Genomic DNA, 138,539 nt, shown 5'->3' with positions numbered 1-138,539 from the left:
AGAAAAACTGATCCTGTGATTGTAAAGTGACCTTGAGAGTTTTGAAAGGCGCTTAGTAATGAAATGGATGACTATTATTATTATTATTATTCTTGAAATATTCCACTTGTAAGTCTCACGACACAAAATGGTTTTCATTTGTTCAACTGATTTGATGGTTGGTGGCTATTATATTATTTGCACCGAGAAATCACTTGATACGATGATAATGGCAGCGCTTTGCTTACTTTGTCATAAATCCCCGCCTGACTTTGCCCGACGGATCGTCCGTCTTGGGCCAAGATGGCCACTCGGCTGCTCAGTGAGCGCGGCAGAAAAGACTCCAAGGTTTTGGTCAGCCGCTCGCGTCTCTGAGGATCGGGTTCGTTACAGCAAAGGAAGCCTTGGGAGGAATTAGAGAGAGAGAGAGAGAAAATGGAAAGGAGGTAGGAATTCAAATGCTTTTTTTGTTCTCACTTTTGGAATGAAGCTAATACTTGTGTCAACCTGTTAGACACTGCGGCCTTACTAACGGCTCCATTTTTCCTTACTGACTATCTGACGAGCTAGCTAGCTAGCTGGCTAACTAGCTATCTGATCATAATACATGTCATTTCTAAGCGTCAACCTGGAATAACTCGGATAGAAAGTTAGCTAGCTAGCTAATAGATGACTAATAGCTACCTAGCTAGTTCGATAGCAAATTGCTAGCTAGCTAGGGAGCCAGCTAGCTAGTTAGATAGCGAGTAGATTGCAAATAAATAGCAAATAGATAGCTAGCTAGATAGCAAATGGATAGCAAATAGCTAGCTAGCTAGCCTTACAAAACTCTCAAGGTCACTTGACAGTCAGCTTTTCTGCGGGTGAGCAGCTGCAGCCACATACGCCAGCGTTGACTCAACCCGGAATAACTCAAATAGATAGAAAGCTGGCCAGCTAACAGATAACTAATAGATAGCTAGCTGGCTATTTATCTAGCTAGCTAGCTATCTGAGGGGGGTGGAGTTTGTGTGTCATTTAGCCTCTGAGTCTCTCTTCAACCTTTTGAATGGATTTCAACTTACGACCGTTTCGACTTACGACCATTTGGCCGGAAGGGAACTCGGTCGTAAGTGGGATGTTACCTGTATATTTCCGGAATGTCGTTCAAAATGGAACTCCCACATTTCTGATGTTTTTGTTTTCTGAGCTAGTGATTATTTAAAGCGTACAAAGTCGCGCCGCTCCGTTTGACGATTAATTGTTTAAAGGGCCGCTTCAGTAAAAGCAGAGTCACCCGGAGTGGCGCACTGCATCATAGCAAAAGCTTTGCCCCCGGGAGCAGCGCAAAGATCCAAAACTTTCTCTCCATCTCCGAGCCGCAGAGCGAGCACCGGCAGCAAGGAAGCGGCGTTGAGGAGGTAGTACTGCTTCAGCTGACCGGGCCTGTGCGCCTGCGACGGAAAACGCAGCGGAAAGGGGTGGACGTAACACTGAAGACCCCAGCCACTTTCCCATTGAGTCTGTTGAGCGCTCGGACACTCGGGGGAAAACCCCACGGGTGGTTGACGGACGGCGCGCAAAGCGCCGGGCGACGTCAAGGCTTCTTTTTGAGGCAGTAGGCTGGAAAAGCCTTTTGACAAGAGGACACGCTTGACGTCTGTCACCGCGCTAAAGCGATTGAGCAAGACGCCGTACTGCCAAGAGGGAGGGTCGAGCAGCACCGATCTGTCAAACAGAAAATGGATAGCAGGCATGAAACATGGGAAGGCAATTAAAAAATTAAAAAAAAAAAACAGCGTGGTAATATCGGCGATAATACCAACCTCACAGATGTCCACAAGTCCCCGAGCTCTTCACCGTACTGATGGTCAAAATGTTCTAAAATGAGCTGGCATGAGGGTCGTTCTTTTTTACGTGTCCTGATTACCTGTGACAAAGAGAATACCAAGTGCTTTTTATTTTGAATCATTGCCATATAGCAGGGGTGGGAAAACTTTTTGGCTAGCGGGCCACAATGGGTTCTAAATAAATAAATAAACGAATAAATGAATAATTAAAGAAGTAATGAATGAATAAATAAATACATAATTAAAAAACACGTGTGACGTGTCTTACGTGATAACAAAATGTACCCAGTAGGCTGGCAAATTTTCGTAAATGTCCCAATACGAAGCAATATTTTTTCTGTCTTGTTATTTATCAATGTATTTGTTTTTTGTGTTTTTTTTTTTACTCCACTTGTAACACATCTGAATTTTTAACCAAAGTATTGATTACGTCCGTTGATTTTACGTCTGCTGTTGTCAAGGTGTAACGCAGTGGCAACATCTGCTGGACACGGTTTGAAACGCAGGCTGCATAAACTGCACGTGTTAAAAAAAAATTACGATCACCCTTCAACGCCTGAAATTAAGGAATGTGTTCGTCTCAGTTTTATATACTGCAAAAAAAAGCAGGAGCAAGTACCAACCGCCTGATCGACAAATCATAACCGAAACACGTGCAGAGAGACGAGAAGTATTTTAGGAAGAGACGAGAAGTCCCGGTGATTTGTTTACCTTGGGACTGGACGCTTGTTTTGTCTTCATGTGTTTTCGAACAACATCACGATGAGTTGACGAACACAGAAGCCTGAGCGTTAGAATCCCTCTTCCGTCATGTAATATTCTCCTTAGATACGCTGCAAACGGAAACATTTGCTATCCTTCATTCAGAAGTCAGAGACTCTCATTTGAACAAGACAGTCTTACAGGAGCACCGGAAATGTCACCGTTTCTTATTCTACGCCAAATTTGACTATCGGTGTTCCCTTATTACGGTTGACAGCGCCACTGGCGGACATGACAATAAAGCGTCGCAACTCATAGTGTGCACTAACACACGAAGAAAGTAGAAATAAGAAAAAATCTGTTCACACGACGCTCGTGAGGATAGCCAGTCAAGAAAATAGTAGGATGAAATTGTTTGACGAATGACAAGTATGCATGAATGCAATACAGTACTACGATTCAAAATGTGATTAATCCATACACTGTCAATATTCATGTTGATGTCTGTTTAATTAATTTGACCGTTTATCATATAATATTGTTCATATTCTACTGTTCATAGTCGAAAAAGATTTCACTGTTTTATGCTGATTTTACGACAACCGAAAACGATCGATTTCCCGGTTCAAGATGGTGGCAAAGTTGCATGCCCGCAACCTGCTTGTTGACGCGCATGCGCACACGCAGGGACACGCCAATATCTTCAAAATTAGCGAACAGACATTTCCTTTATCCTTATAATTGACTTTGTATATGTTCATAGTGTTGACAGATTATTAAATAAAAAAATATTAAACAAACACACCGACACTCACAAACCGGAAGTCGACCCTAAGGGGACATTGCGCATGCGCAGTCCTCTCGCGCTTTCGACCTCCACTCGTCGCTGGTAAGGGCTAATGTCTTCTGTCAAACCGCGTTTTAAATTGCTATTTAAAAAGTATCCGTCGCCTCTACGCTACGCGTTCATTTTAAACGAGCGATATTGTTCACTTGTGTTCCACGAGCTCGTCGTCGGCGACCACCTTTTCGATTGCACCCTACGCTGACCTTACTCGCGCGCGCGCGCGCGCCCGCCCGCTCTACACTTCGATTCATATCCCGCCGCGAGTTATCTCCGCTGGCTCGGGAAGGTGCACATTGACAAGTTTTCACTGGATTTCGCGTGTTTTTCCTCAGATCTTTATCCCCTCCAGCTCCGGCGCTTGACCCGACGAGGACGTCCTGTCGTCATGTACGCCTGCGCTAAGTTCGTCTCAACGCCCTCTCTGGTGAGGCTCGAAAAAAATGGAACGCGTCAAATTGTCGTTTTAGGAGCAAATCCATTCGTTTGATGTTGTGAGTATTTGCTCGAACAGCTTGCTATTATGTTGCTCTGTCAATGACCCTTTGCAAAAAAAAAAAAGAGGTTCACCTATGCGAACGAGGACGAGGAAAACTGACCGGTCGGCTATCAAAACAACAGATTTGGGGAAACCTTTTTTTTGCTCAAAGGTTTTCTTTTAATACCGGGACAGCCTTTAAGGCTGAATATAATAAAAGTGGACATCACATCAAGGCTTCTATGAGATGAATCCTGATGTTATTTTGCCACTGATTTCATCTCCCCCGGATGTAGGTCCGTGCGGGTTCTCAGGCTCTGTACAGGCCGCTCTCGGCAGCCGTGGTGTCAGATGCCAAGAGGTCAGAGGTAAGCAAAGCTTCAGCCAAGATGCAAAGTTTGTTGGGTTCATCTCATTTCTATCGGATGCAATTTCATTTGGCGTAGAACATTCGCCGTCACGGCATCGGTGAGAATGAGGCTAGTTTCATATCTTCCATTTGTGCGGCTAGAGCGCGGCACTCAACGCGGCCTCCCGGCGGCAGGTGGCACTGCGTGGATTTCAAACCGGCGCCGCGACTCGCGACATCGACACCGCCGCCAAGTTCATTGGAGCCGGAGCTGCCACCGTGGGAGTGGCTGGATCTGGAGCTGGCATTGGGACAGTGTTTGGAAGCCTCATCATCGGCTATGCCAGGTAAACAATCTTCATTTTTACCTTGCCATTTTCTTTCTTTATCATTCAGACACCAATGCCCTTGATGTTTTCTCTCCCCCCCCCCCCCACAGAAACCCTTCTCTGAAACAGCAGCTGTTCTCATACGCCATCTTGGGTTTTGCTCTTTCCGAAGCCATGGGTCTCTTCTGTCTGATGGTTGCGTTCCTCATTCTTTTTGCCATGTAACACATTACAACCAGCGCCGTGTCACAATGTTACCAAGAATGAGCAGTCTGAACACAATCGTGGCGCTTCGTCCTCATCTATTGGCAAATGAACCATTTGCTATCACGTTGTCTATTTAGTCGGTTTTGATGCAAGAAAACGTTGAATCTGAATTCTGTGTGGACATCTTCATGACGTCGTTGTGAGAAACAGAAGCCACGTGAGGTTAGTTAGTTGCAGACGTGTTTGATTATTGTCACTGAATTAAATGGTTTAAAAAATAACCGGCAGGGGGCGTCCTGCAGTTCCATCGTCTCGCCACAAGATGGAAGCAAAGGCTCACGCTGAATAGCGAGCCGTTCGCCGCTCGAGGGGTCAAATGGCGTTCGTTGACGAAAGCGACTCAGACGTTCAGGTGGGCCAGAGAGAGGTCTTCCCCCTCCCTCAAACGTTCTGTCCTCCATTTCACCGTTGTTATGGCATCGTCGGCAATTGCGATCATCTTACATTTCTAATGAACCGAGCGGATTCGGCTCCGTGTCAATCTAAACTCGTTTTGTAGTGTGTGTTTTCTCATTTCCGAATGATGTACGTTCCATCCATATTTCAATCGTCCTATATTACATTCTATTCTCCGATTGCTATTTTGGAAAGGGCACGCGCGGACGGACGATCGCGTTTTATGGCTTGCCGGCACATCTTTGGGCGCCAGGAGATCAATGAAATACATATCGATGTCCCGTTTGCTTTTAGTGGGCTTTCCCTTCACAAATCCCCTCGTAGGAGTCTGTTGCTGGATTTGGCTCGTCGGAAGGGAAATTCCTCCGCTCTTCCAGTCACCGCCTCCCCCCCCCCTCTCGGTGATGTTGCCATTACGCACCGAGAAGCAAGGACAGCGATTCCCTGTGACGTCACAGCCGCCTCTATAAAGATTTGATGGGCGGCCGCCGAGTTGAAGACGCGACGGCAGGATTACTCGACCAGACGCCGCCGCCGGATTGTTTTGAGAGCCAGCCTCGGAAGTGATTTGATTTGACGCGCTTTTGAGCGTAGCTTCTTCGATTCGAACGAGCTACGTTTTTAGCCGCTTGCGCCAAACACCGCCACCACTTTGCGCGTTTGTCTCGCTCGACGCAATGACTTTGAACAAGAGTGATAAATTGGACAAGAGGAGAGGCAGCACCCCCTTCCCCGCGAACATGAGCCACTTGCACCGGCGAAGCATGCCCGCGGACGACAGGGACCTTCGCGCCGCCGCCGCCGCCGACGGACAAAGCGACGAGGTGTCCAAAGTGCACCGGGGCAGCTGCGCCTCCGACTCGTCCGACTCGGTCATCTCCTCCGCCGGCAGCGAGGCTGACTCGCAGGCGCACAAGGTGGTTCTCCTCGGGGAGCGCGGCGTGGGCAAGTCCAGCCTGGCGCGCGTCTTTGGAGGAGTCGAGGACGCCGCCGCTCACGACGGCGACGAAGCGGGTAAAGGATGACTCATCGCGCATTCCGTACAGGTTGACATGGTGACCTTTGACCGCACCGCATTCATCAGACGGTACTGATCGATATCCGTTTCAAGGACAACCGACACCCTCCAGACAAGTTTTGTCAAATGACTTCTACCGAGCGCATTTGACAAAGATTCCGGCGCGTGTCGCTACATTTCACCTTCGAAGACTGGCGCTGAATATTCAGGAAGTCTTCTTTTCCAGTCCAGTTGATGACGTTGCCCTAAGTGACGTCACGGAGGGAACGCCCCTGACCGAGAAAGACACACACAATGCATTTTGGCTACTTTTTTTATCATCTGACAACACTGAAATTAGAAGGAAAACGAAGTAAATAACGCAATAGTGAATCGTTGTGTGCCACATTCAATTGCGGTAACGCGCATAAAGAAGGTGGAAGTTGACGCCAATTCCCAGCGGACAAATCAGCCCGTTTCTTTCTTTTTCTCATTTCCAATGGAGCTTTGGCGCCATCTTGTGCATTTTCTGGGCGCTACATTGGAGTCCAGACGGCTCCAATTGATACGGAAGAACTTCTTGAATCCATTGCAAACATTTATGCTTTCCTCATATTCAAAGTCAGCTTTATTGTCAAATATGCATATTCATAAGTGGATGAGTCACAAGAAAGCAGGCCAACCAGGCACCAGAGCTCCAATCAGATGTGACAAATAAATCACAGTCGTGTCGTGTACAATAAACACAGCAAGAAAAATGTGTTGTGCAAGGATAGCCCGCTCGTACCTCAATATAATAACAATAATATTACATTTCATTTCTAAGCACCTTTCAAAACCCTCAAGGTCACTTTACAGTCGCAGGATCCGTTTTTCTGTGGGTGAGCAGAGGCAGCCACACGCGCTCGCGTTCACTCAACCCGGAAGTAACTCAGATAGAAAGCTAGCTAGCTAATAGCTAGGCAATTGTAGCTCGGTCGATAGATACCTTGATTGATAGCTAAGAACCAGCTAGCTAGATCGCCAGCTAGTTAGTTAAATTGCTAATAGACAGCAAATAGCTAGCTTTCAAGTACATTTGAACGTACTTGACATGCCACAAAATAAATATAGCGCTTTAACAACAGTTGTTGTGAAAACACGGACAGCTGGCTAGCTATCTAATAGCTAGCTAGCTAGATAGATAATGTGTTTCAAATAGCTCGCTGGATAGCTAAAAGTAGATTTCTCCTCTTTTTCAGGAAATACTTATGACAGATGTATCGTGGTGGATGACGAAGAATCGGCTATTACGCTCTTTGACATCTGGGAACAGGTAAGCTTCACCCCCCAACACAAATTCATATCCGTCAGCAATGCGTAAATGTAAAACCCCCCCGATGTCTTCCATAATTCAGGACAACAGCCAGTGGCTAAAAGAGCAGTGCATGAGGACGGGCGACGCCTACATCATCGTGTACTCTGTGACGGACAAATCAAGTTTTGAGAAGGCGTCGGAGCTGCGGATTCAGTTGCGCAGGGCCAGGCAGTCTGAAGATATTCCCATCATACTGGTGGGCAATAAGAGTGACCTGGTGCGCTCCAGAGAAGTCTCGGTCGATGGTATGTCGCGATAAGATGAGGCCACTTTCTGTCTCGACGTTTTTGGGTGTGCTCGACTCTTTCCAATCTCTCTATCGCTCTCTTTCTCCCGGTGTGGAAACAACATTTTCGAGGTGTTAAACTGCAAATGTGCACATTTCCGCATTGTGGGACTATTGGAGGCTCTCGAAATCTGAACTCAAAGTCCGGGGGCCAGATCCCCCCCCCCCCCCCCATATCATTTTGTACGGCTGCAACGGCAAATTCTCTGTCTCTAACTCTCTGTTTCTGACTTTCTCTCTCTCTCACTGACTCTCTCTCTCTGACTCTGATTCTCTGATTCTCTGATGCACTGTTCTGCTCACTTGCTGTCTGACTGTCCGACTCACTCTCTATCTCACTCTGTCTGACTCTGTTCGGCGCTCTCTGTGTTTGACTCTCTCTCTCTGTCTGACTCTCTCTCTCTCTCTCTCTCTCTCTCTCTCTCTCTCTCTCTCTCTCTCTCTCTCTCTCTCTCTCTCTCTCTCTCTCTCTCTCTCTCTCTCTCTCTCTCTCTCTCTCTGTCCGACTCTACGACTCTCACCCTGACTCTCTGACTATGACTGAATAACTGACTCTGTCTGACTCTCTGTCGACTCTGTCCCTCTCTCTCTCTCTCTGTAATGAATGAACATATACATGTTTTTTTTTTTTTTAATGAATTGATTGAATTTCTTAACTCTCTTTGAATGACAATATGATCAAACTCACTGCACAATTGAGTCGTGAGGTTTTGACAAATGGCTCCATTTAAAGCCACGTTTACACTTAAGGGAAGAGTTACAAATCCACCATCGCAAAGAGAAAGGTGTCTCCTGTCTCCTTCTTGTCATGGGACTAAATGTTTATCTTTTCATTGATGTTCTTGTCTCCGCTGCGCTTTTCTTCCAGAGGGAAGCGCCTGCGCGGTGGTGTTTGACTGCAAGTTCATCGAGACGTCGGCCTCCCTCCACCACAACGTCCGGGACCTGTTTGAGGGCATCGTGCGGCAAATCCGCCTGAGAAAAGACAGCAAAGAGGAAAACGCTCGGCGAAAGGCCAACTGCAGGCGCCGGGAGAGCATCGGCAAGAAAGCCAAAAGATTTCTCGGCCGCATGGTCGCGCGCAAGAACAAGAAGATGGCTTTCAGGCAAAAGTCCAAATCCTGCCACGACCTCACCGTTCTCTGAGAAGCCAATTGGTGGACGCACGGACGCTTTGCTTTTGGCCTCTGAACACCCAACGCTGTGTGTTTTCACTCCAACACTATTTCAAACGCACTCATTCAGCTGGACAGAAATACATTTTGCATTTGTTTTTTATTTCCCGTATAATCCCAGCCTTGATGAATAGCAGACTTGTCAGATAATAATACATTTTATTTCTCAGCGCCTTTCAAAACTCTCAAGGTCACTTTACAGTCACAGGGTAAGTTTTTTTCTGCTCAACCCGCAAGTAACTCGGATAGAAAGCTAGCTACAAATTCACTCAACCCGGAAGTAACTCAGATAGAAAGTTAGGTAGCTAATAGATAGCTAATAGATAGCTAAGTAACTCGGATAAAAAGATAACTAGCCAATACAGGTTACGTTCCGACTTACGACCAGCTCGATTTACAACCACCCGTACTTATGACCATGACCTCCGGACCCTATTTTCAAAATTTTAATTCTATGCCTGGCACCGCTAGCAGGCCGCGTATGTAATTTTGGCCAGCCAGCCAGCATGTCACTCTCGCACAGCAATCGACTGTGTGATGGCACCAGAGGTGGGAGTTTTCCAGTCATTTAGCCTCCGAGTCTCTATTCAACATTTTGAATGGATTTTGACTTAGGACCGTTTGGTCGGAACGGAACTCGGTCGTAAGTCGGATGTTACCTGTAGATAGCTAACAGATAGCTAGCTAGGCCTTCACTCAACCCGAAAGTAACTCAGATAGAAAGCTAGCTAGCTAATAGACAGCTCACCTCACGTCAACGGTGTTCACGTGCATGAACCTTTTTTGTGTATCATTTCATTTGTTTCCCACATGAATTGTGAAGATTGGCCTTTTCTATAAGACGCGTGTAAAATTGTACGCTGACGAATGCGCAATCCAAACATGGCGACTTCTCATTCTAGCGAAAAGTACATTTTTGAACTTTGGTTAATCTGGAGCGTCATTGACTTGAAGGTTGCTACGCAGGTTCGTGCCTCGGACAAGTTCAACGGAAGGAAGCTACAGAAAAAAAAAACAACCGGCCAACTTCAACACAGAGTTCCGTTTGTGAAGCAATATGTTATTTGTCTTGTAGACATTCAGCTTTTCTTTTTTGGGAGATTAACGTCTGTTTTTCAATAAATTGAAAATGTCAAGATGAAATCTCTTTTTGTTTTGTTGTTTTTTTATTGCCCCCCGCCCCAGCGAGACAAGAAATGCTTTGGTTGAGTGAAACTGCAGTAGAAACATTTCCATCCTCTTGAATATTGATGCTCGGCTTGCGGCTTTGGTTTCCCAGAAAGGAAACATGCCAGTTAAGCACGCTTATTTCAAAGTGTTAACCATTAATCGCTGGAAGGAGCACGAAAACAAAAGGCAATTTAAACTCTGCTCACACCTCAGCCAGCGGGGACGCCGCACTCATTTCAACAAGGTACGAACCATTCTACAAAACTTGTCTTGCCCTTTCATACACATTTTACGATTCATTTCCTGTTTTTTTGATTGCTTTATTTTTTTGTTTGTTTCATCCATTTTTTGGGAGTCTGTTAGTTCCGTCCGCTTGGAACTTTTGTCGCAAGTCACGCTGGTCTAAATGATGGAACATTTTCAGGGAGTCATGGATGATCGCCAAAGGGGACGTCAACTCATCTTTGCAGTCACAGTAAGATGGCTACAGATACACACACGCAAAAAAAAAGAAGAATTCCGACATGGAATTGGAAAGGCTAATCCCCATGTTGTTGCTTCACAGGTGCTGCTAAAAATCTTTGGATCCTGCATGAGCGCAAATGTTAAAATCGGCGTGCCGGAGAACTACGATGGCATTTTCCCCTGGTATTTATCCAAGGTAGGAGAGTTTTTCCATCTTCTTCACAAGTTCTGAAAGAAAACCGTGACATTGCGCATGTGATGAAGAAAGACACGCAGTTATTTGCATTTTTTTTGTAAATGTCGGAGATGCGCGGTGTGTATGAAAAAAGAAAAAGCATGATCCAGTAAACATGAGTTCAATTTTATTGCATCAAATAAACGACTGTTAGAGTCACAAGGAACACATCAGCATCAATAATACTGATATACAGTAAAGTCTCATTATATCGATATTCTCGGGAGTCCCAAAAAATATCGATGTAACCGGGACTATCGATATATCCGACCCTGCGCGCATGTAATTTTCTCCTTGCATTCATAGAAATAGTATCGTAATAAGCGGTACTATCGATATAACCGATATCGATATAACCAGACTTTACTGTATTCCAAATGTTAATTTCGCATAGGAAACCATTAAAATGAGAATAATCCATTCCAAGGTCCCCATAAAACATAATCTTCTATGAAATAAGCCATAAAACTACACAAAATATACATTATTTTATAGATAATAAATGTGCTGTGGTATTATAATTAAAGAAATAAACTGTACTGTATAATCAAGTCGTTTAATTGACCTTTGTGGTGGTCATTGATGGATGGCTTGATGGAATGGAGTGGCCGCTTTCATCAGCATGAAACACTTGATGAGGAACGTAGCCTTCTTCTTCCACCATCTTGAGGAATAATTCCTTGTAAGCTTCGGCAGCTTTATCATTAGAACTCGCTACCTCACCATGACCAATGTCAGTATGACTCCCCTCGAACCATCCGTGGCTAACCTTGAAATCATCAATGGATGACGAACTTCCAGGTTGCCTTTCCTGATTCATGTGCAGCTCTGTGTTTCTCTAAATTCCCCCCCCCCCCCCCCCACTGCTGCGTGTGTCCCCTCCCACCTCTACCACGGATCTTGACCAATCACGTGCGGCTTTAACCGAAGACTGGGGCGGGGAATAGAGGACCAAAAAAAGGCGGCTGCCGTTTGCAACTCCTAGTTAGGAGCTCCAAGAAGCGGCTCGTTCGCGAACTACACATCACTCATTGTGGCGCTGCGTGTGTTTCCCGAAAAATAGTTTGCATGCCAAGATTATATTCTTGCAAATTTAACGTTCGTAAGGCGAAAAGTTGGTTAGCTTAAGCGTTCGTAAACAGAGGTATCACTATTGTATTGTATATATAATGAGTTTATTTGGCTAATGTGAGTTCTTCTCAGCTTCACAGCCTTCCTGGGAATTACAGTGACTTGTCGGTGTCAGGAGACGACGAAGGCATATTTGGAGTGGACTCTCAGTTTCTTTATGCTCTAAAACCGCTGGATCGAGAAAAGCAGCCGTCCTACTCGCTGCAGGTACTCCAACATGAAGAGGGATAGTGCAGCGCTTCCTCACATCGGATATTTTAATTTGCCTTCTTTGTTTTTATTTTTAATGGTCTTTTTTTGGTTCAAAGTGTCAATAAATAATTGAATGAATGTTTGGGGGAGAAAAAAAAATCACAATCACCAGAAAAAAATATTAACTAAAAGCCGAGTAACGCGATAAGTTGTCCATCGTGCGAATTAATAAAAATAGCCCTCAGTCTTGTCCGTTTTGAAGATGGCCGTGTATGAAAGTCATTTGTTGTCTTTGTGGCTCTTCCAAGGTGTCCTTCAGAATGTCAGGGCAGCGCCAAAGCTTGACGGTGGAAGTTTGCGTCATCGACAAGAACGACAACGTGCCGGCGTTTATTCAGGAGAGCATGCGGGGCAGCGTGCAACTGGGCCTTCTCAAAGGTAAAAAGTCAAAGTCAGCTTTATTGTCAAATATGCTAATATGCATGACATACCGCACAGATGAAAGCCAGCGCCCCTCCCGCCCCGCCCACATGACTCATCTCCAGCCTTTCAGTCATCAATGTTAATGCCTCTTGCGTCATGTCAGTCATTTTAATGAAATATATATCTGTTTTTCTACGCTTTGCTTACAAATGTCTTAAATTATTTTTTTTATTAAAGGACAACCGACCCCCGGACAAGTTGCGTCCATTATGACTTCAAATGACTTTTACTGAGCGCGTTTGACAAAGATTCCAGCGCATAGAGCTATATTTTACCTTTTAAGCTGAATATTCATGAAGTCTTGTTTTCAAGTTGATGGCGATGCCCTCCGTGACGTCACGGAGGGAACACCCCTGACCGACAAAGCGACACACCATGCATTTTGGGTACTTTGTTTAATCTAAAAACACCGTGTTGATTGAAAAATTAGAAGGAAAACAACATAAATAATGCCATGGTGAATCGTTGTGTGTCGCAGCCAATTGCGCTAACATGCATAAAGAAGGTGTAAGTTCACACAAATTCCCAGCGGACAAATCAGCCCATTTCCAATGGAGCGTGTGCGCCATCTTGTGCATTTTCTGGGCGCTACATTGGAGTCCAGATGGCTGGAATTGATACGGAAAGACTTCTTTCATCGATGGCAAACATGTATGCTTTCCTCTTCAGGAACAATTTGAATCATATTCATAACTGGATGAGAAACAAGAAAGCATCTTCTCCGAATCGGAAGCCATTGTTTTGATTCTGGAGCAAGGCAGTGTGTGACCAATAGTGATGTCATGAACAAGGGGGCGGGACTTTCTTAATCCCCCCACTTCCGAGCTCATTTTGTGGCAGTTTTGAAATCATTTTTATTGGTGTTTTGCATTTGACGAAAAATATCAGCCTGCGTGTTTTGGCTATTTTAGATGCTATCAAACGTTTTTCTGATGTCAGTTAGGAAACAACCCAAAAAATGGTGTCGGTTGTCCCGGAAGGCTTATTTCGTAGAAAATGATGTTTTATGGGGAACTGAAAACGGATTATTCTCATTTTTAATGGTTTCCTATGGGACATTAATGTTTGGAAGAGACACTTTTCGCCTTACACACACTTTCTGGGAATGACTTAAGTCCGTAAGCTGAGGTATGACTGTATTTTGAAGTATTTGAATGACATTGGCGCTATGCTAGGTAAATAAAGGTGCCTTTCCCTGTTTGTTGTTGACATTGTACCCGTCCGTCCATGACGTGTGCCTGCCTGTCAGGGATCCCCTTCATGCAAGTCGAGGCTCTGGATCGGGATGACCGCAACACCGCCCACGCCGAGCTGCGTTTCCGCCTGATGGAGCAGACGCCCAGAATCCCCTCGCCGCAAATGTTTTTCATTGACTCCATCAGCGGAGAGGTGTCCCTCACCGAGGACGGTCAGTCCTTCCAGGTCGCAGCTGACAAATCATCTGCGGACATAAATGAAAGTCATCGTCAATGGCACTTAGAACAAAACGGCCACGTATGTCATATTGTGATTGTCCATGAGGTCAAAACGCATCAAATGGTGTTGAATGAATTTAACTCATTCACTGCCAGACATGTGCAAAAACATGTCCACTCCAGTGGCAGGGTTTTGGTTATTCTCACTCAAATTCCAGGACTCACACAATATTGAGTTTTAGGACAACATAAACATCCAATGCAGCGTAAGAAACCTTAGACTCTCTCCTTTCATCAGGAAAAAAGAGTTAATTCCTAAACGATATAGGTCTGAGCTTGAAATGAGGGCAGATGTCCAAAATAGAACGCAATACATCCATATTGGTTTATATATACGTATAGCGCTTTAATAAAGGCTGAAGCTGGAACAAAGCGCTAACATGGAAAAAAGGGAAATGCTGCCCCCTTGGGGAAAAGAAAAAAAACCATGACCAGAGGCGCTTGATCGTCACCCAAGCATGAAAAAAAAGTAACCCCAAATAAATGAATCCCCAGGAGCTTCAACACTGGATCCCGAGATGTGCGGCAGATATAAACTATCGGCGATGGTGAAGGACATGGCTGGCAAATCCAACGCTTTCTTCACCACCGGCACGGTCACCGTGGAGGTGACGGGGAACACTTGGGCGTCACCGGATCCGGTCCGATTGCAGGAGAATCTCCCGGGACCATATCCTATCGCCATTTCACAGGTATGCCACCTCAGACCCTCATCAGAGTGGATTGTTTTGCAGAACCTCTGGCTGAATTTGACTTCACGCAAAGGCGCACATGCGTGGAAGGCGCAGGCTCATCTTTGGAAGAAAATGCAGGCTTTTAGATGCGCCTCATACAACGGGAAATATGCTAATTTAAAGTAGCGATGGCGGTGGGGGTTGCTGCAACAATGTAGCTCGCTACTCTGTCTATCAGCTATATAGCAAGCTATCTATTAGCTATCTATTCGTTAGGTATTAGCTATCTATTGGCTAGCTATTAGCTATCTATTTGCTAAATATTAGCAATCTATTCACTAGCTATTAGCTATCTATTTGCTAGCTAGCTAGCTTACTGTCTATTTGTCTTCTGGGTTGAGTGAAAGCTGGCACTGCTCACCCACGGAAAAACCGATCATGTGACTGTAAAGTGACCTTGAGAGTTTTGAAAGGCACTTAGAAATGAAATGTATTATTATTGTTATTATTATTATGATGATGATGATGATGATGTGTGCTTGTCTTAGCATGTCCATGACACACAACAAAAGGTAGGGGGACCACTGCCGAGTAAAAAGTGAAACACAGCGACATGCAAGCTATTTTTAGCTTCCTAATTTGATCCATCGACGCGACGCGACAGAGTCAAATTTGGTTGCATCTGTGGAATCGTACGGCCATGAAATCATCGATCGATAACTTGAACGCAGAAGCCTCGCATGGCGTTGCCCGTCGCTTCTTTTTTTAGAGCTTCTCGGGTCTTCCCGAATGCTGAATTATTGATGTTGTTTAAAGGCCATTGATTCCACATCCTGTCTGAGTCACTTGAACTCTGAAGAATCATCGGCAGCGCCCATCCGCCTCCTGCTTTTCTGTGTGGTCAACCCCCGCACTCGCCCTCCCGCCTCTCAACAGCCCACTCCACCCACCCACCATCACGAGTGGAGGCATGTTTCATTTTCGGCAGCACAAGTAATGTGGAGAGAGAATTAACGTAAAAATCTCAGATGACTGTATTTTCCGGTGTATAAGGTGCACCGCGAATGAATAGGGTATTTTCAAACTTTCCCATAATGGCGCACCAGAGAAATAGGCACACCTTTAACAAGCTTTGCAAATATAATACAGCGATACCTCAGCTCACCAACTTAATTGGTTCCCAGAGAGTGTGTGTAAGGTGAAAAGTTTGTCTGCCGAACATTGATTTCCCATAAGATCGCCAAAATAAGCACAAGAAAAACAACGTCGATGGTCAGTCGTTCGGATAAAAAATTTAAAAAAAGCTGTAGCAGAATGAAAAATAAAAATGATTAGACCACTTTTATATCCGTGGGAATCCCGTTTAACTCATTCAATGTCAGACGATGTGCAAAAATGTGTTGGCTCCAGTGCCAGGGTTTTTGTCATTTTCACTCAAATTCCACGACCCACAGAATATTGACTTTTAGGACTACATAAACATTCAATTCAGCGTTAGAAATCTTAGACTCTCTTCTTTCAGAAAAAAAAGAGTTAATTCCCAAGTTATATGGGTCTGGAGTTATCTGAGATTGAAATGGGGGCGGCTGTACAAAATACAATACAAATTGGTTTATACAGCGCTTTATTGGCTATCTGGCTGGCTATCTATTAGCTATCTGTCTATCTGGCTGGCTATCTAGCTAGCTTGCTATCTATTAGCTAGCTAGTTAGCTTTCTATCTATTTGAGTTGTTCCGGGTTGAGTGAACGCTGGCGTGTGTGGCTGCCGCTGCTCACCCGCAGAAAAACTGATCCTGTGACTGTAAAGTGACCTTGAGAGTTTTGAAAGCAAGAAAAAAAACTTAATTCCAAATAAATTTGGGAATCTCAGCGAACACAGAGGCGGGGAGGAAGAGGTTCTGAGGGAACGAGAGGGAATAGAAATTTGAAGAAGGTCAAATAGGTATGGGGGACAAGGTTATGGATGGATAGCGCAAAATGTAGAAAGAATAATTTTCAAGTTGATTCTAGATTTGAGCGGGAGCCAGTGCAGCTCTTGGAGGACGGACGGCTGTGATGTGGTGAAAGGATGAGGTTCTGCAGATGATCCGAGCTGAAGAAATTTGGACGAATTGAAGTTTGTGGAGAAGGACACCAAAGAGAAGTGAATTGCAATAGTCAATCCGGGAGGTGACGAGACTATGAACGAGGAGAGCAGTGGTGTGAGGAGTGAGAGACGGGCCAAGACCATTGATATTGCGGACGTGGAAGTACGCAGACCGGGTTAAGTTATTTATATGGGAGTGAGTGGAAAGATAGTGTGCTGTCAAGGATGACACCTAGGCTTTTCACCTGATGGGAGGGAGAAACGGTCCAGTTGTCAATCGTGAGAGAGAAACTGTTAACTTTGATAATGAGGAGAATTACCGTTTTTTCGCTGTTAAGTTTGAGGAAGTTCTGGGTAAACCAGGATTTAATTTCAGAGAGGCATAGTGAAAGGAAAGAAGGCGGAAGAGAGGCATTGGGTTCCCAGAAAGTGTGTGTAGGGAGAAAGGTTCGTCTCCCAAACATTTATATCCCATAAAAAGCCATTAAAAATGAGAATAATTGGTTCCCAGGTCCCTATAAAACATCATTTTCCTTCCTTTCCCAGAATCGAACGAAGAACGAGAGTCAGCCGGCTGGCTAACGTTTTGATGTGTATACAAAAGCCGAGCCTTTTGGGCCACTCGTTTCCAGAGTACACGCAGGACAGACAACACGCCGCCGCTCCTTGTTGGGTCCTGTTGGAACCCGTCCGAGGCTCTTTTAGCCGTCCGTCAAGGGCCGGACGGAAAAATGGAAAACCCCTCTTCAGTCTGCACCGTTAGTTTTGGCCACGCTCTCTGTTTCACATCACGCTCGGTGGATCGGAACGGCCTCAACGATCGTGTAAACAACATGTCGCTTGGGTTCACGTCGATGGCTCGGATTGACAATAAATGTCGCGATTCCCGTCGCGGCTTTGGTGTCACGTCGAGTGGCCGTGTGCATGTTTGTCAAGGTGAAATGGAGTGGAAGCCAAGCCGAGTACAGTCTGGAGGGGGAGTTTCCAGAAATGCTCTTCACCATCAGCCGAGAGGGAATCATTTATCTCAACGCACCCCTGGACAGAGAAACGCAAGACCAGGTCTGTAAACTTGCCAGCTAAACATCTCCCGCCGCAAACAACCAATGCGGTTATGTTTCAAAATAAGGAGACGCCCAAGCGTCCCCGCGAGGCTGTGTTTACGTGTAGTCGGAATATCGCGTCAAAGCAGAGCCAATGGAATCTGTGCAGTTCACCCTGCTGGCCAGACACCGGCACGTAAGGGCGGTCGGTGTCAATGTCCTGCGGGCAAAATGAGAGTAGGCGGCGACAGTTTTTGTCTTTCATTTTCACCGCGCTCGGGCAAAAGTCACAAGAAGGACTCATGCCATATCAGTGCACTAGGGATCAAAACGACCAAAACACAAAGCACTCTTTTTAAAATATGTTCACCAAGCTAACATTTGTTAGCAACATTGCGTGCAATCTCGTACAGTGAGTTAACTCATTGACTGCCAGGCGATGTGCAAAAGTGTGTCCACTCCAGTGCCAGGGTTTTGGTCATTGTCACTCCAATGAATTCCAGGACCCGCATAATGTTGAGTTTTAGGACGTCATAAACATTCAATACAGCGTATGAAACCGTCGACTCACTTCTTTCGTCAGAAAAAAGAGATAATTCCTAAATGACATGGGTCTGGAGTTCTATGAGCTGGAAACGGGGGCAGAGGTACAGAATACAATTCAATGCATACATATTTATTTATATGGCGCTTTAAAAACAGCTGAAACTGTCACAAAGGTCTAACAAGGACAAAATGCAAATGATGCCCCCTTGTGGAAGGGAAAAACATTGCCAGAGGTCTGACCAGCGCTTGATCGGCACCCCCGCAAGAAATTCAAATTGCAGGAACCAAAGAATATTGAGTTTTAGGAATACATAAACATTCAGTGTCGCATAATAAACCTCAGAAAAAAAAGAGTTAATTCCTAGGTTATGCGGGTCTGGAGTTATGTGAGCTTGAAATGGGGGCGAATGTACAAAATCCATTACATATTGATTTAAATAGCCCTTTAATAACACCTGAAGGTGTAACAAAGCGCTAACATGGACAAAACACAAATGGTGCCTCCTTGGGGAAGAGAAAAAAACATTGCCAGAGGTCTGGCCGGCGCTTGATTGGCAACCCAGCAAAAAAAAAACCAAAACCCAAACAAATTTGGGAATGGCGCTCCACGTCATGCTTTTCAATTCCCGGATAAATTCGGGAAATGGCAACGAATGAGTTAATATGGCTGATTTTGTTTTTTAACCTTTTCATAAATTCTGCCACTTGTATTGAAAATAGTGGCGCCATTTGATCAAATTACAACGAGCGTCAATGCGTTGGCTACGTTTTAAATTGAACGCACGTAACTTGAGCCCGCAAGCAAATTCAGTTGATTTCATGGGATGAGAAGCTGCTGGTTTCTCCATTGATCAATCAGTCTCAAGTATTAATTTGCTCATATCACCTTTACGAGTACGAACGTCCCAAATTATTCTTGAATAATTTTGATATTGAAAAGAAGCCTTTTGTGTGCTGCCGTCAGTTTGTCATTAGCATCGTGGTGGAGCGTCCGGATGGCCAAGAGATCGCCAAGCCGGTGGAGTTGCGGGTCATGGTGGGCGACGCCAACGACAACCGGCCCACCTTTCCACAGGCGCAGTACCACACCGTGGTCAAGGAACTGGCTGCCCGAGGTGGGTCAACAAATGGAACAAAAAGAAATACAGCCAAACTTACTTAAATACAGATAAACAAACTTAATCGGTTCCCAGAAAGTGTGTGTAAGGTGAAACGTTTTTTATTTCCCATAAGAAAGCATTAAAAGTGACAATCCGTTCCCAGGTACCCATAAAACATCATTTTCTACTAAATAAGCCTTAAAACCACACAGAATATACATTTTTTATGTATAATAAATGTGCTATTGTATTTTAAGTAAAGAACTAAACTGTACTGTACAATCAAGTCGTTTTAATGACCTTTGTGATGGTCGTTGATGTAGTTTCCTCTTGATGATATCCGAGTAAAGTTGCCGTGCTTTCTGGGCGATCATACCCTCACTCACACTGTTCCCTGCGCACTGCTTTTCGTTCATCCAAATCAACAGAAGTTTTTCAACCTCTTCTATTGCCTGAGACCGTTGCTTAGACAATACGGAAACATCCTTAGCCACACGTAGCAATGGTCGACTTAGCATACTGGTACTGGGACGCTAAGTCACACAAACGCACACCTCACTTGTGGGGTCTTTTTCGGTCCCATTATTATTATTATTGTTATTATTATTATCGCAAAAGTATTCCACTCGATAACAAACCACGTCTGCACTCAAAGAAAGGGGTGAAGAAAACTAGTCTGCCAACACCGTGGCGCTGTGTGGGTTGGTCCGTCCGCCAAAAACTAGTTTGTATGCCGAGATTATGTTCTGGCGAATGTCATGTTCGTAAGGCGACAAGTTCTTCAACTAAAGCGTTTGTAAGCCGAGGCATCACTGTATATGTATTGTTTTGTATTTTGTACAGCCGCCCCCATTTCAAACTCAGATAGCTCTTGACCCATATAATTTAGGAATTAACCCTTTGTTTCTAATAAAAGAAAATGTCAAATGTTTCTTACTCTGCATTGAAAGTCCGTGTCGTCCAAAAAGTCAATAATCTGCGGGGCCTGGAATTCAAGTGACAATGAACAAAACCCTGGCACTGGAGTCGACACATTTTTGCACGTGTCTGGCAGTGAATGAGTTAACGACTATTTGCATGCCATTGTAAACATTTCACCGTAAGGAATTAATATTTCAAAGACAGATCTGTGATAAAGTGGCATTGTTGATGATTGTACAATTTTGTAATTTAAGAAATGTCGATTTCATTGTGGGTGTATGAAAAGAAATGATATGATGACATTTGACCGGACTGCCGCCTTAAAAGTTTGGCAAAGAACAGAGAGGAAAACCTTTTTTCAAAAGGATAAAAAAAAAAAAAAAAACAGAGTAGAGCGTCACATCGTCCTTGGCATGTCCTCGTGAAACTGCCTCGTCATAAAAGAAGCGGTGCATTCAAGTGCGTCGTTATCGGAAAGTGTGTTTTATTTTGTAGCAATAGATGTCTAAATAGTTGTAAAAATGTCTGGCTGTAAATTACTAATTGCGGGATTGAGTAAACTTTTCATTTTTTTTGTTTATGAAGAGATTCCAAATATGTTACAAAAAAAGAGAAAGGTACAACGGGATGGAAAACACACACACACACACACACACACACACACACACACACACACACACACACACACACACACACACACACACACACACACACACACACACACCCGTTTCAATGCTTTTGTGAGGTCCGGATCACTCCAGATCAGGAGTGAGGACCGCCGTTGCTGATAAATTTCGTGAAGAACCAGTGTTCCATTTGAACACTAAATGTCAGGCCATTTCCCACTTGAACTTCTTTAAAAACAAATAAATAAAAAGTGGGCTGGGCTAGAAACTGAAATAACAGCAGGAGTGAGGATTCTGAATGGCTACATTCAAGGTCCTCACCCCTGTAGTGAATTTGGTTAAAATAAGGTTTTACTTTTTGCGGTATGAACTTTTTCCTCTCATACACACACACTCACACACACACACAGTGAGTAAAATGTTTGTGTATCCAAGTGAAATGAAATTACACACCAAAAAATCATTTGGGGTGTATTTGTGAGGACCTCTTTGAGACTTTGAACAGATGCATATATTGACCCTCTAGAAGCCTTTAGAATCATAAACTTGTGAGGACCGGCAAAAATGTCCTCACTACGTATGGTATAAAATGTTAGTGGTCCTCACAAGACTAGTCATACACACACACATACCCACAGGTTCACGTTTGTAACTAAATGTGAGGCCCTGCGATAAAAGCCTTTTTGGCACGTATTATTTCAAGGAAAAAGTCATCTTCTCAACCTGTTGCAAATACCACAAAGCCTCAAAACCAACCAATGCATATGTTCTTTTTCTCCCCAGGAACGGAGATCTTGACCGTTCAGGCCGCAGATAATGACGATCCCAAGACGGATAACGTGCGCATCTTCTACCGTTTGGCTGGCCAAATCCCAGAGAGTCCTCGTGCTCTGTTCAGAGTCGACCGGGACTCTGGTGTCATTTCGGTCCAAGCAGACAGCATGGAAGGAACCGCACCACAGTACACGCTCACCATCACAGCTGAAGATGCAAAAGGTGACCCTAATATCCATCGCGCATGTCAATAGATAATACAGCTAACATCCGAGTTACGACCGGCGCGATTTACGACCACCCGTACGTAGGACCACGACCGCCAGACCTTTTTTTCCCAAAAATTCTACGCCTGGCACCGCAACGCGTGAGCAGCCGGCAAGAATCTCACTCTCGCACAGCAATCTACTGCGTGACAACGCTCAGTACAGTAGTTATACAGGACAGATACCATCTCGGCAACATCTCCTGTGGTACTGTACACTGCTTTCTTCCTTCGGGTCCACCTGAGTCCGAGCGTATGTGTCGGGCGACCTCTTCTGGTGATTTTTCAACAGCGCACATGCGTGGGTAGCTGTGCGTATTTGGGTCAGTCGAACGTGTGTGCGCCAACACTAAAAGGTAAGTATAAAATGTATAAATAAACTGTACAGTAAACTGTTTGGTATACATTACAGGTAGAGGTATACAGTCCTAAAAATTGATAAGATGAAATATAAACTGATAAAAACGACACGAAAAGTACAATATAACATTTATAAATGAACTGTACAGTAAACAGTTTGGTATATATTACATAGTATAGATAGTACAGATATTATAGTTATATTATGTTAAAGTTGCCGTGCTTTCTCGGCGATCATACCCTCACTCACACTGTCCCCTGCTCACTGCTTTTCGTTCATCCAAATCAACAGAGGTTTTTCAACCTCGTCTATTGCCGTTGCTTAGACAACATGGAAACACCCTTAGCCACACGTAGCAATGGTCGACTTAGCATACTGGTACTGGGACTAGTATATAGTTATATTATGATATTACAGATAAAAATTGAGAATACGAAATATGAAATGATAAACATTACACTAAAAGTTCTAAGATGTATACATGAACTGTAAAGAGTTTGGTATATAATATTTTTCAATAGAAAACGTGGCTTAAAAACAACAGATTGACATTGTATCCTGTCCTGTCGTATAAACCTCACGTTGGCCATTTTGAATGGATTTCGACTTACGACCATTTGACATATGACCGTTTTGTCGGAACGGAAACCGGTCGTAACTCGGATGTTACGTGGATATCCATACTCACAGGCATCCATTGTTTATCTTCTCCTGATCCTTTGTTGTGACGTGCACATTTTTGTATTTGTTTTGGCTGCAGCTGTTTTGATGTCAGTGTGTCCTTTACATCCGTATTTCGCTGATTATCCTGCCCCAAAGTGTCCAAAGCGGACACACAAGAAGACGCGGCGCAGTATCATCTGTGGAATTCAATTGAATTGAGATCAAATTATGTTGAGTGCTCACGGAAGAAATTCAACTCTGCACAAAATCACAAAGCTAAGCTTTCCTTGGAGCATCGCCTTGTTCTGCCGCCTCGAATTCTCCCGAATAGAAACATCCATCAATTAATATCATCCTTGGTTGTAAAGATTCGATTAGATTGCGTTACTTTGGAAAATACAAATACAGTGATACGTCAGCCTAAGAACGCTTTTTTCGCCTTTTGAACGTTAAATTCGCAAGAATATAATCTTGGCATACAAACTATTTTTCGGGAAACACACAAAGCGCCACGATGAGTGATGTGTAGTTCGCAAACGAGACGGTTCTCCGAACAAGTAGTTGAAAATGGCAGCCGACTTTTTTTTGGTCCTTATTCCCCGCCCCCAGTCTTCGGTTAAAGCCGCACGTGATTGGTCAATATTCGTAGTAGAGGAGGGAGGGGACACGCGCAGCAGTGAGCGGGGGGAGGGGTCACAGAAACAGAAACACACACACACACACACACACACACACAAAAGGGAGAAGACACACCTTGAAACAAAAAACAAAATTGTAAAAAAGTGAAATAATGAGAACATTGATTGAAAACACAGTGAAAATTGGACTCGTTTCAACTTTATTGATAGTTCACAGGCAGAGTGTAGACTATAAGGTGAATCAAGCTCCACAAAAAAAAACCCGCACAAGCCATCTGTACAATTTGAAGAGAACATACAAGCAAGGGAACCAGCTATTAATGAAATTTCTAATGTGTCTGCCTGTATCTGTTGCTGCTGCAGTAGCACAACTTGTAAGATGTACAACCCAGAGCTCCTTCAGGCACTTTATGCGAAAAGCTATCCATTCCATCAAACCATCAACGACCATCACAAAGGTCAATAAAACGACTTTATTCTACAGTCCAGTTTATTTCTTTAATTACAATACCATAGCACATTTATTATACATAAAAAAGGTATATTCTGTGTAGTTTTAAGGCTTATTTAGTAGAAAATGGTGTTTTATGGGGACCTGTGAACGGATTGTTCTCATTGTAATGGTTTCCTATGCGAAATTAATGTTTGGAATACACACTTTGCGCCTTACACACACTTTCTGGGAACCAATTAAGTTAGTAATATCACTGTACATCGAATAGCAACTTCCATCGCTTTGCTTTATCACGACGCAAGGACGCTAACCTAGTTAACGCTGAAAGCAAGAAACAGGAAGTGGAAGCATCTGCCACATGGGTCACGAAATGGAGGCGAGCTGAGGTACGAGCTTTTCCTTCCTCATCTTTGATTGGTATTCTGCTCCTGACCTGGAGTGACCAATAAAAGGTGTCATCATGTGCCCGGCAGGTCTGAACAGTTCCTGTACGGTGGTGGTGAGCGTCCAAGATGAAAACAACAACGCGCCGCTCTTCTCCCAACATGAGGTAGGCGAAAACTCGCTGCTCATCTGTACTTTGGGCAATAAATCCCCCCTAACCCGCCCCCCTACTCGACCGCAGACCATGACTCTGCAGGTCACTGATCTAATTTTCCTGGCGGGGAACTAAATAAAGCACTGCCCCCTAATCCGAGGCTCAGTGAGATGGCAACGTGTTATCTGAGGTTTTATTCTCTTCTTTGTATTCGAAGTAGACGGTGCTCTTAACTCATTCAGTGCCAGCCGTGCAAAAATGTGTCCAATCCAGTGCCGGAGTTTTTGTCATTGTCACCCAAATTCCAAGACCCACAGAATCTTGAGTTTGAGGACGACATCAACATTCAATTCAGCATTAGAAACATTATACTCTCTCCTTTCGTCAGAAAAAAAGAGTTAATTCCTAAATGATATGGTGCTGGAGTTGACAGTTGAGCTTGAAATGAGGGCGGCTGTCCAAAATCCAATGCAATACATACATACGTATCGGTTGATATAGCGCTTTAACCACAGCTGAAGCTGGAACAACGCGCTAACTTGGAAAAACAAGGAAAATGCTGCCCGTCGTGGAAGGGAAAAAACATAGCCAGAGGTCTGACCAGCGCTTTATCAGCAGCCCCTTAAGAAAATCAAATTGCAGGAGCAACAGAATATTGAGTTTTAGGACTACATCAACATTCAATTCAGCGTAAGAAACCTTAGACTCTCTCCTTTCATCAGAAAAAAATGAGTTACTTCCTAAAAGATATAGGTCTGAAGTTATCTGAGCTTGAAATGCGGGGTGAGCGTCCAAAATGCAATGCAATACATACATATTGCTTTATGGTATATAGTGCCTGAGGCTGTAACAATCTTGTGCATTTTCTGGGCGCTACATTGGAGTCCAGACGGCTCGAAAATAATACGGAAGGACTTCTTGAATGGATTGCAAACATGTATGCTTTCCTCTTCACAACTATTTGAATCCTATTCATAACTGGATGAGGAACAAGAAAGCATCTTTTTTTCCGAATCTGAGCTCTTTGAAGCCATTGTTTTGATTCTGGAGCAAGGCAGTTTGTGAAGGAGTATCCTGGTGTGACGTAACGAACAAGGGGGCGGGACCTTCTGAATCTGCCCACTTCCGAGCTCATTTTGTGGCATGGCAGTTTTGGGACGCTTGAAGTCATTTTGATTGTTTTGCATTTGACTCAAAATATCAGCCTGCGTTTTTTGGCTATTTGAGATGCTATCAAACGTTTTTGTGATGTAAGTTAAGAAACCAAAAAATGCTGTCGGTTGTCCTTTCAGCTTCCTCTGGAAAGAAAGTTTCCACTGGTGTAATTTTAGAGCCCCCCCCCCCCCCCCCCCCCCCCCCCCCCCCCCCCCCCCCCCCCCCCCCCCCCCCCCCCGATCCCCGTTTCCCCTTCTTGCAGCCAATATAGGGTGAGAGGGTGAAAATGACATCAGACATGATTTGGTCATCCCCCACTGTCAATCAAAATTTCCAATCACCGCAACCCAAGGATTGCAATTGTTTGCACGGAGACCCAATGTTCTCGATGGCGAGTGTCCAATATATGGACTGACAGATCTGTATAAGGTGACCACCACCCCCTGGCCTCTCAGCAGAGACATACAGTAGATTCCCGTGACCCCGCGCAGTATAGATGACATTGGTGATGGACGCCCCCCATTCCGTCCCCTCCGAGGCCGTTGGACAGAGCCCACACACTCCCGCCCACGTGTGGCATATCATAGAAAATGAGAGGTTTGTGGGAGAGCGAGCAGCGTCGTGCCGTCTTAACTTTTTCTTTGTCCTCCCGTGGCGACTTTGACAGGCTGTACACGCATTAGGGATGATGAAAGAATGCGCTCCAAAGCTTTGAACAAATATATAGACAGTCATAACTCAGCTCACAAACGTCATTGGTTCCCAGGAAGTGTGTGTAAGGCCAAGTGTGTCTTCCAAACATTAATTTCCCATAGGAAACCATTAAAAATGAGAATCATCCGTTCCCAGGTCCCATAAAACATAATTTTCTACTGAATAAAACTAGACAAAATATACCTTATCTTATGTATAATAAAAGTGCTATTGTATTGTAATTAAAGAAATAAACTGTACTGTATAATAGTCGTTTTATTGACCTTTGTGATGGTCGTTGATGTCGTTGCCTCTTGAGGATATCCGAGTGAAGTTGCTGTGCTTTCTCGCCGATAATACCCTCACTCACACTCTGCCCTGCCAGCTGCTTTTCGTTCATCCAAATTAACAGAAGTTTTTCAACTTTATCTTTTGCCTGAGATCGATGCTTAGACAACACAGAAACACCGTTAGCCACACGTAGCAATGGTCGACTTAGCATACTGGTACTTGGACGCTCAGTCACACAAACGCACACTTGGTTGGTGTTTTTCAATGATCTCCTTCTTCTGCTCGACCGTAATTTTCTTTTGTGTACTCTTTGGCTTAACACTAGCCTGAGGTGGGGTCTTTTTCCGTCCCAAAAAATACTCCATAAGAAAGCACGTCTGCACTGAGTGCACTCAAAGAAAGTGGGTGTGGAAAAGTAATCCGGCAGCCACAGTGGCGCTGTTCAGCAGTGTGCTTTGGTGTTCTTCCACCGAAAACTAGTCCGCCAGCCATTGTGGCGCTCCGTGTGTTTCCCGAAAACTAGTCGCACGCCAAGCATATATTGTCTCAAATTTAATGTTCGTAAGACAAAAAGTTTGTTAGCTAAGGCATTCGTAAGCCGAGGTATCACTGTATATAGATATATTTTTGGTTTGAGCAGAAAGGAAAATTGGCACATTAGCCCAACAGCACATTCATTGTGAGTCGTGAACAAAACTCCCTCAGAGTTGCCCTTCGACTGAATTGGTGTTGGTCCGAATGAGCTGCTCCTCACTTGCAACCCTAATGAAGACGAAATGTTAGCATCACAATGTTTACCCATCAAATGTCGACCTTCCACTTCATACGTGCTCATGTGACCCCCCCCCCCCCCCCCGCCGCACATACCCCCGACACAAACAGCGAGGTGGAAAAATGCTCTTGAGCAGGTCACGCCTGAGCGGTCCAGCATTTTCCATCGCCTCGGCGAAGGCGACGGCAACGAGGCCCATGTGGGAGGTGAGTGGTGACAGGGTTGGGTTCAGCGACCCTGCAGCTGGGGCAGCCAGATCAGAGGCAAACTGCTTCACTAGAGGACATCAGTGAGTGGCAGATTACAAGACTGTTTCAACGGGCGTTAAGAAAGGCCAGCCGACACCCGGAGGGCAACGGGCCGCGATGCGAAGGTCTAGGCGCTAGACAAGTGCGGGGCGACGGGAGGCAGAAATGGTTCCTGCAAAGTAAAGAAGAAATCACAATTGATTTCAAATGAAAAGTAGTTGTGAAGGCAGACAGGAAAAGGAAGTCAGGATGGAAGGAAGGAAGGATCAGGAATGCCAGAGGTAGTAAAAAATCAGACTGAGGTGCAAGGACAGAAGGGACGAGGTAAGACCCATGAATAAACACTAGGTGCGATGGGAGGAAGCATGTCAGGAAGAAGCGAGGATGTCGGAATGTGCAGGTGAAAATTTGGTCTCGAGACGGGAAGTGAACAAAAGTGATCAGAAATGAACGAGGAAAGGGGTCTACCTAAGCAACTCTGAGCGTTCAATTGTCTTGTGTAAAATGCCAATCAATCTCGGCTTGGTGACTGTAACGCGCTTTACTTTGGAATAAGCCGATGATCCTCCGTGAACGGTCTCCAGCTGGTCCAGAATGCTGCTGCTCTCCTCTAAACTGATACACATACAGTAACTCCTCCTCTGGCTCCCGATACACTTTGGAGTTCTTTTCAAGATCTTACGATGACCCCTACGCACCTTCCCAGCGTTTCACGTCTGCTGACCAGACATTACTAGATGCGCCCAAAACTAAACGGAGGCTCAGAAGGTATTGAACCTGCTCTGTTTCTGGCGCCACTCTCTGGAATGACCTGCCACTGAACATTTGACAAGCCCCCTCGCTGCCCATTTGTAAAACCCGCCTCTTTAAAACTATCTGGTACTCTTTGGCTTTTGACTCTGCATGACTTGATCAGACTTAATCTTGGTTTTATTCCCTGGTGCTTTCTACTATCTTTGTCACTGCTTTATTTCCTGTATATGCTAGGTGTCCATGTTAAGCGCTTTGTTCAACTGTTATTAAAGCGCTATATGCATCAATATGTATTGTTTTGTATTATATTGTACATGCCTAAAAATATATTTTGGTGTCGTTTGTCCGTCCAGTATGGACCTTTCCACATCTCTGAGGACGCTCCAGTAGGCACTACGGTCACCGCTGTGCTGGCGAGCGACGCTGATGTTCGAGGAGGCGACAGCTGGCAAGTGAATTATCATTTGGAATCTGGAAACGAGGAAGAGGTCTTCTCGTTATTGATGGATCGGCAGACCAATGAGGTGTCACTGGTCCTTACCAAGGTAAACCGTTGCCGCTCCTACCCAAAAAAAATCATCTTTTTGAACTCTTGTTTCATTGAAATGCATTTATATTGAAAAATAGAATCCCTGGTTTAAAAATGAAGGAATGAAGTTCATTTATTTATTTATTTGTTTGTTTGTTTATCTGTGTATTCATTTACTTATGTATATTTATTTATTCATTCATTTATGTATTTATTTATTTTCTCATCTATTTATTTATTTGTTTATTTAGATTTTTATTATTTATATATGTATTTGTTTATTTATGTGTTTATTTATTTAGATTTTTTAAATGTGTTTATCTATTTAATTTTCTTGTCATTTACACTATATATGTATGTATGTATTTATTTAGATTGTTATTTATATTGGATTGGATTTACCTTTACTTGTCTCGCAGTGACGAAATTTACATTTCACAGCAGTGAAGTTATGAAAGGAAGATGAAAGGAAAGAAAGAATTATTTATTTATTTATTCATTTATTTATTCATGTGTTTATTTTTTATGTATTTATGCATGTGTGTATTTATGTATTAATTCATTGATTGATTTATATTTGTATTTATTTCATTGTTTGTTTCTTTCTTTCTTTTTGTATGTATTAATTTTACATCACTGTGAGGCCCTTGCCGGAAGGCAGACATGTTTCATTAGTCGAAACCGCACAGCCAGTGTTCACAACCAGAGAGAATAATTGGATTGCATGCACAGAGACCAGTGGCAGTTAAACAAATGCGCCCCTGACGAGAAAAGTCATCTCGTCAATCATTTTGTTGACGTGGAAATGTATAGAAGGCTTCCGATGACACGTCATCGTGACGTCTGGTTCATCATACGCTAGATGTCCTTTTGCGTATCGCTTGAAAGGCCTGACACTTTCACGCTTGTTTTCCATGCTTCGCACAGGACGACATGCCGTTTAATGACGATTCAGACCAAAAAAATGGCTCCATAAACTCTTTCATTTGTTTTGCGCTTGAGATCAGCAAGCACAGGAGTTGCCGGGACGATTGCTTGGACGAGATGGCGGCTGCACATGCTCTCATGTGCTGATGCACAATGAGTGTTTCGATGCGTCATTTCCAGTCAGCGGCGGTTAGCCATACGTCCCCCGCCAAAGCTCTGCGTTCCATCTCCCTTGGCAACAGAAACGCAGTGAGCGCCGGCAGACGGCAGTTGTTTGATAAGATCTTTTTTGCACGGCTCCTCCCGGCCGAGTGTTTGAGTTCAGGCTTGTGAGCGGGCCGGCTGTGTCTCGTCAACCCTTAACGAGAGTCGTCTCTTTCCCGGAGTTGCAGAATTAATGTGTTTTTTTTAGAATCCCGATGGTCACATTTGAGCCCGTGCATGTGACGTAATGTCAAGATCCGTGTTGGTCTCTAGGGCTCGTTAAATGGTCTTGTCTCGGAATCAAAGGGATTTTTACTTCATCTTAGCTCAATTTCGGACAGGGCGGTCTGCAACTTTTTGATCAAGACCATTGGAGAACGGGCTAGTACTACTGTGGTCAGTGAGAAAGGCAAAATTGCTTGCGTTGCCTCCCCGGTGTCGGCTGGAGTGTTTCGACGACCTCAAAGTCTTGAATCTGTCTCAGTCTTGAACTCCAAACGTCTTGGATCTTGTCACAGTCTGGAACTCCATACATCTTGCTCTTGTCTCAGTCTCAACCTCCACAAGCATTGATTTTTGTCTCCGTCTCGATCCACTCGAGCCTCATCAATGTCTTAGCTTCTAGCGCAATGTAACGTGAGATCCTTTGGAGTGTCCATGCAATCCATTTCACTGATCTCAACTTGTACTACGAAAGCTTTTGTGTTGACAAGTCTCAGAACGTAGCCCACTACATTTTCTGCTTTCCTTCTGTTCAAGCAGGTCATTGACTTTGAGCGTGAGAGCGAATACATTCTCGTTCTAAGTGCCCAAAACCCAATCGCTCTGGTCCGGGGCCGGTATGGTCCTTCATCGACGGCGACTGTATCGATCTATGTTGACGACGTCAATGAAGGTCCGGTTCTATCTCAAAGCCATTATGAGGTGACTGTCAGAGAGGGCGAAGAACCAGGACGGGTTATCGCCACAATACGAGGCTATGACCCTGATTCTCACCCAATCAGGTAAGTCTCCCCCGCGTACAAAATGATTGACCTTGACGTTCCGCGGAGACCTATGTGATTTTCTTTCCAGATATTCCCTCCAGGGGGACACCAAGAAGTACTTTTCAATTGGGAAATATTCAGGCGAGCTGAAGACGGTGCAAGCATTGGACAGAGAGGAGAACAGTACATACACGATGGAGGTCATTGCGGTGGATGGACGTAAGATGGATTTTATCATGAGTCTTTACTGCACCATAAAAAAAATCGTTTACCGTATGCTCCGCACTACGAGGGTCACCCAAAAAGGTTTCTGTCAGCAGCAAATTTTCCAGATGGAATAAGCGCATCCGATGTATTTTTTTTTACCCTATTTTCCTCCTATAAAGCTGACTGTGCACCTAATAATCTAATGCACTTTATTCAGTATATGGATCGGTATTATAACTCATTCACTGCCAGAAGATGGGTAAAAATGTGTCGGCTCCAGTGCCAAGGTTTTTGACATTTTCACTCAAATTGCAGGACCCACAGAATATTGAGTTTTAGGACAACATAAACATTCAATGCAGCGTAAGAAACCTTAGACTATCTTCTTACATCGAGAAAAAAAAAGTTAATTCCAAGTTATATGCGTCTGGAGTTATCTGAGCTTGAAATGGGGCAGATGTACAAAATACAACAGATGACGCGTATTGATTTATATCGCGCTTTAACAACAGCTGAAGCTGTAACAAAGCGCCAACACGGAACAAAGAGAAATGCTGCCCCCTCGTGAAAGGGATAAACATTGCCACAGGTCTGACCAGCGCTTTATCAGCACCAAATTCGGGAATGGCGCTCCACGTCACACATTTCAATTCCCGAATAAATTCAAGAATGGCACCGAATGAGTTAATTCCCTGGTCTTAATATTTGAAATCTTCTGTGAAGTGCCTTTGCTATTAGCCCATCGGTGGTGAGACCGAGACATTAAGAGCGCTGAATTGTATTGTATTCTCTTTTGCACACTGCCATTGAATGGATGCAGAATGTAACCACAGCCACGCTCGTGGCTTCCTTATATATGTGAACAGTTTTAAATAGGACATTCATTGAAGGTGCGCCTTATACTCCGAAGCGCCTCAATGGATGATGCGTAAAATACGGTAATCCAGTCATGACAACATGTGATTAATAATAAGAATACATTTTATTTCTAAGCGCTTTTCAAAACTCTCACATAAGACTTGATTTTAGTTTTACCGCCTGGTGCTTTCTACTATCCTTGTGACTGCTTTATTTCCGGTATATGAGAGATGTCCATGTTCAGCGCTTTGTTACAACTTCAGCTGTTATTAAAGCGCTATTTAAATCAATATATCTTGTATTCTATTGTGTACTAATCAACTAAGAACAAACAGCCCTCTCGTTCTTCATGAAAATCAGCCCTAATTGGTTAGATACCTCAGCTGACTTAAAACTTAATTGGTTCCCAGAAAGTGTGTGTAAGGCGAAAAGTTTGTCTGCCAAACATTTATTTCCCATAAGAAACCATTAAAAGTGAGAATAATCCATTCCCAGGTCCCCATAAAACATCATTTTCTACTAAATATGCCTTAAAACTACACAAAATAGACCTTATTTTATGTATAATAAATGTGCTATTGTATATTAAGTAAAGAAATCAACTTTATTGTATAATAAAGTTGTTTTATTTTCCTTTGTGATGCTTGTTGATGTAGTTGCCGCTTGATGATATCCGAGTGAAGTTGCCGTGCTTTCTCGGCGATAATACCTTCACTCACACTGCCCCCTGCTAGCTGCTTTTCGTTCATCCAAATCAACAGAGGTTTTTCAACCTCTTTCTACTGCCTGAGACCTTTGCTTAAACAACACAGAAACATCCTTAGCCACCCGTAGCAATGGTCACACAAATCTCCTACAGATCTCCTTCTTCACCCTCTTCAGTTTAACACTAGCCTGTGGTGGGATCTTTTTCGCTCCCATAATCGCAAAAGTATGCCACTCGATAACAAACCGCGTCTGCACTCAAATAAAGGGGTGAAGAAAACTAGTCTGCCAGCCACCGTGGTGCTGTGTGGTTTGGTTTGTATGCCAAGATTATATTCTCGCGAATTGAATGTTCGCACGCCGAAAAATTCGTTAGCTAAAGCATTTGTCAGCCGAGATATCACTGTATTCCCATTTTGATGTAAACATAGTGTCCAAAAATGTTGAAGTTGGTCATGATTTAAAAAAACATTGTTTTTTTTTTTCCTTTGATGAAGGTAACTCTTCGTTATCCGCCTCAACCTTGGTCACCGTGCAAATTCTGGATGTGAATGACAACAGTCCGGTCTTGGTTGGAGACTACTCGTGGAAGTACTTATGTACCCCCCGCTGGGAAGATCAAGCGCTGGTCCTGGCCTCGCGCGACAGCGACGGGCCGCAGCACGGAGGAAGGCTCAACTTCTCGCTAAGGAACGACGCGACGGTTCGACGTAACTGGAAGCTCACTCCCATCAATGGTGAGCGACATCACTTTTGATTATCTTGCTAGAGACGCACCATGAAATAACACAAGTTGCCTTTAGAAAAACAACACCCACTTTACCATCACAATCACAGAGTGTGTGCTATGATAATTAGCGAATGACAATGTTTTCTTTCGACCAAAACTCAAGTTAGAGTTTTTAATTTAGATCACATTGTATGACAGCGAGAATATCTCAACAGCCAACCAAAGACAGTGATACCTCAGTTTACAAACGCTTTAGCTTACAACTTTTTGCCTTACGAACATTAAATTCGCTAAAATATAATCTTTGCTTACGAACCAAACCACACACAGGTTTTCATAACCCTTTTCCTTGAGTGCATACGTGGTTTGTTATCAAGGATACTTTTGCTATTATGGGAGCGAAAAAGACCCCACCACAGGCTCGTGTTAGGCCGAAGAGGACACAAAAGAAAGTTACGGTCGAGCAGAAGAAGGAGATTCTCGAAAAACACCAACGAGGTGTGCGTTTGTGTGACTTCGCGTCCCAATACCAGTATGCTAAGTCGACCGTTGCTACGTGTGGCTAATGGTGTTTTTGTGTTATCTAAGCAACGGTGTAAGGCAATAGAAGAGGTTGAAACACTTCTGTTGTTTTGGATTCATGAAAAAAAAACAGCTAGCAGGGGACAGTGTGAGTGAGGGTATTATCACAGAGGAAGCACGGCAACTTCACTCGGACATCATCAAGAGGCAACTACATCAACGACCATCACACAGGTCAATAAAATGACTTTATTATATAGTACAGTTTATTTCTTTCATTACAATCCAATAGCATGTTTATTATACATAAAATAAGGTATATTTTGGGTAGTTTTAAGGCTTATTTAGTTTACAAGATATGTTTTCTGGGGACCTGGGAACGGATTATTCTCATTTTAATGGTTTCTTATGGGAAATAAATGTTTGGAAGATGAACCTTTGGCCTTCCACACACTTTCTCACTGTAGTTAGTCCTCTTTGTCATTTTAACGTCCAGCTACATTGAACAAGCCATGCTAAGCGTGCGGTCACCCTAAACCAAAACGTTTCAGTGCTAATGCTTTGAACTCATTCACTGCCATTCCCAAATGTATTGGGCAATTGAAAAATGAGTCGAGCGCCATTGCCGAATTTGTTCGGGTTTTGTTTTTTTATTCTTGGGTGCCGATAAAGCCCCGGCCGGCCATGGCCTCTGGCAATGTTTTTCCTTTTCTTTCCATGTTAGTGCTTTGTTGCAGCTTCAGCTGTTGTTAGTATAAAACCAGTACGTAGCGCGACTAGTCCAATTGTCTTCCCTGAAATGACGTATCTCTCATGACGATGACAGCAATGAAAAGGCAGCGATTGTTTTGCGAATAGCAACGAGGGAATGCTCCGACATCCGTCGTCAAGGAAACCGTCACCTGGCCTCGTTGCTCTGCCTGCGTCCGAGCGTGTTTGCGTCCGGCCCGAGAATGAACAGGATTCCTTTCGCAAATGATGTGACTTGAAAATGGAAGAACGCCGGTTCAATTCCCTTCACTGAATCCGTCGAGTCCGTCGAGCCACCGATCCACTGGACTGGATTTTATTTCGGAGCTACTGGGAGGAGAAAAGAGAAGAAAAAAAAAAACAAAGTTGACCTGACTGCAAATGTCCCCATTGTGCGATTTTTTTTTTTTATTTTTATTTTTTTCCTGAAATGGCTATATAACACTATATTCTTATTGTTACTGTTATAATTGTTATTGTTATTATTATGATGTTATTTTTATTTATTTGGGTGTGCCTAGTAGGCCGAGTCAAAAGGGCATGCATCGCAGCCATTGGCGGCTTCTAACTTGCAACTCAAGTGCGTGATTTCTTTGGCGTGGTCTTCCGCTAAAAGAGGAATGGCCCAAATCATCAGCGCGGTCGCCACGAAGGCCTGCCTGCCTGCCGGCCTGCCGGCCTGCCGTATTGGCGTCCATCAATGTAAAGGAGGCCCCACTTAGGTCTGATTTCCCCCTGGCCGTAAGTGCTGATGACTCATCGCGTCCGTCTCTGTTTCATGCGCTTCATGTCATCAGCAAAAAGCTAAAAAAGCAAAACAAACAAACGCGTCCAGCAGACGAGTATGAAAATAGAGCGCCGAGGAGAAAAACAAAAGAGGTCGCGCACCTCTTGTTGTTTTTGGCTGGCGCGCGCGTTCAACCAGAAGGCGGGGCTTGATGATGTGGGGCGGGGTCTAGGGTCGAGGGTCGAAGGTCGGTTATGGTGACGGTGGTAAGGTGCAAGTGTAAGCGGCTCCGATAAGGCTTCAAAGAACTTGATAAACGCTTCTGTTTGCAGCCACCGTCTCACGTCATACAACTTAGTCTGTCGTGTATTTTCAACTGATGCGGAGAGATAAGAGAAGAGATAAGAGTGCCACTCCGGCGCACTCCACAAAAGGCTGCGGGCGTGGATTTGCAAGGGGCTGTGCGTGGGTGCACCTAAAATCTCTTCTCCATTCATCCGCGCTGTAAAAAGCTGCTTACAAATGAAATGTGTTATTATTAGTATGGTCATTATTATTATTATAATTGTTCTCATTTGCTATCTATTAGCTCTGGCTGGCTATCTAACTATCTAGCTAGCTATCCATTCACTATCTGGCTTGCTGGCTATCAAGCTAGGTATCTGTTGGCTATCAATTAGCTAGCTCTATCGATTTAAGTTACTTCTGGGTTGAGTGAATGTCGGTGAGTTTGGGTGCCTCTGCTCACCCACAGAAAAACCTATCCTGTGACTGTAAAGTGACCTTGAGAGTTTAGAAAGGCGCTCAGAAATGAAATGGATGACTATTATTATTGGTAAAGCGAACAGTTTGTAAGCTAAAGCGTTTGTAAACCGAGGTATCACTCTATTAGTTATTTTGTTTTTCCCTCCTCAGATACTCACACGAACCTGTCGTTGAATACGCCATATCTGTCCCCCGAGGTGTATAGCGTAGCCTTCACCATTTCGGACAGCAGCTCTCCTCCCAGGAGCACCTTCATCGACTTACCGGGTAACCGCCGGACTCCTGCCGCGGACAACCTGACTTGACCGTGTTGCGACGGCGAACGGACGGACGGACGGACGGAGTCTCTCTGTCTCCTTCTTTTGCAGTGACGGTGTGTCCTTGCAACATCAGGGGGAGCTGCAAAATGGCCGCCAAACAGCTGCAGGGCATGCCAACCGTCCAATCTGCCGCGGGAACGCTGCTCGGCACATTTGCCGTCATCGGTTGGTAGCCCTTCGAGAAACTCGCATTTCCAGTCATCCCTTCGATGGGCGCTTGATGCTTGGCCCGTTTTTTTCCACAGCGAGCATCCTGGTTGCGGTGTTTGTGCGACTGTCATACCAGAACCCCAAACAGGAAGGCAACTCCAACCAGGAAAGAGTTCCCTTGAAAATGTCCGTCTGAACAGGTCCGATGTGTTGATGAAGTGCTCTGCTGCTGTTTAGAGCGTTTGCCGCGTCATAACGAGACAGTGACACCTCAGCTCACCAACTTCGTTGCTGACCAGAAAGTGTGCGTCAGGTCAAAAGTTCATCTTGCAAACATTTATTTCTCACAAGAAAGCATTGAAATGACAATCATCGGTTCCCAGGTTCCCGTAAAACATCATTTTCTACAAAATAAGCCTAAAACCTTAAAAGTACACAGAATATACCTTTTTTTATGTATAATAAATGTGCTAAATTATTGATAATAATAATACATTTCATTTATAAGCGCCTTTCAAAACTGTCAAGGTCACTTCACAGTCAGAGGATACGTTTTTCCTGTGGGAGAGCAGCGGCAGCCACGCGCGCCAGCGTTCACTCAACCTGGAATAACTCAAATAGATAGAAAGCTAGCTAGCCAGATAATAGCCAGTTAATAGATAGCTAGATAGGTAGCTAGCTAATAGATAGATAGCTTGCTTGATAGTCAGCTAGTTAGTTAAATAGCTAATAAACAGCAATTAGATAGCTAGCTAGATTTGTACAATTATGGTTTTTGATTTCCCTCCCTGGGTGGTATAGTAGATGAACTAGCTAGATACTACAAAGGTAACTAGATAGTTAGCCATCCAGACAGCCAAGTATTGTAATTGAAGAAATAAACTGTACTATATAATAAAGTCATTTTATTTACCTTTGTAATGGTAGTTGTCAATGGATGACAAACTTCCAGGTTGCCTCTTGATGATATCCGAGTGAAGTTGTCGGGCTTTCTCGGTGATAATACCCTCACTCACACTGTCCCCTGCTAGCTGCTTTTCGTTCATCCCAATCAACAGAAGTTTTTCAACCTCTTCTAATGCCTGAGACCGTTGCTTAGACAACACAGAAACACCCTTAGCCACACGTAGCAATGGCGACTTAGCGTACCAATACTGGGACGCTACGAACGCACGCCTCGTTTGTGTTTTTCGATGATATCCTTTTTCTGATCGACCGTTATTTTCTTTTGTGTCCTCTTGAGCTTAAAACCAGCCTGTGGTGGGGTCTTTTTCGGTCCCAAAAAAGCAAAAGTACTCCACTCGATAACAAACCACGTCTGCACTCAAAGAAAGGCAGTGCCGAAAACTAGTCCGCCAGCCACCGTGGCGCTGTTCGACCGTGTGGTTTGGTGTTCATTTGCCAAAAAAACTAGTCCGCCAGCCTCCGTAGCGCCGGGTGGTTTGGTTTGTTTGCCGAAAACTAGTTGGTATGCCAAGATTATATTCTCGCCAATTTAATGTTTGTGAGACGAAAGGTTTGTGAGCTAAAGCGTTGGTAAGATGAGGTATCACTGTATTTAGCTTTTAGCTTGAGCTGAGATGCATTTTTATTGTTGTTGTTGTATTTGGCCGTCATTTTAGGTGTCGTCGTTTCACAGTCCTATTTACAAATAATATTATCCTCGGACAAATCAATTGTAGCTGAAATTCATTTTTGTCCTGGGCTATATTTTATGACCAAAACATTAAAAAAAAAAATCCTAAATGTTTCTTCAATGATTGTTTGAGTTATTATAATGAGACTGCTTGATGACAAGAAAATACGCGGCTGGGAATTGAAGCGAATTGATGTGAGACAGTCTTTTCCTCAATGTATGCTACCGCTTCCTGCGCGCTTTCAACATTTAGCTCGTAGCGGACGTGAACATTTCACCATGACGTACCTGATCCATTGGTGAAAGGGACACTTTGATCCTTTCCTCTTTCGTCTAGAACGGCTTCAGACAACAAAGCGGGTGCAGAAAGCGCTTAAGATCGTGTCTTTGTGTTGTCACATTATTTGTTTGTTCTTTTGACTTCAAGATGGCGCCTTGAGAGTGGCTGCCTTTATAGCAGCTGCGGTATTTTGTTTTTCTACTTCTTCCTTTCCTTTCGTCTTTCATCCCTTTGCTCCTGTTGAAATGTCAATTTCTCCACCGCGAGACGAATAAAAGTTCATCCAATCCAAATGGCGGCAGTCTCACTCTTATTTATTACAAATGAGAATTTGAAATGCTGGTCTAATAATAATAATATAACACATTTCATTTCGAAGCGCCTTTCAAAACTCTCAAGGACACTTTACAGTCACAGGATAAGTTTTACTGTGGGTGAGCAGTGGCAACCACACGCATTTTAGTCAGCATCATGGAAGTTGACATTTTTGATTGACCTTGGCGGACCACATAAAATGATGTGGCGGGCACGATCGGGCCCTCGGGCCTCAGTTTTAACACCCGTGCTTGCAGGATTGGCTTCTTTGTTTAATTTCACTCGTTTGAAAACCAAAAATTCAAAATAGATCGGAGAACCTTGACAGAACGCCTGATCATAACCTCTGTCGATTTGCAAGGCCTCAAACAACTTGTGCATTTTCTGGCCACTACATTGGAGTCCAGACGGATGGAATTGAGACGGAAAGACTTCCTGAATCGATTGCAAACATTGATGCTTTCCTCTTCACAACTATTTGAATCCTATTCATAACTGGATGAGTAACAAGAAAGCATCTTTTTCCGAATCTGAACTCTCTGAAGTCATTGTTTTGATTGTGGAGTAAGGCAGTTTGTGAAGGAGTATCCTGGCGTGACGTCACGAACAAGGGGCGGGACCTTCTGAATCTGAAACTTTCTGAGCTCATTTTGAAGTAGTTTTTGGACACTTGAAGTCATTTTTATTGCTGTTTTGCATTTGACTAAAAATATCAGCCTGCGTCGTTTTTCTGCTGTCAGTTAGGAAACAAAAAAGTGACGTGGGTTGTCCTTTAAATAACACCACTGACAACCCCCCGCCATTCTGTCGGCGGCCTCGAGATGAGACAAGCGTCCTCCGGCATCAGTCATGAGCTCATCCTTGAGCGGGACAAGATGGGGTGTCCTCGACTTCGCAAAACGGCCGTGTAATAACCAAGGCCGGAGAAAGAAATGAGCTTGGGGGCGTCAAGTGCATTGTGCATTTTGACTCACACCCGCAAATACAAAGTTGCCATTGCATGACGGAGAAGGATGTTTAATACCAATTTTTTATTTTATTTATTTATTTTGCATTTTGGCTCAGTACCACAAATACAAAGTTGCCATAGCATCACAGAGAAGGATATATGATACCAATTATTTATTCAGGTGTGTATTTATTTATTTGTTTATGTGCTGCCGCGAATGGCTGCCGTTACTCACCCACATAAAAAAAAATCCCGTGACTGTGAAGTGTCCTTGAAAGTTGCTTAAAAATTAAATGATTTTTTATTTATGTATTCATTCATTCATTCGTTTGTTTGTTTATTTATTTATTCATTCATTCGTTTGTTTATGTGCATTTTGACTCAGCACCGCAATAACAAAGTTGCCACAGCATCACGGAAAAGATGTTTGATACCAATTTTTTATTTATTTCATTTATATTTTTGTTTGTGTTTATTTATCAGTTCATCTATTCACTTACGTATTTGTATTTATTTATTTTTGTGTTTGTTTTTCTATTTTTTACAAGCGCGGAACCGTTAGTCATCATAATCAATCAATCAATCAATCAATCAATCAATCAATCAATCAATCAATCATCGATTCATTGAACAAAGCGAACGCGGATCTGTCTGCATCAATCAACACTAATTGGATGGAAAGAATCTTTTTTTGTTGTTGTTGTTCAGCAGGCTATGAACTCGGCAGCTGTTATACCGTTTTCAATGTGATGCAAACTGACCCCAGAGCGACCCACCCACTGCACCCCCCCGATGACCGTTTTTGTTTTAGTGCTTTTGAACGCCAAGGATCGGTCGCACACGTGACCTTAACGAACGGTGACGGGAAAGCCTTGCAAGTGGCGCTGTCAACACCGGGACATAAATAAAGCTAAAGATAGGGCAACGCGGCCTTCTGGTCAGACTTTTTATAGAAAGACTGTGATTTATAAAAAGGCCAACGGGGGTCTATTTTTACCCGCTGGGCTTGTGTGGGCTGATGGCCGTCTTGGAAACTTGGGATGCGTTTGTCAGCGCGACTGACCTTTTTGACTCCGGCGTGTCGCTGCGGCGCGCTTGGAGATAGTGGACGAGCCACAACCTTGTGATGAGGTCCAAGAGAAGGATCACGTAGGGCTCACCTTCATCTTAATGTTGATTGGGGCGTGCGTCTGGGAGTGATTCAGTCACCAAGGCATCATTTTTTTTCATTTTATCAAGGTCATAAATACATCCTAATTTACCGGATATAATAATAAGACATTTCATTTCATACTCTCAAGGTCACTTTACAGTCGGCAGCCACACCCGCCAGCGTTCACTCAACCCCGAAGTAACTCAAATAGATAGAAAGCTAGCTGGCTAGCTAGCTAATAGATAACTAATAGCTAGTGCGATAGATAGCAAATAGATAGCTAGATAGCTAATAGATAGCAACATGAGCCAGCGCTCACTCATTAACTCAAATAGATCCAAAGTTAGCTAGCTAGGTAGCTAATAGATAGCAGATGTGAAGGAAAACAATCAGCGGAGGAAAACATTAACGGTGAATGAGTTGAGAAGCAAGTACGGTATGGCAGATTGTGACCTTGACCTTGACCACGATGAGACGACGGGCACGGTGAAACCTATCGATGCGATGTCTTTGATTGATTGTTTCCAATATGGAGCAGGCCAAGGCCCTTGGCTGTCCACTTAACGGCCTTTTCCGTTTAGACGCAAGTTAACGCGGCAAGTTGTTCTCGCTGTACCTGTAACTTGAGCCCCGACATGGCCCAGAACCAAAAGTCAGCCTCCGTAACGGAAGAGAGGTTGCAGGGAAACCAAAAACTTTGCTTTCCTCAACGGCGATCCAAACAAAACAGATCCTAAAGAAAGACATTGTAACGAAAACAGAAACACTTATCACCAGAAGGATTTTAATGGCTGGGATATTTTTAGGATTCCCTGACAAGGTGATGCAGACGGATCACGAGCTCAAAGACAAGTGAACGGGCCCCGGAGTTTGTGCTTTGCTGCTTTGCCGTTTTGTTGCTTTGTTGTTTGTGTCCACGGCAACTGCGACAGTGACTGCTTGGTTGCGCTGCCAGATCGAGTCGCTGTCCTTGCCAATTCTGAGAATCGAAGGCCATTCAAAAGAACGTCTCTGGAAATGCTTTTGATAAATAATCAATGAGACACTTGTGTTTACACACGTTGCCCTCACTTTTGCTATTTTAAACAATTGATAGATGTATTACTCCTGGAAAATACCTGTACAACGTTTCCACATGTATGAGCTTTTTGTTTTGCTAAACACAGCCAGTTACGTGTGTTCTTCATCGGAACTTTTCATCTTATTGAACTCAACATATGACGCGTGGTAGCCAATTTGTCGTAAATATTTGGCTAAATTATCTTTGTCATTCCAATTATCACATCAGTCTGACCTTAACTATGTGGTCAGAGGTTATAGATAGAAAAAGCTTGGCCGCAGAAGCACAAAAACTGCTAAATATACATGTGGCTAAAGCTATTTTTGAAGTCTGACCGTAACATATTGTAACCTAGTAGCACGTCGATTTGGCCGGCGATGACGAGCGTGGTCGGTTATTGTCATCAATGAAGCTTCCTGGTGCTCTTTCGGTCGGCTTATTTGAGAATGTGTGTTACTTCACACACGCCAGCTCTCGTTCTTTATTTATTAGCTTGCTAACAGATTTATTTTTATAGCCATCGGAATTAGGCGCTAAGGAAACCGATGTAAACAATGACGCTGATTTGTAGCTACGAGACGATAAAATGTCGTCTTATTTATGTATTTCTGTATTTATTTCTTGATTGAGTTAGTTATTGGGGAAGTTGGACACTAACTTCTGTCGATGTTGGAGGCGGTACAGGTGTTGCAGTTTGTCGGAAATAATCACTTTACAATTCCAAATAACCAAATCCATTTCTACACAAGTACGTGCTGCACTGTAAACTCGGTGCATTCTGATAAAGTGGACAATGTCGCCATCTACTGGATTATTTAAGACATTACATACCGTGTGACTGGATGGAAAAATAAACATAATAATAATAATAATAATAATAATAATAATAATAATAATAATAATAATAATAATAATAATAATAATAATAATAATGCATTTCATTTTTAAGCGTAGTCGATATTGCAGAAAAAAAACATAAATGAATGTTTTTAATAGCCGGTGGTTCCTTCGTTTTAAGTCTGAATCTGGTACTCGTCATTTTTTCAAACCAAAAGGCAAATTCCCAAATCCTGTTCGGATGTTCAACCGAACATTGCATGGGCAAGTCCTAAAAGTCACACAAGGTGCAAAATGAAAACAAAAATACAGAAAGTCATTTTAGACAAGTAAGGAAAGAAATCGATGAGAAGGTTTCTTCAGCCGTCATCTGTACAAAAGTGAAGGTTTCGGACGTTTCGCCGAAACGTCCGAAACCTTCACTTTTGTACAGATGACGGCTGAAGAAACCTTCTCATCGATGGACCACTCCTGTACGACTGAGAGCTTACACAGACGTAAGGAAAGAAATGAAAGAACGCACACATGAAACTATTGTTGATCCTGGTGAGCAGGAGTAGGCCCAGATATTAGACAGTCATAGCCAAACAGAGCATTCAAGATCAACAGCACGACTCCAGATCCATCTACACTTGGAATTGTTGTCATGGAAATGATCGATGACCAGATGGATTGGATATGCAACAGGAGCAGCGACACGCTGGATTAACAAATCATCATTTTTGACACCAGGAAGAGGCCACTTTCCTACCCGAGATGAACGGGGAGCTTTCTGGACTTCCATTTTGCTCGATAGTTGCTGCCTCCATGTGCTGTACTTAAAGGACAACCGACGCCTCCAGACAAGTTGTGTCCATGATTTGTAAAATCACTTCAAATGACTTCTACTGAGCGTATTTGACAAAGATTCCACCGCATATAGCTATATTTTACATTTTAAGACTCGCGCTGAATATTCAGGAAGTCTTGTTTTCGAGTTGGTGACAATTCCTGACGTGATGTCACGTCAGGAACGCCCCTGACCGAGAAAGCGACATATACAATGCATTTTGGGTACTTTGTTTGGTCTGAAAACCAAACCGTTGAAAACTGTGTTGATGGCGAAATTAGAAGGAAAACACATAACGCGATGGTGAATCGTTGTGTGTTGCACCAAGACTACTATTTGATACTAGTTGACACAAATTCCCAGCAGAAAAATCAGCCCGTTTCCAATGGAGCTTGGGCGCCATCTTGTGCATTTTCTGGGACGCTACATTGGAGTCCTGACAGCTCGAATTGATACGGGAGGACTTCTTTAATCGATTGCAAACATTTATGCTTTCCTCTTCAGAACTATGTGAATCATATTCATAACTGGATGAGTAAGAAGAAAGCATCTTCAACCAATCTGAACTCTCTGAAGCCATTGTTTTGATTCTAGAGCAAGGTAAGACGTCATTGCGTGACGTCACGAACAAGGGGGCCATTTTGAAGTATAGTTTTGGTACACTTTAACTTTAATTTTTATTTGTGTTTTGGATTTGACTAAAAATATCAGCGTGTTTTGGGTATTTTAGATGCTATAAAACGTTTTTTTTTCTGGTGCCAATTAGGAAACAAAAAGGGGTGTTGTCACGTACTGTACTTGACGTAATTCTGATGTGCAGTAAATCGCAAAAAAACACGACTATAATCGTTTCTTTTGGCATTAGTAACTTGTACATTTAGCAGGAAATGTGATAAATTCGTGAAGAATTTTTTTATTTATTTATTTTGAACAATATTTTCCCTCTTGGTCACGTGAGTCGAATTTTCCATTCAGAGAGTGATAGATTTCCATTCCCTTTCACACTCACACTCAAGCATGGGTGACGACTCGCTACAATTTTACATTCGATGCTATAATATAATAAGCGCAGTAATGCCATTACATTACCGTCTGTGTTTTAATCTAATTTATAAATTAAGTTAAATTGGAATGCGCTGAAAATGCAAATGCGATTCGCTTTTCGCGTCGCGTGTGTCGAATCGCACGTTGAGAAAGTAGTTTTGCTTTTACCTAGCAATTCTTATTTTTTTTAAGTGGTTCACGTTAAATTTGAATGTGCTGAAAATTCGAATGTGAATCGCATTCCGCGTCGCGTGTCGAATCAGACGTTGAGAAAGTATGTTTGAATTTAGCTAGCAATTCGATTTTTTTTCATCTGGTTAACGTTAAATTTGAATGGGATGAAAATGCGAGTGTTCCGCGCCGTGTGTCGAATGAGAAGTTGAGAAAATAGATTTGGATTTACCTAGCGGTGACAGATGCCATGGCAGCCACCAAAGCAGCCAAAGAACAGAAATACGACAGGCAACTGAGGTAATTCATCTTTGAATTGGGTCTGATATGTCCTAATATTATTCGGAAGGTATCTCAAAAAGCCCACAAAAAAGCAACTGTGAAAGAAGAAAGCAACGGGCGAAAGGAAGGAGCTAGCATAGGACGCTTTGCTACACGCAGCTTCGGCTAACAAAATATAGTCATCGATTTGTTTAGTTTGTTGTTTTGTGTTAGCCTGATATATTCATGTGTTTCGTGTATGTTTACTACAACTGTCCCATTTCTGCAACGAGCATAAATGTCGGATTTTGGGCCACTGCTGTACGTCAGTATCAGAATCATCTTTATTGGCCAAGTATGTTTCAATCTTAACTGTATTGCCGTTGCACGATTGCAATAACTGCAGTGCTCTATTACTAAAATAACGGAAGACGTCATGACGAATCGTATTTTTAAGATAATACAGTGTAAATAACACTGCGAAGTTGTCTTTTTCAAACGGGCAATGGCAAATTGTGACGGATGAATACTGTACGTGCTGTTTGCTGCCAGATTGTGGGGGGACCATGGCCAAGAAGCTCTTGAGAATGCCCACGTTTGCCTGATCAACGCTACAGCAACTGGAACTGAAATACTGAAAAACCTTGTGCTTCCCGGTAAAATGGATTTGGATGAAATATTCCGCTCGGGAGTAAGAGGAAATGTTCATGTTTTCAAATCAAAGAAGTGACCTGCATGTTTTTAATCAGGCATTGGAGCATTCACCATAGTTGATGGTCACACAGTTTCCGGAGAAGATGTAGGACACAAGTAAGATGCATTTTAGTTGTTGTAATTTGATATCCATGCGCAACTTTCTGTTGATCACTTTTATTTGGCTTTGCAGCTTTTTCCTGAGCCACAACAGCATTGGAAAGGTACACTTCTTGACTGGATGTCAAATAGCCCGCTTAAATTCCTCCACGTGGAATCATTTGATGGACACCCCTCTATCTTTTTCTTCCCCTTGTAATCTGTCAGTGGGTCTTGACTTGAGGGTTTGTGTTGCAGAACAGAGCACAAGCCGCCACGGAGCTTCTCCAAGAACTCAACGCTGATGTATCGGGCAACTTTGTTGAAGAGGTTGGAGTTCTATTTTTTTTTTTTTTTTTTTCGTTTATTTCGTGTGGGATTCATGTTGGCCAATATGAACATGAACACGGCATAAGACAAAACTGAAGATATATAAAAATATATATATTGAGTACTGTATTGTTGTCGCTTTCTGTTTTTTCCCTTCATTTTCAGAATCCTGATATGCTCCTGGACAACAATCCAGAGTTCTTCCATCGATTTACCATTGTTATTGGTGTGCAGTTGCCCGAAAGGTACTGAAAGCTATCTATTTGAGTTACTTCCGGGTTGAGTGAATGCTGGCGCGTGTGGCTGCCGCTGCTCACCCACAGAAAAACTGATCCTGTGACTGTAAAGTGACCCTGAGAGTTTTGAAAGGCGCCGATAAATGAAATGTATTCTTCTTATTCTTATTCTTATTTTGCTTATTTTTCCTTTCTTTTTCTTCTTTTTCTTCTTCTTCTTCTGCTTCTTCTTCTTCTTCTTCTGAGTAGTAGTAGTATTCGTATTATTTATGATGAAAATAGTAATAATTTCCCCATCACTGTTAACAATTGCTGCACATAAAGCTAATGCAACATTTTACAAGATCCCTAAGTGGAATTGGATAACCATTTGTTCTTATCCATTTAATGAATCCATGTTGGATTGTCCTCCCAAAAAAAATGTTCACTGTGGTTGATTTTTATTTATTTCTCACTGTGAAAGGAATGATGTCTTTTTTTTGACGAAATAAACATTTGTTTGCCTTTTTTCCCTTTCTTTAAAAACTGAATAGCACCAGTCTTCGGCTTGGCTCTGTTCTGTGGAGCGCCTCAGTCCCCTTCCTGCTTTGTAAGACGTACGGCCTCATTGGCTACATGAGGCTTGCTGTGCAAGAACACACAGGTTGGTCGCCGCGCAGATATTGCGCTTCAGCGATATGAATTGAATACATAATGACGTTCTTCGGAACAATAGCCTCGACTTTACATTTTGTCCTGTATTTATTTTGACACTGGGTTTCACCCCGCACAGTGATCGAAACACACCCCGACAATGCTTTGGAGGACCTGAGGATAGATCGGCCCTTTGCTGAATTCAAGAAGCACATTCAGTCATACGACCTTGAACGGATGGACAAAAAGGTGCGTATTTTGTAGGATGTTGCATTTTTTTTCCCCCCTGCTTTGCTCCGTTAAAAGTGTGCATTTGTTTCGTAGGATCACAGTCACACGCCTTGGGTTGTCATCATCGCTAAATGTCTTGAAAAATGGCTGCGTGAGGTACAGTCAAGGTTTTGAACACAGATATTAAATACAGTGATACCTCGGCTTACCAACGCTTTAGATTACAAACGTTTCGCTTTACGAATATTAAATTCGCGAGAATATAATCTTGGCATACAAACTAGTTTTCGGCGGACAAACCAAACCACGCAGCGCCACGGTGGCTAGCGGACTAGTTTTCGTCACCACCTTTCTTTGAGTGCAGACGTGGTTTGTTATTGAGTAGAGTACTTTTGCTATTATGGGACCAAAAAAGACCCCACCACAAGCTAGTGTTCACCCAAAGAGGACACAAAACCAAATTACGGTCGAGCAGCAGAAGAAGAAGATCATCAAAAAACACCAACAAAGTGTTCGTTTGTGTGACTTAGCGTCCCAGTACCAGTATGCTAAGTGGACCGTTGCTACATGTGGTTAAGGGTGTTTCTGTGTTGTCTTAGCGGTGGTCTCAGGCAATAGAAGAGGTTGAAAAACTTCTGTTGATTTGGATGAACGAAAAGCAGTGAGCAGGGGACAGTTTGTGTGAGGGTATGATCGCCGAGAAAGCACGGCAACTTTACTCGGATATCATCAAGAGGCAACGACATCAACGACCATCACAAAGGTCAATAAAATGACTTTTTTTATACCGATAATACAATGGCACCCTTATTATACATAAAATAAGGTATATTTCATGTAGTTTTAAGGCTTATTTAATTGAAAAATATGTTTTATGGGGACCTGGGAACGGATTTTTCTCCTTTTTAATGGTTTCTTATGGGAAAGAAATGTTTGCCAGACAAACCTTTCGCCTTACACACACTTTCTGGGAACCAAGTCAGTTCATAAGCCGAGGTATCACTGTATTTGTTCATGTGTTCAAAATGTTACCCCGTTGTGCTCTTTAGCAAGACTCCCAGCCACCCAGAAATTACAAGGAAAAAGAAGCCTTCCGACAGATAATTCGCCAAGGTATTTATGCCGAGTCATTCACTTGATTCAATCCCCGATTGTGCGTCGGTGAAAAAAAAAGGTGTTCATAAGGTTTTTTGTCATTCTGTGCTTTAATTCAGGGATCCTCAAGAATGAAAATGGCGTTCTCGAGGATGAAGAAAACTTTGAGGAAGCCATTAAAAATGTCAATACCGCTATAAACCCAACCAAGGTATCACATACTATCCTGTACACTAACTGTAAGATACAAAACTAAATAAGAGAAATACCGCTTGTTGTTGTTGTGTTTTTTTTTTTTTTCAGATCCCGAGTGTTATCAAAGACCTCTTCAATGACGACCAATGTAACAACATAACGTCACAGGTTTACTTTTACTTTTTTCCCCCCTCCTCTTGCTCTTCATTAAATCGTTCATGTATTTTTTTTACATGCAAACATTTCAGCTCGAATTCAATCTAGCATTATTTGTTGACAGACTCCGCCATTTTGGGTGATGCTACGAGGCGTGAAGGAGTTTGTCCACAACGAAGGCTGCGGAAACCTACCTCTGCGGGGGACCATCCCGGATATGATCGCCGACTCGCAGAAGTTTATCAGCCTTCAGAATGTGTAAGGAAATGCCAGGAAAAGAAAATGACAGACGTCGCCTTCACCCCCAAAAAAATATCAAAAAAATCATACTTTAGAAAAAGCACATTTTATTTTGCTCTCCGCAGTTGTGTGAATACAAAAAAATGGCTGCCTCATCCTGGCACTTTCGCTTTCTTTGGTGTATCGCAACATCTTAATGAGACTCTCAAGTGACATCCACAGTAGAGCTATTTAAAATCTTCTTTTCCTTTTGGCTTTTCCTATTTAAAATAAATAAATCGACAGATAAATAATTAAATAAATAAACACACAGATAAATAAATAATAATAATTAAAAAAAAATATATATATATATATATATATATACACTACATAAATAAATGCGCACACACACGTACACACATACACATATACATACATGCGTGCAATAAAAAAATACATACAAATAAAGTAATTAAATAAATAAACAATAAATGATGAATAATAACTAATAAAAATACATACAAATAATTAATAATGAATAATCATGAATAATTAATAATAATGAATCATTTCTAATTTGTAATGAATAATTAATCATTACTAACTGTTAAATAATAACTAGTACATAATAAATAATCAATAATAAAACAGAGGCAAATAAATAAGAAACACAGGAAAATAAATAATAAAATACATAACTAAATAATAAATAAAAAAAATACACAAATAAACAAAAGGAACTCTCAAGACCTTAAAATAGATCAGCATTATTTTTCATGAGAACAAAAAAATACGATGCAAAAGGAGAAAAATCCTACATATTACACCACCCCACCTTCACACCAACCACCCGGAATGGAATTAGGATCTTCAGGGAAAAAAGGGTGCAGCTAATTCTAAAATCGGCATTAATATTACTTATCTATTTATGCATCCATTTTTGTAATTAATTTATTGGATATGCGCTGGATTTCAAGTTGAATGTTTCCTCACAGGTACAGAGAAAAAGCTCTGCAGGATGCCGCGTCTGTCGGCAGATACGTTGAAAGTCTGCTGCAAGCCGTTGGAAAGGTAAAACGCCACCACACTTAACCAAAAAAGTCTCCTTATATCAATATCAGTTATATTGATAGTACTGCGTAGTACGATATTATTTTCATCTCCCACCAGCCATTTTGCTGAATCGATAATCACTGTTTTTCATCCAGTATGTACATGCTGGCGTTGGTGGTTTCTCTCGTGTGTCTAGAACAATGTCGAGGGCTACTCAGAGTCACGGTTGCAAGAGTGCGTTATGAAAATAATAAATGACGTTTTTATTTTATGCATCAGTTTATTTTTCACTTCACGACAGTACAAAAGCATGCTAGATACGCAATCCATGAACTCAAGGAGAATCAAAGATCCCCCGTTTATTGCCCCCTTTTAATGCAGGATGGGATATATCGATAGTCCGGTTATGTCGATATTTTTTCCGACTCCTGAGACTATCGATATAACGAGACTTTTCTGTATAATTGCGATTCTTGGTCGACTATAAAAACAGTAAAGCAAAACAGAATTCTGGGATTCCAGTCACTTTCTTCTCGGTTGTCACGTGACATGGAGGGTCAAATGCTGATAATACGTTTCATCCTAATGCCATGTTTTTGTTTTGTTTTGTTTGTTTGTTTTACTCCCCCAACAGGCACCGGAAAGCATCTCTGAAAAGGACATCCGACTCTTTTGTAAGGAGCACTCACATTTTTGGTTTTAGCATGTTATCAAAGCCTATTGACTAAATATTGTGTCTAAACGTCGCACAGTTGAGCGTTAAAGTCTGATTGAAATTCGAACATTTTTTTAAAACGGATTTTTTTTTTCAATCACTGACTTTTTTTGTGTTGTCTTCCAGGCAAGAACGCGTCCTTCTTACGAGTGGTGCGATGTCGATCTCTCGCAGCAGAATACAACGTGGATTCAGTCAACAGAGATGAAATCGGTAAATTGGCCACGTCCTTCGCGGCGATCACCAATCTCTTATTAAAGATCATCAAATCTCTATGGAAGCATTAAAGGACAACCGACACCAATTTTTTGTTTCCTAACTGACTTCAGAAAAACGTTTTATCGCATGTAAAATACCCAAAACACGCAGGCTGAACACCAATAAAAATGACTTAGTGTCCAAAATCTGCCAGAAATCAGCTCAAAACTGGTGATTTTCAGAAAGTCCCGCCCCCAGTTCGTGACGTCACACCAAGTCGTCTTGCCTTGCTCAAGAAACAAAACAATGGGTTCACAGAGTTGAAATTCGGAGAAGATGCTTTCTTGTTCCTCATCCAGTTATGAATATGATTCAAATAGTTCTGAAGAGGAAAGCATACATATTTGCAATCGATTAAAGAAGTCCGTCCATATCAATTCGAGCCCTCAATGACAGCATGTAGTGTCCCAGAAAATGCAAAAGATGGCGCCCGAGCTCTGTTAGAAGTGGGCCGATTTGTCTTCTGGGAATTTGTGTCCGCGAATATTAAATAGTAGTCTTGGTGCAACACACAACGATTTAACATCGCGTTATTTATGTGTTTGCCTTTTAATTTCGGCATCAACACGGATCCACACGAAGTTTTCAGACCAAACAAAGTACCCAAAATGCATCGTGTGTCGCTTTCTCTGTCAGTGACGATACCTACCGTGATGTCACGTCAGGAATCGTCACCAACTGGAAAACAATACTTCCGGAATATTCGGTGTGAGTCTTAAAAGGTCAAATGTAGCTTTAATATGCGGCGGAATCTTTGTCAAATACGCTCACTAGAAGTGATTTTACAAATTATGGACGCAACTTGTCCGGAGGTGTCGGTTGTCCTTGAAGACGGACAAAACAATTGAACGCTCCTCCACTAGAGGGCAAAAGATACAATGAACGTGTATGGAGATTGGTGTCAACAGGCCCAGATTTTTGAGTTGAGCCCATTTCTTGCTCTCTAGTCCTTGTTGTCATCTCTCATTTTCACTCCGCAGCTTCATGCATGGACAATCCCGATAGCGAAATGGTCTTCTACCTCATGCTTCGAGCCGTCGACCGCTTCTACCAGCAGCACTCGCGCTATCCCGGTACCGTGCTTAGGAAAATACATGCATAAATACAAAATCCCAATTGCAAGCGATTCCTCTTGGCGGCATGTTTTAAATGTCCTCTTTTTTTTAGGGGTGTATAACTATCAAGTGGAAGAAGACATCAGCAAGCTGAAGCTTTGTGTCACCGGCCTGCTGCAGGAGTACAACCTCAACGTCAACATCAAGGATGATTACGTGCACGAGTTGTAAGTCCTCGTTCCTCTTTCGTATCCAATATCTCGGGTGAGTAGTATTAACAAGATTTATTGATTTCTTTATTTATTCATTCATTCATTCATTGGTTTATTTATGTATGGATTTATTTATTCACTAATTTGTTTATTTGTGTATCTACTCCTTCATTCATGTATCATTTAATTTATTGATGCATTCATTTGTTTGTGTATTTATTTATTCTCAATTTATTTTTTAGGTATTATTTAGTTTATTTGTTCATTCATTTATTTGTGTATTTATTTACATGTATATATTATACATTATATTATATATTTACTCATTCATTCATGTTTTGATTTATTTATTAATTTGTGTGTTTATTTATTCAGAAATGTATTTATACATTTAGTTATTTCTTTGTTCACAAATGATTTTTTACTTTATTTGTTCGTTCATTTATTTGTCTATTTGCTCAATCATTCATGTATTAATTAATTTATTTGTTTGCGTATATATTTTTTATTCACTAATTTATGTATTAATTTATTTGATTATTTTTTTTTTCATTCATTCATTTGTATTTATTTTTTATTCACTCCTCTTTGTATTCATTCATTCATTTATTTATGTATTTTGATGTATTTATTGACTTGGTGAGCTTACTTCCTTCCTTCTTTATTGATGTTGTAGCTGTCGATACGGTGCAGCCGAGCCCCACACGGTTTGCGCATTCATGGGAGGTAATATCTCACTCAAGATGGCCATTAATCTCGCCGCATGGCGCCAGGATGTGTTTTTCCTGATCCTTGCGTGTGTTCAGGTTCAGCCGCTCAAGAAGCCATCAAGATCATCAGCCACCAGTTTGTACCATTCAACAACACCTTCATCTACAACGCAATGTCACAGACCTCGGCCACTTTACAACTGTGAGGCAGGTACTCATTCCCAACGCGTTTACCCACAACGGCGGACGTCCGCGCCTTTGGATATATATATATATATATATATATATATATATATATATATATATATATATATATATATATATATATATATATATATATATATATATATATTTTTTTTTTTTTTTTTCTTGTTCAACTATGTGCATTTGAACGTCAATTTGGCCCAACCGGTGTTTAAAGTGGTACTGGGGATGGATACCTGAGCAACCCACCTATCTACACTAGATGACATTTAAACCCTTCGATTGGACATTATACTGGCTGCTGATGCATGAGTATTTTTTTCCTAAAAATAATTCATAGTCGTTATTTGGGGACTTCAAAGTCTGCTGGCTGATAGTGCGTTACTGTACAATGAAAGCATCAAGAGTTGAGTGAAGCGTCGCATCGAAGCTTGTCAGATTCCATCCTGATTTTCAACACAAGGTGGCGCCTTTCCATTTTCCGGTTCAAAGTCAATGGCCACTTCATTAGGTACACTTACACGCCTGTCCGCCCTAGAAGGTGATGCGTTTTGCTTCTCTTTGATCAAGGTCACTGCGAGGTTGACCAAAATTGTCCTGCTACTCATTCTTTTAACGCTCCATCGAGTTCTTTAATGTCGGCGTTTGAACCATCACCAAACTCCACCAAAGTTTTCCAAATGGATACATAGTTGCTGTCATTTTTTACTTACTGTAAGATATCCGCGCTTGTTACGTACGAGCAAAATGGAAACAGTTATTTAGCATGTCCTTTAACAAAAAAAAAAACAATGTGTCAAGTGTCGTGAGCAAGCTGCAACAAAAAAATACCGGGCCAATATTGGCCGCTAATCAAAAATCAGAATCACACGTGTAGGATCACAATAAAACATTGACGTGTCACTCTATGGCCTGCGGATTGTAACGTTATTTTGACAAACATTAGTCTTCAAAGCAGGAAACTTTTGATGTTTTGGTCAAACTTCCTTTTTTTTTACTTGCTGTAGTTGTTCTGTTTCTAGTTCACACAGGACGCAAATAAAGGTGACCGTTTGTTGTGTCGAGCTGCTACATTTGGGCTTCGGATTCATTTATCTATCTATCTATCTATCTATCTATCTATCTATCTATCTATCTATCTATCTATCTATCTATCTATCTATCTATCTATCTATCTATCTATCTATCTATCTATCTATCTATCTATCTATCTATCCATTTATTTATTTATTTATTTGTTGAAATGCACACTTGGGTAACTTTATTGGCAATTTCCTCTGCCGGATTAACTGGAAGGAGGCGTGGGTCATCTTTCTGCAAATCATTTAGTAATCACTCGAGGCGTGTTCCACAGCAAATAATTAAAGGAATAAACAGAAAGATAAACAGATAAATACCGGGAAATAGCTAACTAAATAGATGACTATTTACTGATTTACATCAAATAAATAAATAAAGAAATAAATACATACACATTGATTTATACAAAATAAATACACAAATAAATAAATATGGATTTATGTAAAAAAATAAATACATGAATAAACAGGTAACTAAATAGAGAGATAAATAAATAAAAAATGAATAAATATTTATTTACATCAAATAAATAAATACACGTTAATTTATACAAAATAAATACACAAATAATGGAAATAAATGGATGAAAAAATGAATATTGATTTACCTGAACTAAATACACATTGATTTATACAAAATAAATAAATATCCATGTATTGAAATACATAAATAAGTACTATACACATTGATTTATATAAAATAAATAAATAAAACCCCGAACACGACAGAATGGAAGGGAGGCTGGGCAATGTTTAGGCTGCATCTGCTTGAAATGCTCTTAAAATACAGATCATACAATCAGCAAGAGTCCTGAATACTTCATCTACAAACAAGTTAGAGCTGGGTTGTCAAACTCGTTTTGATTCTGGGCCGCTTTGTAGTTATGCTGTTGAAATGAATCGTCATATTATTATGGGTTTAAAATCAGAAGTCACAGATCATAGCTTGTTGAATAATCGGTCAAATAAGAGCCAAATGGGTCATGAAACGACTTACACGTGATCATTTGAGATTTCGGTACAGATTTTAGCAAGAATCATACAAGTTGACTTGATACGCTTTTGCCGGCCACATAAATTGATCTTGCGGCCCAGATCTGGCCCCCGGGCCTTGTATTTGACACCTGTGAGTAAGAGGTGTATTTTGATGACCCCTGGAGATCATATCAATGTTATTGTTTGCATTTATCAGTTAAATATTGTGACTTATTCCGTCTTTTAAGTTTTGGCTCCCCCGGTTGTGCCTCTTTGGTCATTTTGATGAGCGCGGCGTCCATTTTTGCATCCCCTTACCATCCAAATTTCGAGTGCACTTGCGACCGTATTCTCTCCAAGTCGCTTGGGGGAGCAAGCGGATGCCTGTTTGCGCTTGGGGGAGGGGCCATTAATGCCAAAATCAATCTCAATCGGCGCTTGCTGCCTGCGACCATTCTCCCCTTGGAAGCTCCGAGCAATAAAAGCTAAAAGAAACGTAGGCGGGAACAAGATGAGTCAGCTGCAAAAATCAACAAGGGCAATGGGGCCATCAAGGTGCTCCGTTTTCTCTTAAAGGACAACCGACACCTTCCGACGAGTTGCGTCCATCATTTGTTAAATGACTTCAAATGACTTCTACTGAGCGCATTTGACAAAGATTCCAGCGCATACAGCAATATTTTACCTTTTAAGACTTGCGCTGAGTAGTCATGAAGTGTTGTTTTCCAGTTGATGACGATGCCCTAAGTGACGTCACGGAGGGAACGCCCCTGACCGACAAAGCGACACACAATGCATTTCGGGTCCTTTTTTTCGCCTAAAAACACTGTGTTGATGGCGAAATTAGAAGGAAAACGACATCAATAACGCCATGGTGAATCGTGTTGCGGTAACACGCATAAAGAAGGTATAAGTTGACACAAATCGGCCCATTTCCAACGGAGCTTGTGCGCCATCTTGTGTATTTTCTGGGCGCTACATTGGAGTCCAGACGGCTGGAATTGATAGGGAAGGACTTCTTGAATCGATTGCAAACATGTATGCTTTCTTCTTCAGAACTATTTGAATCATATTCATAACTGGATGAGAAACAAAAAAGCATTTTCTCCCAATCTGAAGCTATTGTTTTGATTCTGAAGCAAGGCAGTTTGTGAAGGAGTATCCTGGTGTGATGTCACCAACAAAGGGGGCGGGACTTTCTGAATCTCCCCAGTTCCGAGCTCATTTTGTGGCAGTTTTGGGACACTTGAAGTCCTTTTTATTGCTGTTTTGCGTTTGACTAAAAGCTAAAGCGTTCGTAAGCCGAGGTATCACTATACTGAAATTGCGCTCCACGTCATGCTTTTCAATTCCCGAATGAATTAGCTTTCATTTTAATCTCGCTATTTCTTTTGTGCTTTTGCATTCCATCGTCGCAGACCCCCCCCTCCCCCCCCCATCTGTTTCGGAGAGGCCCTCAGTCCGACCCCTCAGAGGTTTCAAGTATGCCGCTCTCCCGCAGCCTCCCAGAAAACACCGAACCCTTTGCCGTGCTTTTGGCAGGCTGCTTTGCATTCAGGCCAGGAACTTGCGACAAGCTCAGCTACCGATTTCGCTTTGGATCACAGCCAAGCAAACGGCCGCAAAGTAGCGCCGATGAAACATCGCTCAACTCGTTTTGAAAACTCTTTGGACCTCGCCACCTTTAATCCTGATCGAGCTTTTTTGTGTTTCCAAACTGACATCTGAAAAACGTTTGATAGCATCTAAAATACCCAAAACACGCCGGATTCTATTTTTAGTCCAATGCAAAACACCAATAAAAATGACTTCAAGTGTCTAAAATCTACTTCAAATTGAGACAGGAAGTGGCCAGTTTCAGAAGGTCCCGCCCCCTTGTTCGTGATGTCACGCCAAGACGTCTTGCCTTGCTCCAGAATCAAAACAGCATTGGGAGAATATGCTTCCTTGTTACTCATCCAGTTGTGAATATGATTCAAATAGTTCTGAAGAGGAAAGCATATAAATCGATTAAAGAATTTATTCCGTGTCATTTTGAGGCGTTTGGAGAGAAATGTAGCACCCACAAGATGGCGCCCAAGCTCCGTTGGAAATGGGCTGATTTGTCTGCTGGGAATTTGTGTCCGCGAATATCAAATAGTCGTCTTGGATTGGATTGGATTGGATATGCCTTTATTAGTCTCACAGTGGAGAAATTTACATTGTCTTGGTGCAAGACACAACGATTCACCATCGCGTTATTTTTGTGTTTTCCTTCTAATTTCGCCTTCAACGCGAAGTTTTCAGACCAAATAAAGTGATGCAAGGTATGTCCTTTCTCAGTCAGGGGCGTTCCTTCAGTGATGTGACGTCAGGACTCGTCACCAACTCAAAAACAAGCGCGAGTCTTAAAAGATCAAATATGCTGAGTAGAAGTCATTTGAAGCCGTTTTACAAATTATGGACACAACTTGTCCGGAGGCGTCGGTTGTCCTTTAAAGGACCATTTTTTGCTTTCCTAACTGACATCAGACAAATGTTTGATAGCAGATAGAGCATTGGTGTAAATGAGACAGACACACTAATGCCAATCTCAACAGAACCTACTAGCCGGTTATCTGGATTCGCGTTCAACTCGCTGCTTCGCCTGCAGTGTCAAAACGGGGGTCAGGAATCGACACACTCCCTCCTGGGAAACCGTGGTATTGCGTTACACTCAAACCCCCTTCCACACGCACGCACAAACAAGCCACAAGCCACAGGCCATCATTCACAGGTTCCCGCTGTAAACCCTCGTGGGGACATAAACAAAGCCACGTTAGCTTGATAAATGGCGCGCGTAAATAGCGTTTCAAAAACATTCACACCGCTGTCATAGATTTCAAATGCTCCTCCCGTCTTTTAATAGCGGCGCTGGGATTCTTTGCTTTGCTTTGCTAGCTACCCGTTTCTACGCTTGAGGGGGGGTGCCTAATGTAATGAATATTACCAACCTAGCGAGTTTTTCCCACGCAAAAACGACACAAAATAGACCTTATTTTAATGTAGAATAAATGTAAGATTGTTTTGTAATTAAAGAAATGTACTGCACTGTAAAACAGACAGTCATCTTATTGACCTTTGTGATGGTCGTTGATGTCGTTGCCTCTTGAGGATATCCGAGTGAAGTTGCCGTGCTTTCTCGGCGATAATACCCTCACTCACACTCTGCCCTGCCAGCTGCTTTTCGTTCATCCAAATTAACAGAAGTTTTTCAACTTTATCTTTTGCCTGAGATCGTTGCTTAGACATCACAGAAACAGCCTTAACTGCACGTAGCAATGTTCGACTTAGCGTACCAATACTGGGACGCTAAGTCACACAAACGCACACCTCATTGGTGTTTTTTGATGATCTCCTTCTTCTGCTCGACCGTCATTTTGTTTTGTGTCCCCTTTGTCTTAACACTAGCCCATAAGAGCAAAAGTACTCCACTCGATAGCAAACCATGTCTGCACTCAAAGGGTGTGTGGAAAACTAGTCAGCGTGGCGCTGTTCGACCGTGCGGTTTGGTGTTCATCCGCCGAAAACTAGTCCGCCAGCCACCGTGGCGCTGTGTGGTTTGGTTCGTCCGCCAAAAACTAGCTTGTATGCCAAGATTATATTCTTGCGAATGTAACGTTTGGAAGGCAAAACGTTCGTTAGCTGGAGCGTTCGTAAGCCGAGGCGTCAATGTATCCACATTTTCTTTCATTATTAATTTTTATTTTGATACCTTTCCTTCCGAACGCCGCTGCCCCTTTGATTTATTTAATATCCATCATTTCTTTCATTAGCATTGACGCGTCAACATTCGCTGCGGTCCTCCAAAATATGAGCGTGGGCTCACTTTGGTCCACAAATGATTTGCTCGCATTCTCCAGGTGCCATTCTTATCTTTGCCCCCCGCCGCCTTCTCTCTGGCATTTGTCCCGTCGTCATAGAGATGGCTGGGAATAATTCAACCGGCCCGCTTGAAACACACTTCCCCTGAAGTATTTGCGTACTTCAACACATGACTTTTTGCGTACGTATGTGGCGACATGGACTCTCTTGGCTGCTCTCATTTTTTCAAGAGGCGCATGAACGAAGACCACCCGTCGCCCCGCTATGCCAACAATGTGAGCGAGTTTAAGGACTTTTCGGGTGTCATTTTCGGGAACCCTGGAGGAATTAGACCGCAGGTGTCCAAGTCGAGGCCCGGGGGCCAAATCTGGCCCGCCACCTCATTTTATTCGGCCCGCGAAAGCAAATTAAACACGTCGTGCTTGCTAAATTTCAATTTGTCCCGTTTTTTTCCTTTCCTAACTGACATTATGGTGGCGACGTTGGTCCTAACGGCAGAAATGTCTTTTTGAGACAGCGAGAGTGATGAGCTTCCACAGGGGAGTGTTTATGAAGAGGAGACGCTAGCGAGCGGTGAATTCCTCAGATAAGTGACACGGATTGGTGGGTTAGACCCTCGCAAATGTCACACAAACGAGCTGGCAGACTCCAGTGCTCCAAAACCAGGGTGCTTTTTAGTCACTGGCCACGTTGTTGTAGTTACGGTTTGCCTTAGATGGAGGGGGGGAGGGGGGGGCTTGTGAATTTTTTGAAACCACCTCAACATTTCACCACCTCTCTATATTACACAGACTGGGAACGGCAAAGTGACGGATTGCGAGTTTTTAACATTGGAAATCAATCAAAATGGCTTATTCGCTGGTTGTTATTTGCAGTTCTGCGTGACAATTGAAAATGTTGCTTCTGACTTTAGCAAGTTGACATGCGGGATTTGCTTTTGCGGGCCATAGAAAATGACGCCGTCGGCCACATCTGGCCTTTGAGCCTTGACTTGGAATCAAAGCTGATGTCAAGATCAAACTAAGATGGACATCGCTTTTTTTTCGGGGGGGGGGGGGGGGGTTGTTTTGTAAAACAAAAATAACCGAAAGCGAAGATCAGAGAGCGGCGGGGGACTAGGGGGGGGGGGGGTCCTCATTATGTCACGAGAATGAGGACTTGAAACCGTTGCCTCCCTCTGATGCGCTGGGCGAGTGCCGGGGCCTCCTTCTGTTGCTTAACCAACCCCCCCGCATGGCTCATTAAAGCCCTTAACATTGTGATAGATTCATCTCATCGCACACACACACAAAATGAAAGGCGCAAGGCATACAACAGCCCTCCCCAAATGACGCCCCGGGCTACGGCATTGCCATATGTCCACCTAACGGGGACTGGCAGCTCCTTGCTGCTTTGTACTCTCGGATTACGGTTCAAACATGCAAACAAATCCCCCACCCCCACCCCCTAACCCTAACCCACTTGGTCTACTTCACCCCCCCACCTTCAGATATCTTGTAAGAGCTTTGGAAAATGTAGAGCGGAGCACACCAAAAGCGCATTGCTAGCTTGGTCTTTCATCTGTTTGACAAAAATGTCCCCGGGTTACGTTTTGGTATATTTTCTTTTTTATCCAATAGTCCCCCCGACTTGGTTTGCCCTTCAAAGGCAAAGATGAGACAATTTTACAGAGAAGGGGAGGGCCACCAAGGGAAAAAAGGTCATGAGTCCACAAAGCAGTTTTCCATCATCGAGGTCACATTGACAACCATTGATATGACCATGTTAGCGTATTTTCCGCATTATAAGGTGCACCTACATTTTGTTTGAATGAACGGATGACGCGTTTCCATAGGTTCCCTAGCCCTGTCCTCGAGTGTGTTAGTCCAAAGACATTTGAAGCAGCTTTTTTTTTTTTTTTTTTTGAAGGAAGGAAGGAAGGAAGAGCGTTAAAAATGAAACCGTCTGACGCCTGCCTCTTCTCCGTTTTCTCAGTAGTCACGACTCTTTGTGTGCAAAGGAAAGACAAACCAGCCAACTGATAAACATTTGGAATTGGACCGTAAATTTGGAAAGGTAAACAGAACGTGTTTTTAGCACCACCTCATACGGGGCGAGGCTGAAAGGCAATGACTCGGCGCTGGGAGGTGGCTGAGGGCGCACGTTGTCAATTTGTGATGCGGCGCCGTCAGGCCAAAGCGGGCCACGGATCCGTCACTCCAAACTCCTGTCGGGACATTGCGCGACGGAGGCGCTGCCTTCTCATAGAAATAGTATCGTAATAAGCGGTACTATCCATATAACCAGACTTTACTGTATATCAATATATAGATACTGTATATTGGTAAAATTCTTCCTATGCGGCCCGGCCTGTTTTTGCTCCTCTTACTCACACAGTGCACAGAACATGAGCAGCTATAAAGTGCCCAGTCAGCGCGGCAGCTGCATCAGCAGAGCGAGACAGAACACAAAGCGCTGTCTTTGTTTGCTTCTCAGTGTATCTGTGTGTGTGTGTGTGTGTGTGTGTGTGTGTGTGTGTGTGTGTGTGTGTGTGTGTGTGTGTGTGTGTGTGTGTGTGTGCGTGTGTGTGTGTGTCATTTTTGTGAAGAGAAAGGAGCTCATGTGAGGAGTTAAGGGAGCAGACAAAGGAAGGAATCACAGCTACACTCTGCATCCATTAGAGCCACCCACATGGATCAATATTGATCATTGCTCTCACAAGCTCAGCCTAAAGAGGCTTCTGTCTTCCATGGTTCGATGACACAGCATTAGCGTACATGTCCAAATGGACTTGGAGGGGGGGGGGGCCACGTGAAGCACAGTCCCCCCCCAAAAACGAGGAATAGCGTCGTTTTAATAGAATAATCATCATCATCATATTACATTTCATTTCGACGCACATTTCAAAACTCTCAAGGACACTTTACAGTCATAGGATATTTTTTCTGCGAGTGAGCAGCGGCAGCCACATGCGCCAGCGTTCACTCAACTGTAAATAACTCAAATAAAGCAGCTTAGCTAGCTTGCTAATAGATAAGTAATAGATAGATAGCTAGCTAGGTAGCTAGCAACGGTGACCCCGAATAACTCAAATAGATCAAGTTAGCTAGCTAATAGATGACTAATAGCTAGCTAGCTAGTTAGACAGCTAATCGATAGCAAATAGATAGCTATAGTTAGCCAGCGACGGCGACCCCGTTCAAATAGCTAGCAAGGTAGCCAGTTAGATCGCTAGCTAGATAGCCAGCTAGATAGCTCAAGTGAGTAACATAATGTAAAAAGACCAGGAAAGACCCATTGTACACTTTCTCAAGGACATTATTGATATCGGAGCAATTTTTTGACCGCACAATTTATTGCTCTATTTGGGCCATATCATTTCATACAAGTCGATCCCCATTGTGGGACGAAGAAAGGTTTTCTGATTCTGATTCTGATACATTGATTGTAATGACGAATCATTACACCCCTCATTTTACAACAAATGTCCAGCTTAACATGTCTGTTACGATTATGTTTATGATTCCTGTCCAATCGCGACACAATTAATTTGGTGCGTGTGTGAGGCATTGAGGCGGCTAACATGGAGAGTGACGCGCGCCTTGAAAATGATTCACTCACTCAGCTGTTCTCTTCCAGCTTTGTCACATACTCACTTCACCCCGACTCATACGTTTTTATTTGAACAAATATAAAGGCAGAAAGAGGAAGTATTTGCTCAGCCTTTATAAATAAACCCTGAAGTGTGTGTGTGTGTGTGTGTGTGTGCGTGTGTGTGTGTGTGTGTGTGTGTGTGTGTGTGTGTGTGTGTGTGTGTGTGTGTGTGTGTGTGTGTGTGTGTGTGTGTGTGTGTTTGGCTTTGGCCTTGTCTTCTGTGTTTTTGTGTGTACATTTCTCTCCTGATTCAAAAACAAATAACCAAAGATCAGCTGCGACTGTCGACTGGCCACCTGAATCTGAAGTACTAGGGGGGTACATGGGGGGAGGGGGGGGGGTGATGCAACCAGGAAGTCGCCGACATTTTGAGTCCGGATAACATTCCTTCCTTGACGAATTGTTTATCATCCATCATCTGGCTTAGGGGGGGAAGGTACGTCAATGTGATATTGCCTCGGAGAAGACTGCCATGAGCTTCAGTGCATTTTTTTGGGGGGGGGTTCTTTCAGACGGATTTTCCACACGCCGTAAAAACGTCATGTCTGCTCAAACGTGTTGCAAACACTTGGCCGTGAAAGAGCTACAGCAAGTAAAATGGAAGAACATATGGAGTCAATCCCAAGGAAGGCCACCCCACCCCCAAGAAAACACATCTTCACATGGCGTACAACCATTGGTGGCCTTCCTCAAACATATAAAATGTGGATCAAACCAAATATTGAGTCTGGGACGAACGCGTCGTTTGTTCCTTATGGATTCATACTCCAGACAAATACACTCATACCTCAGCTCACAAACTTAATTGGTTCCCAGAAAGTGTGTGTAAGGCGAAAAGTTTGTCTGCCGAACATTTATTTCCCATAAGAAACCATTAAAATGACAATAATCTTTCGCCAGGTCCCCAGAAAACAATTTTCTGCTAAATAATCCTGAATACTACACAAAATAGACCTTATTTTGTGTATAAGAAACATGCTATTGTATTGTAATCAAAGAAATAAACTGTACTGTATAATTGTCATTTTATTTTCCTTTGTGATGGTCGTTGATGGAGTTGCCTCTTGATGATATCCGAGTGAAGTTGCCGTGCTTTCTGGCCGATAATACCTTCACTCACACTGTCCCCTGCTAGCTGCTTTTCGTTCATCCAAATCAACAGAAGAACTTGGACGCTAAGTCCCACAAATGCACACCTCGTTGTTGGTGTTTCTCGATGGTCTCCTTCTTCTGTTCGACCGTCATTTTCTTTTGCGTCTTCTTCGGCTTAACGCTAGCCCATGGTGGGGTCTTTTTAATAGCAAAAGTAGTCCACTCGATAGCAAACCATAGCCTGGACCTAAGCCACTACCGACAGAGTCTGGGTCACCCTTGTAGCCTAGCATAAAATCATCCCAATTTATTTCGCTATGAACAATAAAATATACCAACCTGTCACACAACGGAGTCCAGACGGCTCGAATTGATACGGAAGGACAAACATGGATGCTTTCCTCTTCAAAACTATTTGAATCATATTCAGAACTGGATGAGGAACAAGTTAGGATTTTTTTTTTCCAAATCTGAACTCTCTCAAGCCATTGTTTTGATTCTGGAGCAAGGCAGTTTGTGAAGGAGTATCCTGGCGTGATGTCACCAAAAAGGGGGCGGGACTTTCTGAATCTCCCCAGTTCCGAAGTCATTTTTTTGGGTGTTTTGCATTTGACAAAAAATATCGGCCTGGTTTTCTTGGCTATTTTAGATGCTATCAAATGTTTTTTCTGATGTCAGTTCGGAAAGAAAAAAATGGTGTCTGTTGTCCTTTAATAGTCCCACAATGGGGAAATTTGCAAGAGCAGTGCGGTTTGGGATCACAGTGTAGCGGTTTCACCGTTTGTCAGCCCTTCCGAAGCCAAGGCCGAATTTCGACATGGCCGTGTGATGAAAACACTGAAGCCATTGTTCCTTCACGTTGTCAAGAATTTTCTTGTGGGACGTGAGGTTAAACTGATTGTTCATTAAGGTTGGTTCCCGCCCCCCCCGCCCCCCCTCCTACCTTCGCCCCCAGTTTGGCATCTTTTTCTCTATTGTGACTCGATTATACATTGTCAGCAGAATCAATCATTCCAGCGTTCTAACGGCGACTTTGTCCAAAGTTAGCGTACGGAGCGTTAAGCGCGTTGTGGGTGCGGTTCGCTTCAAGGGCGCCGCAAAGGTCGCTGGCATGACTTCAATTTGAGCAGGTGGTCTGCTTTTTTTCTCACTCTCGGTCAAAATCAGCTGGAATATAAAAATAAAAATGATCTGTCATTTTTCAATACTTTGTCATGCCCCTAAAAAAAGTTGAACTCGTTCACTGCCAGACAGGTTTTTGTCATTTTCACTCAAATGGCAGAATATTGCGTTTTAGTGCTACATAAGCATTCAATTCAGCGTAAGAAACCTTCGACTCTCTTCTTTCATCAGAAAGAAAATGAATTAATTCCTAAATGATAGAGGTCTGGAGTTATCTGAGCTTGAAATGGGGCCGGATGTACAAAATAAATTTGGGAATGGCAGCGAATGAGTTAAAAGAATCCCCAAATAATAATAGTAATACATTTCATTCATAAGCGCCTTTCAAAACTCTCAAGGTCACTTTACAGTCACAGGATATGTTTTTCTTTGTGGGTGAGCAGCAGCAGCCACACGCGCCAGCGTTCACTCAACCCGGAAGTAACTCAAATAGACGGAAAGTTAGGTAGCGAGCTAATAGATAGATAGCTGGCCAGCTAGATAGCTAATAGATAGCCATCTAGCCAGCTAGATAGCTATTAGATAGCCATCTAGCCCGCTGGATAGCTAGAGAGCTAGCCAGGCAGCTAGAAAGCCAATATAAATCAAGAATCATCAAATGTCCGTTTTGGATTTAATTCAAGGTTCTTTTATTAACTACTTAATCAAGTAAGTCATATAATTAATTTATGAAATAATTATGTTATTTATTTAGTTGTTTACTGACCTATTTGTTTATTTAATAGTAATACATTTTATTTCTAAGCGCCTTTCAAAACGCTCAAGGTTTACTGTAAAGGTTCACTCAAATAACTCAAATAAATAGAAAGTTAGCCAGCTCACTAACAGATAACTAATAGATATCCAGCTAGATAGCCATATAGCTAATAAATAGCCAGCTACATAGCTAGACAGATAGCTAATAGATAGAAAATGGATAGCAAATAGATAGTTATCTAGGTAGCTAGACAGATAGCTAATAGAAAGCAAATAGATGGCAAAAGGATAGCCAGCTAGGTAGCTAGCTAATAGATAGCAAATAAATAGCTAGCTAGATATATAGGAAACAGATAGCAAATAGATAGCCAGCTAGGTAGTTAGCTCGATAGCAAATAGATAGCAAATAGATTTCTTTGTGTACTATTTATCTATCTATTTATCTGTTTATTTATTTTATTTATTATTATTTATTTAGTTTTTATTTTATTTTCACAAATTATTATTTTTTTATTTGGTTGTTTATTGACTTGTTTATTTATTGTATTATTTTTTTTTTATTTTTTTAATTTATTTTATTATTTTATGTTTATTTTATGATTTTGTTTATTTTTGTTTGTCTATTTTTATATTTTTATGTATTTATTTATTTACGTATTTATCTAGCTATTTATTTATTAATTTGTTTTATTTATATATTTATTTACAGCTGACGCCCGCAGGCTAAACTAGAACACAGTGTGTGCTTTGTGCATGTTTTTTGTTTTTGTTTTTGTGTTGTAGCATATAGTGCGCATAGTGTTGGGGTAAGTAGGCCAGTGCAGCTGGCCTTTCGGCCTTTTGACCTTTTGGCCTTTTGGCTCTTTTCACAGCAGCCACTTTAAATCAAGAGCCAAAATGGACAAGAGTCCAGTTCACCCATTTAAAAAAAAAGAAGACGTTGTGGGTTGAGTGGGGGGAAATGGAGAGCGATGTGGAAATGTCGGGATTCGTTGTTCGCCGTCAAAATCGAAGCCCGTCGACGACTTTTATCAACAAGCCGGCAATCTTTTTTTTTTTTTTGCAGTTGAAATATTTACATTTTTACAAATAATAATAACAATAATAGTAATAATACATTTTATTTTAAGCACCTTTCAAAGCTCTCAAGGACGCTTTACAGTCACAGACAAGCATAGGTACTATCATAAATAAAATACAATCACAAATAGAATACAATAAATAAGCGAAAGACGGATGAGCTTGGATGTGAAGGTGGGAAGAGAATCCATGTTAGCAATGTTGGAAGGAAGTGCGTTCCGGAGTTTGGGGGCAGAGCAACTGAAAGCTCTGTCCCCCGTCGTGCTGAGACGGGCAGGTGGGGGCACACAAAGGCGGAGGGAGGAAGAGGATCTGAGAGGGAATAGAAATTTGCGGTGAAAGGATGAGGTTCTGCTGATGATGCGGGCTGAAGAATTCTGGACCAGTTGAAGTTTGTGGCAGTTGAAATTTCTGAGGGACACCAAGTAGAAGCGCTAATGTGCTAACAAATGCTAGCATAGCGACATTTGAATGTTGGATTCACACCCGCAGCTTGGCCGGTATCCAAAATGGCTGCCGTGAACGCGCGTGCAAAGTATAAAAGGAAAATTTGAAGAAAAAAAACATTTGGAAAGCGAGAAGGACGAAATGTGAGCAAGTTCTTCCTCTCCGCCCCCCCACGTGAAAACATTCTCCACAACATTCCATTTATAAATATGCAGCGCCATTTTGTTGTCCACCAACTAGTGAGAGCTGCTCCGTGGGTGAAAAAAAATCATAATCCCGATCAGATCTCCGCCTTCCATGCTTTGAACCACGGTTCGGTAGTTTGTTCAAGGTTGGATGAACCCCCCCGACCCCCCTTCCGTTTCACACACACACACACACACACACACACACACACGGGTGCCCTCCCCCCAAATGTAGCATCCAAACACGCGCGCGCCAAGCTAGTTTCATTGACTCCCTTGTGCTAATGTGCGTACGTCTATGTGACAAAAACTCCGCCACCTCTGACGACGGTGCGAACGACGGCTCAGGAATGAGCCCGCCCCACCCCCAAAAACCCCAATCATGATGAATCCAAATTTAAAAAAAGCATAATAGCATGTAATGCTAACGACTCGTTTGAATCTGATACCGTGCCAGGAGTGCAGCGCCAACTGTCCTTTCTGGCTCCGGGAAACATCAAAGTAACTTCTTTCATGACTAAAACAGCCCCCCCCCCCCCTCAGACCCCCTCGGCCCATTACTTTAGCTCACATTTTTTTTCTGTCCTGTCGTTATTACAGCCATACCAGTACAGAGTTGTGAGCTGCCTTCACGAAATCGCACTACGGTGAGACACAAAGTGTGTCCGAAGAGTTCGAAGGGTGGCGTCACACCTATTAGTATTTTTCGAACTTAAAATTGCAAATTTCCCCATCGTGGGACTAATCGAGGCTTTCTTGTCTTATCAGGTGTCAAAGTCAAGGCGCGGGGGCCAAATCTAGCCCGCCGCTTCATTTTAGTCGCCCCGCGAGAGCAAATCAAGTCTGCAAAGCGACATGATGCTTGCTAAAGTCCAAAGCAAAATGTCCAATTGTTGGATGTAAACCATAAAAACAGTCCTTATTTTTGACTTTGGATTTGAAAACTAGTTCTTTGTGAATTTGTTGTGTGCGCGAGATGTAAGTAAACATTTTCATGGCTTCCACAAATGTATAAAAGCCCCTGAGAGGAAATGGTAACTAAAATGTGGCCTGTCAAAAATGATAAACTGAGTTTTTTTATGGGGATCAATATAAAGTACCCGCATGCTCACAATGCCGTCAGCAGCCAAAATTCAAAACTTTTCCCGACACGCGTCCGACAAAAATCAAGACAATGCAAGGCAAAATACATCCCATAATGTCAAATCCGCAAGTCCTCTAAATGTAGAACAATCATGATTATTACTTCAGCAAAAAATAATAATACAAATGTGGCTACATGCATGCTAGCCCGTTTTTTATGACTTAAACAGCGAATTTTTGGTGTTGAACACTTTTTTGTATTTTTTTGTGAGGCCAAATGTGAAGTCAGAGCTCAATCGTTGTTGCGCAAACCAAAATATTTATACTGCAGGACTTTGCTCTCCCTTTATCAGCCAAAATCCAACCCAGTTCAGGTCGCCGTTGTCACCAAAAATGCTCATACGTATTCCAACCATTTTTTTCTCGTTATCCTGTATCTTCTTTTTCGGTCATTACGCACAAGACATTTGTCAGAATGAATTTTTTCGGAATGAATGAATGAATAAATGTGTCGGCATGAATGTGTCGGAATGAATTTGCGTCGTTGAACGCCGCCGAGTTTGACGGAATGACAAGAGGCTGATGGTGGGCTATGACAATCTCTTTATTCTTCATTCACTTGTTTTAAATTCAACCGATCTCACAAGTGTCGTTTGTTTATAAAAGGCCGAGAAAAACAAAACATTGCACATCATAGAAAGAATATACGAAAGTGGGCTAATGTCGCCACGTTCATCGGACTCGCACGGAATAACAGACTTCACTCGTTCGTAACATGTCTACCGTTTGATTTTTTTCGGCAGTCGGGGTTCAACTGTTTCGAGTTAGCGCTCAAATTTCTTGAACGTTCATAACAACCGCGAGCTAGCTATCATCGTGCGACTGTCTTTTTGTATTCCGAACAAATGTCATCGCCCGAGTTAGCTAAAATGACACTGCTGTGATTAGCCATGTTTGTGAAACCTCCGCCGTTTTTGTGATTCCTCCACGACTTTCTCGCACCAAGTTGGAAGATTTGACCGAAATTCACATCAAATGGGAAAGATCAGACTTCCTGCGCGAGCTCGGTATTCAGAGCCTCCGCCACGTCGGCGTGCGCATCCCCACTCGGGCTAATGTCCGCTTTGGGTTCAAAGTCACTCAGTTTCTTGACGGAGGACTCCGCGGACTTCTCGATACCATGAACGCATCCCTCCGCATATTTCGAGACCGGGCGGTCTCCGTTCACGGCCGGGAAAGCTTCTACTTCCGTCACCTCCTCCAGAAGAGGCGAGCTATCTGCATCGCCGTTCTCCAGCTTCGTTTCCGCCGCGGTCTCTGGACAGGGTGCATCATCCGTGGAAGCTTCTGCGAGTTCTTCTGCGTCTGGTCCAGCCGAGTCACGGTTCGAAGGGATACGTTCTTGCTGGATTTCCTCAGTCTTGTGTTCTGAGTAGTCATCTGAGGGCGGCGTTGCATCAGGTTCATCTTCTTGGTCTTGTTCCTCAGCTCGAGGCTCCCGTGGGTCAATCTCCTGTTCCGGACCAGGTTTCGTGACTGATTCTGGTTCAGGCTGACTTACCTGCTCAGGTTTGTTGTCTAAAATAGTCTCTTGCTCAATTTCTGGCTCAGCGAATGGTTGGAGTTCCTGAGCGAATGAAGGTTGGGTTCTCTCCTCCAAATCGGCCTCAGTCTCAGTAAGAGTCACGGGAATGGGTTCTAGCTCTGTGAGTGCCTCCTCTGGAACGATCTCTACTTCTGTCACAGTTTCTTTAACCGTAGGAGGTTCTTTGACGGGTTCAGGTGCAGCCACAGTCTCAACCTCTCCCCCCGTTGGTGCTTTGACCGCGGTGTCTTCGAGGAACGTCGACGCTGCTTCGGGAGGTGCAGCAGGTTCTTCTAGAACTGGAACAGGCACATCTGGTACTGCAGTAGGTTGTTCTTCTTCCACCGCTGCTTCCTCTAAAACTGGAGTCATTTCCTTTGAGACTGCCCCTGGTTCTTCTGGTACTGAAGCCTCTTCTTCCGGTGCTTCAGGTAATTCCAATATCGGTGGTTCCTCTGGTGCTGCTTGTTCTATTGGAGGTGGAACAGCCTCTTCTTTGACTACAACGGATTCCGTTACCGGAGCTGCTTCTTCCTTGACAATGGCCGGTCGACCTGCGACGGACGTCGCTTCGTCATTGGCGATGACTGGTTCGTCCAGAACCGGGGCCACTTCTTCTTTGCCTGGAACCGGAACCGCTTCTTTCTCATCTGGAACTTTTTCTTGCGGTACTGAGGCTTCCACTGGAGCTTGTTCCTCAGGTGGAGTGGAATTTGGCTCTTCGGGGATTTTGACTGCTTCTTTTACTGTCGCCACGTCCGATCCAGCGGCTTCCTGTTCCAGGTTGGCGGCTTCTGTTGTGACTTGGGCTTCCGCAGGTGCCGCCGAATCCTCCGCTTGACCGGCGGATTCTTCGGCACTGGCGACCGGTGCTGCATCCTCATCCTTTTTGTCTTTAGGATCACTCACATCGTAGCACTTCTTCTTTTTGCTCAGTTTTCCTCCCATGGTGTCACCTATAAGATGCGATAAAGGTTAAGACGTTGCGTATCTTTGGAACATGTCATCATTGGATTTGAAGTCAACCAAGCCGCGGCACGATTGGATAATCGGATTTATTTCCACTGGTAAATTAGATCATTCCATTTGCCCGGTGAACTACTCTTGATGTAAAACCCGTGACCATACATACTAGCATAAGACAAGAAGTATTTCACAATGTGGTGTATTTTGAAAGGAGATGTTTGAATTTTGTTTTATTCTGAAAGGGAGGGAAAAGGTTGCATTTGGTTGTGCACCAACTGCATGTCCCAACAATGGAAAAGAACTGAGTGGATAAAAATGTTCTCTCTACAACTCGTACTTGGTACTTGGAATAGGAACAGAGTCACTCAAATGATCTTCTGCTTTACAATTTTACACTGAAAAATTCAATATCTTTTTTTGAATGCGTTGACAACTAAAAGAAAAAAAATAAAGATACACAGACGGCTGACTTATACAACTTGTATTTTTTTCCTGATATGTACTTTGGTCGTACACCTACTGAAGGAACTTATAATTGATGTCTTTTTGACAATATTTGGATCATTAATAATAATAGTAGATTTAATTTTTCAAAACTCTCAAGGACACTTTATGGTCGTATTAGGTGCCAATGTCATTTTTTTGTAGTTACGGTTTCCTCGCGGGGAATTTGACGAAGCCATTACAATGTCGCATCCCCTCCACATATGACATATAGAGCACACCACAAATTAATGAATAGCTTGTTTTCAAATGGGAAGTAAGTAAGAAATAATGACTCTTTTTGTGGTTGGCATGTAAAAATTCAAGTTTTGGTTCAGACTTTAGCAAACATCATATCATTTCACAAACTTGATTTGCTTTCGCGGGCCGAATAAATTAATGTGGTGGGCCAGATTTGGGCCCTGGGCCTTGACTTTGACACCTGTGAACTACAACATTCTTCATTACTTTGTTTTTTTTTTCATTTGCTGACACATATTTTATAAAATGCAACAGTGTTTTGGTCTGTGTGGACAGCAGCTTGGTACACAAGATAAACAGTCTGTGAGGGGAATGAACGGTCAATGAGGATCTATCAAAGGCGGCGGATGATGACCACACAAAATTCCACTTCCTGTCTGACTTTTGAAAAAAAAAAAAAGGAGAACTAACTATTCGCTGCCCAAATGTATTTCAGCTGAGTGCAAAGAAGGAACTCCAAGGGTTTGAAAATGCAGCTTTGCTTCAGACGTTCAGGCGTTATAAAAGTGACTAATTCAATTTGATGTGAAGGAAGGCTCACACGTCAAGGATGCTAATACAGTCAAGTCTCGTTCTATTGATAGTACTGCTTATTACGATACTATTTTCATTTCCCGGCAAATGTCTAGTCTTTTATGTATACGCTTAGTACGATACATGGTTATTACGATCATCTGGTTACTACGGTTCCCTTTTCATCTCCCACCAGCCATTTTGCTCTGCTTATTTCGATACAAAAGCAGTTTAAGCTGAATCGATATTTGCTTAAGGCTTTCTATACCGTACCCCCATTAGCGATATCTGTATGGGTCACACCGTTGGTCACGTGACCCGCTTTCGTGTCTTGCACTGTGTCGCTGAGCTGCAATAGGATCTGAAACATACTGTCGTCTTCTTATATACACTTGTTCAACACCAATTTCAACCATGAGGAAACGTAGGAACAAAGTACAAGGCAATAATGGCTGTGGAGGAGAATCCAACAAGAATTGCAAAAGAGTTTGACGTGCCGCAGAATACGTCATCAACGTCAGTCATGTTCTTTCCCATACGTGTATTTCATTGTGTTGTATTCCGAGATCTTTTTATGGCTCGCAATAATCACTGTTTTTCATCCAGTATGTACATGCTGGCGTTGGTGGTTTCTCTCGCGTGTCTACAACAACGTGAGGATTTTGCAGTGGTTGAATTTTAGAAAGTCATTAAAAAAGTGTAAAGACGTTTTTATTGAATGCACAAGTTTATTTTTCACTTGACGACAGTACAAAAGCATGCTTGATACGCAATCCACAAACTCTTGGAGAAAATGACGTGCCATATTAAAGATCCCCCATTTATTGCCCACTATGAATGCAGTTGGGCGCTATCGATCGGATCTATCGATAGTCCGCTTAGTTAGATCAATATTTTTTCCCACTCCCGAGAATATCGATAGAACGAGACTTGACCGGATGGCGTAAGCATCCTTTTATACGACTGGAAAAAAATCACGGAACTGGCAAAGGTGACGCATGGATCAGCGGGGGGCCTCGTTTGAGGGTCCGGGCAGCAAAGTCAAGGAGCGGGGAACTGTCCATAGTGCTGCACCAGAGCCGCGGAAGCGCCCCGCGTCCGAACCCGAACCCGAACCGTGCCGGGATTGGCCGCCAATCCAGAGCACCTCGGACGCAGCGCTCCCCGCGACGCCATTTCAGCAAAAGCGCCGCTTTCGAAGCCTCAAACGCCGTCTCGTCTCCACGGTCGATCGTGTGACTCCAACGGTTGAGGCGAGGTTGAAGGCGCACCCTCGGCCATTTGGGGGGAAAAGGGAGCGAGCGAGCGACAGGACTCGTGTGCCGCGCATGCCGCTATTTGGAAGACATTTGGCATGAGAGAAAAGCAAATAGGTATCAGGAAGCGGGACGTGCCTGTCCTTGTCGGAACTAAAAGCTCAACTAGCTTCAAAGCTAAAAGAGCTTTTGAGCGCTCCACTCAAACGGAATTGGGAGATAAGACTGTCCCCTTTGCAACCAGTGTCCATCCCCCCACCTTAGCACACCAACGCCTCTCTTGCTCTTTTTGTTCACGTTTGGAGCTGAGGAGGAGGAGGGGGAGAAGGGGGGGGGGGTTCAGAATCAGAATCAGCACCCAAAAAAAAAAAAAAAAACAACTTGAGACGTTTTGTTCCGCTTTTTCTTTGGTGCATTTTAAATTCATAGCATGGCGAGTCGCTTGTTGTGTAGCCACAAAGGGACATCAGCCTTCTTGTGCCGGTCCCAAGCCCGGATAAATACAGAGGGCTGTGTCAGGAAGGGCATCCGACGTCAAAGCTTGGCCGAAACAAACATGCCGATCGAACCTCTGAAGATGGAGCACACTGATTGGCTGTGGCGACCCGTCAAGGGAAAAGCCGAAGAGAAGAAAAGAAGCAAAGAAGAAGAGAAGAAGAGGTCTACTGGGAAAAAAAAGCATCGAAAGACGCACCGGCGCCCACGAGTTGATCCACTGAGAAGAAAAGAAAAAGGGGAAAAGCCAACCGGGTTTGATGGTTGAAATAGAAACACATTCGCATCATTAGAGAAAGAGGAATGGCGAGAACAATCGAGAAAAGCCGCATCGAAGAACAAGTACTTTCATTCCTTCTTTTTCTCTCGCCTTTCCATTTTTTTTTTTTTTGGGGGGGGGGGGGGATACCGTCGCATCTCTGATTCCAAACAAAAGTAACTCGTTTTGACCGACCTGTTAGTGTGCAGCCCGCTCAGTTGTCCCCCCAAAGTCCGCTCGAATGCGAGAATGGAAGGCGAAGAAACAAAAAGCCCTCGCAAGTGACAGCTGCGGATTCCACTCTTGCTCTGGGAAGGGTGCAGTGTGGCCCTCAGACATCTGTCGCTATCACAATGCAGCCTGGCCCACCGGGGCTCCCACTGCAATCTATACCCTCCCCAAATTTAACCCCTCCTACCACACACACACACACACACACACACACACACACACACACACACACACACACACACACACACACACACACACACACACACACACACACACAAGTAGCCCACGAGTATGGGAATTCCGGCTCTTTTCAGAGAGGCGGTTCTTTTGGCTCGGCTCACTAAAAAGAACCGGATCTTATGTCTCTCAAATGGCTCCTCCGTTTTTTTTTTTGTTGCTTCAATGAACTAACGACCAAAAATCATGTAAAATCGTGTGACAAACGAATTACTCGTGTAAAAAATACACTATATCAAATATTTTTATTGATATGGCTTGATTTCTATGTGCACAGAGTTAGCGGATTCTAACTTTGACTTTCCCTGTGGTTACCCCGGTCTGATGATCAGCTGTCACTAATTTGCTTTTCTTAATAATGCTGTCATGCCAATTAGTAAAAATGATCATAATTGAATCATAATAACAGCATAATGTGATAACATTTGTCTACTCTAACGTCCTCCCTCCCCCTTTTTCCTCACTGCTGCGTGTGTCTGTCATTCTCCCCTCTCTCCTCTACCACGGATATCGACCAATCGCGCGCGGCTTTAATTGAAGACTGGGGGCGGGGAATATAGGACAAAAAAAGTCGGGTTCCATTTCCGGCTCCTTGTTAGGAACTGGCTGTCTTCGTTCACTTCGGAGATCCGGCTCGTTCGCGAACGACACATCCCTACGGATGTGTCGTCTAATACCGTCTCGCAGCGAAAGAGGCAAAGCGGACAAATCTTACCTTCCCGCACCGTTAGATACATGATGCGCGGCGGGGGCGAGGGGGTCAAAATGACATCTACATTTCAACATATTTCACAAAGCGACGACTGTGCACAGCCGGAATGCGCAATGCGTTCAAAACATCAATCGTGTTCCAACGTAAGGGAGGGAGCGAGATCGATGAAGGGCCGTGTGAGTTGAGGGAGAAAGGACACGATTGCGTTCCACTAGCTAGCAGATGAATTGAAATACGTATTTGGGAAAGTTCTCGCGAAAAGACGAAAACGACTGTCCTCGTTGCAACTAACAGCTATACTGTAGCCGTTGAGGAAGGAGAACACGCGATAGCGAAACCAGCTTCAAAAGCTCAAGTAGCTTAAAAGTGAAACTATCTTAAATGGCTAAAATAGGTTAAAAGGCTTAACTAGCTTTCGACAACGAACCGGTCAGTCATATGGAATTGCGAGATAACACTGTGTACTTTTCAACTAATAATGTTTGGTCTATTTTGCTGCACCCCCCCCCCCCCAAATGCCAAATATAAATCAAACGAAATCACGTGTGCGTTCGGGTTAAATCGGTGACATGGGTCAAATAATTGATTCGACGCGGTATCCATTTTGATGGTTGATTCGTGCACATTTTACTTCGTTTTCTGTGAAACGTTCCTGGTAGATCAGGAAAAAAAGCAGTCAGGGATTATTTTTAAGGCCACAGCGCCCTCTTCTGTAATCTAAACTCGACGCATTTAGGCTACCCACTTCGTATAAATCTCGAACATTAATAGTCGTTCTATTTTTGTATCTTCCATTTTGAGACATGACTTTTGTCTCTTTGCCCCCCAAACAGAAACAAACTAGCCTGACTGTACTTGCAACATTGAAAATCCAAACGATATTATCTGCATCATCTCGTTAGGTCTCGTAGGTCTTGACCTTTTAATAGCGAGACTTATTCCCGCGTCACAGATGGCACAAGGAGTTCCATTTGGAAGCAAAAGAAACTCAATCTAGCATGTTTCCCTTGCCTGCGAGCAGAGCTCGGCGGTCACCGGTCTTGGCCGACTTTCTCATGCCGCTCGAGTTCTGGAATGCGAGTTGAGCCACAACCCCTTGTCCGCAATTGTTGCTCCCGTAAAGCACGTCATCAACATGCAGACGTCAACACGTTGGACATTCTCACCATTTTGATCAAGATCCACACGTCTTTTTGTCATGAGTTTCAGACACTGCAATAACCCCGAAAAGTGACACATTCTAATGAGGTTGCTTTGACGTGACGTTTTAATTAGTTTGTACGTTTGTCTTAGGTAGATAATTTATAATTCACACAAAAGATGTGGTTTACGCTATTCAATCGTGGCTGTATGAATACTGTCATGTTTTAAGGCCGGACAAATACCACAATCTACTGGATAATTTCCCACTCAAATATTCCTTTTTTCCCCCTCAAAGTAAGCTTCCGTAACGTGGCATTGCCAAACGTCAAATATCATTGGCGACATAAGCATAATTGCCAAAATCAGGTTTCTATACTTTGGAAGACGTTTTATTTTAGTTGTATTAACTTCATCCTGTCTACTTGATATCTAATTTAAAACAGATTCTTTTCTTACAGACAGTGTCACTCTGCTCTGACCAAGGCGGAAGTATACGCCGAAACATCTCAGGTCTCTGAACACCTAAAATACACTGTCTGTAAGAAAATAATCTGTTTTAAATTACATTTTGTTTTATTTGATATTGTAACAAAGCCTTCAACGATATCGGTGAACAAGTAAATGGAAGGAAAGGATCCAACAGAAAATTCCTAAATGTTTTCCCTAAAAAGTAAGACATGAACCTTTTTTAAAAACAAGAATGAAATTAAAGGGGACAAAAATCAGTGAGGGGAATAAAATGATTGAATTAAAATCTAAAAAGCCCGATTTAGGCAAGGGTGACGTTCCTCCATTTTATTTGACGCTAGCAAAGGCCGCCCGGCAGCAGGCTCCGGCGCGGAGTGGCTGGCGAAGAATGAAACGCACCCTTGGCCGCTTGGACTAGGGCGGTGCTGCTGCTGCTAGTGGTGGTGGTGTTGGTGGTGGCCAAGCTGCAGGGCCTCGCCTTTGTACTAGTACACTGAGAACATGGCTCCCGTTTTGGAGAAGCAACTACCGGGCGTAGCCGGAGCAGGCGACAACAACAACGGGCAGGAAGAAGGACTCGATCTTTGGCAAGTTTGCTCGTTCTTTTAGCGGCGTAGCCGCTCTTAGCTTCTGCGGGGTGGGGGGAAAAAGTAGCGCCGACTGCACCTACGTCCTGTATTGTCACAAGTGTTTGCTGGGAAGCACCGGCGGCCCGGTTAAGAGGCGTTCAGGATGGGCGACTCCTTAGCCATTATCGAGTATATGTCGAGGACTTTCTAAGATGTGCGTTTCAGCTTTTTTGTCGTTCCCAGTTTTTGTCATTTTTCACGATGCCAAATCACGGCTAAGCTAACCGCCGTCATATCAATGCGGCGACAAACAAGCTAACGCGCTAACGCCTCCGCCAACCAAACAACGTTAGCCGCCGATGTCACTCAGTCAGTCAGTAAAGATGACATCATTTCAAATGTTTCAATTGCAGCGACGAGAGAACAGCGTTGAAAAGAAACGATATTTGCCGACAATGGCAGCTCTGATTAGCGTAGCTTTATTTTTTGAGGATATTTCATCCAACCATGACTTTGTTTTTTTTAACTTGACAAAATCCCTTTGCAAATCTTTGTAACTCACTTCACTTGCGTCCTACAGGACCTCGATATTGAGTGATGTGTCCACCCGGTCAAGTTCGAAATTGCCATCAGGAAAAAACATTCTGGTATTTGGTAAGTCGCGATCAAGTGTTCATTGTCGAAGACCGAATCGGCGGTTCTTGTCACAGCGTGCGGTTATCAGCACGGAAGGGAGTGGAATGCTTTTTTTAATGTATTTACTCTTGTCACCGATCTAACTTTCCTGCAAATAACGAAATACGTGACGGCGAATACATATTCAGAAGTGGTTGCGTGTGTACTTATTAAAAGTATAATATGAGCTCTTGACATAGATATTCGATCGGACACTGTGGACAAAGGCTCAAACACCGGAAGATTGTCTTCTACTGCCGGCAGGGGACGCAGTCATTCAAGACAGACGCCCAAATTCTGCAGCCACCTCCCAAGCTATTTATTGAGAATATATGCAAATTTAAGTGATGCGTTAGTAAAACATAGTTTTCTTGATTAGAATACCACGCCCCTGGACATTCTAAGCACCAATAAAACATTGATATTTTAATGGGTTGTCTTTTCCGTGAACTGATAGATTTGTAACCTGGCTAATGAGCTCTTCCTGTGAGGGAGTTTCAAGTTCTAAAGTCTGTCTAAGGAAGGAGTTAACCAAGTACTAAATGATGTCCAAGGCTAGATCTCCTAGATGAAGATGACAGGTTAACAGGCTGTGTCTGTTCAAATGAAATTGAGCCACGGTTTCTGTGCTTTCATTGTGTACTTGAGTGAGGCGCGTTCACTAAACATGAATGAAAGTTTTCAATATGATCACTTCTATTCTGTCTAATCTCTATCAGCTCTCTTTCAACACTATAATCCATAGACAATTTTGTTACCGTTGAAGGAATATAAACTGAGATGATCCTAATTTCAAATCCTTCAAATGAAATGTGGGCAGGGTATGCCTTTGCTCAATCCAAATGAAGAATGAATTGGTTTTTTGACTCTGGAATACAACGAGCCAACATCCTCGCCTATTTTCTGACATGTTCTGACTCAAACCATTAACAGAATCATCATTAATGTCCATTTGAAATAACGACTTGTTTTTTTGAAATCAAGGCATGGAGCCTTTTATTGACGCAAAAGTTACAATGTAGTCAAATGTATTGTGCTTGGATTGATATTTCATACATTTATTAAATTGGTTGAAGTGAAGGCTACGGTGTCTTTTAGGGGAGGATGGATCGGGAAAAACAACGCTCATGTCCAAGCTTCAAGGGGCTGAACACAACAAGAAAGGAAGAGGACTGGAATATCAATATTTAAATGTCCACGATGAAGACCGGGATGGTGAGTCCACCTGGGTAAAAAGCGTCATCGGCGCCCCAGTTCTCTTGCTCTTGATCAACGTCAACTCACACGCTTTGTCCATTGTCCTCCGGCAGACCTCACGCGATGTAACGTGTGGATCCTGGACGGAGATTTGTACCACAAAGGTCTGCTCAAGTTTGCCGTTTCCGCTCAGTCGCTGCGCGATTGCCTCGCCGTGTTTGCGGCGGATATGTCGCGGCCCTGGACCATCATGGAGTCGTTGCACAAGTGGGCCAGCGTGCTACGTGACCATCTGGACAAATTGAAGATCCCTCCAGAGGACATGAGAGAAATGGAGCTGAAGAGTGAGTAAAGGCTGACTTCTTCTGTGGGGCTTTGGCTTTGCTTTGCTTCTTCTTTTTTTTTTCTTCTGGTCATCGTTTCTGATACACGGGAATTCAAATTTGCTTGACTGACGACCTGTCAGAGTGCAATTAAAGGAGAGGACTGCTTTGAATGAAGCGTACGGGTGAGCTCAGCCATCGTTAGCACTGACTCTAAGCCATCTTCGGAAGCCCGTGATCCTCAGCAGTGCCTTTTGGCCTGTGGCCATTTCAACGCTTGATGAATGAGACATGCGCACATCATGTTCTGATGTTAAATTTAGAAATGGTGATGTCGGGCTCATTCATGAAGAGATCTTTTGTGAACACACCATGTTTTTTGTGTAAGTTAGTTGAAGACTGGCCTTTATCTACCTTTCGTGTAACTTTCCACCATTTATGAGGCTCAAAGAACAAAATGAAAGCTATGATGTATACATTAGTGTGTGCATACCGTATACATATCTATTCACTGACAGACACTGTGCCAGGGTTTTTGTCATTTTCACTCAAATGGCAGGAACCACAGAATATTGAGATTTAGGATTACATCAGCATTAAATTCGGCGTAAGAAACCTTTGACTCTCTTCTTTCATCAGAAAAAAAATAGTTAATTCCTAAATTATATGGGTCTAGAGTTCTCTGAGCTTGAAACGAGGGCGGATGTCCAAAATAAATTCGGGAATGGCAGTGAATCTCCGAATCATGAAAGGACAACCGACGTCTCCGGACAAGTTGCGTCCATCATTTGTAAAATGGCTTCAAATGACTTCTACTGGGCGTATTTTAATAAGATTTCACCGCATAGAGCTATATTTTACCTTTTAAGACTCGCGCTGAACATTCAGGAAGTCTTGTTTTTGAGTTGGTGACGAGTCCGTGCGTGACGTCAGAAAAGGACCGCCTCCTCACCGTAAAAAAGACGCATTGTAGCGACTTTCCATCACGTCAATGTATTTTGCTGTACTTGTTTGGTCTGAAAACCTCGTGTTGCACCAAAAAGCCGCCAGATGAGGGCGACCAAGCTCCATGGAAGGAATTTATCAGCCTGTGGAAACGAGCTGATTCATTCCTCACCGGAGCTGCCCGCCATTTTTCTGCCTCTTCTTGGGCGAGACATTCCCACCCGCCCGTTTGCCTCAAAATGGCCCAAAGAAATTCTTTGTCCTTGGAAAAAAAAAAGTCATCTGTTTATTTCTTTCTCTTTCAACTTTGACCCCCACCCCCCAACACAGACATGCTAAAATATCATGCGAGTAATAATTTGTCAGTGTGACAGCCTGCACCTGTCGTGAGCTTGAGTCACGTTACGTTTGAGCGGATGTTTCCGAGCGAGGCGGACGTTTGTTGAAGCGACTCCAATCCGGGAGCTCTTGCAGGCCTCTTGCAGGCCTCTTGCATCATGGTTGCCTCCCCTCTGATGTTGTGCCGCTGAATTGAGTTTGTGGGCTGGACGCTCAGCATGCGTGCGTGGCTGCTCGCTTTTTCTTCTGCGGGCTCGCTTCAAGATAGCTTAGGGGGAAAAAGGAAGCAATTAGACGGGAAATGCTCTTTTTTTTCTCTCTCCCTCAAAAATGTTGTCATGTTCTACGCACACAAAAGTTCACCTTTTCAACCAAAACATTAAATCAACTTATTTTTTTATTTTTTTTAAATAATTTAATGTGAGGACATTTCTCAATTGTGGGACAAATAATGTTTTTTTTTACATTATTATTATTATTATTATTTACTATTATTATTTCCCATTTTCTTATTTACTATTATTTACTAGTATTTCTATGATTGTAATACCTATTATTATTTACTGTTTTTATTTAGTATTTTTATTATTTACTACTGTTATTTACTATTATTTATTTTTATTATACCCATTATTTACTGTTATTATTTAGTATTTCTATTATTTACTACTGTTATTTACTATTATTTTGTTATTTATGACCATTTACCATTATTTTTGTTACTGTTATTATATCTAGTATTATTATTCATTCATTATTATTATTTAATATTACCATTAAGTATTTGTATTATTTACTACTATTATGACTTAGTATTTTTATTATTATTTACCATTGTTATTTACTAGTATTTTTATTATTATCACTATTATTATTATTTACAATTATTTAGTATTTTTATTATTTACTAATGTTATTTACTATTTTGTTATTGGATTGGTTTGGATTGGATTTGCCTTTATTAGTCTCACAGTGGAGAAATTTACATTATTATTCACAACGGTCATTTACTATTTTTTTAATTATCATAACTAGTACTATTATTAATATATAATTAATATATATATTAATATATTATGGTTAATATTTATGGCTCTTATTTAGTATTATATTATTATTATTATTATTATTATTTTTGGCTCTTATTTACTATTATTATTATAGTATTATTATCCATCCATTATTATTATTATTATAACTCGTCTTATTATCACCATTATGAAAGTTCCTGAAATAAAAAGTGTGTTTTACTGGAGTCTCCCTTTTGACATTCCAATTTCAAATTTCAATACAATAATGAATCATCTGCATGTATAAGCAAACACGCTAAAAAGTTTTGTACTTTGGGAATCTCCACAATGGAATTGATATGATCATTTGGACTGATTTTCCTGTCCACGTTATGTCCCGTGCATGAAGAATTGACCTTTTCCTTTTTGTCCAATTGACTCGGCGAGCAATAGAACCTCCGTGCTGCTCCTCATCCTAAACGCCACCTTTTCAAGTCAAGGAGTTGCCCCCCAAAAAAGTTAAGCTGCTGTCACGTGTGCTGTTTCTGAGCTACATTCCAAAGCTCCTGAGGAAGTAGGCCACAGCTTCCTGCACATTTAATTTACAAGCGCCTTTCTGAACACCCAGGGCCACTTGACAATAAAAAACAATCAAATCATGACTAAAAGAATACATCATAAAACAGCAGATTAAACTAGACCGCGAAAGCAAGTTTAAACAGGTGGCTTTTCAGGTGAGATTTGAAAGTCTCACCTGCGGCTGAAAGCTCTGCACCCCATCGTGGTGAGAAGGGCAGAGGGCATCCGGAGGTGGAGGGAGGATGAGGATCTGAGGGACCGAGAGGGAACCTTCTTTATGCGTGTTACCGCTATAGGGTGCGACGCACAACGATTCACCATGGCGTTATTGATGTCGTTTTCCCTGTAATTTCACCATCGACATGGTGTTTTCAGATGAAACAAAGTAGCCAAAATGCATTGTGTGTGGCTTTCTCGGTCAGGGGCGTTCCCTCCGTGACGTCACTTAGGGCATCGTCATCAACTGAAAACAAGACTTCCTGAATATTCAGCGGCAGTCTTCAAAGGTCAAATGTAGCTCTATGCCGAGGAATCTTGGTCAAATGTGCTCAGTAGAAGTCATTTGACAAATGATGGACGCAACTCGTCCGGAGGTGTCGGTTGTCCTTTAAAAAAAAAAAAAAAAACCTTGATCAAGATAAGATATTTCCAAAAATATGTTAAGTAACCAAGACAACTTCAAGAAAAGTAGTGTTGCTCTTTGTCATTTTTGATTTTCTGTCCGCATCATCTCCTTCCATCAATGTCGAAAACAAAACAAAGAAATGTCTGTGATGTTGATGGTGACGTGGCTGTGATTTTGGCCCCTTCTTTGTGGTGGTTGAGTGGTGAAAGCGTTCCAGGAGTACGTGGAACCGGAGGATGGCGCCCCCGCCTCCCCACAGAGACGGACGCTGGCGACGGACCAAGACCAAGCTGTTGTGTTACCGCTGGGGGACAACACGCTCACGCACAACCTCGGCATTCCAGTGCTCATAGTTTGCACCAAGGTCAAACATTTACAAAGTTGACAATCTCAAATCAGCACCAATGTCGTTTTTAACGCCAGTGCAAATCGGGGCAAAACGACTCCTTTGAGGTCCGCTTTTATTCCGTCAACAGTTGAAATCTTGCTCTTGGTTATGTGGAGTCTCGTCTGGACGCTCCAAAGGATATTCCACAGTACACGTTTTTTTTGGAACTAACTCGGAGATGCTAATTTATCAAGTAAGAAATAATAAAAAAAGTACAGTGATACCTCAGCTTACAAACTTAATTGTAAGAAACCATGAGAGACAGACGTAAATAAACAACAGAATAATTGCTTCTGATATGCAAAATGACAACAATAATACATTTTATTTTCAACTAATCTGGAAGGAAGGATATTGACGTTTGTTTCCATGACGACAGCTTGAATGACACCTCCGCACTCGCTGTCATTCGTCACATTTCTCTCGTCTGTCTCTGAAATCCGCAGTGCGACTCAGTCAGCGTCTTGGAGAAGGAGCACGACTACAGAGAAGAGCACTTTGATTTCATCCAGTCCCACATCCGACGATTTTGCTTACAATGTATCCTTCAGAGCTTTTTGTTGTTGTTTTGCTTTGCTTTGTTCTTGTCGCTTCAAAACTCGCTCGACGGACCTTGACCCGCTTCGCCAGATGGAGCCGGTCTCATCTACACCTCAGCCAAAGAGGAAAAAAACCTCGATCTGCTTTACAAGTACATTGTACATCAACTCTATGACTTTCACTTTCCCAATCCTGCCCTCGTCGTGGAGAAGGACGCCGTCTTCATGTAAGTGAAGACTCGGAGTGCACGTGGCAAAAATACTTTCGGGAGCGGAATTTCAACGACAACCGACACCATTTTTTGGGTTGTTTCCTAACTGACGTCAGAAAAACGTTTGATAGCATCTCAAATAGCCAAAACACGCAGGCTGATATTTTGAGTCAAATTCACCAAAACAGCAATCAAAATGACTTCAAGTGGCCCAAAACTGCCACAAAATGAGCTCGAAACTGGAGAGATTCAGAAGGTCCCGCCCCCTTGCTCATGACGTCACGCCAGGATAATCCTTCACAAACTGCCTCGCTCCGGAATCAAAACAATGGCTTCAGATTCGGAAAAAAAAGATGCTTTCTTGTTCCTCATCCAGTTAGGAATAGGATCCAAATAGTTGTGAAGAGGAACGCATCAATGTCTGCAATCGATTCAAGAAGTCCTTCCGTATTATTTTCGAGCCGTCCGGACTCCAATGTAGCGCTCAGAAAATGCACAAGATGGCGCACAAGCTCGGTTGTCCGCTGGGAATTTGTGTCAACTTCCACCTTCTTTATGCGTCTTACGGCAATTGGCTGCGACACACAACGATTCACCGTGGCGTTATTGATGTCGTTTGCCATCAACACCATGTTTTCAGACTAAACAAAGTAGCCAAAATGCGGAAGTTCCCTCCGTGACGTCACTTAGGGCATCGTCATCAACTCAAAAACAAGTCTTGAAAGGTAAAATGTAGTTATATGCGCTGGAATCTTTGTCAAATGCGCTGAGTCAAAGTGATTTGACAAAACTTGACAAAAAGGTTGTGCTTTCAAGACGGTGCACCAAAACCGAACTGTGTTTTATTCTCCAAGTCCATCGGGGTGGGATAACGACAAGAAAATCTGCATCCTGCATGAAAACCTGAGAACAGTCAGACCTGAAGATCCATTTGAAGATTTGATCACGAAACCCCCCGTTCGAAAGGTAAAGTGGCGGCGTTTCTCCTCTTTTGCCTTTTCTCATCGCAGCTTTTTGTTTTCTTCCCCTTGTAGCTGGTTCATGACAAAGAGATCAATGCGGAGGATGAGCAGGTCTTCCTGATGAAACAACAGGTACGCTTTATGACTTGTGGCGTGGTACGGTCAATTTTCCTACTTTGCAAAGTACGTTTTATTTTTGGTGTGTGCAGTCTTTATTAGCAAAGCAACCAGCCACACCGACAAGAGGGGCTACCGTAAGTGTGATCGCCCCTCCCTACCCCAGCGAGTTAGTGCTCGTGACGTCATCACTGCGATTTCTGTGCGCGGCAGGAATCGCCAGGACGGACGGCGTCGGGTTCTCCGAGACCGGCGGGACGTGCCGGTCAGCCCACTTTGAGCAGCGGCTCCCCGATGGCTGCCGTCAAAAAGCCCGATGCCAATTTGAAAGGTATCCCCAAAAATTCTCAGATTGACGCGGCCTCTTTTGAGTGACGTTTTCACACACTGGCGAAACAAACAAACAAACAACAACAAAAAACGCCCATCAGTTTTGTCATTCAAGTACTGCCCCCTAGAGGCGGTTCATAAAACAATGTTGAGCTCACTGGTTGACTGGCAAACCTGACCGTGAAAAAAAATCAATACATAAATAAACGAATAGATAAGTAAATCAATAGATGAATAAATACAGACATAAATAAATATATAAATACATTAAGAAGTGAATAAAATAGATAAACATGATATCAGTAAATAAATACATAACTAATTAAACAAGTGAATGAAATAGATAAACAGATCGTATAAAGAAATAAATACCTCAATAAGTCCACAAATACCTAAATAAATAAAAAGCTAAATACATACATAAACAAGTGAATAAAATGGCTAAACAGATATAAATAAATAAACACAAATACGTCAATAAATAAATACTTAAATAAACTAAATACATACATAAGTGAATAACATTGATAAACAGATAATATAAAGAAATAAATACCTGAATAAATAACTAAATACATGGCAAAACAAGTGAATAAAACAGATAATATCAATGACTAAATACATAAATGAGTGCATACATAAAGGATCATATGACTGCATTTAAAAATGGAAAAATTGTTTTGTGGCTTTGAATGACCTTTTTAAGCCACCGCCGAAAAACACGTTTGCTTATTTATAATCACGATATGATATCAGTTGGTTAGCTAGAATCCATTCAACTGGCGTTGTTGAAGACAAGAGGCAGCGATTGTGTAAATGTTGTGAAAGCTCCGTCTTGTCACCTTTGAAGTGGAGAGCACGCACATCATTCATCCGTCCGTCCTCTTGATGGATTTCCTCCCTAGCCGGAGCGGCCACTGAGGGCGTCTTGGCCAACTTCTTCAACAGCCTGTTGAGTAAAAAGACGGGATCCCCGGGAAGCCCCGGAAGTGGCGCGGTTGGAGCCGCCGGAGTGCAAGGCTCGGCCAAAAAAAACGGTATGGACGACAATCGCCCGTCGCTCTTTCTTTCGGTCTGTCTGTCTGTCTGTCTGTGGGTGGGTGGCTTTTTTGTCGTGTGGGTTTTTTTTTTTTTTGCGGACCATATTGGCTCAAATATAACATGTTGGTTTTTTGCATTGAAATAAGACTGAAAAAGTGGGGAGTCGAGACATTATACCCATTCACGCCGATAGATGGCGCCAGATGTCATTGAAGCGAATGCTGACAGGCCAAAGCCAACAAAGCTTGTCACGAAGAATACAACATGAAAAAGAAAAAAAAACAATTGTCAGAAAAATAGGTAACAGATAATGGAGAAACGCAGCATGTTTTGTTTTTGTTGTTGTTTTGATTCAAGATGGCGCCACGATAGTGGCCGCCTTGACAGCAAGTCCTATATTTGGTTTTTCGACCTTTTTTTCCTTCCTCTTCCTTTCGTCACTTTGCTGCTGTCTAATGTCAATTTCTCCACTGTGAGACGAACAAAAGATGATCCAATCCAATCTGGAGAGAAATGGGTCGAAGATTGGCCAGGTTATTTATTTATTTTTTATTTTCCTATTTACTCTTTCACTCGGTTTTATTTATTAAACCAGTTATTTATTTTTGCATTTTTTTTATTGAATCATTTACTTTTCTCACAGTTTTTAATTTATCTTAATTTCTTATTAATTTATTTATTTTTTATCTATCCATGTACTTGTTCATTATGTATTTATTTATTTTTTCATATTTAAATGTAATCGTTTATGTATTAATTTTTTATTCATCTGTTTGTTTATCTATTTATGTGATTTTTTTTTTTTTTTTTTTTTTTGCTTGCTCTGTGCATCCTCACCCCGATGCTCGTATAATGTGCCTCTTTTTCCAACCTCAATACTTGATGTTTCATCCATGTCAGCAAGCTGGCAATCTTTCAGTACGGAATAGCAGCCCCTTCCAAGCGCCATTTATCCACTTACTCTTTATTTTTATTTTATATATATATATGTGTGTGTGTGTGCACATCAGATACAGTCGCTGACTCTTTTTCTCTCCCTTTCTCTTCCAAGGGCAGAAGCCGGGTTTGACTGACGTCCAGGCCGAATTGGACCGAATGAGTCGCAAACAAGACCCCCTGCTTTCATCCACCAACATACCGCCGCAGCAGACTGAGAACGAAGCGTGAAAGGCCCCCTCCTGACCCCCAACCCCTCTGCAAACAAAAAAAGCTGCATTGTACACCGCGTAAATAATGGCAATTCAAATATACACGTGAGCATAAAAAAACAATTGACCAAATCCCCAAAAGGCAGGGCAGGTTTCACGAAAGCTATTTGGGGCACCGGAAGCTATTTTGGCGAGAATGACAGAGAAATGATGAAGAAGGTCCTTCTTCCTCTCCACTTTCAGGGTTATCCACCAAGGTTGCCTGTGGAGAAGTTGATTGAAATGTGCACACCCGCGTCGGCGGCAAGCCGCCCGTCCGTCCCACCGGGTCGCTCGCTCGCATTTAGTTAAAAAGGAAAAGGAAAGTTAAGCTTGTCTCATCAAAAAAAAATAATAATTAGCTTGATAATAAAAAAAAATGGCTGTCAACTTTCAGTCGTAATTCTCTCGGAGCAGATGTTTGCCAACAAAACGTTGCGCTTATGCCAATGTAGTCAAACTTTTTTTTTTTTTTTTTCGGGAAATGATTTAGACACGTTCTTAGGACAAAAGTTTTAGACAGCCGATCGCATCATCTCGAAGGATTCTGTAAATAAGTGCCAGGAAGAAGGAAAAAAAAAAAAAAAAGACTTTGGGTTTTGTTTTTGTGTATATACGTACAATGATTGTCCAAAGTCCATCCCCGCCCCCCATTTGCCTCTTGATAGAACTAAAACTGGTATTTGACAAGGCTTTGAGGCTCCGTTGGAATATTTTCTTTCACGACAGGTGTGTCTATTTGGGAAAAGTGGGCGGGGCGGCATCTTTCCTTAACGACTCTTCCCAAAAGTGCCTGGCACGCCAGACGTTCTTGCTGCAAACAAACAGGGTGGCTTTTTTCCCACAAGAGGAGAAAAGTCACCCGTAGCGCCGTCAGTCCATTTCCTGTCACCTCAATCATTTATTGACGTTTGTTTTTTGTTCATCTTGTGTTTGTTTATTTTTATTTGTGTGAGGGGGAAGCCATTTTGTGGCTTCATCTGTAAAAAAAAAAGTCACACACCTTCATTCAAATGGAAAGATTGAACTTTTAATATACGCCAGATCCCAAACACTATGACTTAGTTATGTTCGTAACCCCTCCCGGGAAAACATTCCTTCAGTATTGGAAACTGCTTTGTCCTGTCTGACCTTTTTGTTGTTGTTTGGTTTCCTCTCCGGTGCCCTAAATTGACCTCTGCCATCAAACGACACCCGGCCTTCAGAGCGTCACTCTCTTGCTGACTGTATTGTACTTTATCACACACACTTTTTAGCATTTCTTGGTTTAATGCCCTCCCACAGTTGATTTCACACTTAATGTGGTAAAGACATCCAAAAGTGGCTGCTTGGCGCGATGGATCACTAATTTACACCCGGTTGGATTTGGAGTCGCTCTTATTTTCAATCCAAATGTGGGAAATCACTTTGGTTCAAGACGATAGATGTTTCGATGATTGAATTCCTAATCAAGTGTGATGTGAGAAGATAAATAATAGCACGTGGATTCCTCTCAAGCAAAAAAATGAGGCTGTTTTTTTTTCTTGTTTGTTTTTGTGAGCGGGTGGCGTACGCAGTAGATGAAGCGCACCCCCACAACCTACTGGATCGGAACATACGTATTGAAAGAAGCACTTTTTCACTTTGACTCCCGAATCACTTTTCCGTTTGCAACAGTTCAAGATAGAGAATGCATATTTTCTGCCTTCTTTTTTTTTTTTTGCGCTTTTACTGCTAAACCGACACCGTCAATGAGCTTATTTCTCTGCATTTGCTGTTTTCTGTACTGGAAGGTTCAACCCTGCCTGTAGGTCACCATTGAATCACAATAATTTATTTTATTGTATTTTTTTTTCCATAGTCATTTTTGCCCAAGTCTCCTTCTTTTAAGACCAGTTGTTCCCAGATGCCAATTTGTACGATCCGTCACTCCAAGCTGATTGATTTCACCTATTTGGGCACACTTGTTTGCAACTGTAAATGGGGTCAAAAGGAATGAAGTCCACCCTCCGGCTACCTGGTTCCATAATTGCATGTTTCCATTTTCGTTTTGTTTTGGAGTAATGAGCCGAACGTCACTTTTGTAACTTTGGCCTCAGTTAAAGTCAACTGTCGCTTGACAACTCCAATGAAATTGCCTTTGACCACTAATGGCGGTCCTCTTTCTTTTGGAGAGGACAAGCTTCTGCTATCAGTCTTTTTTTTTGTATTCGGGATATCAAGACATAAGCATCCGAATGGCTGCTTTTTTCTGTGTACTGAATTATTTCAGAATTTGATTGTATGGCTTCTAACCCAACGCTGTAGCCTCGATGCTGCCGTGTGGATTCTAGCTTTTTGTGCCGACAAAGATAAGGAAAAGCCGTGGCTTCAATAAAACATGAATCGATGTGTGTTTTTATGTTATTTTATCGTCATTGGTGGACTAGTGGTAGGTACTTTGCGAAGTTTCGGCGTGTGTTTGGATACGGTCCAACACCTTCAGTTTCATTCTTAGGGCGTTTTTAACCCTGTCTTACCACACAAAACCGCTAAATTCATAACATTTTAATACGTGACGCGCTAAAAAGGCAGCCGGTGTGAAATCATTTCCAAACGTCTCCATGAGAAATAATCAAATAGATGAAATCAATGTAAGAATGTTAATGTAGTCCGACGAATATCAAGACATTGTACAGTAATTTTACCCTCGGCGACAAAGATGATTTTTCCAGGCCTTCGCTCGATGGGAAGTCGTTCGACGTCAACCGTGAAATGAAGAAACCGTCAATTGGAAAACAAGAGAGAAAGAAGAGTGCTGACTGGCAGACTTGCTTCGAGGAACCCGAAACTGGGGCGAGAGTTTTTGTGTCGTTTGAGAGGCGGGGACACGGCGAGTTGGCTACCCGACATCCATCCCCCGAGAACTCTTGAAGCTCGGCCTCTTGGAGCCGCCTCGGCGCCGGTTGCCGCTACCCGGACAACCGCCAGCCAACAAGAGAATTCTCCTTCGCTCCCGATGGCTTCGTCTTATTTGCTCGCATTGATAGCTTGCTTTTCCCGGTCGGCGTGTTTTTGTGTGTGACGTGACCGTGGAAAACAAGTGAGCCGCCGAGCAGGAAACAGCCCGCAGTGTCCGGACTGGGCGACTCCTCACCCCCGTCAAGCCTGAAACGCGTCACGGTGCGGGGCAAGGCTGTGAGAAGTGGATCCTTCTGTTCGCTTTCTCCTTCTTCCTGTCGCCATGGAATAAGTTGCGCTCTTTGGTGCGTTTTGTATTTGTATATTGGTCATTACAAGCTTTTGGGCACCGCGAGGAAGCCACCATGAGGAACACCGAGGAGGCGGAGGGCTTGGACGGCTTGGACGGCGAGGCCTCCAATGCATCCATGATCTCCGGGGCTAGCAGCCCTTACCAACCTACCACCGAGCCAGTCCACGCGAGGAGTGCTTTGGGAAGCATTCGCTGCGACGTGGACTATCTCAAGTCTTATTTTGGCATTTTAAAGGCAGTCGAAGTGGTAAGTTTCGTCGCAAAGTCTTTACGACTCACGACGTCGTCCGCAAATTAGCCACTAACATATGGCGACCGCGGAATTCAAGCACAGTCAGTCGGGTTTCCAGTCACGGATTAAGTCCCCTTTGTGTCGTCTTAATCGCGGTTTGTGCTTTCAATCCATTTCGCAAAACGCCTTATCTACAATTCCTTGTCGTTTTTTTCCAGATTTTTTTTTAATTCACGATGCACCTGTCTGAATGTGCTACTTCACGGAATTGAATCAAACTTTACACAAGTGACAGAAAAGATGTTTATTTGGCGACGAATTATTTTTTTCCAAGTACAGTACTCCCAAAAACGTGTGCACATTTAAACATTTTGAGGAAACATACTCTCGTTTAACAACGATCGATCTTCGGGGATTGGACACTGAAAACGAAGTTTTGCCCAACTGACTTGTGCACCAGCTCGTTGTTGTTTTTGGAGAGAGGAACCCTCTCACCGATGACAATTTAAAAAATGGAGGTGGGATTCTATTGAAGATGGTTCCATATTTGTGGAGAGGTCCCCGTTTGTTGTTGTTCTAGCACACCGGTGTCCAAGTCAAGGCCGAGGGGCTAAAACTGGTAACTAAAACATGATTTTATTCGCCACACCAAAGCAAATGTAACATGTAAAGTGGCATGATGTTTGCTAAAGTCCCAACCAAAATTTCAAATCGTCCCACGGAAACCACAGTAACAGTTACTATTCTCCGCTTCAAATTTGAAAACTAGTTATTCATTCACTCATTCGCTGCCATTCCCAAATTCATTCCGGAATTGAAAAGTGTGACGTGGAGTTCCATTCCCGAATTTGTTCAGGTTTTGGGTTTTCCTTACGTGTGGTGCCGATAAAGCGCTGGTCAGACCTCTGTCAATGTTTTTCCCTTCCACGAGGGGGCAGTAGTCGCCTTTTGTCCATGTTAGCGCTTTGTAACAGCTTCAAATGTTGTTAGTGCTATATAAATCAATATATTTGTATGTATTTTGTACAGCCGCCCCATTTCGAGCTCCGATAACTCCAGACCCATATAACTTAGGAATTAACTATTTTTTTCTGATGAAAGAAGGGAGTCTAAGTTTTTTTTTTTTTTTTACGCCTGAATTTCATGTTTATGTAGTCCTAAAACTCAATATTCTGTGGGTCCTGCGATTCAAGTGAAAATGACAAAAACCCTGGCACTGGTGTGGACATGTTTTTGCACATGGTCTGGCAGTGAATAGGTTAATTTGTTGTGCACTCTCGATGTAATATGCGGAGGGAATGAAACATTCTACTGGCTTCCCTAAATTCATAACAGCCCCCGAGAGGAAATTGTAACCACAACGTGACCCGTGGCAAAAAAGGACTGAGCCCCCCCGAGTTGGATTTTTACAGTGAAATGGGCAAACTGTGAGTCCTGTGGAATCTGAAATTTAGCTAACACGCAACTAGCTCAAGAAAAATGGGTTGCTGTTTTCTGTGCTCTCATAGCAAGTATTTTATTATCTCCTCTGCTTTGTGACAAACGTTTGAATTGACACTCATCACAAAGTCGGTCTCCTTCACAAACAAAGCCCAGTTGACTTCTGTCCAAGTTGGCATTTGCTACGTTTGTGGAAGCCTACAAGTCTCACCGCCAGATGGCTTTTCTTCCTTAGTTTTACTGCTTCGTACTGCAAATGATTTTCCCCTGCCCCAAATGGGAATCATGTCATTATCCACCGTGCCCAATGTAGGTCAGAAGAAACAAAATGGAGGGAGGGGGGGGGGGGGCAATTTGTGAACACGCACATTCTGCCAAGAGGTTATTGTCGTAGTATGAGTATCGTAAAAAGTGAAGTTTGGGTGGACGGTCACGACACCTGTCCCGTACAGATGGACAACCTGATCGTCTCCTTATATCACAACATGAAACCCAACGTTTGTTTGTTTGTTTGTTTTTATCCTCAACAAAGCGCGACCGAGATTCAGCCCGTTCACCGTTGGGAATTTTTTTGGACACTTTTCTTCCGCTTCTTAAAGGACAACCGACACCATTTTGTTTGTTTCCTATCTGACATCAGAAAAACGTGAGATAGCATCTAAAATAGCCAAAACACGTGGGCTGATATTTTGAGTCCAAGGCATAACACTAATAAAAATGACTTAACGTTGCCCACTAATCGGCTCAAAACTGGAAAGATTGAGAAAGTCCCGCCCCCAGTTGGTGATGTCACAGCAGGAAACTCCTTCACAAACTGCCTTGCTCCAGAATCAAAACAAGTTCAGATTTGGAGAAGATGCGTTCTTATTTAAAACAGATTCTTATCTTACACTGTGTTGTTACTCATCCAGTTATGAATATGAATAATCCTGGCAACAGATTATTCTCCTTTGTAATGGTTGTTTTGCCTTACACACACTTTCCGGGAACCGCTTAAATTTGTAAGCTGAGGTATTTGCAGAGTTACGGCTTAAGCTTTCATTGAAGTGGAAAACAAGTCACCGTGGTAGAATGAGAGCGGACGATTGGCGGAATTGGTGTTTGTCTTTGTTTCGTCGTCGGGCCTCCGGCCGGCCTTTGGACTCCGTTTCAGCCAGTCTGAAATCCTCATGCGCTTTTGCAGACCGACACCTAAATAGCGGAATTCCTCTCATTCTGTGGTTTGTTGATGACTCGGCTCGGCGGAAAGCTCCTGGCGCTGGCTGCCGGCAGCGGACTCGTCCACGGAGTTCATGGCCTCGCTTCTATTCAGAGGACAAATCGTTTTCTCATCAAGGGAGCCTGCCTGCCTGCCTGCCTGCTTGCCATTTTTGGTGTAACCCTTCAAAAATGCAGAAAGTTGGAGCGAACACACACTCAATCTGAGAGATAACATTGTTTGCTTGATTGACCTTTGTGATGGTCGTTGATGTCGTTGCCTCTTGACGATGTCCGAGTGAAGTTGCCGTGCTTTCTCGCCGAGAATACCCTCACTCACACTGTTCCCTGCTCGCTGCTTTCCGTTAATCCAAATCAACAGACGTTTTTCAACCTCTTCTATTGCCTGAGACCGTTGCTTAGACAACACAGAAACATCCTTAGCCACACGTATCCTTAGCCACACGTAGCAATGGTGGACTTAGCATACTGGTACTGGGACGCTAAGTTACACAAAGGCACACCTCGTTGGTGTTTTTCGATGATCTCCTTCTTCTGCTCGACCGTCATTTTGTTTTGCGTCCCCTTCGTCTTAACGCTAGCCTGTGGTGGGGTCTTTTTTGCTCCCATAAAGGCAAAAGTACTCCACTCGATAGCAAACCACGTCTGCGCTCAAACAGAGGGGGTGTGGAAAACTAGTCCGCCAGCCACCGTGGCGCTGCGCGGTTTGGTTCGTCCGCCGAAAACTAGTTTGTATGCCACGATTATATTCTCGCAAATGTAAAAGTTTGTGAGCTAAAGCGTTGGTAAGCCAAAGTATGACTGTATCATTATTATTATCATGATCACAAAGTTATACGGACTGGAGTGATCCGTGAAGGCTTTGTTCTTTTGTTCATTGTTGTTGCAAACGTTTCTCACCTTGAATATCCCCCGCAGGCGCTTTCACTTATTGGCTTCGTCTGCATCGAAAGCATCATGATGTGCTCCCCGTGCAGCGGCGTCTACTTCTTTGAGTTTGTCAGCTGCACCGCTTTGGTGGTCACCGGCACACTTTTGCTGATTTTCTCCCTCAACGTGCACACCAAAGTGCCTCACGTCAACTGGAACCTCACGGTTGGTACACCGCTCGTCTGGCTCGCTCATCGCAAAGATCATTTTCAGGTTGGGGGGGGGATTCACGCCAGCTTGGGAAACGGCCGTCCTCTAAGTTTTTGGTTTTTTTACTTTGTTACTTCCGGGACGAGTGACCGCTGGCACGCGTGGCTGCCGCTACTCACCCGCAGAAAAAATATCCTGTGACTGTAAAGTGTCCTTGAGAGTTTTGAAAGGCGCTTAGAAATGAAACGGATTATTATTATCATTACTGTATCTATGAGTTAGCTAGCTAGCGTTCTATCTATTTGAGCCGAGTGAACGCTGGCGCGCGTGCCCGCCGCTGCTCACCCGCAGACAAAAATATGTCATTTGACTGTAAAGTGAGAGTTTTGAAAGGCGCGGGATAACTTTCACTGCGGGTGAGCGGCGGCAGCCACATCCGCCGGCGTCGACTCAACCCGGAAGTAACTCAAATAGAATAGTCAGACAAATAGCTATTGTAGAGTATTACAGAAAAGACCAAGAGAATTGACTTGGCACAATCTTTCTTACGACGTAAACAAAGGAACAAAAGTAAAAAATAATCTGACAACACGGACACGGGCAGGGTCGGTCGGCCATTTTGAAGCCTGTTGTTTGTGGATATGAATGCTCGCCGGCTACTTGAACGGAAAAGTCTCTGGCGGCGCCACTGCGGCGCGCGCCGTGGAATCGCAGGTCGCTAACTTGATGCCTTCTTGGACTGGCTTGGCCAAGCGTGGAAGAATGGGAAATCCCCGCGGCGACGGCCAGGCCTCCTCCTCAAATGAAGGAAGGTTGTTGCAGCGTTCACGTGCTCACATTGGATTAGCCGCTAGCTGGCTTGGTGCGCTCGCCCAAAGTTCCACTTGCCCAAAGTTCCACTTGCTTTGTTGTTGCGGGCGCTTCCAAAGAAATGGCGCCGTCGCGATGGATTGTCCTCCGACATCGTCTTTTTGCGCGTCTTGTTGTTATTTTCTACTTTGGTATGCATTGAGTCGGGTTTTTTCTTTCAGTGGTTTGTATTTATTTATTTTTCATTTGTTTGTTTGTTGGTTTGTTTATGTATTTATTTATGTACTTGTTTATTTGTGTATGTATGACTTTTTGTGTTTTTTCTCATGTTTTTTACGAGTATATTTGGGTATTTGGTTATGAGGTGTGTTTTTATTTTGTAATTAATTAATTTATTTTTTTATTTGTGTATTTGTTTAGTAGGTTTTTTTTGTGTTTTTATTTATTATTTTTTAATGCCTTTTGCTATTTTTTATTTGTGTATCTACTTGTTTTTTGTGTCACGTGAACTGCCGGAGGTCGAGGAAGTCAGTCGTTTTCTCCGCTTTCAGATGAAAGGCTCGCTTCCTTTCAACGACTTCCTGGACTGGAAAGCAAACGGCGGGGATGAGCTCTTATTTTCGCACACTCGCTTGTTGTTGTTGTTGTTGTTGTTTTTCTTTCAGTCAAAGACTAGATTGGTAAATGTTGTTGTTGTTGTTGTGTTCCTGCAGGATTTGTGCAACACGGCGGCCAGCGGCTTGCTGTTCTTTTTGTCGTCGCTGGTGCTGGCGTGCATCAACCACAAAAGCGCGGCTGAAATTGCGGCAGTGGTGAGTGGCCAATCGCGCGGTCCCTCTCGTTGAACAATACGCATCGAATGGCGCTTAGCCAAAACTTTTTGGCCTTGCTTGTTTTTTTTTTTTTGATCACGTGTTTGTAATTTAAAAAAAAAGGAGCAGGGTAAACTCTTTCATTTAAAAATGTAGATATATATATATATATATATATATATATATATATATATACACACACAGTAAAGTCTCGTTATATCGATATCGGATATATCGATAGTCCCGGTTATATCGATAGTACCGCTTATTATGATACTATTTCTATGAACGCAAGGAGAAAATCACATGCGCGCAGGGTCGGATATATCGCGAGTCCCGGTTATATCGCTATTTTTTCCGACTCCCGAGAATGTCGATATAACGAGACTTTCCTCTTCCTTTCATAACTTTGCTGCTGTGTTACTTTTGGGTAGAGTGAACGCTGGCGCGAATGGCTGCCGCTGCTCACCCGCACGAGAAAATCCCCTGACTGTCAAGTGTCCTTGAGAGTTTTGCTTTGTAACTAAATGTATTATTATTATAATTATTATAATGATAACGATGACGTGTAAAACAACGGTGATTGGCCGATTTGCCCCCGGCCGCCGCCGGTTTGAGCACGGTCGATTGTCCGGCAGCCCGTCGAGGTGACGTCGAGCGTCTTTCCCCGTTTGTCGCTCGCGCTTGACTTGTGGCTTTCCCGCGGGCCGGCAGACCTCGGGCTTCCTGGCCGCCGCGACCTACGCCCTCAACACTTTGCTGGCGCTGCGGCGGTGGCGGCGGCGCGGCGACGCCGCCCGGAGCGGCGAGTACGCGCGGGCGCGTGCGGCCTCTCGCGGCCAAATGGAAGCGCGGCCCCAACTGGCGTGAACCCACGCGCCGTGGAATCGCCCCGGAAACGGACAGCTCAGCAAAGACGGACCCACGGACGGACGCACGCACGCCTCGACCGGTGCCGCGCTTTGACTCAAACGCTCCAGACTAAAGGAATGGAAAGTAGTCAAGGCTCCGTCCGTCCGTCCGTCCGTCTGGTCTGGGCGGGCGTTTTGACTTGTGAAGGACAACCAAACGGGCTGGCTTTGCCCTTTGGACAAATGTTGCCGTTTGACTGTGCGGAAGTTGCTCGGGCACAAGTTGAGCCTCGCCGCTCGCTTTTTCTGTCAAAGCTGACGATGGACGGACGAGCCACGTGTTGCTACGGATCAACAACGACAATTGCTTGCTTTCTTTCGTTGTTTTTGTTTTTTTTTTTTCCTTGACGGAGCCCAAACAAGATTGCTTAAGTTTGTATTCCGTCACTCATTGCAATCTGTGAGCTTTTTGAATGTTGCTGTGTGCAATCAATGATTCCTTTGTTTCTCCGATTTTTGTTCGGGTAACAACTTTATTCCTAGCCTAAAATCAAACAAAACAAAAAAGGCCATTGCCACGACGGCGTTTCTGAATCCGTTCTTTTGGTTTGATGTCAACACTGCGAGTAAATAGGACGAGGCCAGAATGTACGTTTGCGACTTATCTCCCCCCTTTTTTGCACATGCGCGTCAATCCATTTTGCTTTTCTCTCTCACTCTGATTTCATGTCGCTTCGTTCCAAAGTTGCATCCGATCAAACGTGTGAAACAATCACTCCGCGGATGCTTTGGGGTCAAAAGCGAATGAGTTTCAGCCTATTTTCAACACTCCGCGTTTAGATACAGTTGGCTGGTATTGTCTGCTTACTTTTTAGCGCCGCCTCGTGGTTTTTCTCTGAAATGTCACACACGCACACAAAAATGTAGCCAACCCAATTCCATCCAATGTTCTTTTATACATTCACGATATATTATTCATACAACGACAGTCACTCCATGTATTTATTTTACTTTAGTGCCTTTATGCTAATCCTGTCATGAAACTAACTGAACTTGGATTCTTCCCTTTCGTGATCAAGTTTTATACTGCCTGGAAGGAAAACAGTAGTGACGTGCTTTATTTTTGTATTACGGCATTTGTTGGATTAATACATCACCCTTTGATATGTGATCCATTTTAACTAGACTGTAATCTTAAAACCACTCCCTTTTATTGCGTGAAATATATAGTAGGCAGGTAACATCTGAGTTACGACCACCCGTACTTACGACCATGACCGCCAGACCCTTTTTTTAAAATTATTATAAGCCTGGCACCGCAACGCGCGAGCAGCCTGCAACGCGTACTCCAATTTTGGCCAGCCAGCATGTCACGCACTTGCACAGCAATGCGTGACTACACAGTAGTTAGACAGTGCAGATACCATCTTCCGTCGTACTGTACACTGTTTTTTTTTTCCTTTGGCGTCCGAGCGTGTGGGTCGGGCGACTTCTTCTGGATGTTAGCAGGGAGAACAGGCTAAGTATAACATGTATAAATGAACTGTTTGCTGCGTGTATAATGAATGTCTAATTTAATAACCACAAGACCATCTTCACTTCCTGAACAGTTTTTAATAAAAAAAATCAACCAGATAGAGAAGAAAGTGTAATTTTTTTGTAATGCAAGTATTTTGAATAACAAGTTACAATAAACTTCAAACAGAATGTCATATTTAGATTGAACGTTTTTTAAAACACTATTGACAAGAACAGCAAGGCTGACTGAACAATGTTTTGAAGAACTCTTACTCATGTGGAAAATCTATATTATCAAACAAAATATTAAGTTGTCGTGTAAGTTTTTTTGTTTTTTTGTTTTGCTGCGGCGGTGGTGAGACTAAATGCCGTCGTCCATCTTCAAACAGAGAGTATCTCCATTTTCCTACAACGTGCCTTGGATCTCGAAATAGAAAGAAAGAAGTCAATATGAATTTGTCAGCATGCTAATTATTTAGCGGGTTGCTCACTAAACCTTTTGTGAATAGCAAAGGTTCACTCTATGATGGCGATTGCAATATTGTGTTTCATTTCGAAGGCGGCTTACCGGTGCTATGTTCATTGGTTGTGTTCTTCGATGGAGACTTTGGGGACCGGCCTCTTCTTTGGGCCGGGAGTCACTTCGGCAGGGCGCTTCTGACCGCAACACGTGGACTCTTCCATCTCCTCCTTCTCCTCACACACTGGTGAAATCAATAATCAATCCTTTTTAAGACACGAGTCCCAAGTAAGTGGGACTCAGAACGTTTGTGTCGTATCGAGAAAGGGAAGCATTTCGCCGTACCTTACTGAAACAATGTTATTATAAATAGCCATTTTAGCTGGGCATTTCCCGCTCTATAAGGTGTGGAAGGCACTTTTTGGTGCGCCTTATACACCGGAAAATACGCTATATGTTGTGAAGGATGAATTAGCTTTCATTTTTCTTTCCACACATGCACTGGTTTACATGTAGAGTAATTCGATTAGATTAAATGAACCTTTATTGGTCTCACAGTGGCTACATTCACAATTGCACAATTACTAGTTACTGCTGTCCTCTGTTATCGCAATTACCGTAAGGTTAATCATGTGTGTATACGTGCATACATGTTATAGAAGACTTTACGTTTGTGTGTCGGTGTAGTTTTTACACGTTATTTGAACAACACATTTTTTTTTTTTTTTTTAATCAACACCACTCGGACGTCTGTCGCCACCGAAATGTCCTCATTGCAGACAAGTCTATAAAATAAAAAAAACAAACAATTTTATATTCAAAGTAGAGTAAAATAGTATCTATGTGGTCAAAGTCTACCTTTACGTTGAGTTTAAATAGGTACGCTACAGTTGGCTTTATTCCACTGCGATTGTTTCTGTCCAATGAAGCGAGCGCACCCTGTACTCGCACTCGTATCTCATTGCATTTTTGTGAAGTACGTGATGGTTTTTGGCGGGATTTTCCAAGCTATATGATGACGGATGACACGTTTGCCTCCATGCTGCTTCTTGAAATTTCTTGAAAAAAAAAATGGATTGAAGTTGACGCTCATTTTGCTAACACTACAGTTTATAAAGGTGAGTAAGTTGTATTTTTATAAGTCATAAAAGTGGTAGAATAGATATTTTCTCCATAACTGTCAAGTGTCACGCAAAAATAAGCATTAGCATCTATATTTCTAGAGCTTTTCTTTCCTAGTATTCAGTGACAGCCAGTTTGTATTTTTGACAAAATTCTGCCTGCATTCGATATTTGCTCATTTATATTTTGAATCATTTCTTGTGTTTTCTGTTCTTATTTAGAATTTCAAAAGCTGTCCAATGATACCTTCCTCGTTAAGCTCTGCCAAAGAAGAAGAATGTGATGATGGTTTAAACTGTAATAAAGAACTCGCTCACAGATTTTCATCGTTTTAACGGTCTCATTAAAGGCAGAAAATCCCCTCTTATTTCCAAAATTAAAAATTCCATCATTTCCTTATTATTTGTCATAGACTAATAATCTAAACATCATTTAAAGGCTATTTAAATGCACTTTAATACTGTCTTAGAAAATGTGTGATGAATTATTCTTTAAATACATCCCTAATTACAGGCAGAAAATGCCCTCATAGTTCGAAAATTAAAAATGTCATTATTTCCTTATTATTAGCCATGGAACAGTAATCTATACATCACTTGAGAGCTATTTACGTGCACATTAATATGGTATTAGAAAATGTGAGCTGAATTATTACTGAACTATTTTGCCACATCCCTAGTTGAAACGATAGAATTGATGAAATGTGTGGGTCGTGACGGCAAGGAAGGTTTTCTAAAATGGACGTGGACGAACCTTGGCTAGCTCGCCAGCTAGCAAGCTGGCTAGCCGCTCGTCTACGAGGACGATTACCATTTATGTGAATGTATCAATCCATTTCATTTTCAATGATTTATAGTCTTTCCGAAAGGCTCGGCTTACCCCGAGTGTCGCCGCCCAAGGAAGACTGGCGGTAGAAGGCGGCGACGCGGTCCGGGGGGGTCTTCTCCCATTGCAGCCTGCCGGCCAGCGGCGTTTCGCTCTGGAAGACGAAGTTCCAGCGCTCGGTGTCCTCCAGGCTCATTTGGCGGAGCTTCACCTCCATGTCTCGGTTGACGCCGTCGTGGTCCACGGTGCCGAACAAGCACCTGGGGACCAACTTTCGTCGCACACGCTTGCCCATTTTCACCGGAGGCGGAAGGTCAAAATCGCCGCTCGGAGGCGATCAATTAAATCGAGAAGAAGCGCGGTAATTAGGGGGTCGTGTAGCACCCTTGTGGCTCGTGCGCTCACGTCACGGCGAAGCTCATTAGCATGCTAACAATCGCCGCCATTTTCGACAACCCGCCAACCCGATTTCGGCAGGTTTTACTCAGTCCATCACAAATGTAAAAAAAATAAATATCTAAAAAGTGGCTTGACTGGGATCCTTTTGACGGCAACATTTGATCAATAGAATTGATCTGTTCATCGGTGAAGCAAACATTTTAACAGGTGTTGATCTCATTCATTGTCATGTGATCGTTTTCCAAGGCACAGGACAAAAAAAATCCCAAACTATATTTTTACATTTTTTTAATCGACATTAAAACAACAACTGCTTGTTTTCACAGGACATCAAAAAAAAACACAAGAACAACTTCAAATCTGTGCATCTGACAGTATAAAAAAAAGATTGTCAATCAAAGGCACTGCGGTGTCTAGTTATTAGTTGGAATCAAACATTTTGAATGAGTATCTTTTTACATTCCACAAATATTCCTTTCTTGATCAACAGGCCTCAAGTGGTTATTTCCTCTGGTGAGTTAACACTGATGTGGTTTTACCAAAATATTCAGATAGTTTTTTTCTGAGCCTGTTTTTCCTCAGTAGTAGTAGTAACAGTCAAAAAGAAGGGACACACACACGCACTCTCTCTTGGCAGTCCATCGAAGTCGAGGATGACGTCGCTTCCATTGCTTTGTGGGGTATTGGACAGTGGTTATTGGCGCTGGCGGCGATGCCACTGTAGGTGACTATGAAGCCCGATTCTGGAGCCACAAATCCTGCCACATTCAGGACATGTGAGGCCAGGACCGGGCTGGCGAGACGGTACTGAAGCAGCACAAAGGTGTCTTTGCTCGTGCCGCACGATCCTCCTCTGGGTGCGCTTGTCTTCAAGTTGTGTCACCCCTTCGTGGCACAAGGAGCGCCACAGTGGCCTGTTCGCTGCAGCAGACTCCAGATCGCTGGGCTTGATGTTGCAGTTCTTTAGAGTCTGTTTAAGCTGGTCTTTGTATCGCAGCTTAGGACCACCAGGCTTCCTCTTCGCTGACAAGAGTTGTCCATAAAGCACCTGTCGAGGCAAGCGGCAGCTAGGCATCCGGATGACATGTCCAACCCACCGAAGTTGCCTCTTTGCCAGTATGGCCTCGATACTGGTGGAGGCAGTGCGTTGAAGGATGTCGGTGTGTGGAACACGATCCTGCCAGGTGATGCCAAGGATTCGTTGGAGGCACCTGATGTGGAATGCATCAAGGCGTCTCACATGGCGTCGATAGATGGTCCAGGCTTCTGCGCCATATAGCAGCGTGGACACACACACTGCTTGGTAGACTGCGACTTTTGTTGGAGTTCTTAAGTGGTTGTTTTCGAACACACGAGTACGCAATCTGCCAAAAGCTTTGGAGGCTTGATGGATGCGGGCCTGGACGTCATCATCAATTAGACAGGAGGGTGTTAGAATGCTGCCGAGGTAGCTGAATTGTTGGACAACCTTGAGGGGTGTGCCACTGAGGGTGAACGCTGGGGTTGGAGAACTCTCTTTTGCCATGACCTCCGTTTTGGTTACATTGATCACGAGACCGAGTGATCGGTAGACGGAGGACATGGTATCAAGGGCACACACACACACACACACACACACACACACACACACACACACACACACACACACACACACACACACACACACACACACACACACACACACACACACACAGTGAGTAAAAAGTGTGTGTATCCAAGTGAAATGAAAATACACACCAAACCAAACTTTGAACAGATAACAGGAACAAATAGTCCCTCTGGAAGCCTTTAGAATGAAAAACTTGTGAGGATTGCCCAAAAGTTCCTCACTTGGCAAAAATGTCCTCACTACCTATGGTATAAAATGTTAGTGGTCCACACAAGACTAGTCATACACACACACACAAATGATGGAGACAGAAACAAGAAAGTCATATTTGTGATATTTGCGCTATTTGTCTCCCGGTTGAAAGCAGCCAAGCCGCATCACATCCGCACACGGAGTTCTTTGGCTGAAGTCCAAATTGCAAATTCTTCTTCTTCATGGACCCCAACCAACGTCTATCCATCCACTTGACGATTGATCCCCTTCATCCTCACAAGGGTGGTCGGGGTGTGCCGCAGCCTATTCCAGTCGTTTTTGGGGAGTAGGCCGGGGGCACCCTGAACCGGTTGCCAGCCAATGGCAAATGACAATTTGCACTCACAATCACACCTAGGGACCATTTGGTGTGTCCAATAAGCCTGTTTTTGGAACGCGGGAGTACCCGGAGAAAACCCACACGGGCATGGGAAGAACCTAGTATTGTAACGAGAAATCTCAGTAAATGAATGTAAAGTGGTGTGGTCTCCTGTTGGGGGGACGATTGGAAAAGTTACCATTGGTCACTTGCGGGAGGAGCCAACAATCTCAGTCCGAATCAGAGTTGGAAAATTCATCTGGAAGACAAAAACATCCCAAATTAGCTCTGTCAATCAATCTTGACTGACAGAACGGATTGCGCAATCCTTAGCTGGACAATCCACTGCGGTTATTTTTTCATGAACTCATTCACGAATATGACGGAGAGCGCCATTCCCAAATGTGTTCCGGTTTGGGTGCCAATAAAGCGCTGGCCATGGCCTCTGGCAATGTTTTTTTTTTCCTTTCCGCATTTCCCATTTTGTCCATGTTAGCGCTTTATTTCAGATTCCGCTGTCCTTAAAGCGCTATATCAACCAATCTGTATGTCTTGCATTGTGCAGCGTGAGCCATAAAGACGCGTACCCGTGAACGGTCCAATTGTGGCTTTGATGAAAAAGATCACGATTCGGTTGATGGAAGAGCGTTCCGCCGCTATTTGAAGTCCATTTCTGGCTTTGGCCCAATTTGCTTGCAAGCAAAGCTGTAGCGGCCTGACAAAGTTGTCAATCACTTTGACTGACGCATTCGTCTTTGGGGAGAAAAAAAACATTGCTGCAGTCGGCGGACACGTCAGCCTCCCCAAAGAGGAATGCGTCAGTCAAAGTGATTGACAACTTTGTCAGGCCGCTACAGCTTTGCTTGCAAGCAAATTGGGCCAAAGCCAGAAATGGACTCCAAAATGGCGAGGAATAGCCGAAACGCTGCGGAATGCTCTTCCATCAACTGAATAATGACTGCGTGCTTGTCATTTGAAATCAATGGCTTTTTAATCATAGCCGCAATTGACATTTTCACGGCTACGCATCTTTTTGGTGGTATTTCGGACTGACTGACGCCCTTATTTCAAGCTCATATAACTCCAGACCCGTATCATTGAGGAATTAACTCTTTCTTTTCTGATGAAAGAGGAGTGTCTAAGGTTTTTCCAATTTAATCGCCCCACCGCCCGGCAACTGATTGATCACCCCCCCCCCCCCCCCCCCAAAAAAAAAAACAAACAAACCCATTTTGCTGGTGTAAAAAGGCGGTTGCGGGGATGATACCTTGCTGCGTGGAAGGCTCCTCGGCGGTCTCTCCGCCTTTCTTCAGGAAATTGGCCAGCTGGTTAAAAATGAGATAAAAATCCAAAGCAAATGCAACGGTAGCCATGAAGCCAAAAACCTGTGAGGGGCCATTATTATTATTATTATTATATTATTATTAAGAAACAACGGCTGGCATGAAGACTTGCACTTCAATGACATTTACCCCGGCGGCTTTGGAGGAAGCGTCCGCATATTTGGACACGGCGATGATGGAAATGATGAAATAGATGACGGCGGCGCTCACGCACCTCACAAAATCCTGCAAAAGGGGACACACAACAACAAAAAAAAAAAGAGCAAATACGCTTTGGAGCGGGCGGGGGCAATGACACTTTGGCAGATAAACAAATACATACAGAGAGAAGTAAATGAATACGCAGAAGAAAGAAACAAACAAACAAACAAATGGTTATATACACAAAAAAATAAACAAATAAATAGATAGGAAAACAAACAAATAAATAACAATAAATGGGTCAATAAATAAACAAATACATGAAAAAATAAATAGATACGCAAATAAGTAAACAAAAATAAATGGGTCAATAAATAAATAAATGAATGAATGAATCCATAAAAATAAATAGAGATAAGTCAATAAATACACAGAATAAACAACATGAAATAAATATATGGATGGATACATAAAAATAATCAAAAGAATACATAAATAAATAAATACATAAATATATAAATAAATGGGCGAATAAAAAATAAACTAAACTAACAAAAATTTAAAAAAATAGACAAATAGGAATAAATAATAAATAGATGGTCAAATAAAAATAAACGAACAATAAACAAATAAAACGAACTAACTAACTAACTAAGGAACTAAATGGTTAATTTATGCAAGAATGAGGCGGGTGTGCATTGTTGTTTTTTTGTCACCATAAGGGGCCAGAGGAAGCCTTGAAAGCGCCGGTTGAAATTGGTGGAGTAGGCAAAGAGCAGGAAGAGGGCGGCCAGGAACTCCAGCAGAGGCACCGTCACAAAGGCGGCCGCCGTGGACGCCGCCAAGCACACAAAGTCCACAAAGGACGTGGCCTGCGGACACACAACAACCCACCGGCCACACGGACCACACGGACCACACGGCACGTTCACACTTTCATCAACAACAACAACAAACGAGACTCCAATTTCAAATGTTCTTTCTCAACTTCATTTGTGCTCAGCTTTCCTTCTTTCTTTCTTTCTTTCTTTCTTTCTTTCTTTCTTTCTTTCTTTCTTTCTTGACACGCGTGCGTGCGTGCGTGCGTGTCACTCGCCACGCAGAGTCTGTCGACTTCCTGACACGGACGGTTCCCAACCTTTTTTGTCCCCCTTTTCATCCACGCCCGTCTTGGAAATAAATGCGTCTGAAGCCCATCGTCCATCCGCGCGGGGAGCGGGCGACATCTGGCAAGCACATCTGAGTTATTTAGTCCTCGCACAAGTGGGTTTCGGTCCACTTTGGAAAGGCAAAGGAGCTTCCCCGAGAGTGGACCTTATGCCCCCCCACCCAGAGTCCAGGCCGACTCCGACTTCCTGTCAGGAGATCCAGCTGCAAACAGACAATGTTTATTCACTCCGACTCCAAATCCCTCGCGCCGTCACTCCCGGGAAACACAAATGCTCACTTTAGCTCTCTATCACTCGATTAGTGAGATAGCTAGCTATTAGCTATCTATTCACGAGCTATTAGCTATCTATTCGCTCGCTACACTTACTAATGAAATGATATTATTATTTGAATTACTTCCGGGTCGAGTGAATGCCGGCACGTGTGGCTGCCGCTGCTAACCCGCAGAAAAACTTCCACGTCCTGTGACTGTAAAGTGACCTTGATGGTTTTGAAAGGCGCTTAGAAATGAAATGTATTATTATTAAAGTACAAAGTACAGTCTAGCTAGCTATCAAGCTAGCTACCTAGCTATCTGTTTGCTATCTATTAGCTGTCTAGCTGGCTGGCTAGCTATCTATCTATCTAGCTATCGTTTAGCGATCTAGCTGACTAGGTAGCTATCTATTATTGACTGTATCTATTAGCTAGGGAGCTAGCCTTCTATCTATTTGGGTTACTTCCGGGTTAAGTGAACGCTGGCGCGTGTGGCTGCTGCTGCTCACACACAGAAAAACTGATCCTGTGACTGTAAAGTGACCTTGAAAGTTTTGAAAGGCGCTTAGAAATGAAATGTATTCTTGTTATTGTTATTTTTTTTACTTCATGATTTTCTAAATGAATCAATGTTTCTATGAGCCCGCAGGCAAGTCGCTCCGAAGTCACCATAAAAGAAATGGAACTTAAAAGGTACGGAACGAGCGCTAAGGTACGAAAAAGTCAGCCCAACCGACGATGAGTCATAAAACGAATGGGCCAAATAGAACAACCCCCTTTGGAAGTACACGCACCTAAAAAGGACTCTTGCTAACGTCTGTAGAAGTTCTCAGTCGTAGAGGAGTGGTCCATCCATTGAAAGGGGAGTCAAAGAAGCCATTTTCATAAAACAGCAAAAATCGCCTTCACTAAATCGCCATGGTGGGGTGAGGTCTACTTTGGATCGTTCGTACAACAGACTTCTGAGGCAACATAGGTTTAGTTATGCTGATGAGGTGATACCAGGGCAAATCTATATGGCCTAAACTACCAGCAAAAATGTTCGTTCGCTGACGAAGCCTCTTGGATAAGAAGCAAAATGTCCGACACCTTCAAAGAAGTACAGATGACGGCTGATCGCTCTTGCTAACACGATTCCATTTCATTCAGTGCTGATGATTATTTGAAGAGGTTGTGATTGTTTACGGTGCGCATTTTTTCAGATTTATTGTTGTTGTTTTTTTCCCACACTGCACAGCCAGTTGTGTGTCTGAGGAAGAAAATGAGCGCCCGCTGACTGCGGCTAAACAGCCACATGACAAAACAACAAAAAAAGCTTCCTCCCCACTAGCATGATTGTGCTGATGTTGCACGTTTGTTCTGCGTTGGAAGTACAGACAACGTGGATTTGGTATTGCGCAATTTTGAACGCCAAACTTGCATCGCTGAACTCGTTTAAAAATTATTTGCTTTTTAGTTGTGGTTTTCTCTTAAGCCTTTTAGTCGTGATGAATTCCACAATTCTGGTTCCAAAAATAATCAAAGAACTTTTCAAATGGCAAAATGTAGAATGTAGAAACTGGGCTCGTCTAGTTTTATGTTTGTTTCTTTGTTTGTTTCCATTCCGCCTCCAATAAACAAATTGACGCTGCGCGTGTTCGTATGAACACAGATAAATTCATTTTGAAAAACTAAAAATAAAATAGCTATCAGATAGGTTCAAACGGAGTATATAATTAAAAATAATATAATTACAGTGATATCTCATCTTACGAACGCTTTAGCTCAAGAACTTTTCGCCTTCCGAACATTAAATTAGCGAGAATATCATCTTGGCATACCAACTACTTTTCGGCAGATGAACACCAAACCGCACGGTCGAACAGCGCCGACGGTGGCTGGCAGGCTAGTTTCAGTCACCAGCTTTCTTTGAGTGCAGACGTGGTTTGTTATCAAGTGGAGTACTCTTGCTATTATGGGAGCGAAAAAGACACCACCGCAGGCTAGTGTCAAGCCGAAGAGGACACAAAAGAAAATAAATGGGCGAGCAGAAGAAGGAGATCATCAAAAAACACCAACGAGGTGTGTGTTTGTGTGACTTAGCGTCGCAGTACCAGTACGCTAAGTCAACCGTTGCTTCGTGTGGCTAAAGATGTATCTGTGTTGTTTAAGCAACGGTCTCAGGCAATAGAAGAGGTTGAAAAACTTTGGTTGATTTTGATTCACGAAAAGCAGCCGGCAGGGAACAGTGTGAGTGAGGGTATTATCGCCGAGAATGCATGGCAACTTCACTCGACATCATCAAGATGCAACGACTTTGACAACCATCACAATGGTCAATAAAACAAGGGTTATTTCTTTCATTACAATACAATAGCACATTTGTTATACCGAAAATAGGTATATTTGGTGTAGTTTTAAGGCTTTTTAGTAGGAAATGATGTTTTATGGGGACTTGGGAACGGATTATTCTCATTTTAATGGAAATAAATGATTGGCAGACGAAATTTTCGCCTTACACACACTTTCTGGGAACCAATTAAGTTCGTAAACTGAGGTATCACTGTACATATAAACAAAAATCATTAACGTGGCACGAAACAACATTAGTGCTTATTGAAAATGAATTCATCTGTTGAAATGCACACACTCGGCGAAAATGGATTAATCTCCTTAAGCAATTGAAATAAATGTCTTTTCACTTTTTTTGAACGGTTCTATTTGGAAGGAAAACTCGGAAAGAAAACGTGTTAAATTAGGAGGTAAAAGTGCACGTAAAAATAACATCTGTGATGCAGTCGAACCGCAAATTAACGACCGACTGACATTGAAGTTAGTAGCCGCTTGGAAGTGTTGCGTTCACGTGTGGTTCAAGCACCCCCCACCGCCCCCCGCAAATCTCGAAAAGTTCGTTTCCTACCACTTCGGCGATGAGCAGCATTCCTTTCCTGGAGGCGGCGAACTCCTTGCTGGGGAGGACCGATTGCAACACGCCGCGGCTCGGTTGCCGGGAGTCGGGAGCTGCTTCGACGTCACCCATGGCGGACACAAGAAAACAAGCACAAAAAGTCAGACGGGGAGCAATTGGAGGGGGTGGTCGTCGTCAAGAAAAAAAAAGAGGCCGCGGCAAGGACGCCCGGTTCAGGCTGCAAAGACAAAGCAACGGACAAAGTTCCTCCGAGGTGGAAGCGGAAACGATGACAGCGCGGAAGCAACATCTGCTCGGCCAGATGTGAGGCTGGGGGTCAACCCCAACCCCTCCAATACTCACGCACGCACGCGCACGACCATCCCGTGACGGGAACGCTTTCGAAGGAGAGGCAGACGACGACGATTCGCCTTTATTGACATGTCGTTTGGATTAAAAACGATCGACGCGATCTCCACTATTTCTGGGAAATAAAATATTATCATTTAAAGTTGGAGACACCAAAGTGCCGGGGGTTTATTTTTATTAATTCTCTGGAGTTTGGTTTCACTTTTTGGTTTGACGAATGTGCTGTTCTAGAAAATTGCATCGCTAACGGTCCGCTTAGCTAGCACGCTAATCAGGAAATAGATTTGGTCGACAAACTCCCGATTTTCAGCACAATGCAACTTTTGACACAATATAGACAGTTCATTTGTAAAGTGAAACAAATGAAAATCTCCCCATTTATGATTTCTGCTAAATGTTCCACTTAGTAAGATGTTGGCGATATCACGCATTTTCACTATTATTGTTTGAAAATATTTTGTAAAAAAATAAAATATGTACCGTGTTTACGAGCGTCTGTGTAAGCTCTCAGTCGTACAGGAGTGGTCCATCCATCGATGAGAAGGTTTCTTCAGCCGTCATCTGTACAAATGTGAAGGTTTCGGACGTTTCGCCTCCTATCCAAGAGGCTTCGTCAGCGAAGCGTCCCTAGGGATATATAAATGGTCAGACTTTCAGTCAGACTTTAGTTCGCTGACGAAGCCTCTTAGATAGGAGGCGAAACGTCCGAAACCTTCACATTTGTACAGATGACGGCTGAAGAAACCTTCTCATCGTGTTTACAAGCAACATATCCCTCTTTGTCGGGAATCTACACGCTGGCTGCAAAGGCTGTTTTGTTTCTAAATGGAAAAACTCTCATAAAATAATTTAAAAAAGCTCACAATCTTCAGATGTATGAAGATGCATCTGAAGATTCTGAGAATAAAAGAAACAAATCCGAGTTTGTTTTTTAAAATCTTAGTAATTGGACCACATATCTTGTATATCAATCAATATTGTATTGGATTGTGTTGAATTGTATTGTATTGTATTGTATTGTATTGCGTATTCACGTGTACGTATACTGTACAGTTCTATCATAAAATCGGCCCCTCAACAAAAATTGACGACATATTTCAAACTTTTTTTTGGTTAAAAAAAAAACCCGTCACTTTTTTTACGTAGAAACATTTGGAGAAATGTACAAAATATTGGATTGGATTTGCCTTTATTAGTCTCACAGTCTATGTGGACATTTAAGACCACGAGCAATAAGCATAAATATATATATATATATTAACAAGCATTCTAAGATCATGGAACAAAAACACTTATTGGATTCGAGATTAGAGTTTTACATAAAAAACAAGATCATCTTTAAAAAATACTGCACAGCGGCTGAAAGTTGTGTGATGGCACACAGACAAATGCGTCTTCCCGCTTGCTCAGTGAGGCCACTCGCACTCCCAGGGAGACGACGTGGGCACTTTGAGGCACTTTCCCAACTTCTCACAGCCGGCTGGGGCCCAGTTCTGACAAAAATCAATCAATTAAATAATCAATACATAGCAGGCGCACACTTTCAAACGAGAAAATATGGCCTATAGGTTGTAGGCAGCTTCATTTTAGCTATCTAGCTAGCTAACATGACCTATTTGAGTTATTCCTGGTGGAACGGGCTCACCGTTGTTGGCTACCAAGCTAGCTATAAATAAATAAATACATAACTAAATAAATAACTAACTAAATAAATAAATAGAGCTGGTGGTCCACAGCCGCTATGGTGATTTTAGGATGAATATAAATTTATTATCAACTCATTCACCGCCATTTCCGAATTTATCCAGGAGTTCAAAAATATAATGTAGAGCGCCATTCCCGAATTCGTTTGGCCCTCTGGCAATGTTTGGTCCCTTCCACGAGGGGGCAGCATGTCCCTATTTTCCATGTCAATGCCAAGTCATTTTGATTGGCGTTTTGGTGTTTTGGACTCAAAAGATCAGCCTGCGTGTTTTGGCTGTTTGAGATGCTCTCAAACGTCAGTTAGGAAACAAAAAAATGATGTCGTTGTTTGCCTTTAAAAGATGTCGGAAATGTCAATTAGGGTGAGGACGACCCGAGCCGAGCCTCATTTGGCTTCCGTGCCATAATCGTGTTATTTTTCCTATTTTGGCTCTTGATTGATTGATGTATTTATTATTATTATTATTATTATTATTATTATTTGGCAGTTGTTCTTCAGTGTGAAGACACGCAAAGGAAACTTGCCATGACGGCGACGTCGCACACGTTGAGCTGCGGGATGCCCGCCACCAGCGTCTTCCGATGGTGATCCACCACTGGCGAGATCCGGCTGAGTGCATCCCGGTATTCCTTGCTCAAAACACTGTCGGAACACAACCGGGATGTTGAAATTAACCCTTACCTCCTCCCGATAGATTAACTCATTCACTGCCATTCCTGAATTTATTCGGGAATTGAAAATATGACATCGAGCGCCATTCCCCAATTTGATCGGGTTTTTTGTTTTCTCGCTGGGGTGCCGATAAAGCGTTGGTCAGACCTCTTGCAATGTGTTTTTTCCCCCTTCCACGGGGGGGCATAATTTCACATTTTTCCATGTTAGTTCCAGATTCACCTGTTGTTAAAGCGCTATATAAATCAATAGCTATCCGGCTAATTATGGAGCTAGCTATTAGCCATCTATTAGCTAGCTAGCTTTATATCTATTTGACTTACTTCAGGGTTGAGTGAACGCTGGCGCATGTGGCTGCCGCTGCTCACCCACAGAAAACCTATCCTATGACTGTAAAAAACGGAGAGTTTTGAAAGGCGCTTAGAAATGAAATGTATTATTATTATAATACGTATTATTCTTTTGACAGCCGCCCCCGTTTCAAGTTCACATAACTGCAGACCCAGGGCGGGTAGCGCGTACTCTGAGTTCGGTGAGTGTGGCAGTGGGAAGGGTCAGGGGGGGCAGGGCTGGGAGGGAGTTGAGTCTCCTGACTGCTGTCCTCGAGCCTGCTGCTCTCGCCTCGGAGACTCCGCATTGTTATTATCATGACAAGCACAAAAAGGGCGGCTAATCCCTCATTTTGTGAAGGAGTGTTGCAAGTCAAACAGCGGAAGTCGTGTACGCGGCCGTGAACCAGCGCTGCGACAAGCCCAGCTTAAGTCATGATATCAGAGGAGGGTTCTGAAGAGGGGGTGGGGGGTGCACGCACAAGTACCCTGTGGGAAAGCCCACCCGGCTATCCCCCGTCTCTCAATTACTGCCGGTGGCCACCAGCGATCCCCACAAGGCTGCACGTGATTATTTGCAGTGTGTAAAACAGCAAGACCCTCCCTCCCCTCGCCCCTCGAGCAAGGCTTTCAAAGGAACGCCGCCTTCAATAGGACCTGTAGGGTTAATGGTCTGTCGGGGGGCCGGGGGGGGGGGCTTCTGGTGGCGCGACACAGGGATAGACAAATATCAGCAGAGCAATAATGACACCCCCCCCCCCCGATACTCTCGCCGGCAGCACCTGTGCCAGGCCTCCGTCGACCCCTTTTTGGCGACAATCCCAGCCTTCTGATTGGCCCCCGGGGACCGTGTGCACGCTTGCGAGGTGAGGTGTCAATGAGAGTAATAACCCCAGGCCCTGTCCGGCGAACACCCCCCGTCCCCCCAGCCGGATCTCCCACAGGGTGGCGAAGGCTTCCGCCATCAGTCCATACCTGCTGCCTTCCTGAGAGGTTCTCGGCTTTGACTTTCTCCCGCACAATGACACGAATGCTAGCACTAATACCTAGCGAATAGATAGCTAATAGCCAGCTCGCTATGTAGCTAATAGATACAGTGGCTAGCTAAATAGCTGGATAGCCAGCTAGATAACATAGCCAGTTATGAGTTTTGAAAGGTGTTTATAAATGAAATGTATTATTATTATGATTCTAGATTTTCAAGATGTCTTGAATGAGGTCAACTGAAGACGCGTAGCTGATGGGTGGCCTACATCTGCTCATCATAATAATAATAATACATTTTATTTTCAAGCAGCTTTCAAGGCTCTCAATGACACTTTACAGTCACAGACAAGCATAGAAAAAAAAACAGATACAATAATAAAAAACATACAATGAGGAATAAGCCGTACGGAAAATGGATGGATAATAATAATAGCTAATAGATATCTAGCTAGCTAAAGATGATATTTACTGAACTTAAAACCTTATTTACTAATTCCTAGCTAGCTACCTATGTAGATAGATAGATAGATAGATAGATAGATAGATAGATAGATAGATAGATAGATAGATAGATAGATAGATAGCTTATATAAATATAGCGCTTTAGCAACAGCTGAAGCTAGAACAAAGTGCTCCATAGAGCTAGCCGCAGAGCAATCCGAAGCGTCTCCAGCGACAAGCCACCGCCCCCCCCCCCCAATGTTTGCCATTGTCGCGTCCATTCACTTCTCCTAATGGTCGCTTCCAAATCGAATGATATCGTTTGTTTGCGTCTTTTGTGCAAAGAAAATAAATGAAAAGCCAGCGTCGGCGCGCCTCATTAGCATGACTATAACCCTTAGCTTGGCAAAGTGCCGAATAATAAGCAGGCGCTATGCAAATGGGCTCTTTATGAGCCTCGAGGGAGGGGCGGGGCGGCGGTGGGGGGTTTTGCTCAGGTGCGTCGCCACGCCGATGACTGATTCCTCAAACTATTTGGGGAAGACACGCCGGCGCGCAATCAAGAGCGCAGCGGCAGACGGAGGGGGAACGAGGAGACAATCAAACGCGGGTGTCCTGCCTAACTCCTCCCCTGCACGCGACCCCCCCCGGCTGGAAATGCAGCACGATTGATTGGGGACGTGGGAGCCAGGCGGGACGGAGCACGTGAGCCCGCCCGCGGCGTCGGGGGGGGGGGCTCTGTCACACTCTGCTTGCGTCAATAATGAGAATAACACTACATAGAACCATACGTTTCAATTGTCAGCACCTTTCAAAACTCTCAAGGTCACATGACAGTCACGGGATCTGTTTTTCTGTGGGACTTTCTGAATCTTGCCAATCCCGACTCGTTTTGGGACACTTGAAGTCATTTTGAGTGCTGTTTTGCTGCACGTATTTGACTCCAAATATCAATCAGCCTGCGTGCGTGCGTGCGTGCGTGCGTGTGTTTTGCCTATTTGAGATGCTATCTCAAATAGGTTTTTCTGGTGTCAGTTAGGAAAGCAAAAAATGCTGTCGGTTGTCCTCAAAATGGATCTTTAGGTGCAGGCCGAGACGAAAGGCGGCCTGGCAGAGGTAGAGGTGCACACGCGTGTCCGGACAAACAGTGGACGCCGAGGAACGGGAAGTGGCTGGCAGAAAGTCACAGGAAATGCTTGGGTGGGATGGAAAATGGAGATATGTCATCTCACTTCCTGTGCAAGTCGTTTTACTGGAGTGAAAAAAAAATGTCAGGACATGCTTCCGCAGTGGGGGGGTAAATCAATCAATTCATTTACCCCGCCCCCCTTTTTTGTCTTTCAAGTGGATGGCGCCAATACAAAAATGAATATTTGAGCATCCAATCTTGTTTTTGAGCTGAGGGAAAGATGAACAGGGTGTTGGGAGATAATGAGGGGGGGGGGGGTGCTTACAATTTTTGCTGTGGTATAAATAAATTCATTTTCCATCTGTTTCAGTTATTTCCGCGTTGAGTGAATGCAGGAGCGTGTGGCTGCCACTGCTCACCCACAGAAACACTGATCCTGTGACTGTAAAGTGACCTTGAGAGTTTTGAAAGGCGCTTAGAAAGTCAATGTATTATTATTATCATTATTAGCTATCCATTAGCTGTCTATCGCGAGCTATCTAGCTAGCTATCATTTAGCTATCTAGCTGGCAAGATAGCTATCTATTAGCGACTGTATCCTGTGACTGTAAAGTGACCTTGAGAGTTTTGAAAGGCGCTTAGAAATGAAATAGATTATTATTATTATTATGACTGTATCTATTAGCTAGCTTTCTATCTTTTTGAGTTATTTCCAGGTTGAGTGAACGCTGGTGCCTGTGGCTGCCGCCGCTCACACACAGAAAAACCTATCCTGTGACTGTAAAGTGAGCTTGAGAGTTTTGAAAGGCGCTTATGAATTCAATGTATTCTTGTTATTATTATTAATAATATAAAAACTTGTATTGCTACACTTTTTCACATTTGTATTGCAAGACGGCAAATATGCGAATCAAACCTCAGAAGAAGTATTGCCATACGGTACATGTACGTGCCCCCGCCCCCTCCACACACACACACACACAACAAACCTGATGGGGAACTTCTCGCCGGGATCTCGACCCAGGTGGAAAATGAGAGGCTGGAGCGTGTGTTCCTTTTGCTCGTGTGTGGTCACGCCCGTGACCTCTTGACCCGGACAGAAGTTCACACCCTGAAAGAGAGCAAAAAAATGAAGCACTCAAAAGGAGGTATAACGAGTACAAGAGAGTAAAGCACCAAAACGACACCGTTGCATAAGTGTGCACACCCTCAACTTAATACGGTGTTGTGGCACTTTTTGGACTTGATGGGGCAAAATAATTAGGGTTTCAAGTCTGGACTCTGCCTCTTGTTATTTGTAGGTTTGGGTTTCAGGTCTGGACTCTGGCTCGTGCCACTTGTTTGTTGATTTGGGGTTTAAATTGCTCCTTATTTTGTCTGATCAGAAGCCCAAAGGTGGACTTCATTTCAAATCGGGTGCCCAAAATAAGCGGAAAACGTAAGGGAAGGAACGATAAGCGCTTCGTGAGGAATTCGAGGCTCTCATGAACTTGATTGTTGCTGAATACGCTTGTCGGTTGCAAACAGCAGTGCGTGCTGCTGCTGCTGCTGCTGATGTTGTCTCAACTGGCGATACCGCGACGGGAGGCTGAGAGCGATGTTCCAGCTACTCAAACTCCCGCGGGGATCATCACGCTAATACGACTCCACCAAGGAAAGCAAACGGCATCTCGAGAACATTCAGGGGGAGATTTTGTCCCCCTTTCCCGTTCAAATTAATGAATATGTGAGTAAATAAATAAATACATACAGTCATACAGTAATACCCTCAGCTTACAAATGCTCGAGCTCACGAATTTAGTTTATGAACATTAAATTTGCCAGAATATAATCTTGGCATACAAACTAGTTTTCGGCGGGTGAACCAAACCACACAGCGCCACGGTGGCTGGCGGACTAGTTTTCTTCACCACCTTCCTTTGAATGCAGACGTGGTCTGTTATCGAGTGCAGTACTTTTGCCGTTATGGGAGCGAAAAAGACCCCACCGCAGGCTCGTGTTCAGCCGAAGAGGACACAGAAGAAAATGACGGTCGAGCAGAAGAAGATCACCGAAAAACACCAATGCGGTGTGCGTTTGTGTGACTTAGCGTCCCGGTCCCAGTACGCTAAGTAAGACCATTGTGGCTAAGGGTGTTTGTGTGTTGTCTAAGCAACGGTCTCAGGCAACAGAAGAGGTTGAAAAACTTCTTTTGATTTGGAGTAACAAAAAACAGGTAGTTCATGAAAAGGTTTCTTCAGCCGTCATCTGTACTTCTTCAAAGCTTCCGACACCTTCAAAGAAGTACAGATGACGGCTGAAGAAACCTTTTCATCGATGGACCACTCCTGTACCACTGAGAGCTTACACAGACGAAAAAACAGCTAGCAGGGGACAGTGAGAGTGAGGGTATTATCGGCGAGAAAGCATGGCAACTTCACTCGGATATCATCAAGAGGCAACTACATCATCGACCATCACAAAGGTCAATAAAATGACTTGATTACACAGTACAGTTTATTTCTTTCATTACAATACAATAGAACATTTATTATACATAAAATAAGGTCTCTTTTGTGTAGTTTTAAGGCTTATTTAGTAGAAAATGATGTTTTATGGGGACTTGGGAACGGATTATTCTCATTTTTAATGGTTTCTTACGGGAAATAAATGTTTGGAAGACGACCTTTATGCCTTACACACACTTTGTGGGAACCAATGAAGTTTGTAAGCTGAGGTATCACTGTATATAAATAAATACTACAAACAAATATACAAACAACAAATAAATACATACACACATAAAGATATAACTAAATAGAGACTGTAAATAAATAAATGAGATAGAAATAAGTGGTGACTTTTTTTTAATTGCCCACCAAATGTTGTGTTACTTTCTTATTTGGGAAATTGACACGCATCAATTTGAAATCATAATCCACGCTTTGCTTCAACGACTGCGCTTTTCAAAGCACATCCACAATTGTCTCTCCTAAATGTTTTGGAAGGGATTCCTTCCTCCTTCTTCCTGGCAGGGAAATATGATGGAGTATGTTCCACACACGCACGCACGCACACACGCACAGTCCTTCCTTGAGAAAGCGCCACGGAGACGGGCCTCTTTCTTCCAAAACATCAATGCACTTTTTTTGTGGGCGAGTGGAAGTAAAATTGAAAAGACTCGGTTGTGTGCGGCAGCGTCGCTGCAGCCCCCCGACAGAACACATCTTGAAGAGCGGCAGGGAGCACGAAAGATAGCCACTTCCCCGCTGAGGCTCGTCTGATCCCGAGCGCTCCCGCCTTTCAAAGCCCACATCTCAGAAATGCGCAACAGAAACAAAGAAAGAAAGAAAGGCGCAAGAAGCTCTCTGCTTGCTTCTTGTACTCCATACGTGAGCGAGTTCTCTCGTCTCAGTGGACACGCGGATGGTATGGAGAACGAAGGGTGTGTGTGCGTGCGTGCGTGCGTGCTTGTGTGTGTGTGTGTGTGTATATATATATATATATATATATATATATATATACACACACAAGTCCACTGCGGTGCCGTAAGACTTAGTAAATTGCAATCCCCCCCATTTGGCATAAGAGTTCGATTGATGGCATGTTACGCTCGGGCTCCTCTGTCAGATAAAATCGCTAAATTCTCCGCTTGTTGCCACACATGCTGAAGGTGTCCAAATATGTATCTTATTGTTATTTTTTTGCAAGGTTACACACCAAAAAACATTTTGTCACATGCTGAAGGTTGGCCTTTTTATTTTTGCGGCAAAACATAAACCGTGTGGGAAAATGGCAGCCGATTGAAAGACACGCCGCAGGAGCACAACTCAGCAATCCAAAATCCGTCAGCGGGTGACAAAGTATTTTGAAATATGAACGTGAGTGAAAAAGCCCGCAGAGAGTTTGCAGCCCGCAAAACGTGATCTCATTTTCCTTACGGTTGAGCAGCAAGAACACTTTGAGGACTTTGACACCTGTCATGTCTTCACACTTGCACACCGCCCGCCCCCTGTTTATTTCTGGCGGCGTTGGACGAGAACTACATTGTAACAAAGTAGTAGTAGTAAATAATTGGCTAGCCGAAATGTGCCGATGGGGGGGAACGCTTTCTACAGCCATCATCGGTACTTTTTTGAAGGTGTCGGAAGCTTCGCTCCTTCTCCGAAAAGCTTCGTCAGAGGACTAAAATTGTGCTGGTAGCTCTGGCCCTATAGATACAGTGATACCTCGGCTTATGAACGCTTTAGCTTACGCACCTTTCGCCTTACAAACATTACATTCGCAAGAATATAAGCTCGGCATATGAACTAGTTTTCGGGAAACACACCAAGTGCCACAATGGTTGGCGGACTAGTTTAAACACCAAACCACACGGTAGAACAGCGCCACCGTGGCTGGCGGACACTCGGTGCAGACGTGGTTTGTAATCAAGTGGAGCACTTTTGCTATTATGGGAGCAAAAAAGACCCCACCACAGGCAAGTGTTAAGCCGAAGAGTACACAAAAGAAAATGACGGACGAGAAGAAGGAGGAGGAGGTCATTGGAAAACACCAATGAGGTGTGCATTTTTGTGACTTAGCGTCTTAGTACCAGTACGCTAAGTCGACCGTTGCTACGTGTGGCTAAGGGTGTTTCCGTGTTCTCTTAGTAACCGTCTCAGGCAATAGAAGAGGTTGAAAAACTTCTGTTGATTTGGATGAACGAAAAGCAGCTAGCAGGGTAGAGTGTGAGTGAGGGTCTTATCGGCGAGAAAGCACAGCAACTTCAGTCGGATATCGCCAAGAGGCAACGACATCAACGACCATCACAAAGGTCAATAAAACGACTAGTGTGGCTCCCGCTGCTCATCCGCAGAAAAAAATATCCTGTGACTGTAAAGTGTCCTTGAGAGTTTGGAAAGGCGCTTATGAATGATGTATTATTATTATTAGTAGTGGTAGTAGTATACAGTACGGAAGAAACCTTTTCATCGATGGACCACTCCTGTACGACTGAGAGCTTAGACAGACCGATGATCTATTTGCATTAGTGCATTTTACGAAGCGCGATGTGTGTTGTAGGAACAGTTTAACAATTCCATATCTGTCCGCTAAAAGCGGCAACTTTTTTTTCACCTTAACCCAAAGTACATGCAAAAAAAAGGGAAAAAAAAGCCTTCTCTCTCACCGTCCGCCGCCTCTCTCTCGCGTACTCACGCCAATCAATAAGCGCGTCGCAGGCAATCAGACAGCATATTTGTCAAGTTCCACTTGAGTTCACATGAGATGATAAAAGAGGCGGCTATTGATTCGGCGGCCCTGAAGGAGAGAGCAATTTAAGCCAGCGATGGGGCAGAAAGCAAAGCCGACGGCTTCCAAGGAAGGTGATGAGAGGCCACGCAGCTTTTTAGAGGCAAAAACAAACCAAAACAAAAAACGACTGCTTCTCAAACATGTGTATGGTCGCAGAAAAGAAATCCCAGCAGGAAATGTTGCTATGGAAATGACGTCGGGAGGTGGCATCGGGGTGGGCGATGCTGCAACAAATGCGGCGCGGAGGCATTGGTGGAATGCAACTACGTTCAGGAGAACACTCCAATGCATTTCCCCATATGGCTAAAAGTAGAATAATACATTTCATTCAGAAGCGCCTTTCAAAACTCTCAAGGACACTTTCCAGTCAGAGGACACTCGCTCTGCCGCACGCGCCAGCGTTGACTCAACCCGAAATAACTCAAATAGATAGAAAGCTAGCTAGCTAATAGATAGCTAGCCAGCTAGATCGTCAGAAATCTAGCCAGCTAGCTAATAGCTAGCCAGCTATCCAGATAGCTTGCCAACCAGCTAGCTAGCTAGCTAGATAGTCAGCCCGGGACCTAGATAGCGAATAGACATGAGGATGACGCGGTTGTCAGTCTTTGGACATTTTCACCAATTATGTAAAAAAAATGATGGATTGAATGGTTTATTTATGGACGTGAAAAATGTGTTTTGGTGACGACAAAAGCAGGCGGCGTGCGGTCAGCTGACCTTTTTCAACTCGTCCAAGGAATTGGTCCACGTCCAGTAGTGGGCTTTGTATTGACCGAGCCGGACGGCCATCAGCTGGTTCCCGCGATAGTAGAAGATGGGCCTGGTGGGAGAAGGATGGAGCCCAATTGGGCGGGAAGGCTCACAAACGGGTCCAATTCCACGTATTTACCGAGGGCGGAGTGCGTGCGAGCCGTTCAGGAGAACGGGGCTCAGGTCCAGTCCGTCCAAGGCTCGATCGTCGGGTGGCTCGATACCGGCGAGAGATAAACTGGTGGCGAAGAGGTCCATCACGCTGGACAGTTGGAAATTCACCTATGGAAGGAAGCAAAAATGCCTTTCCGGTCAGGACTAGTCCCAAAAAACGTCACCGCCGTGGAAGCGTTGAGGCCTTCTTGGTGGGAAGAAAGCACAAGATGGCCGAATGGCTAGCAACGTGCGCATTTGGAGCCAGCTCGGCCCATTGGGATCACCGGCGGGCGCTGACACGCCATCGTCACCTCATCGTGTTCCCATCAGTGCTTTACACTGTGCAGCGCTTCTCATTCATTTCTCTCTCTATTTAGTTATGTATTTTATTCTTTATGATTATTCATCATATATTATTTATGATTGATGATTGATTAGGGATTAATTAAACATTAATTTGTAATTATTATTTTTTAATTAATTAATATGTTATTGTTATTTATTAATTCTTAATTATTAGTTGTTTGTTACTAATTGCAAATTATTAGTTATTCACTCATGATTCTTACTTATCAATAAAATCAAGCGTATTAATAAATAATCATTATTATTTATTATTCATTATTAATTAATGTTTAGTAATAGAGATATATTTTTAAATATTAGTTTTTAATTATGAATGTTTAATTGTTATTTATTAATTCTTAATTATTAGTTGTTTGTTACAAATTGTAAATTATGAATTATTAACTAATTATTATTATCATTAAAATCAATCTTATTAATAAATAATCATGATTTAATAATTATTCATGATTAATTGACTATTGAAGACTGACATTCCAGCGTCCAATAAAGGAGACGCCAAAGCGGTCCAAACGCAGCTCCAAGACGGTCCATCTCAGTGCCACCAAAAAACGCCTTTCGCGCTTCCCAAATTGACAATCTAGCGCAAAGGCGCTCCTTTTGCGACTTGATCATCAAAGGCGACATGCCGAGTGGTCAACGTGCGCACGTTTTCAACACGGCTTGTAGAGAAAGCTAATCTCCTTTGTGTAAAAATGCATCTTTTTTAAATTGAGTAAGGGAGGGGCGGGGTGCCAAAACGAGAAAAGGAAGTAGCGGAAGCACAAGGAAGAAGATTAGGTTTTTAATCTCCTTCTCCCAGTCTAACATGGAGAAGAAAAAAAAAAAGCTTTCTTTTATTGATAAACTTTGAAGTATTTTCCGATAAAATGCTATTTTTCCCGCTGTCATCCTTGATCTTGCCTTCCATTCTGTCCTGAGCGAACCTTGGAGGGAGACGGCACGCTCACAATCAGATAGCGCTATCAGGACTCTGCAGCTGCACGGCTGCTGTGGTGTATACTGCCCCCCCCCCCACACACACACAGAGTGAAATTAATTCACTTTTCTTCCGCAGCAGCCACACGGGTCGTCGTCACAGTGCATTCCATGATATCACAGTGCCAATTCAAATACGCTGCGCCTTAACCCCCACCCATCTTTTTTTAATTTTTGCTTTATCGCACAAATGCACACAAACTAAGCACTGAGTGGACCGCGGTGACTATTTTGGTGGGGGGAAAAAAATACGTGCACATCCTGTACAGTAGGGGGCAGTACGCACCAAAGAGGTGAAAATTTTAAATGAAGAAGAAGAAAGCAAGAGAAGCAATAACGGGATTTGCCATGCTTTCTTGGCAATAATACCCTCACTCGCACTGTCCCCTGCTAGTTGCTTTTTGTTCATCCAAATCAACAGAAGTTTTTCAACCTCTTCTATTGCCCGAAACCGTTGCTAAGACAACACAGACGTAGCAATGGTGGACTTAGCATACCGGTACTGGGACGCTAACTCACACAAACGTACACCTCCTTGGCGTTTTTAGATGATGTCCTTCCGCTCGACCGTAAGTGTCCTCTTGGGCTTGACACTAGCCTGCGGAGGGGTCTTTTTCGCTCCCATAATAGCAAAAGTACTCCACTCGATAACAAACCACGTCTGCACTCAAAGAAAACTAGTCCGCCGGCGGCCGCGGCGCCGTGTGCTTTGGTTCGTCAGCCAAAAATATATGCTGGCGAATTTAATGTCGGTAAGGCGAAACGTTTGTGAGCTAAAGCGTGTGTAAACTGAGGTATCATCGTATATTCTCATTCATCCAACAGCTGCGGCTGTACCAAAGCACGTCAAGCAAGATAATAAACACGAGAGTGCCATCAAAAACCTGGAGAGTTAGTTGTGGGCTGGGGGCTCCTTGCCCAGCGAGCGTAACGGGTCAATCCGATCTACGCTCGACTCAAAAAGACCGCGTGTCAAAATGGAACATTCCGCACTCGTTTTGGAACCACTCCCAATAAATCAATAAATGAATAAATCATCTCAAAGCAATCGATTGACCTCAGCACGCCGCACACGCAACAACATTGTTGGCGGCGCCGCGTTCCTCTTGCCCTTTTTCCCTTTCCAAAGCAATGGGCTTCTTTTCCATGCATCTTCTTCCTTGTAGCCTCAACACCCCCCCCCCCCCCCCCATTTCTTGATCCTCAGCGCCTGGCATATTCAGATACGGAGTCCTCATTACAGCTCAATCCAAGCTCAGCAAACACACAAACAGATTAGCCCCCCCCCCCCTCCCCCAAAAACCTCCTCCGCAGCGCTATCAGGCCCAAGCACAAGCCTACGAGATGAGCCAGTGGCAAGGCTTACCGCAGGCGACATCCCCCCCTCCCCCCCTCCAAGCCCCGCCCGCATCACACCCGCGTGGCACAGCTGCCCCCGAATACAATTAAAAGTCATTTGCAGAGCGTGCGGGTTGAAAGGACCACGATGGGGTCGGCGAAGAAGGGGGAGGGGCAAGTTTCAAGTGCAGTGACACCTCAGCTTACGAGCGTTTTAGCTCACAAACCTTTCGGCAGATGAACATTAAATTTGCGAGAATTTGTATCTTTTTTTAATCTATTAACTATCTAATAGCTATCTAGCTAGCTTTCTGTCTATCTGAGTTACTTCCGGGTTGAGTGAACGCTGGCGCGTGTGGCTGCCGCTGCTCACCCGCAGAGGAAAAAAATGATCCTATGATTGTAAAGTGACCTTGAGAGTTTTGAAAGGGGCTTCGAAATGAAATGTATTGTTATGATTATGATTATGATTGAATGTTGAAGTAGTCCTAAAAGCCAATATTGTGCGTGTCCTGGATGGAATATGAGTGAACATGACAAAAACCCTGGCGCTGGATTCATTCAGCAAGATCTTTCAATGACAGAAGGTGTTCTGACCGCGCCGGCCGCGATGTGTCCGGGCCACCAGGCAATGGCGGGCTCTCTCATGCCCCCTTCGTAGGTGGTCTCCTTCCCGCAGAGGAACGGCCCATTACTGCCACCTGAACCACAGGAGGAAAAACAAGTGGCCATTTTGACACCGGCGTACAAACAAAAAGCGATCAAACGGAGAGGAGTAGTAGTAGTAGTAGTAGTAGTAGTAGTAGTAGTCGTACTGCACATTTCCCCATTGTGGGACGAATCAAGGTTTTCTGATTCCGCTTCCCTGACATTGCAGGAATTTCTGAAAAACTACTTTGGCAACACACAATTCCTACTTAAGATAAACACTTGCGTGCATCCAAAAGATGGGCTGCCAAATGAAAAACAAAGTCAAGTCGTTCCTTCAATACATTGTCAAAATGAACATTGTCAAGAGCAATACGTTGGGGAGACGAAACAAATTCTCCAAAAAAAGACGATATCAACATGGCAGGGATAATATTAGTGGGCCTCAATGGGCAGTACATGTGCACCTAAAAGCTAGCCACCACTCATTTGACGACAACGAGGTTCAAATCTTAGCCAAAGAAAATCGACGCTTTGAAAAGAAGCTATTTTCAAAAATCGGCAAAACCCTCCACTAAATCGCCACGGTGGGGTGAGGTTTAATTTGGGTCATTATTACAACAGACTTCTTAGACCACGTCGGCTTAGTTATGCTGATGAGGTGATACCAGAGCAAATGGGCAATCGGGCCAGTCGTAGACCCCATACTCAGGCAGGACAATAGATGTAATCAGTGTAGCCGCAGGGAGTAGTCCTCTGCTCCCCCTAACCCGAGAGCAGGGACCAATCATAGCAGAGTCCGGCACCGCCACGTCTGGACAGTAGGGATATACATATAGGGCCAAAACTAGCAGCAAAATATGTAGTCTGCTGACGAAGCCTCTTGGATAAGAAGCGAACCGTCCGCCACCTTCAAATTTGTACAGATGACGGCTGAAGAAACCTTCTCGTCGACATGAAATGGCTTACTCTGGCCGGGCCCGGACGTTAGAGCGGCTCCGTTGTCTGAGGTGAAGAAAACAAAGGTGTTGTTTTGGATCCCCAGAGTCCGCAACCTGGCCAGGATCTGCCCAACGGCGTCGTCCAGCTCCATCGCCGCATCACCGTACCTACACAAGGCAACCAGGTCAGGAATGGAAAAGGAGAAGAAACGTCGTCGGGAGCGCACCGTCCGCGTTGGCTTTTGCCGAGGAAGCGTCTGGAAGCGTAGACGGGGGCGTGGGTGGCGTCGGGGGCCCAGTACAGGAAAAAGGGCCCTCGGGTCTGACTCTGCTGCTTCAGGAAGTCAAGAGCTTCCTGCGAAAGACCACAAAACCAAACAGGCAACAAGAGAAGAAAGAAGGTTCGTCGATACTTGTTGTGTTTTTGTTGCTCGGCAGATGCAGCGTTAATGAATGGTGAGATATCGTTCGTTCTGAAAGTGACGATTGCGTCAATACAGGCTGGCTCATCCTTCCGAGACATCACAAGTCTCAAACTCTTCTTCTTCTTCTTTTTTTTTTTTTTTTTTTTTTTGCCGCGGGCCACATTGTACACCCATACTTTGGCTTGCCAACTTCATTGCTTCCCAGAAAGTGTGTGTGTGTGTAAGGCGAAAAGTTTGTCTTCCAAACATTTATTTGCCATAAGAAACCATTAAAATGAGAATAATCCGTTCCCAGGTCGCCATAAAACATCATTTTCTACTAAATAAGCCTTAAAACTACACAAGATATACCTTATTTTATGTATAATAAATATACTATTGTATTGTAATTCAAGAAATAAACTGTACTGTAGAATAAAGTCGTTTTATTGACCGAGGTGATGGTACTTGTCAATGATGACAAACTTCCAGGTTGCCTCTTGATGATATCCGAGTGATAATACCCTCACTCACACTGTCACCTGCTCTCTGCTTTTCATTAATCAAAATCAACAGAGGTTTTTCAACCTCGTCTATTGCCTGAGACCATTGCGTCGACAACGCAGAAACGCCCTTAGCCACACGTAGCAATGGTCGACTTAGCGTACCGGGACGCTAAGTCATACAAACGCACACCTCGTTGGTGTTGTTCGATGATCTCCTTCTTCTGCTCGACCGTCATTTTCTTGTGTGTCCTCTTCGGCTTAACGCTAGCCTGCGGTGGGGTCCTTTTCAGTCCCCTAATAGCAAAAGTACTCCACTCGAAAACAAACCACGTCTGCACTCAAAGAAAGGGGGTGACGAAAACTAGTCCGCCGGCCACCGTGGCGCGGCTAAAGCGTTTGTAAGCTGAGCTATCAGTGTACGCGCCAGGTAAGAAATTCTGCTAGAAAATGACGCGTACTCCACAACTTACCTGCAAGTAGATCTGCGTGAGATTGGACTCTCCTGTCTTTCTGTCGATACTAAACTCCTCATAGTATCTGCAAAACAAATTCACCCGATTGGCCGATCAGTTAGGCATCCGCCATTCTGTCAAGACACATCGGCACGCGGGTAGAACATTCCCCAACGTCCAAACTGCGAGGCGTACGTGTGAAGCACTTAACTTGTTAAGCACAGTGCCGCCTACTTGCTCCTGTGTTCATTCAAATCATTTTGTCAAGCAAACAAGCCTCGTATATATAAATGTGAGAGCTTCCCAGGTGGAAATTGCGATGAGGTTGGCCAAACTTGGGAAGTCTCCACAGAAGCAAGTAAGGGGGGACCACCGGGAAGTTGTTCAGGCGTGGCACGGCGAGCGCAGAGGCATCGACATCGACATCGGCATCGACATCGACATCGACGGCCATTTCTCTTCCCGCGCGCTTGCCTTCGTCCAGGTGTCCTTCCACTCAGCAAACGCGGCTTGCTGTCTCCGGGGGCTCACAAAGAGCCCCCGGAGCGTTTGAAAAGGCCGCTTCGTCCGTCAACAGCCCAGGTAAGGCTATCTATTTGCTATCTGGCTATCTATTTGCTATCCATATCCCAAATGGGCATAACGTGTTTCAACTTCTTCACGTACCTGCCGACCATCTCGTTGTTGCGATAGACGGGAATGTTGGGTCGCTCGCTGTTGTTGTAGGGCCCAAAATGGCAATTGGGTGCGCCAAACCATTGGTCGAAACCATTCTTCAGGGGGAGGTACTGCGTTCTGTGGCCCAGATGCCTGTCGCCAAGTAAAGTGCTCTCACGCAGCGTGGTGTCAACGAGCGCGCGACGCGCGTTCTCCACCGAGTCACATATGCTGCGCACATTTGCCGCATGGCACTCATTTCAAGTTGTGGATGGGACTCTGTTCAATTGAGTTAAAGGACAACAGACACCATTGTTGGCTTTGTTTTGTTTCCTAAGTGACATCAGAAAAACGTTTGATAGCATCTCAAATAGCCAAAACACGCAGGCTGATATTTTGAGTCAAAACAGCAATAAAAATGACTTCAAGTGTCCCAAAACGACTTCAAAATGACCTCCGAGATGCCGAGTTTCAGAAGGTCCCGCCCCCTTGTTCGTGACGTCACGCCAGGACGTCTTGCCTTGCTCTAGAAGCAAAACAATGGCTTCATATTGGGAGAAGATGCTTTCTTGTTCCTCATCCAGTTATGAATATGATTCAAATAGTTCTGAAGAGGAAAGCATACATGTTTGCAATCAATTCAAGAAGTCCTCCCATAATAATTCGAGCCATCAGGACTCCAATGTAGCGTCCCAGAAAATGCACAAGGTGGCGCCCAAGCTCCAAGATGGGCTGATTTGTCTGCTGGGAATTTGTGTCAACTTACACCTTTTTTATGCGTGTTACCGCAATTAAAAAACAATTCACCATCTCATTATTGATGTCGTTTTCCTTCAAATTTCGCCATCAACACACCCAAAATGCATTGTGTGTCGCTTTCTCGGTCAGGAGCGTTCCCTCCATGACATCCCTTCGGGCATCAACATCAACTGGAAAACAAGACTTCCTGAATATTCAGCGCGAGTCTTAAAAGGTCAAATCTAGCTCTATGCGATGGAATCTTTGTCAAACGTGCTCAGTAGAAGTCATTTGACAAATGATGGACGCAACTTGTCCGCAGGTGTCGGTTGTCCTTTCACGGTGCTGACATACTATTATTCTTCACGTTATATGTTAGGGGATGTTGACGTTTTATCTGGGAAGGTTTATCTCCCAATGTTGAATTCACTAACGAGAAACGTAAAAACAAAAAAAAGCACTCACCATTTCCCAACTATCTTGCTGACATATCCTTTCTTTTTCAGCATCTGAGGTAATAGGATCTCATCCTGGGAGATACCTCCCACAATCTCCTGAGGCGTGTATGCTGGAAAAGAAGTCCACTTTTTAGTAGGTACGCTACAATTGGCTATATTCCACCGCCATTGTTTCTGTCCAGAGAAGCGAGCGCACTCTGTACTCGCAGTCGTATATCATTGCATTCTTGTGAAGTACGTCATGGTTTTTCATTGGATTTTCTAAGCTATGCAGTTTATGATGACATATTACACGTTTCCTTCCATCCTGGTTCTTGAAATTTCCCAATCCGACAACGAGAAACGGGGGTAAAAAAATGGATTGAAGTTTACGCTCTTTTTGCTAACACTACCGTTTATAAAGGTGAGTATATATGGATTTTGAATCTTTTCTTGTGTTTCTGTTCTCGTTCAGAATTACAAAAGCTTACCAATGGTGCCTTCCTCGTTAAGATCTGCCAAAAATTAAGAAAGTTATGATAGTTTAAACTGTAATAAAGAACTCGGTCATAGATTTTCTTTCATTTTTTAACTGTGTAGAAAATCCCCTCATCGTGCGAAAATTAACAATACCATTATTTCCTTATTTGTCATAGAACAATAATCTATACATCATTTGAAAGCTATTTAACTGCATTTTAATATGGTATTAGAAAATGCGTGATGAATTATTATTGAACTATTTTATCACATCCCTACATAGTGTAATCACGACGACGATAACCTGTTTTGAAAGCAGCATTTTCAGATACTGGCGATATTGCGCTGCCACACGGGATTTTTACGAGTCATACGTTAGAAAATATTCAAATGAATTGATAATTTACCTCAACAACACAGATAGTAGTGTTTTGAAAGAAAAAACCGGAACATTACCTCTTTTGCTATGACCGCAATACACACCGCCATTCACATCATTTGAAAGCTATTTAAATGCACTTTAATATGGTATTAGAAAAGGTGTGATGGATGAATTATGATTGAAAAATGTTGCCACATCCCTATATTTAGCCCTTGCCAACCGGCGTTTGCAGACTGGAGATGAATACGGTGGTTTGAAGTGATTGCAGCAGGCGGCGTTTGCTTGTTGATGGGTTGTGAGTTTTTTCACCGTTTCTGGCGCGACCATTCGTGGTGTAGAATCCATTTCGGACAGGTAGTCTCCCGGTGAGAAGTGCAGCTCTGGCTGTGTGAAATGGGTAGGAGCTAAAAGGTGAGTGGGGGGAGGAATAATAATGTTTTTTTTTTTTTGGGGGGGGGGGGGAGATTGCTCACTCACATGGAGAACATAATGGGTTGGCGGTGTAGAAGTTTGGGAGAAGCATCCCCTGTGCAGCCATGGCATCCAGGTTAGGGGTCTCCTTGGAGGGCTGGCCCAAAACCCCCAGGTCACCCCAACCCATCTGATCCGCAGAAAGAGACGAATGTCACAAGTGGCGAATTACACGACACGCGCTGTTAACGACTGGAAAAGAAGACGAACGAAGAAGGCAAAATGCAGTACATGTCACGTGATTATATCAACCGACTCTGAGATTCCAAAGAAATCGCACATAAGAGCGAAAAATAAATAGAACTCACGTCATCCATAAGCATAATAATAACGTTTGGTGGCGACGCAGTTACCAGCCTTCCTGGCCGGGAAAAACATATTAGTACACACAAGAAAGTGAAACTCCCGACAGACATCACAAACACCGCAATGGCGACCGGCACCAAGTTTGCGGAAGTGATCTTTGGTTTCTTTCAGTCGGCTCATTTGCGCATTTTTTGCGCATAAATATTCGGCCATAGATTTTATGTCGTCTTTTTCAAATATACTGCGGCAATAAATAAAGTGTAGTCTATGTCTTTAAAATATAATTGTCCAATCGCAGTATTTATATCGTTAAATAAAATAAGTATACGCACTGTTTACAGACTATGTTGATGTGAATATGTCACTTAATTCTTGGTTTTGTCTTAATTCTTTGCTTTGCGATTATTCTCAAATTATTTTTTTAATCAAAATCAATACTTTATTCATAGGGTGTGACTGAAATATCGTCCGAAACGTGCGGAACGCGCGCTCAACTTTCAACTAAAGGGTGGCCACCTTTCCAATGGTCACGAATGTCTCGCTGTCACGTGATCACCCATCCGGAAAAATACCAAAATGGCGGTGTGTATTGCAGTCATAGCAAAAGAGGTACGTTACGTTTTCTTGCTTCGCACCACTACTATCTGTGTTGTTTGGGGTAAATTATCAATTCATTTGAATATTTTCTGCTGTATGACGAGTAAATATCCCGTGTGGCAGCGCAAGGCAGGATGCTATATCGCCAGTATCACAAAATGCTGCAGTCGAAACAGGTTATCGTCGTAGTGACGACAGAATGACACGTGTAATGATTGTCTTTGTGTTCCCTCAGAACTACCCGCTTTATATCGGCAGCGCTCCAACTCAAAACGAGCTAAAATTTCATTACACCGTGCACACCTCCCTGGATGTGGTGGAGGAAAAGATTTCTGCTGTAGGGAAGTCATTGGGGGATCAGCGGGAGCTCTACCTGGGTCTATTATATCCAACCGAAGACTACAAAGTGTATCCTGTTTTCACAAATGTGTCGACGTGCAATTACGCGGACATCTCAAGAGGACCATTGCAAACGTAATTGATTGTCAGCAATCATTACGGTAATTCTATGTGAAGCCCTGATTTGTAATCCTTGACTGCTATATTTGGATATGGCTACGTCACTAACTCCAAGGTGAAATTTGTTATTGTTGTGGACTCGTCCAACACGTCATTAAGGGACAACGAAATAAGAAGTGTAAGTTAAATGATTGCTTACTTTTCAAAGTGCCACCTTCTTTGAAGCCATTTGTTTTTCTTTCAGATGTTCAGAAAACTGCACAATTCATTCACTGATGTCACGTGCAACCCGTTCCATACACCGGGAAATCCTATTCAGTCAAAGTGAGTTAATGCCGGGGCGGGGATTTATGGGGTTTTTTTTCTTTCTAAAATGGAAAAAAATAATCATATGGACCTCATTTTCGTTTCAGGGCATTTGATGAAGTTGTTTCCGGAATGTTGGCACAAAATGCTTGAAGTCTTCGAGGGCCTCCCGTGTACACGAATTAAATGCTGTTTTTGTACTGACTCGCTTGTTTCAACGTATGTGTGAATAATATGTGGAAGTGTCGCGACTTGGAATTGAAGTGGATTTACGTGGGACAGGAAGTTGTGTGACAATCTCTTTTTGTCAATGGACGCTCCTTCTTCCTTTCATAACTTTTCAGCTGTGAAATGTGATGGTATCCACCGCGAGCGTAATAAAGGCTAGTCCAATCTAAAAAATATTAGTTGCGCGTCAAAATCCATCCGAGTACAATTGAAGCATCTGATCTTTTTATTTATTCACGGAAAGCAAAAGATGTATAAGTTAAAACAAGAGGAGGATTCGTCCGTAGAGGACACAAACAATACATTTCAGTGAGTTTGTTTTAAAACGGGGAAAACAAACAAAGAAAGAAACGTATGGATGGATGGATGGACACATCTGCATGAGTAAGCAAGTGCGTTTACACAAGAATCTTAAAAGTGTCTATCTGACGGCGGCGATCCAACAATGTGACTTTTAAAATCAGTTCAGACAGCCACTTTGTCGACGGCAGGGAGGCCATTTTCTAGCGTTGCTGCGCGTAGTGCTGTCCGCTAGCCCCGGCCCCCGTTTCCTCCGACGGCGGCGTGATGAGGAGGAGACAAGGGTAGCGTTTGGACGTCTGTTCGTGATAATCCGGGTGGCCCCACTGTCTCTTGCCCGGCGGGGGGCCTCCGTAGTAAGGGTGGGGGTTCTGGTGCTGGGGTCTGCCGGACTGGTAGCGAAACCTGCCTCGGGAGCCGTGCTGGCCCCTGGGGGCTTGGAAGCCGCGCCCTCTCCCTCTGGAATGGCCGCCTCGGTGGCCCCCCCGGTCGGTGGTGCTGATGCCGGGCATGTTGGTCCTTTTGGGCAACACCTCCGACGGAAAAAGACAGCCGGACGCTCAATCAAAGGCAAATTGTCCATCGTCACAAACAACTGACATTGTCGCGCGGCAAACAAAAGCTCTCCTACGACGACCCGGGCTAAACTCTTCGCCGTGTACAAAGTAAAGTGCGCACGCTCAAGCTCACTATTTGATGACATCTTTGTTTTAAACACTAGCAGCAAATTGGATTGGATTGGAAAAACTTTTGATTCTGCAGGCTTACATTAGCTATCTAGATAGCTAACTATTGACTAGCTAGCTAGTCAGCCGCCTGTCTGTCTATTTGAGTTATTCCGGGTTGAGTGAACGCTGACGCGTCTGGCTGCCACTGCTCACCCACAGAAAAGGAAAAACATCTTAATCCTGTGACTGTAAAGTGACCTAAAGAGTTTTGAAAGGCGCTAATAAATGAAATGTATTATTAATTAGCAGAAAACGATGAACTCTAGTAAAATAGGTTAAGGGATTTATTGATAGTGGGAAATGTGTCACACAACTTTTTTTCCTTGTTTTTTTGCGAGGCGAGGAGGGCTTTTTATTTATCTAGCTTTTCAGCTAACTATCTAGTTAGCTATCTAGCTGGCTAAATAGTTTCGTAAACGGAAAAGTTTGTAAGCCGACCTATCACTGTATTATTATTATTATTATTATTATTATTTCCTTCCCCCAAAAAGTTGTGAAGCTAATTCTCACCTTAAGAATTCTTCCCCGGAACAAAGTCTCATGCAGGCCGACGGCACTCTCCACTGAGCTGCGATCGGAAAACTCAATGTAGGCAAACCTGGAAAACAGCCAAAAGGATGAAAAAGTGTTGTTGTTGTGCGGAGGGATGTTTTTGGAAAGGCGCCGTTCCTAATAAACTGACCCCTTGGGGTGGCCGGAGAACCTGTCGCACAGGATGGTGACGCGTTTGACGGGGCCGCAGCCGTTAAAATGGATTTCCAACTCGTCCGCAGTCGCTCCGTAGTCCACCTGGGATTTCAAGCGCGGTTGAAACTGGGAGCAGGGGCAAACATTCTGCAGCCCAAAGTCAAAAGACAGCTTACATTTCCGACGTAGATGGACCTGTTGTCCGCATCTATCCTTTCCTCGGGTGTCATGTTGTAGAACGGGCCTGTGGCAAAACAAACATGGCGGATCATTAGCGGTAACAGGTTGAATGAAAAGCAGCAACGATCCGCATTAAAAACCAACAACATGGCTCCTTTCCACACCTCATCGGGCATTAGCCACGCGCTAGCACGCCTAGCTCATCTGAACGTGAGCCGCAAGGGCGCAAACATGGTTCAAATGCAAGCCGCAGTCTCTATTGACTGCTCGCAAACATCAAAGCTATCTATTAGCTATGTAACTAACTAGCCGGCTAGCTAACTATTGCCAGAGGGATTTCTTTGGTTTTGGACCCGGCCGGTTTGACGACTTTGACAGTTGGGCCAATCGGCAGCTTTCCAATAAAAACCTGTTCCTTCCTTCCTTCCTTCGCGGGACCCAATTTCCCTTTCTGGCTTTTCTCCGGGTGCTTGCCCCCAACTCTTACTTGGCCTTTTGGACAGGATGGCTATTAGCCGTCTAGATGGTTAGCTGGCGGCCATCTATTAACTATTTATTGGCTATCCATTAGCTAGCTGGCTGCGGGTTAGCGGCCACACGCCGCCGCTCACCCGCACAAAAACTTTATCCCGCCGTGGCTGTAAAGTGAGCGTGAGAGTTTTGAAAGGCGCTTATAAATGACACGTGTGCTTATTATTGTGGTTATGATGCGAAAGGAGAGCCGATCTGACCAGGCCGGGAAGTGCCGGTCAGCAGCTGCATCTCTTCACCATTACACCGGGCCTCTTCTTCTCCCTCCGCCTTCATTCTCTCGCTCTCTTCTTCCATCTCCAGCTCTTGAACTCGGGCCTTGATGGCTGCTAGCTCCTGTTAGCCACAAACCAGGACAGCATTAGTCTGCTCAAAATGTCATTCCTGCACTCCTCTGACTGAAGCAAAGTCAAAAGCGCATCGAATCAAGTCAAACGTCAACAAATGATGACGTGCGTCGCCGTGCCAAAACATTCCACTTTCACAAATCGATTTTTTTATTCATCTTTTGACAGTGTGTGTGACAAAACCTTATTATTATTATTTGATAGCTATTTGCTATCTGGCTGGCTAGCTAGGTATCTGGCGCGTGTGGCTGCCGCCGCTCACCCGCAGAAAGACGTACCCTGTAGACAGTGACCTTGAGAGTTTTGAAAGGTGCTTATAAATGAAATGTATTATTATTATTATTATTAATATATGTCATTGAAGGGCTTCTATTTTGAAAAGTTCACAGGCAGCATCAAAGGTGGACGATACCTTTACAAAGTAAGTTATTTGATACGGGACTTGACCTTCTTCAAATTTCTGTTCCCTCTCGTTCCCTCAGATCCACTTCCTCCCTCCACTTCTGCATGCCCCCCCACCTGTCTCAGCACGATGGGGGACAGGGCTTTCAGCTGCTCTGCCCCCAAACTCCGGAACTCACTTCCTCCCAAAATTGGCAACGTGGATTCTCTTGCCACCTTCGAGTGCCTTCTCAAAAGCCACCCATTTAAAAATCACATTTTCTGCCTAGCTCTTTCTCTTGTTTCTATTTAAATTGTATTCTATTTTGCGATTGAATTTTATTTATTATAGTACCTATGCTTGTCTGTGACTGTAAAGTGTCCTTGAGAGCTTTGAACGGCGCTTAAAATCAAATGTATTATTATTCTAAAAGCTGACATGTATGATTTCCACTAATTGTGGCCCATGTGTGGATCTGGGGTTCATTTTTATAAAAACATTTTGGACAAATCACTTCACTTTTCCAGTCAGTGACGCAAATAGGCTTTCTACAATTATTTAATTTGACCAAAAGATAATTGACTCCATAAACTGTTTGCCACAATTGATTTTGCAGAGCTCTCCGTCGGTGCGCATTTAAGATGTCTTTTCACGAGGAAAACAATTCCGCGTCATTCAAACTATGAATGTGATTGTGGAGCTATTTTCGCACATTGTCGTGGCTGCTGATGTTGAGATGCGCGTGTGAATTTGGGGTGCGGTCGGTGGTAGTTCTTGGCCTTTTTCTCTGTAGGGAACGTCTAGACTAGACTACATGTACGTATATGGGGAGGTTCAAAGGGTTAACGCCAATTCTCAACGCAATGGCGATTATTTTCAGAGGTTGAGCTCGCCAGAAATGGAAATGCAACATGTGAATTTCGCTGGCGATCGGTCGTCGTTTAAAACACGAATCCGCGTGAAGCTTTTTGAAAGTGCGGCACGTTGGGCGTTTTTTTAGTCCGTCTCCGTTTCATCGTCCAAAACGCTCAAATCGAGCAAACGTGCAAGAAAGAGGCCGAATTATTTCACGAAGAGTTACGTTCCACCACATTATTTAATGGCGTTGTGGAAAAGAAGCGGCCGTCGAATCGGACGCCTCTATGAGAACACAAAAGACTTGTTTTGTTTGTTTTTACAAGCGCCGCTGAATAGAAGCTAAGATGCTAAACGCTAACGTGGCCGTGTGTGCGCCATTGCTCAACTACCGCTGGCGTTCGGTTAACTACCGCAGCGAGCGAGGCCTTCTTTCTTTCTTTCTTTCTTTTTGGTCTCCACGCCGATCATGAAAAACACACTTACCGGGTCCTCGATGGACTGTCCGTGCAGATAGGCGTATTCCAGATGATTGTCGGCCATGCTCATGGCTAAAACATGGCCCCTGTAGCGAGCTCTTACCGTATAGCCTGCTAGCCCGCCGCGCACACATAGGGCGAGCGGACGTTAACCCGGAAGCAGATGGACGGCGCGTGACGTCACCTCAGTTGGGATTGAACGAGCGTCAGGTGTGCGCGTTGTACGTCACGCGTGGTGTTGATTGACAGCGACGGGGAGGACGACGTCAAATTTCGGCCGCGATAATTCACCTCTAGCCGCCCCCCCCCCCGCCGAATTGACGTTCAAAATTCCACAGGAAATTCTACATGAAAAACACATTAAGCATTAAAACAAAGCGAAAACAGAAAAGAAACAACACGCAACAAAAGAAAGAATGCCTCCATCTTGACCTTTTATATTCTGACTCAATATCAAATAATAATCCAATTCTCTATACAAAATCATTGTCTGCAGATCTGCTAAACGTGTATTACAAGCCGTATGGACACAATGTCAATTAAATAAAAAAAGATGAATAATCCTGAATAAATGTTTCAGAAAAAGGCAAATGATTGATCATTTACACAATCAGGATAATTCAGTCTTGCTAATGATAATCCCTGCTATATTGTGCGTGTACTATTCTCAATTTGTAAACACATTTTGGTTCCAGGGGTCAAAGTGCAACCATGGCTACCTCTTTAAAACCATATTCAATGTGTTTGAATAACACTAAATTGCCAATATTTCACATGAACATGGTTTGGGAAAACCACAGGGTAGACTATCCATCTATCTATCTATCTATCTATCTATCTATCTATCTATCTATCTATCTATCTATCTATCTA

The 138,539-nt window shown here is 43.4% G+C and overlaps 13 protein-coding genes across 22 annotated transcripts in view; 7 read left to right on the top strand and 6 right to left on the bottom strand.

Annotated features, from left to right (window-relative positions):
• nsun3 (NOP2/Sun RNA methyltransferase 3) overlaps positions 1-3,247 on the bottom strand; it is a 6,641-nt gene extending 3,394 nt beyond the window's left edge. Inside the window, exons 1-4 of the mRNA XM_088991398.1 lie at positions 2,520-3,247; positions 1,785-1,888; positions 1,256-1,686; positions 228-382 (exon numbers count right to left, since the gene is read on the bottom strand). Coding sequence (XP_088847524.1) covers positions 228-382; positions 1,256-1,686; positions 1,785-1,888; positions 2,520-2,657 — 828 coding nt within the window. The 5' untranslated portion in view covers positions 2,658-3,247. The remainder of the gene's footprint in view (positions 1-227; positions 383-1,255; positions 1,687-1,784; positions 1,889-2,519) is intronic.
• Positions 3,248-3,334: 87 nt separating this feature from the next.
• On the top strand, positions 3,335-4,887 carry LOC148899898 (ATP synthase F(0) complex subunit C3, mitochondrial-like). Its single transcript, XM_088991400.1, has 5 exons — positions 3,335-3,399; positions 3,690-3,781; positions 4,129-4,200; positions 4,344-4,528; positions 4,621-4,887. Exons 2-5 carry the CDS (start codon positions 3,743-3,745, stop codon positions 4,733-4,735), a joined length of 411 nt encoding a protein of 136 aa, XP_088847526.1. The 5' UTR covers positions 3,335-3,399; positions 3,690-3,742; the 3' UTR covers positions 4,736-4,887.
• Positions 4,888-5,039: 152 nt separating this feature from the next.
• rrad (Ras-related associated with diabetes) lies at positions 5,040-10,118 on the top strand. Its single transcript, XM_088991399.1, has 4 exons — positions 5,040-6,187; positions 7,412-7,485; positions 7,568-7,772; positions 8,682-10,118. Exons 1-4 carry the CDS (start codon positions 5,851-5,853, stop codon positions 8,957-8,959), a joined length of 894 nt encoding a protein of 297 aa, XP_088847525.1. The 5' UTR covers positions 5,040-5,850; the 3' UTR covers positions 8,960-10,118.
• Positions 10,119-10,333: 215 nt separating this feature from the next.
• cdh16 (cadherin 16, KSP-cadherin) lies at positions 10,334-39,317 on the top strand. Its single transcript, XM_088991397.1, has 18 exons — positions 10,334-10,402; positions 10,583-10,633; positions 10,724-10,819; positions 12,062-12,196; positions 12,490-12,619; positions 13,914-14,072; positions 14,635-14,831; positions 17,838-17,963; positions 19,455-19,605; positions 21,921-22,133; positions 24,766-24,842; positions 29,096-29,287; positions 31,165-31,406; positions 31,477-31,607; positions 33,656-33,895; positions 36,803-36,919; positions 37,021-37,137; positions 37,218-39,317. The coding sequence occupies exons 2-18, from the start codon at positions 10,589-10,591 to the stop codon at positions 37,316-37,318; spliced, it is 2,469 nt and encodes an 822-aa protein (XP_088847523.1). The 5' UTR covers positions 10,334-10,402; positions 10,583-10,588; the 3' UTR covers positions 37,319-39,317.
• A 6,172-nt stretch (positions 39,318-45,489) lies between these two features.
• nae1 (nedd8 activating enzyme E1 subunit 1) lies at positions 45,490-53,824 on the top strand. The gene is made up of 20 exons (XM_088993178.1): positions 45,490-45,696; positions 46,210-46,313; positions 46,407-46,467; positions 46,544-46,574; positions 46,708-46,779; positions 46,945-47,024; positions 47,549-47,658; positions 47,788-47,897; positions 47,973-48,035; positions 48,929-48,992; positions 49,094-49,185; positions 49,278-49,337; positions 49,450-49,583; positions 50,543-50,618; positions 51,235-51,274; positions 51,442-51,528; positions 52,554-52,646; positions 52,741-52,855; positions 53,517-53,566; positions 53,647-53,824. The coding sequence occupies exons 1-20, from the start codon at positions 45,647-45,649 to the stop codon at positions 53,754-53,756; spliced, it is 1,602 nt and encodes a 533-aa protein (XP_088849304.1). The 5' UTR covers positions 45,490-45,646; the 3' UTR covers positions 53,757-53,824.
• A 15,811-nt stretch (positions 53,825-69,635) lies between these two features.
• LOC148899894 (uncharacterized) lies at positions 69,636-75,242 on the bottom strand. The gene is made up of 2 exons (XM_088991396.1): positions 75,063-75,242; positions 69,636-71,590 (listed from the first exon to the last, which is right to left on the bottom strand). The coding sequence occupies exon 2, from the start codon at positions 71,580-71,582 to the stop codon at positions 70,095-70,097; it is 1,488 nt and encodes a 495-aa protein (XP_088847522.1). The 5' UTR covers positions 71,583-71,590; positions 75,063-75,242; the 3' UTR covers positions 69,636-70,094.
• Positions 75,243-78,063: 2,821 nt separating this feature from the next.
• On the top strand, positions 78,064-91,065 carry dync1li2 (dynein, cytoplasmic 1, light intermediate chain 2). 2 transcript variants are annotated; one of them, XM_088991393.1, is made up of 13 exons: positions 78,064-78,245; positions 78,808-78,881; positions 80,001-80,117; positions 80,213-80,443; positions 84,121-84,284; positions 84,755-84,848; positions 84,939-85,074; positions 85,914-86,025; positions 86,094-86,153; positions 86,231-86,275; positions 86,352-86,469; positions 87,374-87,505; positions 88,566-91,065. In XM_088991393.1, exons 1-13 carry the CDS (start codon positions 78,160-78,162, stop codon positions 88,580-88,582), a joined length of 1,386 nt encoding a protein of 461 aa, XP_088847519.1. In that variant the 5' UTR covers positions 78,064-78,159; the 3' UTR covers positions 88,583-91,065. The 2 variants fall into 2 exon arrangements, with proteins under 2 accessions (XP_088847519.1, XP_088847518.1); XM_088991392.1 differs by having other exon boundaries at positions 78,065-78,245; positions 88,561-91,065.
• A 125-nt stretch (positions 91,066-91,190) lies between these two features.
• Positions 91,191-99,996, top strand: cmtm4 (CKLF like MARVEL transmembrane domain containing 4). The gene is made up of 4 exons (XM_088991394.1): positions 91,191-92,175; positions 95,737-95,913; positions 97,422-97,520; positions 98,235-99,996. Exons 1-4 carry the CDS (start codon positions 91,981-91,983, stop codon positions 98,388-98,390), a joined length of 627 nt encoding a protein of 208 aa, XP_088847520.1. The 5' UTR covers positions 91,191-91,980; the 3' UTR covers positions 98,391-99,996.
• Positions 99,997-100,143: 147 nt separating this feature from the next.
• Positions 100,144-102,758, bottom strand: LOC148899891 (cyclin-dependent kinase inhibitor 1C-like). Its single transcript, XM_088991395.1, has 3 exons — positions 102,351-102,758; positions 100,458-100,593; positions 100,144-100,313 (listed from the first exon to the last, which is right to left on the bottom strand). The coding sequence occupies exons 1-2, from the start codon at positions 102,589-102,591 to the stop codon at positions 100,469-100,471; spliced, it is 366 nt and encodes a 121-aa protein (XP_088847521.1). The 5' UTR covers positions 102,592-102,758; the 3' UTR covers positions 100,144-100,313; positions 100,458-100,468.
• Positions 102,759-104,303: 1,545 nt separating this feature from the next.
• LOC148899890 (CKLF-like MARVEL transmembrane domain-containing protein 3) lies at positions 104,304-111,538 on the bottom strand. 5 transcript variants are annotated; one of them, XM_088991389.1, is made up of 7 exons: positions 111,521-111,538; positions 110,684-110,784; positions 107,498-109,033; positions 107,076-107,231; positions 106,348-106,443; positions 106,143-106,260; positions 104,304-105,134 (listed from the first exon to the last, which is right to left on the bottom strand). In XM_088991389.1, exons 3-7 carry the CDS (start codon positions 107,561-107,563, stop codon positions 105,106-105,108), a joined length of 465 nt encoding a protein of 154 aa, XP_088847515.1. In that variant the 5' UTR covers positions 107,564-109,033; positions 110,684-110,784; positions 111,521-111,538; the 3' UTR covers positions 104,304-105,105. The 5 variants fall into 5 exon arrangements, with proteins under 5 accessions (XP_088847515.1, XP_088847514.1, XP_088847516.1 ...); XM_088991388.1 differs by lacking the exon at positions 111,521-111,538 and having other exon boundaries at positions 110,684-111,027; XM_088991390.1 differs by lacking the exon at positions 111,521-111,538 and having other exon boundaries at positions 107,498-107,730; positions 110,684-111,027.
• A 670-nt stretch (positions 111,539-112,208) lies between these two features.
• galns (galactosamine (N-acetyl)-6-sulfatase) lies at positions 112,209-131,724 on the bottom strand. Of its 4 annotated transcripts, none has more exons than XM_088991384.1 (14): positions 131,590-131,724; positions 131,288-131,473; positions 131,120-131,194; positions 129,977-130,079; positions 128,783-129,004; positions 128,135-128,201; positions 126,982-127,109; positions 126,783-126,922; positions 125,763-125,866; positions 122,467-122,609; positions 122,295-122,397; positions 117,293-117,414; positions 113,270-113,387; positions 112,209-112,533 (listed from the first exon to the last, which is right to left on the bottom strand). In XM_088991384.1, the coding sequence occupies exons 2-14, from the start codon at positions 131,409-131,411 to the stop codon at positions 112,447-112,449; spliced, it is 1,536 nt and encodes a 511-aa protein (XP_088847510.1). In that variant the 5' UTR covers positions 131,412-131,473; positions 131,590-131,724; the 3' UTR covers positions 112,209-112,446. The 4 variants fall into 4 exon arrangements, with proteins under 4 accessions (XP_088847510.1, XP_088847508.1, XP_088847511.1 ...); XM_088991382.1 differs by having other exon boundaries at positions 131,288-131,411; positions 131,590-131,718; XM_088991383.1 differs by having other exon boundaries at positions 112,210-112,533; positions 128,783-128,926; positions 131,288-131,411; positions 131,590-131,718.
• A 387-nt stretch (positions 131,725-132,111) lies between these two features.
• Positions 132,112-133,234, top strand: trappc2l (trafficking protein particle complex subunit 2L). The gene is made up of 5 exons (XM_088991381.1): positions 132,112-132,196; positions 132,420-132,592; positions 132,734-132,821; positions 132,888-132,967; positions 133,057-133,234. The coding sequence occupies exons 1-5, from the start codon at positions 132,164-132,166 to the stop codon at positions 133,100-133,102; spliced, it is 420 nt and encodes a 139-aa protein (XP_088847507.1). The 5' UTR covers positions 132,112-132,163; the 3' UTR covers positions 133,103-133,234.
• Positions 133,235-133,385: 151 nt separating this feature from the next.
• On the bottom strand, positions 133,386-137,832 carry pabpn1l (PABPN1 like, cytoplasmic). Of its 2 annotated transcripts, none has more exons than XM_088991379.1 (6): positions 137,674-137,832; positions 135,804-135,939; positions 135,069-135,136; positions 134,888-134,994; positions 134,716-134,803; positions 133,386-134,010 (listed from the first exon to the last, which is right to left on the bottom strand). In XM_088991379.1, exons 1-6 carry the CDS (start codon positions 137,734-137,736, stop codon positions 133,681-133,683), a joined length of 792 nt encoding a protein of 263 aa, XP_088847505.1. In that variant the 5' UTR covers positions 137,737-137,832; the 3' UTR covers positions 133,386-133,680. The 2 variants fall into 2 exon arrangements, with proteins under 2 accessions (XP_088847505.1, XP_088847506.1); XM_088991380.1 differs by having other exon boundaries at positions 135,843-135,939.
• Between the last annotated feature and the right edge of the window lie 707 nt (positions 137,833-138,539).

Source organism: Hippocampus bargibanti, linkage group LG03 (genome assembly GCF_051943395.1).
Source record: "Hippocampus bargibanti isolate YZ-2025 linkage group LG03, ASM5194339v1, whole genome shotgun sequence".
NCBI lineage: Eukaryota > Metazoa > Chordata > Actinopteri > Syngnathiformes > Syngnathidae > Hippocampus > Hippocampus bargibanti.
Note: the sequence above shows the minus strand (reverse complement) of the source record. Positions and strands in the feature narration are given on the sequence as shown.

Excerpts from the sequence above, each read along its gene's own strand:
- galns (XM_088991382.1), bottom strand. The coding sequence starts at position 131,697 with ATGTCTGTCGGGAGTTTCACTTTCTTGTGTGTACTAATATGTTTTTCC. Across the intron at positions 117,415-122,294 it reads CCTTGGACGAGTTGAAAAAG|GGTGTGAACTTCTGTCCGGG; the intron begins GTCAGCTGACCG and ends GCTCTCTTTCAG. Across the intron at positions 113,388-117,292 it reads GGCGAGAAGTTCCCCATCAG|TGTTTTGAGCAAGGAATACC; the intron begins GTTTGTTGTGTG and ends GTGTTCCGACAG.
- dync1li2 (XM_088991392.1), top strand. The coding sequence starts at position 78,160 with ATGGCTCCCGTTTTGGAGAAGCAACTACCGGGCGTAGCCGGAGCAGGC. Across the intron at positions 86,026-86,093 it reads CGAAACCCCCCGTTCGAAAG|CTGGTTCATGACAAAGAGAT; the intron begins GTAAAGTGGCGG and ends TTCCCCTTGTAG. Across the intron at positions 86,470-87,373 it reads GCCCGATGCCAATTTGAAAG|CCGGAGCGGCCACTGAGGGC; the intron begins GTATCCCCAAAA and ends TTTCCTCCCTAG.
- LOC148899898 (XM_088991400.1), top strand. The coding sequence starts at position 3,743 with ATGTACGCCTGCGCTAAGTTCGTCTCAACGCCCTCTCTG. Across the intron at positions 4,201-4,343 it reads CAGATGCCAAGAGGTCAGAG|AGCGCGGCACTCAACGCGGC; the intron begins GTAAGCAAAGCT and ends TTGTGCGGCTAG. Across the intron at positions 4,529-4,620 it reads CTCATCATCGGCTATGCCAG|AAACCCTTCTCTGAAACAGC; the intron begins GTAAACAATCTT and ends CCCCCCCCACAG.
- nae1 (XM_088993178.1), top strand. The coding sequence starts at position 45,647 with ATGGCAGCCACCAAAGCAGCCAAAGAACAGAAATACGACAGGCAACTG. Across the intron at positions 52,647-52,740 it reads GCAGCACTCGCGCTATCCCG|GGGTGTATAACTATCAAGTG; the intron begins GTACCGTGCTTA and ends TCTTTTTTTTAG. Across the intron at positions 53,567-53,646 it reads GGTTTGCGCATTCATGGGAG|GTTCAGCCGCTCAAGAAGCC; the intron begins GTAATATCTCAC and ends GCGTGTGTTCAG.
- trappc2l (XM_088991381.1), top strand. The coding sequence starts at position 132,164 with ATGGCGGTGTGTATTGCAGTCATAGCAAAAGAG. Across the intron at positions 132,822-132,887 it reads GGGACAACGAAATAAGAAGT|ATGTTCAGAAAACTGCACAA; the intron begins GTAAGTTAAATG and ends TTTTTCTTTCAG. Across the intron at positions 132,968-133,056 it reads GGAAATCCTATTCAGTCAAA|GGCATTTGATGAAGTTGTTT; the intron begins GTGAGTTAATGC and ends TTTTCGTTTCAG.
- rrad (XM_088991399.1), top strand. The coding sequence starts at position 5,851 with ATGACTTTGAACAAGAGTGATAAATTGGACAAGAGGAGAGGCAGCACC. Across the intron at positions 7,486-7,567 it reads TCTTTGACATCTGGGAACAG|GACAACAGCCAGTGGCTAAA; the intron begins GTAAGCTTCACC and ends TCCATAATTCAG. Across the intron at positions 7,773-8,681 it reads CAGAGAAGTCTCGGTCGATG|AGGGAAGCGCCTGCGCGGTG; the intron begins GTATGTCGCGAT and ends CTTTTCTTCCAG.
- pabpn1l (XM_088991379.1), bottom strand. The coding sequence starts at position 137,736 with ATGAGCATGGCCGACAATCATCTGGAATACGCCTATCTGCACGGACAG. Across the intron at positions 135,137-135,803 it reads GACCGGCACTTCCCGGCCTG|GCCCGTTCTACAACATGACA; the intron begins GTCAGATCGGCT and ends GTTTTGCCACAG. Across the intron at positions 134,011-134,715 it reads TCCGGGGAAGAATTCTTAAG|GTGTTGCCCAAAAGGACCAA; the intron begins GTGAGAATTAGC and ends TTTCCGTCGGAG.
- LOC148899891 (XM_088991395.1), bottom strand. The coding sequence starts at position 102,591 with ATGGGCAAGCGTGTGCGACGAAAGTTGGTCCCCAGGTGCTTGTTCGGC. Across the intron at positions 100,594-102,350 it reads CTTGGGCGGCGACACTCGGG|TGTGTGAGGAGAAGGAGGAG; the intron begins GTAAGCCGAGCC and ends TGATTTCACCAG.
- LOC148899890 (XM_088991386.1), bottom strand. The coding sequence starts at position 110,803 with ATGGGTGACGTCGAAGCAGCTCCCGACTCCCGGCAACCGAGCCGCGGC. Across the intron at positions 107,232-110,683 it reads TGCTGCTCATCGCCGAAGTG|GCCACGTCCTTTGTGGACTT; the intron begins GTAGGAAACGAA and ends GTGTGTCCGCAG. Across the intron at positions 105,135-106,142 it reads GGAGCCTTCCACGCAGCAAG|ATGAATTTTCCAACTCTGAT; the intron begins GTATCATCCCCG and ends TTTGTCTTCCAG.
- LOC148899894 (XM_088991396.1), bottom strand. The coding sequence starts at position 71,582 with ATGGGAGGAAAACTGAGCAAAAAGAAGAAGTGCTACGATGTGAGTGAT.
- cmtm4 (XM_088991394.1), top strand. The coding sequence starts at position 91,981 with ATGAGGAACACCGAGGAGGCGGAGGGCTTGGACGGCTTGGACGGCGAG. Across the intron at positions 92,176-95,736 it reads TTTTAAAGGCAGTCGAAGTG|GCGCTTTCACTTATTGGCTT; the intron begins GTAAGTTTCGTC and ends TATCCCCCGCAG. Across the intron at positions 95,914-97,421 it reads ACGTCAACTGGAACCTCACG|GATTTGTGCAACACGGCGGC; the intron begins GTTGGTACACCG and ends GTGTTCCTGCAG.
- cdh16 (XM_088991397.1), top strand. The coding sequence starts at position 10,589 with ATGGATGATCGCCAAAGGGGACGTCAACTCATCTTTGCAGTCACA. Across the intron at positions 12,620-13,913 it reads GCAACTGGGCCTTCTCAAAG|GGATCCCCTTCATGCAAGTC; the intron begins GTAAAAAGTCAA and ends CCTGCCTGTCAG. Across the intron at positions 14,073-14,634 it reads GGTGTCCCTCACCGAGGACG|GAGCTTCAACACTGGATCCC; the intron begins GTCAGTCCTTCC and ends ATGAATCCCCAG.